The sequence below is a fragment of the Triturus cristatus genome, chromosome 8, assembly GCF_964204655.1.
Source record: "Triturus cristatus chromosome 8, aTriCri1.1, whole genome shotgun sequence".
Taxonomy (NCBI): domain Eukaryota; kingdom Metazoa; phylum Chordata; class Amphibia; order Caudata; family Salamandridae; genus Triturus; species Triturus cristatus.
In genome coordinates this window covers 1,581,431,233-1,581,575,411 of record NC_140591.1, presented here as the reverse complement: position 1 = coordinate 1,581,575,411, position 144,179 = coordinate 1,581,431,233, and the positions used below count along the sequence as shown (strand labels likewise).

At 43.7% G+C, this 144,179-nt stretch overlaps 1 pseudogene; it reads left to right on the top strand.

Moving 5' to 3' along the window:
• The first annotated feature begins 24,983 nt into the window (after positions 1 to 24,983).
• Positions 24,984 to 134,425, top strand: LOC146806238 (zinc finger MYND domain-containing protein 12-like; annotated as a pseudogene).
• Positions 134,426 to 144,179: the final 9,754 nt, after the last annotated feature.

Sequence of the window (144,179 nt, the reverse complement as noted above, 5' to 3'; positions counted from 1 at the left end):
TTCGTGAAATTAATGTTTTATAGTTATATTAATGCAGAAAAATAAGTGCTTTATAATTTTGTTGTCACAGCAGGAGATTGGGTTTTTAGTGGATAAGAATGGAGAGATTTTTTATAAAGTAGGTATTTTAAAGTAAATTTAATGTTAATTATTTTAATGATATGCAAAAATGTTTTGTAAAATGTATACAATTATTTTGTTACAAAAAGAATAATTCGTATAAATACTAACTTATAATTAACTAAGATATATACGTCTACATTATCTACTGGCGGTCGCCAGTAGATAGTTATAGTTAGGACCGTGTTTCCATAGGAAATCCGCAACATTCTATTTGGAATAACTTTGGCGCCGGTTGACGAATCCTCGCGAATTTTTCAAAACTAATGGGGCGCTACGCTCCGCTCCTACCCTGAAAGTCTCGGGGGGATTCGTCAAGCGGGGGCTGAGAAAAAAGGGGGGTCCCAAAACGCGTTTTCCCCATGCATTTTCCCATAGGACCTTTAGTCCGAGCTACAGCCCGAACGGCTGAACAGAATTACTTGAAATTGGGCAGAGAGGTAGTCCTCAGGTCAGGGATGTGCCTTTTGCAGGTCTGGTGTAAATCTGTTCAGTAGGTCCTGAGAAAATAGCATTTAAATCAATATATATCTGTAAGCGCGCTCCGTGCGTACGGAGCTGTGCGCAAGCTCAATTCTGATTGGTGGTTACATGACTGTAAACATTCGAATCGGTCGAAATCAGAAAGTATCGGCCGCCATTTTCTGTCTCTCGCACTGAAAAACAAAGGTTGATAACATGAAAAGGGGGCAACGAAGAGAGTTGCAGACCCCCTAGCGTTCGTCAGGGGGTTCATGAAGGACCAAAAAGTATGAAAAATAAATTTAATAATTTTTTTTAAAAATCACGGAGTGCGCGTACGGTAAGCTTACCGTACGCGTACGGTAAAAAAAAAAAACAGAATTAACAATCACATTTAATATATAAATCTAAGGACCCCCAAGGGAGAAAAAAACAATTGATATTTTGTAAAAAATGGCGAGGCGTGCACGGTACGAAATGCGCAACGTGGGCGCTCGGTGCGTGCAAAAATTAAAAATAAATACATAACTTAGCATTTAAAAAACCGTACAAATTCACTGAAAAAACCATAGGTTTCACACACGTTATAGTTAGGAATTAGCATTTAAAAAACCTTGCAAATTCACTTAAAAAACCATAGGTTTCACACAAGTTATAGTTAGCTGTACATTTCACTCGTAAAAAACCAATGAAATTCCACGTTATAGTTAGATCAGGTAACTATAACTTGCGCGACCGCAATGTACAATGTGTCATTTCAGATGTCATCATTGATGTCATGAGTGATGTCACTGACCATGTCATAAGTGATGTAATATGTGACGTCATCAGCAGTTTATTGTGCTGAAAAATATGAGAAAGTTGAGCTAAACATCGCCAAGAAGAGCTCGCATTACAACGAGTAAATAGTGCTTTTATTATTGTGAACAAAAGACTTGTCAGTTTGCAGAGAATGACCAGATGGGAATCTGAGTACACAAAGTATTTACTGATTAAGAACTATTTTGAGTTGTTAAATTAGTCACATTTTTATAGTAGTTTATGATGTATCGGACACATAAATGATATTGTGAGAGAAAGGCTGTTATTTTCCATCACTAGCTCAGCAAGGATGCCATGGGCCCTGGTGCATGCAAAGAAAATGTCCCCTTTGACAGCAGCTGAGGTGGGAAAAAACAGCATTGTCAATGTTCAACGGGCATTGGTACCACTGCACCCAATAGTAGCTATTGACTCCCCAAAAGATTTGCTGGTAACAACGAATCCTCTTGAGTTATTTTTATTCACCAGGTATTTAGGCAAAAAATAAACCCTGGGGGTAATATGAACAAATACCTGTTCTGGTATACTTCCTGTGATAAAGCAGGCACTGTTTTCAGAATGGAATGTAAAAAAAAAAACCTTAAAAATCATGCGTTAAAAGGCTTTTTATTAGTAATGTGTTGATTTCGTGCTTAAAGAAGCTATAACCTTGTTAGCAGCCTGTTCCATTTCCATGTTTTGCAAATTTGTCTTCGAATAAACCTGATGAGATTAGTCGACTGTTTATTATTCTGAGTCTAACGAATGTATTGCAGAATTTTGTTTGTGTGTATTTGCGTGTGCATATGTGTTTGTGTTCTCATGCATGGGGGCATGATGGGAAAGTGGAAGCCATGATACATGGTATAGATAAGATGGCTAGTCATCCTGTCCTTGGGTGACTGAAATCTTCAGTTTGTTCTCACCTTTTCATAGAAAATCACTCTTCTTTCTGGTCTGTTTTAATTCAATTTCTAAACCATTTTAATGCGCAAAGCGAGATTTTCCAATTTGTATCTTATTTCATGGTTCTAACTACTTTATTCAATGCACGATGAAGTGTCAGTTATGACATTGAAATGTCACACATAAGCAAACCCAAAACCTGGAAATATCACTCCAAAGCAAACTTGTCAGCTATGAAGTTGCGCTGGCAGCGGCCACTCAACAGTAATAGAGCAGGTGACACAGTGCAGGCTCTGTGACCCGGCAGCGTCACAAGCTGCTGAAGGGCCTGCCTGTGTCCACCTTACAATGTTAGTGATTGCTGCCTGGTGTCGGGCGGGGTAGGAGTGGACCGGACTGGAGAATCCGCCCATCGGGTAGTGTGCGGCACCCTGTCACAGGAAAATACCACAGCATAGACTGGTGTTGGGCCCTAATGTGACTGAGTTTGTCGGACACAGTGTGGCCATTGCCTTGTGAAGGAGGTGAGCTTAGATGTGCCTGTTGAGAGTGAATACAGCACCGCACAACTCTGCACAGTGATGCCAGTGGATACCCCAATGTCATTCTTGACCTGTCCCGACATGCAGCGGCAAGCCCTGGGATTGTGAAAAAGAATCGAACCACGGCCTTGTTACCTGCATGTTGCCCTGATATACTATGGCTTTGGGTAGTAGGCTGAGTCCTGGAGATTTTTAGTGGCGCATTGCTTTTGTTGGGAACGGGATTGTGTGACAATTCATTTCAGCTGACTGCCTAGATGCACTCGTATACGGGGTGGGCTAGCTAGGCAGGAAGACTCCTTGATGAACACCCCACTTCAGTCGACGCCTCTGGCCTTAAGTCCTTACAAGCACAAAAGAACAAGCATTTGCAATGCAATAGGTCTTGCATTTCGCTCGTTTGAGCTATTGGCATTGTAAATGACAATGCCTTTTATTTATGTTTTAAAAACCAAAACATAAATAAAAGGAATTGTCATTTACAATGCCAATAGCTCAAACTCGCAAAATGCGAGACCTATTGCATTGCAAATGCTTGTTTTCATTCCTTCAATGCCATCACAGGAGACACACCTGCTGTGTTTTGTTAGCTGTTTAGTGGATTTTTTTGGGTGTTTTTCTTTTTTTAATCTTACAAAATGGCTTCTTCAATTCCTCAAGTGAATTTACCCTCAGATGAAGAAGATTTGGAAGAGCCAGTCAAGAAAAGGAAAGAATCTATTGTGTGGTCATTCTTCACAATACCTGAAGGGGAGAAGAAAGTAAACGCAGGAAAAGTGAGCAGCACACTGTACCCGAGGGTGCTGTCATGCGGAAGTGACACAAAATATTTGTGCAGAACTTCCAGCATGATGAAGCATCTGCAAACAATCCACCCTCGTCATCTGGCCCGCGAGCAGCATCGTCGCAGGCAAGAACTTTTGCAGCAGGATGACCAGGTTGCTGGTCCAAGCACCTCAGGAGCCTCTCGTGGACCTGACATCCGTCCCAAATTTGCTAACTTAGAGCAGCACTGCATCAAATGTAAGACTTTCATCTGGTATGGAGAGAAGTCTGTTGATGCTGTGGTTTCTGCCGCTAGAAATCACACTTACTAATTGTTTTTTTGTTGCAATAACAATTTAATTGCAAAGTTTTGTAGTTTGTTTTGTTGTTTTTCCATTTTTTTTAAAACACCAAAAGAAAAACATTAAATAGTTAAAAAATAAAGTTTAAAAAACTAAAAATAAGAAAAAAAAAAACCGGTTCTCTTTAGAACCACCTATTCTGTTTAAAATGAGAAATAAGTGCATGGTCATGCCTGGATGATTGCATGAGTACATGTGTAGAGCTTGAGTGATTGAAAGAGTGCATGGGTAGTGTGTGGGTGATTGCATGAGTGCATCAGTAGTATGTCGGTGCTTGCATGAGTACATGGGTCGTGCCTGCATGATTGGACGACTGCATGGGTAGGGCCTGGGTGATTGGACAAGTGCATGGGTAATGCCTGCGTGATTGCATGAGTGCATGGTTAGTTCCTGAGTGAATGTAGGCATGCATGGGTAATGCCTGAGTGATTGCATGAGTGCATGGGTAGTGCCTGCATGATTCGACAAGTGCATGGGTAATGCCTGGATGATTGCATGGGTAGCACCCGAGTGATTGCATGAGTACATAGATAATGCCTGGGTGATTGCATGATTGTATGGGTAGTGCCTGAGTGATTGCATGAGTGCATGGGTAATGCCTGGGTAATTATATAAGTGCATGAGTAGTGTCTGGGTGATTGCATAAGTATATGCGTAGTGCTTGAGTGATTGAAAGAGTGAATGGGTAGTGCCTGGATGATTGCATGAGTGCATCAGTAGTATGTAGGTGCGTCCATGAGTATATGGGTAGTGCCTGCATGATTGGATGAGTGCATGGATAATGCCTGGGTGATTTTGTAAGTGCATGGGTAATGCCTGGATAATTGCATGAGTTTATGGGTAATACCTGGATGATTGAATGAGTGCATGGGGAGTGCCTGGGTGATTGGAGGAGAGCAACGGTAATGCATGGTGATTTTATAAGTACATAGGTAATGACTGGGTGATTGCAAGAGTACATGGCTACTGTCTGGGTAATTTCATGAATGCATGGTTGGTGTTTTGGTGAATAAGTAATGTCTGGGTGATTAAAGGAGTACATGGTTAGTGGTTGGGTGATTAGAGCAGTGCATGGGTAGTACCTGGGTTATTCCATGAGTGGATGAGTAGTGCTTGAGTGATCGGAGGAGTGCCAGAGTGATTACGAGAATGCATAGGTAGTGCATGGGTGATTCAAGCACTGTATAGATAGTGTCTGTGTTAATACATGAATCGATGAGTAGTGCCTAGGTTATTTCAGAAATGCATTGGTAGTGCCTGGTTGATTTGGTCAGTGAATATGTATTGTTTCAATGATTTTTTAACTGTATATGTAATGCTTGGGCGATTGCATGAGTGTGTGGTTACTGCTTGGATGATCCCATCAGTGGAAGAGTAATGTTTTATTGACTCAAGAAATGTATAGATAATACTTGGATGATTGCAAGACTGTAGAACTAATGTGTGGATGATTGCAGAAGTGTTTGGGTACTACCAGACTGATGAAAGGTGTGGATTAGCAATGCCTAGGGGATTTTCTAAGTACATAGGTTATGCTTCAGTAGTTGAAGGAGTACATGAGTGCTGCTGAGGTGATTTGAGCAGTGAGATCATTGAGTTTGGAAAAAATGAATAACTGCAATAAATGTGACTGTAAACATTAATTCATGTTTATTACATTATTTCATCTTACCTTCTGTATTAAAGTAGATATCAAAATCATTGAAACTATTATTTAATTGTTTCATTGTAAATTACATTTTAAATATTTCCAAACTTCACTTTTACTTTCTGTAAAAGACAAGAAAAAATACTATTATTGCAAATAATATTATACATTGAGACAACATAATCCTAGGATTACATAACATATTCAGGTTTTGTGTTTTGCTGTTTTCAGATTCTATTGCAGCTTACAATACACAGGGATTTCAATGTTGATCATCATGAAAGAGCGGGCAAAAGAATACACTCAATAAGATTGTAAAAAAAAACAAATCTATGTTCAAAATATTGACAACAACTTTAACTATCTCTTTACATTTAAAAAATAAACACTCTCATTTTCATTGCATATAATACAAACATCAAATATATGAACTACTTCTTTCTATCACAATTTTCCAAATGCAATATCAATGCACCGAAACATAAATAAAAAAAACACTAATTGCTCACATCTACTCAATAGTCCAAATGATGTTTACAAAACTGTTTGCATTGAAAATATCCAATATAAACTCAATAATTCATGTTGACATCTTCCCAATAGCCTGGATGATGTTTTCAGAACTTTGGCATAAAAAATATTAGATATGAATTTGGTAATTCATAAGGCAACCGACATATGGATTCTAAATGGGCATCATTATAATGTGTCCATCCTTTATTGCATTTTAAATACACAGTATAGTGTCCAGATGTTGTAGAAGGTCCTTCGTGGAAAATAATAGCCAGTGCTTTAAAAGTTGTTCCTGAAATTGACACTTGACTTACCACAACATTTTTAATTTTGTTTTCCAATTTTGTTCCATCTGCTCTACAACGTTGTAGCATTAAAATTATATATTGTCCAAATCTTTCTATAAATAATGTTGACAACATTTGATTAGCTGATTTTACTAATTTGTTAAAAGACACTGTTTTGGAATCTGGTATTGTCAAATATATGAATAGTACCGTGTCTATTTCAGTGGTAGAAGAAAATGAACAGTCTTCACATTTATGATCCCATCTGTAACATACTCCAAACAGATATTCAATTTGTATTCCTTCACTTTCCAATACTGCAAGCATAAACATAAGAAATTCTTGAGCATCTTGCTGTACATTAGGTGTAAATTGTGAAGAACCAGAACATATATCCAGAAGATAACGAATGCCAGAAGCAGTTTGGATTTTAGTTTTGTCGGTTGTCAATTTTTCAAAAATATAATGCAACAAAGAACAAAATCTTTTTTCTTGATTCGCCATAATTTGATGATGAAGATATTCTAGAAAAAAACGACGTTTACAATTACATTAGCATAGCAGTTGATTCTTGAACTATTTTCTAACTGGTATCCTACAATATCATCAACAGTGTCCACTTTCATTTTCTTTGGAGCCTCAACATTCTGTTGATTTTTTTTCTTCTTTCCAATCTCACTACTGTGTTTCTCATATGTTCGTTTTGGACATACTACACGTTTTTTATATACAGGATATTCACCTAAGTTGGGAGCATTCTGGGCCCGATTCACAAAACTAACTTAAGACAAAATCCTAAACTTACTACCATTTTGGTATTCACAGAAGGCACTTACTCATTTTGGTATTCACAGAAGGCACTTACTCATTTCGGTATTCACAGAAGTTAGGAGTCCTAACTTTAGGACTCCTAAATGCCTTCTGTGAATACCGAAAGTCTTAAAGTTAGGATTTTTCTCAGTTTAGGAGTAGTAAAGTTAGGACTCCTAACTTTAGGACTCCTAAATGCCTTCTGTAAATACAGAAAGTCTTAAAGTTAGGATTTTTTCAGTTTAGGAGTAGTAAAGTTAGGACTCCTAACTTTAGGACTCCTAAATGCCTTCTGTGAATACCGAAAGTCTTAAAGTTAGGATTTTTCTCAGTTTAGGAGTAGTAAAGTTAGGACTCCTAACTTTAGGACTCCCAAATGCCTTCTGTGAATACTGAAAGTCTAAAAGTTAGGATTTTTCTCAGTTTAGGAGTAGTAAAGTTTTAGTACTCCTAAAGTGAGAAAAATCCTAACTTTCACATTGTAATAGGCCCCTAAGTGTCTTCTCTTGTGCAATTTCTTACCACATTTCTTTCAACTCAGTCTTTTCAGATTTTGTTTTGTATAACACATAATTAGTACCAATTTAACACCCACATTTAGCAACAAATAATAGAGGAGCATTCTACTCTTGCAAAGGGTCTTCCACCACTCTGTAACACTTGTTACTGCATTTTTGTTAACGATTGACCATTTGAGCTAGAAACAAGTCTTTTTTTGTTCAAATATGCAGATTAAAATATAGATGATGAATTTTGTGCCTAATGCAGATAATGTATAACTAAACAAAAGTTGGTGCAGCGAAACACTCGTACAATTCCAGTGGGTCTGCTCATACCTGTGACTAGGTTCACAAGTGGTCCTCAGCGATTCTACCCATATTGTTAAAAGCACACATACATATGTGCCTACCTTTCCAAATCATCATGCTATGTAAAAGAAATATATATACAATATTTCTGAAATATACTAAAACCTAGAAACTGAGACATTTACTAGATCTGCCTGAGTGATTCGAAAACTCCGTAGCTGTTGCTTGGGTGATTGTATGAGAGCAAGAGTAGTCACTGGATAATTGCAGGAGAAGATGGATAGTGACTAGCTAATTGCATGAGTGCAAAAATACACATTGACTGCATGGATAAGTGCATAAATAGCACCTGAAGGGATCGATTAGTCATTGAGTACTGCCTAGGTGAATAGATGAATGCAAGAGAAGGCCATGGGTGATTCTACGACTGCAAGGGTAGTGTGTAGGTTATTACATGACTGCATAGGTACAGCCTGCATGATTGCATGACTGTAGGGAAAGTACATAACTAGACCCTGGATAATGACATGCTTGCAATGCTAATTTCTGGAGGATTACTGAAGTACATAGCAAGTGAGTGGATGATTTTAAAAGTTCATGAGTACCGGCTGGATGCCTAGTGAACTATTAAGATGCTGCCTGGCCAATTAGAGGAGTGCAAAGGTAGTGACTGGGTGATTTTAAAACTACATGAGTACTGATTGACTGATTACATAAGTACAAGAAAAGTGCGTATGTGATTGAAAGAGTACAAAAGAATTAAGGGAGTACATGGGCAACACCTCAACGATTGCATAACTGCATGAATAATGTCTGGTGATTTACATGACTACAAAACAAGTGACCGGGTGATTTTATAAGTGCATGGGTACTTCTTGGATAATTGCAGGACTACTGAGCTAGAGCCTGAGTAAATAAAAGACTCCAAAAGTAGTGCCTGGAATATTTCAGAACAACATAACTACTGGCTGAGTGATTACAAGAGTAGAAAGATAGTGCCTCCATGATTGAAGGAGTGCAACAGTAGTGCCTGGGTGATTATATAGCTACATGAGTTGTACCTTAGTGACTGCATAACTGCATACATAGTGCCTAAATGATTGAATCAGTGCAACAGCAATGGCTGAGTGATTACAGGACTGCATATGTTGTGCCTGCATCATTGTAAGCTTGCATGGTGAGTACTTGGGTGTTTTGTTAGGGCATGATAGTTGGGCCTAGCCAAATATAAAGCAGCACACTATTACATGACTCAAGTAGAACTATCCCCATATTGTTAAAAGCACACATACATATGAGTCTACCGTTCCAAATCATCATGATGTGTAAAAGAAATATATATACAATATTTCTGAAATATAGTAAAATCTAGAAACTGAGACATGTACTAGATCTACCTGAGTGATTCGAAAATTCCGTAGCTACTGCTTGGGTGCAAGGGTAGTCACTAGATACTTGCATGAGAAGATGGATACTGACTAGCTAATTGCATGAGTGTAAACATCCACATTGACTGCATGGATAAGTTTATAAATAGCACCTGAAGGGGTTGATGAGACATTGAGTACTGCCTAGGTGAATAGATGAATGCAAGAGAAGGCCACGGGTGATTCTACGACTGCAAAGGTAGTGTGTAGGTTATGACATGACTGCATAGGTACAGCCTGCATGATTGCATGTCTGTAGGGAAAGTACATAACTAGAACTTGGATGATTACATGTCTGCAAGGGTGATATCTAGTGGATTACTTTTGTGCTACATCTTCACCATTCTATCTAAAATTACGCAGCATCATTCAACTATACCTTTCTACAGACTAGCAAAAATAAGCCTAATTAACAGCACCTTATATGATCATCTTTCAAAGCACACTTTTGTGCTGCATCTTCACCTTTCTATCTAAAATTATGCGGGATCATTAAACTATATCTTTGTACAGACTAGAAAAAAGAAGCCTAATTATTAACACCTTATATAAGCATCTTTCAAACCACACTTTTGTGCTGCATCTTCACCATTCTATCTAAAATTATGCGGCATCATTCAACTACACCTTTCTACAGACTAGAAAAAAGAGCCCTAATTAAAAACACCTTATATGAGCATCTTTCAAACCACACTTTTGTGCTGCATCTTCACCATTCTGTTTAAAATTATACTGCATCATTCAAGTATACCTTCCTATAGATGAGAAAAAAGAAGCACAATTAATAACACCTTATATGAGCATATTTATAACCACACATTTGTGCTGCATCTTCACCATTCTATCTGGATTTATGCGGCATCATTCAACAATACCTTTCTACAGACCAGAAGAAAGATGCCTAATTAATAATACCTTATGTGAGCATCTTTCAAACCACACTTTTCTGCTGCATGTTTACGATTCTACTAGTACTCACACTCTTGACCCTACCACATAAAAAGCAACAACAGCTCTTTGTTATTCATCATGCGCCTTCAAATGTATAAGAAATATGAAAATACATATACAAGTACAAACATACTAGCGACAGAAGTCCATGCACACCTTAAAACGTGACAGACTTCACCTCCAAATTTAAACCAACAACTAAAATTATGCGATATACTACAAATATCCTTTTTCAAAAACAAAGTATCATAATCAGTAATCCATCTTGCAAAATACACATATTACTATACAGAATCTTTTTAAACAACATTTAAGTACAACAAAACAAACTACAATACACATCTCTACATTTAATAATAAACAACAACAGTTTCTGAATAATTTTAAAAGTTTGAAAATAAACCTCACAAATTTATAACTCACCTTCCAAATAGATTTGTTGAATTTAAATTATCACAAACTCTTAAAGGATTTTCTTTTGCACACAATTAATATAATACACCAGTCTCAGCAAGGTAAAACCAGTGATGGCAAAGTTTCCCTCTCTTTCTCCACACAAATACTTATAAGTAACAAATCACATTGCTTCCTAGATTTTATCAAATTGTAAAACACATTTCTATTGGTTACACATATTAACCCTTACCAACTGACTTCTAAAAGTGTGCAAACTATTTCTACATTTTTTTTTAAGTCACAACTCCGTCGTGCACTACCGCGATGGAGTCGCAAATTCACACAGGAGTTCAAAAAGATATAACAAATATATTTAACACTATTTTTTAATAACTCACCACTTGTAAAGAGAGTACTGACTTGGGAAATATCAATGTAATAACATATTACTAATATATAAAATACAATTTCACTTTTTAAATCCATAGGTAAACTTCAAGCCTTCTCCATTCTGCTTAATGCCAGTTTCCATTGTAACAGTTCATGGAACACTCAACTTAACTTTCAGGTCACAAGTTCACCATATTTTCAAGTTCACCACACAACGTTGCAAATGCAAATGGAAGGTGTGGTTGACTTTGCAAAATATGATCTTATCCTTTCTATTGTACCTTTCAAACATTTTTTACTAACATATAGGAAACATGCTTTTCTGAAAAGTAAAATGCACCCTATTTTTGAATCTACCATGTTCTTAAAAAGCCAAACAACTCTACTTTTCTAAATACAGCATCTTGTCCACCATTTTACATACCTCTCATTCTACCAACTGACTACTTCAGCTGCAGACATCTTTTCATTTCTTCCAGACATTCCTTCAAGATGCTTACAGTGTGGATTGTTGGGCACAGCTATGTTTTCTGGTGCAAAAGGTATGCTGAACACAGATGTATTGACAAAGACCTAGCTTTACAAAATGTGGATATTCCATGGATTGCACAGAGAGAATTAAAGTGGCACCAATTGAGGCCTCTGGTTAAAACCTTTTTGCATCTCCAACCCCCTAAACTCATGATTGTTCACTGTGGTGGCATTGACCTAGGCACATTGACTGGGATAGGCCTGGAAATGGTAAAGAAGAAAAACTTTGCAGAGTTGATGTTGCTTTTACCTCAAACTGTCTTTGTATACTCTAACATATGCCAAAGACAGAAATGGAAGTGGTCAAATAAATTTTGTACACAGATTGAGAAAGCTAGAAAAAATGTCAAAAAAGCTGTTTCTGCTTACCTCAGGGACCATAGCATGAGCTCTATCTATAACAGCAATCTATGTTTTGATATGGATGGCATCTATAGGAGTGATGGAGTACATTTCACAGATGAGGGAAACAGAGTCTTTCTCACCAACCTAAAGCTTTGCATCGGCACTTACAAGTAGCTACAACAAAGTCACAATGAAAACAAGGGCTCTTTTAGAGCCACCATATAACATAATACTGAATATAATTCTTTTTAACACATACTTTTTTAATTTTTGGGGGATTCGTGCACCCAGCGCGAATTCACAAAACAAATGCACAAATTCAATGTACTACATCACAACACACTTTCCAACTTTAAAAATGTATTTTAAATGTTATATATTTTTAACAAGTCTACCAATTGTAATCTTGTCATTAACTTGAAGCACAATACCTCTTTAAAAAAACTTCACAAACACAACACTACCTTCTATATTATATGCTACTTAATTATTTATTTTTATATGGAGAATTTGCGACTCTATCGTGATTACACGGGGCTGCGCTGAGCGCGGCGCAGGAGTCGCAACTCCAAACTAAAAAAAAAACAGATCCAGTTCCATTATTTCATATTCGCCCTGGGGACCCCATCCCCCGGGGCATGGCCTCTTTTTTTAAATAAAGATAAAAAAAGGGGAGAGGGGTGCGCGTCCCCCCTCCCCAGGCTGATTTCGGCCTTGGGGACCCCACACCCCGGAGCCCCGCCATTAATATTTTTATAAGGAAAGAGGAGGGGGCCGAATGACCCGCTCCCAGGCTACTTCTGGCCCCGAGGACCCCATCCCCCGGGGCCTGAACTCTCCGTTGGGGACTGTGGGGGGAGCCCCAATGCCCCCACGGTTCCAGCCAGCTCCCTACCTCCTGCGGGAGCCGGCATTCCTTTTGCAACAGGGGCGCTGCTAACATGCAGCTCCCCTTGTGCAAAAGCAATTTTGCTTTGGTTTTTGGAAGCGAGAGCAGGTTTCCTGCTCTCGCTTCGAAAAACCGAAGCAGAGTCTGCTATGACAGGGCAGGAGATGTGCTCCCAGTGACATTGCAGGAGCCAGCCCATTGTTTGCAAAGCCCCGGGGAGGTGGTGGTCCCCGGGGCCTGGGAGACCCTAACGGACCCCCATATTTACGTACAAAGTGCCCCAGGGAAGTGGTGGTCCCCGGGGCAGTCTGGGGGGCTTGAGCCCCCCACACAAATATTTATTACAGCCCCCGGGGTGGTGGTGGTCCCCGGGGATTGGGGGGTCCGCAAGGACCCCCAGCCTTATTTCATAATGCCCCGGGGAGGTTGTGGTCCCCGGGACTTGGGGGGGCCTGCGAGGCCACCACCTCATATATGATAATGCCCCTGGGAGGTGGCAGTCCCTGGGGCCACGGGGGCCACCTGCCCCCACACTTCATAAATAAAACCCAGGAAGGTGGCGATCCCCGGGGCTGCAGGGGCCCCCGCAGGCCCCGTAACATAATTTGAAATACCCCCGGGACCTCGCCCACCCGAGGGCTTAAATACAGCTCCCGCACTTCATTTTATTTATTTTTTTAGTCATCCGGATTCGCACACCCAGCGCGACTTCTGTGGTTTCTTTTACAAAAAGCTTTTTTTGACCCTGGGGGTCCCTGTGGGTCCCCCTCAGCAGGCCTAGGGGGTCACGGTGTTTCTACCCAGCCCCCTTTTATTGTTTTTTCATGTTTTTTTCACTGTTTTCTTGTGACTCGGTTACAGGGTCACAAGATGGCTGCCAAGACTTCCTGGGTTGGAGTGTTGGCAGTCAATCAGAAGTCAGCTCGTGCTCAGGAGGAGTCGCGACTCCTCCTTGGTGGTCAGATATCAATATTTTTCTTTTATTAATTTCTCAGGAACTACTGAACGTATTTACACCATTTAAAAAAGAAGGGCTCTTTCTGAACCAAGACCTACCTTTTTGCAAAATTTGGTGTAATTCCATTCAGCAGTTCGGGCTGTAGCTTTGTCTAAGCCTCTCATGGAAATTAACATGGGGAAAATGCGTTTTGGGACCCGCTTTTTTCTCAGCCCCCACTTGATAAATCACCCCGAAACTTTCAAAAAAGGAGATGACCGGAGTGGCCTATTAGTTTTGAAAGTTTCGCGAAGATTCGTCAAACGGCGCCAAAGATATTGGCAAAAGAAAAACACTTTTTTAATAGAAACTATGTCCTAACTATAACTACGTACTGGTGACTGCCAGTAGGTAATATATATATATATATATATATATATATATATTCACTTGAAAAACCATAGGTTTCACACATGTTATAGTTAGCTGGACATTTCACTCGTGAAAAACCATTGAAATTCCCCCGTTATAGTTAGTGCAGGCAACTATAACTCACGCGACCGCAATCCTCTGCTGATGACGTCAGATATTACATCACTGTATTTAGACACTTATTTACCCATGTCTTCTTCCATTAATTTTTAGCTATACATATATTACAAATATTTTTTTTTCAGAAAGACACATATGTCATCAGTGATGTAATATCTGACGTCATCAGCAGAGGATTGCGGTCGCGTGAGATATAGTTGCCTGCACTAACTATAACGGGGGAATTTCAATGGTTTTTCAAGAGTGAAATGTCCAGCTAACTATAGCATGTGTGAAACCTATGGTTTTTTAAGTGAATTTGTAAGGTTTTTTAAATGCTAATTCCTAACTATATCGTGTGTGAAACCTATGGTTCTTTCAGTGAATTTGTACGGTTTTTTAAATGCTAAGTTATGTATTTATTTATTTATTTTTAAGGTTTTTCACCGTGCGCGTACCGTACGCGCGCGGTGCGCTTCGCGCACCGTGCGTGCGCTGTGGGCGTGCAGTGCGCTTTGCGCACCGCACGCCCACGTTACGCAGTTCGCGGAATTTTTCCGTTTCTACCGTACGTGCACGCTACGCGCACTCCGCGATTTTTCAAAACAAAATTAAAAGAAATTTTGGCCCCTGGGGGTCCTCTGGGACCCCCTGACAAAGGCTAGGGGGTCAGGAATTGTCCACCCTGCCCCCTTTTCACGTTCTCCACCTTTGTTTTTCACCCCCTCAGACTGCGAGAGACAAAATGGCGGCCGACACTTCCTGGTTTCGACCGATTCGATGTTTACTAAGATCTAACAACCAATCAGAATCGCGCTCGCGCACGGCAGCGTGCACGTACGGTAAGTTTTACCGTACACGCACGGTGCGCGCGTATAGATATATATATGCTTTTAAATGCTATTTTCTCAGGAAATACTGAACAGATTTACACCAGACCTGCAAAAGGCACATCCCTGACCTGAGGACTACCTCTCTGCCAAATTTCAAGTAATTCTGTTCAGCTGTTCGGGCTGTAGCTTGGACTAAAGGTCCTATGGAAAAATGCATGGGGAAAACGTGTTTTGGGACCCCCCTTTTTCTCAGCCCCCGCTTGATGAATCCCCCCAAGACTTTCAGGGAAGAAGCGGAGCAGAGCGCCCCACCTATTTTGAAAATTTCGCGAGGATTCGTCAATCGGCGCCAAAGTTATTCCAAATAGAATGTTGCGGATTTCCTATGGAAACACGATCCTAACTATAACTATCTACTGGCGACCGCCAGTAGATAATATATATATATATCTATATATATCTATATATATTTATAATATATATATATATGTGATCAAGGCCACTAGTTCGGCAGAAACGCGTTATGGCTGATTTTGTTTGGCAATAAAAAAGTAATTGCACTTAATATGGGTCCGCGCTCGTTTTCCTTGGAGGTGGAGTGGCAGTGAGGTGTTGGATATCTATCTATCTATCTATCTATCTATCTATCTATCTATCTATCTATCTATCTATCTATCTATCTATCTATCTATCTATCTATCTATCTATCTATCTATCTATCTATCTATCTATCTATCTATCTATCTATCTATCTATCTATCTATCTATCTATCTATCTATCTATCTATCTATCTATCTATCTATCTACACATATATATATATTATCTACTGGCGGTCGCCAGTAGATAGTTATAGTTAGGACCGTGTTTCTATAGGAAATCTCAAAATTCTATTTTGAATAAACTTTGGCGCCGGTTGACTAATCTTCGCGAAATTTTCAAAACTAATGGGGCGCTCCGCTCAGCTCCTACCCTGAAAGTCTCGGGGGGATTCGTCAAGCAGGGTCGAGAAAAAAGAGGGGTCCCAAAACGTGTTTTCCCCATGCATTTTCCCATAGGACCTTTAGTCGAAGGTACAGCCCGAACGGCTGAACAGAATTGCTTGAAATTTGGCAGAGAGGTAGTCCTCAGGTCAGGGATGTGCCTTTTGCATATATGGAGTCAATCTGTTCAGTAGTTCCTGAGAAAATTGCAGTTAAAAGCACATACATATCTATAGCCGCGCACTGTGCGCGCACCGTGCGCGCACCCTAACGTGCGCGAGCGTAATTCTGATTGGTTGTTACATGTCAGTCAACATTCGAATCGGTCAAAATCAGGAAGTGTCGGCCGCCATTTTGTTTGTTTTCAGTGCAAGAGTGGAAAAGGAAGGTGGCGAACATGAAAAGGGGGCAGGGTAGAGAGTGAAAAACCATTAAAAAAAATAAATAATTTTTTAATACGTAGTTTATTAAAAAATAAATATATAAAAAAAATAATAATACATACATAACTTAGCATTTAAAAAACCGTACAAATTCACTGAAAAAACCATAGGTTTCACATACGTTATAGTTAGGAATTAGCATTTAAAAAACCTTGCAAATTCACTTAAAAAACCATAGGTTTCACACATGTTATAGTTAGGTGGATATTTCACTCATAAAAAAACAATGAAATTCCCCTATTATAGTTAGTTCAGATAACTATAACTCGCGTGACCGCCACTCTATCACAAGGATGATGTCATTAGTGATGTCAAGAGTGATGCCACTGACCATGTCATGAGTGATGTAATATGTGACGTCATGAGCAGAGGATTGCGGGCGCGCGAGTTATAGTTATCTGAACTAACTATAACGGGGGAATTTCATTGCTTTTTTACGAGTGAAATATCCACCTAACTATAACATGTGTGAAACCTATGGTTTTTTAAGTGATATATATATATATAAAACCAAGTTTGCCTGCTATAGGAATGCCCTCACAAGAAGGTAAGTATTGCCATTTATTTCATGAAGGATGCAGCGGAAAAACAAAACACATTGCTTCACTGAGATTGCTTAGTCCAGCCCGACGCGTTTTGTGCTATCTCAGCACTTCCTCATGGGCTAAGGGCGATACCTGAAAGACGGCAAGCAGTTTTTTAAAGCTACCAATCAATGTTATTCCCCGCCTCTGTGGGCGTGGCCGCACGGCATCTTGGAACTTGTGGTGCTTCACTCTTACCACAGTGGATCTCATGCCGTCTCCAGGTTATTTCAAATAAGTTTTAACACAGTGGGTTGTGATGCAAATGGGGACTGTTTGACCGCATCCGTTTATCCCTTCGTGAGCTTCCTTGTCCATAAACCACCTCGCGGGTTGACGCTGCAGCGGGTCTGCACAAGTGTGTAGCGGGGCATCTCCTGCTGCTCAGGCGGGGCCACCTCACATCCAAAACCAAGTTTGCCTGCTGTAGGAATGCCCACACAAGAAGGTAAGTATTGCCATTTATTTCACGAAGGATGCAGCGGAAAAACAAAACACATTGCTTCACTGAGATTGCTTAGTCCAGCCTGACGCGTTTCGTGCTATCTCAGCACTTCCTCATGGGCTAAGGGCGATACCTGAAAGACGGCAAGCAGTTTTTTAAAGCTACCAATCAATGTTATTCCCCGCCTCTATGGGCGTGGCCGCACGGCATCTTGGAACTTGTGGTGCTTCACTCTTACCACAGTGGGTCTCATGCCGTCTCCAGGTTATTTCAAATAAGTTTTACCACAGTGGGTTGTGATGCATATGGGGACTGTTTGACCGCATCCGTTTATCCCTTCGTGAGCTTCCTTGTCCATAAACCACCTCACCGGTTGACGCTGCAGCAGGGCTGCACAAGAGTGTAGCGGGGCATCTCCTGCGGCTCAGGCGGGGCCGCCTCACATCCAAAACCAAGTTTACCTGCTGTAGGAATGCCCACACAAGAAGGTAAGTATTGCCATTTATTTCACAAAAGATGCAGCGGAAAAACAAAACACATTGCTTCACTGAGATTGCTTAGTCCAGCCCGACGCGTTTCGTGCTATCTCAGCACTTCCTCATGGGCTAAGGGCGATACCTGAAAGACGGCAAGCAGTTTTTTAAAGCTACCAATCAATGTTATTCCCCGCCTCTGTGGGCGTGGCCGCACGGTATCTTAGAACTTGTGGTGCTTCACTCTCACCACAGTGGGTCTCATGCCGTCTCCAGGTTATTTCAAATAAGTTTTACCACAGTGGGTTGTGATGCATATGGGGACTGTTTGACCACATCCGTTTATCCCTTCGTGAGCTTCCTTGTCCATAAACCACCTCGCCGGTTGATGCTGCGGCAGGGCTGCACAAGAATGTAGCGGGGCATCTCCTGCGGCTCAGGCGGGGCCGCCTCACATCCAAAACCAAGTTTGCCTGCTGTAGGAATGCCCACACAAGAAGGTAAGTATTGCCATTTATTTCACGAAGGATGCAGCGGAAAAACAAAACACATTGCTTCACTGAGATTGCTTAGTCCAGCCCGATGCGTTTCGTGCTATCTCAGCACTTCCTCATGGGCTACGGGCGATACCTGAAAGACGGCAAGCAGTTTTTTAAAGCTACCAATCAATGTTATTCCCCGCCTCTACGGGCGTGGCCGCACGGCATCTTGGAACTTGTGGTGCTTCACTCTTACCACAGTGGGTCTCATGCCGTCTCCAGGTTATTTCAAATAAGTTTTACCACAGTGGGTTGTGATGCATATGGGGACTGTTTGACCGCATCTGCTTATCCCTTCGTGAGCTTCCTTGTCCATAAACCACCTCGCCGGTTGACGCTGCGGCAGGGCTGCACAAGAGTGTAGTGGGGCATCTCCTGCGGCTCAGGCGGGGCCGCCTCACATCCAAAACCAAGTTTGCCTGCTGTGGGAATGCCCACACAAGAAGGTATGTATTGCCATTTATTTCACGAAGGATGCAGCGGAAAAACAAAACACATTGCTTCACTGAGATTGCTTAGTCCAGCCCGACGCGTTTCGTGCTATCTCAGCACTTCCTCATGGGCTAAGGGCGATACCTGAAAGACGGCAAGCAGTTTTTTAAAGCTACCAATCAATGTTATTCCCCGCCTCTGTGGGCGTGGCAGCACGGCATCTTGGAACTTGTGGTGCTTCACTCTTACCACAGTGGGTCTCATGCCGTCTCCAGGCTATTGGTTTTGGATATATATATATATATATATTTTTTTTTTTTTCACGGAAAAAACCATAGGTTTCAGGGACGTTATAGTTAGTTGGACATTTCACTCATACAAAACCATAGAAATTCCACTGTTATAGTTAGTTGAGTGTCGGGTGCCTCACAAGGCTTACCTTTGCTTGTGACGCAATTCCGCAGAGACGACAGGAGCACCCGTCCCCGCACCCACCTGACCCTCGTGGATAGTAGGAACCAGCAGGGATGAGATGGACGCAGGGAAGGGAGCCAGAAAGAACGTAGTGGCCTTGTGTGTGGGGTTTCTCGGTGCCTTCTGGAAGACAGAAAGGACCAGATCACTAAGAGCCCCACTCCTGTTCTAAAGCACCCTTAAAACACACACACAGAAATTGATGTCTTCCGGGGGACTCACCAATGCTATTGTGGACCACGGCACCCAGAATCAACTCTGCTCCAATGAAAGCTGCTCCAGGCGAGGTGCTCCTGGACACGACTACCTCAGCGACACCAAAGAAAAGCGCTCCTGCGCGATCAGGCCAAAAGTAAAAGTCAAAATCATGCGCCTTGATGTTCTTGCGCACTCTTTGCTGAAACTATAGGGGCAAACTATAACAGTGGCATCCCAAAATGAAGTGGTGGGTATAAGAACAATGCTCCAGTTCTGTGGAGTTCTCTCTGGCAGCGCGCCTGCGCTAAGAAAGCAAGGCAACCCCAGGCGCTCCTGCGCTATGACAGCAAAGTAACCTACAAGCGCTCCTGCGCTTACTGAAGCAAAACAACACCCCAAGCGCTCCTGCGCTTTGTAAAGCAAAACAACCCCCAAGCGCTCCTGTGCTTACAAGGTAAAGTAAACCACCAGCGCTCCTGCGCTTGTAAAGAAAGGTATCCCAAAAGCGCACCTGCGCTATGGGAACTAGGCAACCCACAAGCACTCCGGCGCTACGAAAACAAAGTATCCCACAAGCGCTCCTGCGCTATGGGATCAAGACAACCCCCAAGTGCTCCTGCGCAATGAAGGCTCTAAGGCGGGAGAGGATCACAATACTCGTTGTGCGCTCCAGCGCGGCGAAAGGATCTACCGGGGACGCCTCGAAGTAGAAGGCAACAGGTTTCTTGAGTCGCGACTCGACTCGGGTAACAGCACTCACGTCGCTGGGGGAATTCAGTAGAATCCGAAGCACTGAACCGGCGGGAAACGCGAAGGTTAAGCGTTTCCCCCGGAAGTGCTTCTGCGACCTCCAGTGTGCTGCAACGACTAGACCGGGACTCGACCTCCAGCCGGAAGTGAGTCTCCCGGCGTTTCTGTGTGTGCGTTGCGGGGCTGCGGCAAGCACCGCGGAACCTGACAGTACCCCCCCAAAACGAAGCCCCCCTCCCCAACACCCCAAGGACTCAAACAGGGGAGACAGGGCGAGGGCTCAGAGGGTGACTCAGATGAAATGCATGGACCAGAACGGGAGCATGGCGCACATGGGACAAAGGCTCCCACGATCGTTCATCCGGACCGTACCCCTTCCAGTCCACCAGGTAGAATAGCTTACCCCTGGTACGTCGAGAACCCAGGATGGCCCGGACCTCATACTCAACGTGGTCCTCCACCACCACCGGAGAGGGGGGAGAGGGAAGAGCGCTACCAGAAGGGACCGCCCGCAGCAGGGAGACATGGAAGACAGGGTGGATCTTCATATGCGGAGGAAGCGAGAGCCTCATCGCCACGGGGTTGACCACCTTCTCGATGACAAAAGGGCCCACAAAACGGGGCAATAGTTTCTTGGGGCCATGCACGTTAATGTGCCGAATGGAAAGCCACACCCTGTCACCCAAGCGGTATTCGGGCTTCTTCTGTCTATGGGCGTCAGCATGCTCCTTGTACGTGTCCTTAGCTTTGGCCAACTCGAACCGTGCTTGTTGCCAGAGGCGGCGCAAGGACCTATGATATGAACGCACCGTGGGCAACTGGCTGTCCCGGGGTACCTCCCAGGCAGTAGTGCGAGGGTGACGGCCGTGGAGAAGAAAGAAGGGGGACGTACCAATGGCAGAATGCTTGCTGTTGTTGTACGCATATTCTGCCATCCACAGCACCTCGGACCATTCCTTCTCAACCATAAGCAGTAAACAACGGAGGTACTGCTCCATGGTGTGGTTTGTCTGTTCGGCCTGACCGTCGGTCTGGGGATGGTACGCTGAGGACAGGCGCACGTCCATCTTGAGGATCCTGCATACTTCCTTCCAGAAGCGGGACACGAATTGTGATCCCCGGTCCGTGATGACCACCGACGGAACGCCATGGAGGCGAACCACTTCGTGCACGAAGATCAAGGCCAAGTCCGCAGCGGAGGGCACTTTCGCCAAGGGTACGAAATGCGCCATTTTGGAAAGGTGGTCAACTATGGTAAGAACCGTGGTGTGCCCTGTCTTGGTGAGAGGGAGTTCTACCACGAAATCCATGGAGATGGTGTGCCACGGATACGGCGGCACAGGGATGGAACGGAGCAGACCAACAGGGGGCTCTGACCTGTTTTTCCCCAACAGACAAACGGCACAGTTCGTTGTATGGGTTCTTATGTCGCTCGCCATTGTTGGCCACCAATACTGTCTTTGCACCAGCTCAAGCGTCTTGTGATAGCCAGGATGGCCGGAGAGGACATGATCGTGGCACATGCGGATTGCTTTTTGCTGACAGGGCACCCCAGGTAGGTACAACCGTTCCCCCCGAAACAACAACCCGTCCACACAAGTCACCCCTTCGTGGCCTTCTGCCAGGACACCTGGATCGGACTGCTCCATGTCGTGTTTCACCTGTGTCATGAAGTCCGAGGATGCAACTACGCCCTGGAAGTGCTGTTCCGAGATGATGGGAACAGGCTCGGTGTTTTCGGCCTCCCCGTCGGATTCGTCTAACCGTGAAAGGGCGTCTGCTTTGGCGTTTTCTTTCCCAGGTCGGAACGTGATTACGAAGTCGTATTCATTGAAGAACAGCGTCCATCGGAGCTGTCGGGCGGTGAGGGCACGTGCTGATCGTAAAAACTGGAGGTTCCTGTGGTCTGTGTAGATGGTTACTGTGTGTTTGGCGTCTTTTAGGAAGTGGCGCCATTCCTCGAATGCTGTCTTGATTGCCAGAAGCTCTCTGTCAGACACTGTGTAGTTGCGTTCTGCCGGTTGGAGTTTTTTGGAGTAAAAAGCCACAGGATGCAGCCGTCCGGTACTGGTGCTTCGTTGGGACAACACGCCCCCTATGGCGTCCTTAGAGGCGTCTGCCTCTACGATGAAGGGCTGCTCGGTGTCCGGGTGCATCAGGACCGGGGCTATGGTGAAACGCCTCCTTAGTTCTTGGAAGGCACTGTCTGCCTTCTGATCCCAACTAAAACGCACCTCTTTGCGCAGCAAGCGTGTAATAGGAGCCACCATCTCGGAGAAGCCTGTGATGAATCTACGGTAGTAGTTGGAAAATCCTAAGAACCGTTGGACCCCCTTTACGGACTCCGGAGGAGGCCAAGATAAAATGGCGTCTACTTTTTTGTTGTCCATTTGGATGCCTGCCGGAGTGATGATGTGCCCCAGGAACTCAACAGTGGTGACGTGAAAAACGCTTTTCTCCAATTTCACGTATAAGCGGTGTCTTTCCAGCCGCTGGAGGACGGAACGCAAGTGTTGCACGTGTTCTGCTCTGGTCTGGGAGTAAATCAGGATGTCGTCAATATAGATGATACAGAACACGTCTATGTAGTCTCTCAACACCTCATCGATGAAGAACTGGAACGCTGCGGGGGCGTTACAGAGTCCGAAAGGCATGACCTGGTATTCGAACAGACCGAATTTCGTCCGGAAGGCGGTCTTCCGTTCGTCACCCTTTCGGACTCTAACAAGATGGTAAGCACCCCGTAGGTCTAGCTTGGTGTATACTGAGGCGTTTTTTACCTGATCCAGGAGGTTGGAAATCAACGGTAGCGGGTACCGATTTTTTACGGTAATGGCGTTTATCGCCCGAAAGTCTATACAGGTCCTCAGATCGCCTTCCTTCTTCGATACGAAGAAGAGAGGAGAGGACACCGGAGACCTGGAATGACGAATAAAACCATTGTCCAGAAACTCGTCCAAATAAGAGCGTAGGTGGATGTTCTCTTTTTCCGTGAGGGAATAGATTCTGCTGCATGGTAACTTGGAGCCGGGGATCAGATCTATTCGGCAATCGAACGACCGATGTGGTGGCAGGGTGTTAGCTCCTTTTTTGTTGAATACTTCCACTAGGTCCTGATATTCCTCTGGTATGGCTGCTTGGGAAACCATCCCCATGCCTTGTAAGGGCAGCGATCGTGCTTGTATGGGGCGAACCCCCACAAGGTCATCCTTCGCATAACAGGCTCCACAGCAATGCTCCGAATCCAGGTGTATTGTCCTGGACACCCAATCAATGTGGGGATTATGCTTCACCAGCCACGGCAATCCGAGAATAACCTTGAATTGAGGGGCGTCGATGACGTCAAGGCAGATGGACTCTGCGTGGTGGTTCTCAAAGGACATAGTCAGGTTCTCGGTTTGCTGCCTGATCGGGCCGGAGGTCAGGTCCGTTCCATCCACGGCCTTGACTGTTTCGGGTTGTGCTTTCGGCACTGTGTTTATGCCCAAGGTACGTGAAAAAACGGTGTCGATAAAGCTGCCTGTTGCACCGGAATCCACCATAGCGGTTACCAACCAGGATCTGCCCGCCTGATTTCGTAATGTTACTTCTACCCCTATGTGGTGGCTGCCATCGAACACAGCAGGGATCGCTGAGGAGCAAGATGAAGAACCCAGAGGACGGATCCCTTTGTCTACTGGGTTGTCTCGTTTCCCGACTTGTCGCATTTGGTGATGGGCAACGCAAAAGGCCTTCTGCCACGGGGTTTAGTTGGTTTCACCGGACATTCCCTGACGAAGTGTCCGCTTTTACCACAGTATAGGCATTGGTTCTACTTCCTCCTTTTCTCTCTTTCTTGGCTGGTCAGGGGTCCTCTGATGCCCCCGATTTGCATGGGTTCAGGAGCCTCGCCCTGGGGAGTGGATTCGTCTTTGGCTTTTTCAACACCCCTGTCCCCAAAGGATAAGAAACGGTTGTCACTGCCTTTTCCTTTCTCCGTCCTCCTTTCTTGTAGTCGGACATTCATTTTCACCACCAAATCGATGAAGGGACCTATTTCATCAGGCGGATTGGGTAACTGTGATATGAGGTCTTTTAGTTCATCGCGCAATCCCAGATAGAACACAGACACCTTCTTATCCTCCGGCCAATGGGACTTGATAACCAGCCTGCTGAATGTGGTGATGTAGTGGAGGAGATCCTGGTTGCCTTGTTTGAGATTGAGCAACTCATTATCAGCAGCTTGCACAAAGGTGTGACGAGCGAACATACGTCGCATGGCTTCCTTAAAGGTCGGCAGGTGGTGCAGCATGGGGTCATCGTGTTCTACCAAGGCAATGGACCACTGAGCGGCGTCTCCGCCCATGTATGACAGGATGTAGGCAACTTTGGATGCATCGTCGGGAAAAGCCGCGGTTCTAGCCATGAAATGCAGGTGACATTGATGGATGAATATGCCGTACTTGGTGCTGTCACCGTAAAAGCGTTCAGGTGGGGCCAGCTGTACAGGGTGTGGTGTGACCACTTGTATGGCAGGATTCGAAGTGGTGGCAGTGGAGGACCCCCCAAAGGTAAACGTAGGCTGCCGCAACAGACCTTATAATACTCTGGGGCTAGGGGTGGCTCCCCAAGGACTGGTAACCCCCAATGCCATTTGGCCCTGTAGGGCAGTGATGTCATGGCGTAAGGTGAGGTTCTCGGCTTGCATGGCAGCCAACATGGCCGCTATGTCTTGTAATGTAACCTCCGGGTCGCCCATGTCGTCTGGGTGGAATAGAAATCGTGGGCTTCGGATTCTGTCGGGTGCCTCACAAGACTTACCTTTGCTTGTGACGCAATTCCGCAGAGACGACAGGAGCGCCCGTCCCCGTACCCACCTGACCCTCGTGGATAGTAGGAACCAGCAGGGATGAGATGGACGCAGGGAAGGGAGCCAGAAAGAACGTAGTGGCCTCGTGTGTGGGGTATCTCGGTGCCTTCTGGAAGACAGAAAGGACCAGATCACTAAGAGCCCCACTCCTGTTCTAAAGCACCCTTAAAACACACACACAGAAATTGATGTCTTCTGGGGGACTCACCAATGCTATTGTGGACCACGGCACCCAGAATCAGCTCTGCTCTTAGGAAGGCTGCTCCAGGCGAGGTGCTCCTGGACACGACTACCTCAGCGACACCAAAGAAAAGCGCTCCTGCGCGATCAGGCCAAAAGTAAAAGTCAAAATCATGCGCCTTGATGTTCTTGCGCACTCTTTGCTGAAACTATAGGGGCAAGCTATAACAGTGGCATCCCAAAATGAAGTGGTGGGTATAAGAACAATGCTCCAGTTCTGTGGAGTTCTCTTCTGGCAGCGCGCCTGCGCTAAGAAAGCAAGGCAACCCCAGGCGCTCCTGCGCTATGACAACAAAGTAACCTACAAGCGCTCCTGCGCTTACTGAAGCAAAACAACCCCCCAAGCGCTCCTGTGCTTTGTAAAGCAAAACAACCCCCAAGCGCTCCTGCGCTTACAAGGTAAAGTAAACCACCAGCGCTCCTGCGCTTGTAAAGAAAGGTATCCCAAAAGCGCACCTGCGCTATGGGAACTAGGCAACCCACAAGCGCTCCGGCGCTACGAAAACAAAGTATCCCACAAGCGCTCCTGCGCTATGGGATCAAGACAACCCCCAAGCGCTCCTGCGCAATGAAGGCTCTAAGGCGGGAGAGGATCACAATACTCGTTGTGCGCTCCAGCGCGGCGAAAGGATCTACCGGGGACGCCTCGAAGTAGAAGGCAACAGGTTTCTTGAGTCGCGACTCGACTCGGGTAACAGCACTCACGTCGCTGGGGGAATCCAGTAGAATCCGAAGCACTGAACCGGCGGGAAACACGAAGGTTAAGCGTTTCCCCCGGAAGTGCTTCTGCGACCTCCAGTGTGCTGCAACGACTAGACCGGGACTCGACCTCCAGCCGGAAGTGAGTCTCCCGGCGTTTCTGTGTGTGCGTTGCGGGGCTGCGGCAAGCGCCGCGGAACCTGACATTGAGCTAACTATAACTCGCGCCCCCGCTATGCACTGCTGATGATGTCACATATTACATCATTCATGACATGGTCAGTGACATCACTGATGACATCACTGATGACATCATCCAGTGAATGCGTGTTTCTTTAAAATTTAAATATGTATTATATATATAACAAGCTGTATTGAAGAATGAGTGGTTTTATAAGTGTCTGGATGGAGGATTTAGTTGGTGTGTGAGTCACTGTTTAAGTGAGTGATTAAATGTGTCTTACTGAATACATGGGTTAGTGACTAAACTGTGTGAATTTCTGTATCAGTCTGTCTGTTGTTGTATAACCTGCTGCATTAGTTGGTCAGTTGCTCCATGGGTGTCTATATGGGTTAATGATTAGTTGCCTGAGTAATTGTATGGGAGACTGAGTGTTTGTGTGGTTGGATGGGGGTGCGTGACTCGGTGCATAGATGTGGGAGTGGTTGATTGACTGGGTGTATGATTTTAAGAGTGCATGTGGAAACAGTGGACTGGGTGAGTGAGTGTGTGTGTGGATGTCTTGGTGAGTGAATGGCTCTCTCAGTGGAAGATGTCCAAGTAAGTACAAAAGTAAAAGGCAGTGTATGTGAGAGTTAGAGTATATAAATGACTATATGTGAGAGTCAGTGACTGTGAGAGTGGCTGTATGGATGAGTATATACTTGTATTAGTGATTATATAAGAGGGTAAGTATGCGTTAGTATCTGTATGAATAAATGAGGTGGTGTGTGTATAACTGTGTAGGTGAGTAAATGGAACTGTGACTAATTCTTTGCATGACTGACTAGGATGAGTGCATGACTGACTAGGATGAGTGGTGGTGTGTGACTGTCTGTATAGGTGTATGAGTGCATATGATAGTGTTGTATTGATCATTGACTACATGTATGAATGGTTGTATAGGTGAATGAGTGGATGTGTGTGTAGACCTAGGAATCAGTGAGTGCATTTGTAGTAACTGGTATTGGTGTGTCGATGGTTTTGAAAATGTTAGTCTGTATTTTACAGGGGGTGTATCAAGGGTTATATTAGGGTGTGAGGAGGTGCATCTGATGTTCATGTGGATGATGTCATCAGTGATGTCATCAGAGATGTCATTTGAGATGTCATCAGTGATGTCACTGACCATGTCATGAATGATGTCCTATGTGACATCATCAGCAGTGTATTGCAGGGGTGTGAGTTATAGTTATCTCAACTAACTATAACGGAGTAATTTCTATGGTTTTGTATGAGTGAAATGTCCAACTAACTATAACCTCCCTGAAACCTATGTTTTTTTTCAGTGAATTTCAAAGGTTTTTTGAATGCTAATTTGTAACTATAACATCCCTGAAACCTATGTTTTTTGAGTGAATTTTAAAGGTTTTTTAAATGCTAATTTGTAACTATAACTTCCCTGAAACCTATGGTTTTTTCAGTGAATTTCAAAGGTTTTTTAAATGCTAATTTCTAACTACATTCTCACTGAAAGCTACTAATAATAATAATAGCGGATACTTGTGTAAGTAACTAGTCCATTCCATCAGTACATGACTAGTTACTGGAATATTTACAGTGCTGCAAACAGAGTGCACGGTGAATTTATAAGTGCTTACGTATTGCCTGGATGGGTGATTGGAGAAGTGCATCGGACTCACACGAGGATTCCTACACTGCATGGGTAATAACTTCGTATTTAGAGATGTGTATTAATAGTATATGGGTGGTTAGAGATCTGCATGGATAGTGTACAGAATATTGTAGCTGTGCTTGTATTAGTAATTAGGCCATTCCATAAGTACGTGACTAGTAACTAGATAATTATAGTGCAGTAAAGAGAATGCATACTGTTTTTCTAAATGCTTGGGTATTAGTGGACAGATAGCATTAGTATATAGTACTGACTGGAGATGGGCATGGGGAATGACAGTGTCTTTGATAGACTGCAAGGGTAGTACCTGGGTGAATTAATCTTACCTGTTTTCAAGTAGATATCAAATTAATAGTAAATTATATTCACTTCTTTTTTTTAATGCAAATTTAAAATATTTTAAACTTTAGTAATAAGTTCTGTAAAAGAGAAGAAAAGAATTCTGTTATTACATATAATTTTATAGTTTTTGCAACACAACATAAGTATACAATTACATCACATATTCAATTAGCCTTTTTTTGCTGTCTTCAGATTGTATTGAATTTCACCATAAACAGTGATTTCAATGTTAATCATCAGATGACTGCGGGCAAAAAAATACAATCAATAAGATTGTTAAAAAAAAATCTTTCTCTTCAAAATATCTGCAACAAATGCAGCTTGGTATTTACATTTTCCTTAATAACATAGTATAAAATACAAACATCAAATATATGAGCACCTTCTTTTGAACAAAATTTTCTAAAAACAATATGAAAGAACAGAATCAATAATTGAATCCGTAATTACCAACATCTTACCAACTGGCCGAATGATGTTTCTGAAAATATTTCCATTAAATATATTGAAAATACATTTTTGAATGCATATACACACCTTCCCAGTAGGCCGAATGATGTTTCTGAAAACATTTGCAATGAGGATATCCAAGATAGACTTCCAAAATGATATTCACATGCTTTCAATAGGGTGAATGATGTATCTAAAATCATTTGTAATGGAAATATCCAAAATATAGTCAGTAATTCATGTTGATATCTTCTCAGAATTTTGGCATCAAAAATATTAAATATGAATTCGGTAATTCATTAGGGAACCGAAATTCTAAATGTGCATCATTACATAGTGTCCATCCTTTATTGCATTTTAAATATACAGTATAGTGTCCAGATGTTGAAGTAGTTCCATCGTGGAAAACAATAGCCACTGTTTTAAAAGTTCTTCCTGAAATTGAAACTTGACCTGGCACAACATTTTTAATTTTGGTTTCCAATTTTGTGCCATCTGCTCCACAACGTCGCAGCATTAAAATAATATACTGTCCACATCTTTGTATAAATAATGTTGACAACATTTCTGATTTGCACCGAGTACATTCCATATGTTGATTAGCTGATTTTACTAAATCGTTGAAAGACACTCTTTTCAAATCTGGCATTGTCCAATATATGAATCGTTCAGTGTCTATTTTAGTAGTAGATGAAAATGAACAGCTGTCACATGTATGAACCCATCTGTAACGTAGTCCAAACAGATTTTCAATTTATATACCCTCATCTTCTAATACTGTAAGCATAAACATAAGAAATTCCTGAACATCTTGCTGTACATTCTGTGTAAATTGTGAAGATCCAGAACATATATCCAGAAGATTCCGCACATCTGAAGCAGTATGGATTTTTGTTTTATCAGTTTTCAACTTCTCAAAAATATAATGTAACAAAGAACCAAATCTTTTTTCTCGATTTTCCATAATTGCATGCTGTAGATTTTCTAAAAAAAACACAACGTTGACGATCACATTAGCATAGCAGTTGATACCTGAACTATTTTCAAACTGCTATCCTACAATATTACCAACCATGTTCCCTTCTATTTTGTTTACAGACTCATCATTCTTTTCAATTCTTTTTTTCTTTGCAACCTCAGTAAAATATTTATCATATTTTAATTTTGAACGTATTAAACGTTTTTCACAAATAGGATATTCACCTAATCTAGGAGCATAGAGTCTAAATAACATATTGTACTCTTTTACACAATTTACATCTTCACTAATCTTTTCTTCATCAAAACCAATCAAATACAATCCAGATAACGTTCTTAGATAATGCAACATATGCCATACCCTCCTTAAACACAGAACTTGCAATATTTACCAAAGCACTGTCTACACTTAAACCTTAAGATTTATGAATAGTCACTGCATATGCTAAACAAACAGGAAACTGTTTTCTACGGACATACAAATCTTTTACAAGCAAGAAACGAACAGAACAGCGTCCAATCTGTTTTACCTCTTCAATCTGATCAAATTTAATCTTTGAAAATTCAATTCCATCTCTAATTGCATAACTAACAAAGTCAACAACTTTCTCTATTGCTCCATTTACTAATACGTTCTCAACATCTAAATTACGCCGTAATATTACTCGGCAGTTTAGAGATACATATAAGGTCTTTTCCAAACCAGCAGTCTTAGATATTGATTTTTGCAAAGAGTCTAATTTTAACTGCAATTTCTCTGACAAAAGAATAGTTACTCCTTCATGTTCTATTTTATCAATAGCTACCATTTTCATTATCGGTTCATTCTCCAGTTTCAACAGTTCTTCATTGAATGTAGAGAGTTCTTTCAGTGTTGGCATAAGGCAAATTATAGATTTCTTTTCTGAAATTCTACGGCAGATTGTTTCAGCTGCAATATTTTCTTTTGGAAACAAGTTTCTTTGTAGCCGACTTTCTAAAGCAGTTTTTCCATCCTTTGTTAAGACACCAATTCTAATATTTTGAGGAATATTTCCATAATCTTCATCATTTGCTTGTTGCATGTTCTTGATAAGTTCCTTATATTCAAAATAACTACAAATGTTCACATTTCCAATACTTCCCAAAGATTTTTTAGTGTCTTCTTGAAGAAGTGTTTTAAAAACTGGTTGGCCTTTCACAGGTGTGAGTTGTAGTAGATCACCAAATACAATTACATGTTTTACTCCAAATAAAACATCGTAATTTGTTTTTAAAATCTGCTGAATCCTCAAATGGACAAACACAAGCATGAACTTTGAGACCATGTTTACTTCATCAATAACCAGAAGTTTCATTTTCTTCAGTACTCTTGAAACTTCAAAACAAGCTTCTCCAGATAACTTGTGGTATTCCAACTTATTTTCATGTTCTACTGGTAGACGATGTAATGTAATCCCTTTAATGTTGTGTGCTGCTAACCCAGTTGGAGCAGTAACAACACAAGATAAATGTGAATCTGTTGTTTTCTGTAGTTAACGTGACAAACATTTAATCAAGAAACTTTTCCCCGTTCCAGCTTGTCCACTGATGTACATAAGAATAGGTCTAAATGATGTACACTGGCAATCATTCTTTTCATGAAGTAATCCATGTTGTATCTGTTGTGTAACTTGGTGATATATTTCTTTCTGTTCAGTATTCAAATGTTCCTACAAATTTTCCAAATCAATATTCTCCTGTTGTACTTGCTGCATCACCGTTTCCACTTCACTCTTGCTATTGCCGCTTCATTTTCAAGTATGACTTCTCCTAGCGGATCTTGAATTTGTGGAACAGAACTCTGAATATCTTGAGAACTATCTCTAGCAATTCCAGCTGCAATAGTTCTTTCTTGATTAATCTCTTCGTTCAACATTTGCAGATAATTTTGAAAAATTGTACATTCAATGCTATCTTTACATGCATTGAAAGAATCTTCATAGCAGTCAAAATCTCCAAGTAATTCCATTTCAGTCCGTCAAGGTTTCAAGAGTTGCAGAAGAGCTAAATAGAAAAGCTCTCTTTTTCATCTGGAGTATCAAAACTTAATTTCCTGTGATTTATCAAATTTCCTTTGTCATGCTTTACCAAACATCCTTCAGTTCCAATTACAGCGTATTTTCCTTCATTTATATTTTCTGTAACTTTTTTTTTAACACTATAATGTTGTAGTATTTCATATAGACATATGTTTTCCAGGTATGGGCTTCTATTTGGATAGTATGTATCCAACATATTTGATTTCAGAATATCTGTACTTTCTGGTTCATTCAGTGCCAAGTATTCAATTTATTGTACAGATTTCAAAACAAGTTCTCAAAATAGATTTTATTTCGTACTGCAACAAGGCCTAGACTTATCCAGATGATTCCTCTTGACTTTGAATATAAACTTGCCGATGTCAAGCGATACGAACATTCGTAGGATCCAATTTCTCGATGTCAAAGTAGCTTCAAGCTGAAGCTGTACAATGTTTTGCTAAGTGTCTTCTCCTGTGAAATTTCCTCCCACATTTCTTTCAATTCTGTCTTCTCAGACTTGTTAATATATGACGTGACATAGCGAGCCACAGCAATTGAGTTATCTGCAACATATTGTATGTCCATATTTGCATTCCACATTTTCAAAATCACCGGATTATAATCATTAATGTATTTCGATTCTTCTGTTCTTTTTATATTATAAGTATTTTTTGGTGATTTTCGAGTGATTGTATGCCTCACTGCTGACATAAAACTGTTCACTGGACGTGGAAAGCCTAATCCACATTTTGTGTAAAATGTATCCTTTGACATATTTCCGTCGGCAATATTTTCCACATCGATGACTGTGAAACTGTAAAACTTGCTGTCTTAAGATATTTTCTCCTCCTGTTTGCGGAATTGCACAGGTAACATACTCTTCAATAAAAGATAAAACAGTCTCATGCGAATCAGTTCCAAATGTGGGTGCATTTTTGATCCATAAAAGCATATGTATATGAGGAGCACCTCTAGCTTGGTATTCTTCTGTCCCAAAAAAATCAATAACTTCGCCAATAGGTGGATTTTTTTAATTACAAATGAAAGACATCATAGCTTCAAATCTATGATTAAAATATGTACAGACATTTACAGGATCTAGGGAACACAGTTCTCTAGGTGTCTTCAATTCAATATTTTCTATATTTGAATTTCCTTCTTGTAGAAAATCTAGTAAATCAACCCATGCGTACTCAGCACAGCTAAGTGTAACAAACCACCTAGGGGTTCCAAAGTTTCTTAACATACATTTTAGTTCCCCATGACGTTGATACCAATATTCATTTGTGCCACGTTGACATGCCATCAAATTAATTAACTGTGATTCTAAATGTTCGTCTCTTTCTTCACCTTTGTCCATAAATTCCTTTGCAGAAACATGTGAAAGATGCGTTCCAGTTTTTAATATATGGTTGACTGCATATGAAAGTGCAGACAGATCACTCTCAAATAAAAGATGTAACAAATATGGAATACACTGAAGAAATCTTGGTTCTTCTGAGTACAGTCGTAAAGTATGATATTCTGAAGCTGGAACCTGAACTGGTCGTTCATCATATCATCCACCTTTTCCAGTAAGGAACAGCTGTGGAAAAAACGAACTTCCAAAGTTTTTTCCCACACACTCATGGAAGTACCTTTTGCTTTTTTCATCTGGAACAATTCAATAGTATCTCCTATCAGTTCTTTTGAATGTAGATGGTGTATAGTATAATGTTCATAAATTTCTTCTTTTCTGGAATTTTCTACTTTTTCTATTTGTCCACTTGAAATGTGTGTTTCATCTTCTAAAGTCATTTCTTCTTCTTCTACATTTACTCTTTTATAGTAAATATTGTTTTGCACCAGATATGATGTAGCCTTTTGGACTTTCGTGACATCTACTAACTCTTGCCATATTTTCCGACTCTTTGTGGGTACACCATTAACAAGAATGACTACAGGTTCAGTATCCTCTCTTTCTACACCAACAGTTTCAACATTTGTCTTAAAATCTAAAGGTAAATACACAACTCTTCCTTTTAAACCTCTTTGTAGATCTGTTGGAGGCAGCTTACCTGTTGTAGGCTCCATATGAATTATAGCCTGAAAAGGGTGTACAGATTGTATAAGGATGGCCTCATATGCATTTAAATCTTTAAGTTCAGGAGGTATAGCTACTAATTCTGAATCATTATGGACAGCTCTAGCTGGCACTTTATTCTCTTCTAATTTGTTGTAACAATATTTACAAATACATTGTACAGTACTTAAATCAAAATGACCTTCCACAAACAGATAAGCAGCAAATTCTCTCCATTTATCATTGGTTTCCTTTACACCTTTTAAAAACACATCTACATTCCTAGTTTGAATTTTATAGTGAGTATGTCGGCAACAAATACAAACATGGTTGGGATTTTCACCAGAAACTACTTTAAACTTTGTTATTTATTTTTCAAACTTCACATCAGTAGTATCTTCCATCTCTTCTTCAACACCTACACTTATCAAACCTCTCAACTTCTCTACTCTCCTCTTGACCAGTAAAGAAACGTAACTTATATCATCACAATTTCTTTTTACATCCAACACTGAACCATGCAAAAGAGCTGTATTAATTTCATTTAGACATAATGCAGGACTTTTCACCTAGTGTAATCTTCTAACTAACTTCTGCATTTCGGAATGATGTACTGCTAACATCCTTAAATGGTGAAAACGACTTTGACACACTTTCCTAGAAAGACAAGTCAGAGAATGACCTTGCAACCTTGTAGTTTTTCTCACTTTGCAAGGATCCAGCCCTTGTAATATCTTAATCTTCTGTTTCACAGTTTTTCTTCCATATTCTCTTAAGAAATTTAGTAAAATATCAATAGATTGATGACGTCTACCACAAATACTACTACAATCCCATGTAAACACTGGGTCTGGGTACGTCTCCCTTGAACTTCCTCAGCTATCACTTCTTCAACATTTCTAGGAACTATCACCCTTATGCATCAACCCAAAATCCAGTCGGTAAAATACCGATTCGGTAATAGCTCCCGGTATTAAGGAAAAAATACCCAATCCCAATGCATCAACCCAAAAGCAGAAATCGCTATTTAAGGAATCCTTAAATAGCGATTCTTTAAATAGGGATTCCTTAAATACCGATTCCTTAAATAGCGATTGCATTTAAGGAATCCCAAAGTGAGATTCCTTAAATGCAATGCATCAAAGTTAAAAAATTAGCGATTTCGCTAATAGGGGGAGCAAATTACCATGAAGATGAACTGCATGGTAATTTGCAAAAACTTTGAAAAATGCACTTTTGTGCATTTTTCAAAGTTTCATGTTGCGCACACACATGCCCTTAGAGCATGTGTGTGTGCAACATATGTGCACATATCATTTTCAGGGGTGCAACAGGGTGTCCTTTTGACACCCTGGCACCCTTGAAAGTGCTCCCGCTATTAGCGATTCGGTAATACCGAATCGCTAATACAGACTGGCTTTACATTCATTCCTATGGGCCTCCAAGCCCATAGGAATGAATGGGTAGGTATTCCTTATTACCAATTCGGTATTACCGATTCGGTAATAAGGAATATTAAGGAATCGCTATTTGAATAGCGATTCCTACATGCATAGCCTTTTGCTATTCCTTATTAGCGATTCCTTATTTTTCGCTAATAAGAAATCGCAAATGGCATTGTTGATGCATAGGCCCCAGTCTTTTCTTTTTCAATTGGACAACCATTTTTCACTTCATAACAACGACTTTTGTCCGTAAAATGCTGATCTCTTTTTATATATTTTACATTTCTTTAGTAAATGTTGGAGTACTCTACTTTTATAGATTCTTTTTCGAATTTCTGAAAACTGTTTCTTCCTGCTTCCAACATAATTCTTTATCTGATAATCCAATTTTCCACTTTTTTATCCATTTTTCTTATCCTTTTGTTTCACTGTCCTTGTTGTGTCTGTCTGTTCTTTATTTTTAAAATTAGAAACTGTTTTTGCATGTTTTTAAAAAAAATCTTTACTTCTCTTACCGGAAGACTTTTTCTTTAAAGATCCATGTTGTAGTTGATCTAATTCCTCTTTTCCTTTTTTTAAATAAACCTCTTTTCTTTGTTCTCTTTTTTCTTTGCTCTTTTCTTGTCATTTTTACTCTTTCTCAACCCGTTCTGTGCCCATGACGAGCTGGACTCGTCATGGAGCACAGTCGCGATGTGCCCATGACGAGTCCAGCTCGTCATGACACCCACCCACGGGGGAAGCGCTGGCGCTCCCCCCGTGAGTGGTCGATCTTTTTTTTTTTACTGGGAAGGCAGGGGAAGACCTTCCCCTGCCTGTCCCAACCCCCACCCCCGCGTCATCAATGACGTCAGCGCGCGAGCCGCGCTGACGTCATTGGAGGTTTCCCCTTTGTTCTCCGTGGCGCAGGAAGCCATTTGCTTCCTGCGCCACGGAGAAGAAGGAGGTGAGTTTTGGGGCTGGGGAGGGGGTATTAGAGTTTTAATGGACCGGGGACTCGGAACGCAATAGCTGTGAATGTATTTTTGGTTGCATATTTATATAGCGCGAACTCGACCCGAAGGTATTGGAGCGCTTTACATAGCACCGTATTTACATTACACATTTGTGTGCACTCTTTGACTGTGCACCTTATATAAATGCCAAAGTGCAGCAGGATGGAGAGAAATAGAAGGTATATAAATACGTAACTAAATAAAGCAAGACAGAGGGGTTGAAAAGTGGCCAGATTATTTTTTATTTACATCCAAATATATCAGCATCACGTTACAGAGTCTGCCAGTGAAGCACTACTTTCGTATCTCGTCTTTCTTAGAACAGCATTGTTGTTCCCAGGTGGTTGATGGGTGGATTGGAAAACACAATGTGTACCATGGCTCTGTGTTTATGGATGTGGTCTTTTTATACCATACTGCTTACTTTTTCGTAAGGATATAAGCAATGGACATTGAAACGGTTCCCTTCAGGGCCCTCTAGTCATGTCCATAACTTTTCAGGTAAAACCAGTCGCTGATTTCTGAATAGTGAGTGAGAGATCGTTAAGGTAACCATGTTGTTTCTGCTTTCATTTCACATGCTTTACTTAATCTTGCATTCCCTATGAGTGGTTGCTTTTATTTATTTTTTAGGCAGCATATTACTCTTATCAAGTGCATAATTTGAATTGAGCCACATCCAAGTGTTTATAGCGGGCACAATTAGGTTATGGCTGAAGACAGTGCAAGTTTCTCTCAGTGGGGAAGTATGGTGTTCATTGGGGGAGAGGATGTGGCACTATGGCCAGAGCTGTCGAATTTGGAACTGGGGAACCGGATTCAGCCTTCATGACCAGTCCACCAGACCACTGTACTGAGGGAGCACATTCCCATGCTAGACCTTAGAAGGCCCCACTAGACCTTAGAAGGCTTGATGTCTTAGCACAAGCAGGTGTACCCTAGTGGTGTCAATTGTGGGTTAACCTTGAAGGCCTGTCCACCACAATCCATACTGAAGTTCATCTCCAGTCTTGCGGGCAGGCCTACGAAGCAGCACACCCTAGAGCAACAGTGATCCAGTCGCTGTGACTCTGTCACTGAGGTCACATGAACCTTGAGCAGGTTAGGGTGATGCGAACGGTGTGACCTCACTGGGTACCTATTTCGGGTGCGTAGTGTTTGCAAGTATATTATGGTTCGAAAAAAACTTGCTGCCTCCTTCCTGGCCTCCAGCAATTTTCAGAAACAATTAAAATGTCATGATAACTTTGGTGATTAATGTTCTTCCTAGAGAGAGATGGAGTTTTGTCTAGTAGAAGGGTTGACTCCTGGAAAGGTAGCACAGAGGGTTAATGTGCCTGCTGCAAAGAACATGTGCCATGCAGATCACAAAGTGCACTGCTTTAATGGGGGGACCATGATAAATAGTCATTTGATGTCAGCTGTAGATGATGGATCCCTGAACAGTGTCATGTATGTGCATGTTTGCATTGTGCGTAGGGGATTACCAGGTAATTATTCACGCAGCTCTCTAATGGATGTCACATGCGGTTTTTCTGAGTCCCCAGATAGATCATGCAGTCTGTGTGTTCTCTTTTGTACTGCCAGTTACCGGTGTATTCAACTGTGTAGCCTTGGACCGTGTCATGTATGTGCATGTAACTTGCATGATCGAGGTAACTATTAGCGGTGATACTACGTGTCTCTCGGACCTCTTTCCAGTGGTCGCCGTCCTTTTTCCCCAGCAACCCCCCCTCCCCATGGGCGGCAATTTGAGAGATAGCCCCGGGCGCCACAAGCTCTAGCTACGCCTCTGCCCCCAATGTCTCTTTTGTGCATTCCTGCTGCACGATCATGCAGCAGGAATGGCCACTAGCGCCAGGGTTTTTTTTCTTTTAGGTTTGGGGTTGTTTGTGGGAGCGGCCCCTTTCGCTCCCCTTATGGCCACATTATTTTTTTAATATTTTAAAGTGCAAACAAAATCAAAGAGGTAGCAGACGATACATTACAAGAGGAAAAAGTGATGTGTACATGTTACAAAAGAGTACAAAATACAAGTAGAGGTAAAATACTGCAATAAATGGCAGACACTCAGAAAACAAGAGCAAACGTTACGTTACATGAGGCAATGGTGGTAATTGTGCATGTATCAAGAGCAAACAAAATACAAGAGGTAGCAAACAATACGTTACAAGAGGAAAAGTGACATGTGTGCAAGTTACAAAAGAGTACAAAGTACAAGTAGAGGTATAAAAGTGCAATAAATGTCAGACACTCAAAACGCAGGAACACACTGGGAAGGCACGTCTATAGGCATGAAGAACAGAATTTCCTATAATGTAAAGACTTCCTCCAGACAATAGAGAGGGCATGAATTAAGTTTGGAAGTGTCTTTGCAGGAGGAGAATTTTGAGGTCAGTTTTGAAGGACCGAGAAGAGGGGGTGGTCCGGAGCTGAGGCTGAGTTCTAGATTCTCGCGGCGTTGCCTGTAAAGGATTGGGCCATCGATCTTTCCTTCTTGAAAGTGGAAGGTTCAAGCAATAAATTTTGCGCAGTACGTGATGGTCTAGAGCATTATATGCATATGTGACATTAATGTTTTTTTCTCCTTTCTATTCTAGTCTAAAGCTTTTGATTCCTGTTTCCGGTTTCAACAGTGGTTGTTCTGCAGTTTTGTGTAGTTGCATTTTTTTGGTAAGAATTTTTTTTTCTTGTATTTACTCCAAATGAGTAATATTGTAATGTTTGAATTAATTTTTTTGTAAGTGATGTCATAATGGCAGCATATTTAGTTAGTGGTTTGAGCATGAAATTCTTGGCGATGTGTTTTGCATAGTCTTATGTGTAATTTCTTTTCTCTTTCTTTTTTAGTGGGATATTGTTGATCCATGCTGTGTCTGTGCAGAGTAGGTGGTGGTGAGTAGTTTAGCTGCCTCTGGCAAGTGAGTGGTATTGTTTTGGAGTATATATGTGTTTTTGATAAAGGTGCTTTTTGTTTATTACTTATTTTACAAAGTGTTTGTTGTTGATGACTTGTTTGACAAGTTACCTTTATTAATAAGCATTATGGCTAGCCGCAGAATGACTGCTCAACAGGTGGTTGGTATGCTTCTTGAATCCTCCTCTGAGCATGATTATGAGAATGACAGTGCGTCTGAGGGAGAGGAGGGAGGGGAAGATTCTGGCAGTGAGTTTTCTCTCCACATGCAATCATCGGATGATGAAGGCACTCTCAGTGCAGATGAAGGTACGCTTAGTGTGGATGAAGCAACTCTCAGTGCGGATAAAGTGCCTGTCTTAGAGGAGGAAATTGCTGTGCCGATGGTGCAAGAGGCATCTGGATTGCAGTCTGAGGCTGCTAGGCTTCCTACTGGAAGTGCTGGACTTTGGGTTGATCCAAACATGGTGCAGCCGGTGTTGCCTGCCTTTAGCGGTGATGCAGGGTGTAGAGTGGATTGTGAACACTTTTTGCCTATACAGTTTTTTCAGTTGTTTATGGATGATGTATTTTTGGGTGAGATTGTTGAGCAGACGAATTTATATGCTGAACAGTTTTTGAGGGACAACAGTGACAAACTTGGGCCCCAGTCTAGAGCTACCCGGTGGACTCCCACATATCTGGAAGAGATTAAGAAGTTTTTGGGTTTGACTTTATTGATGGGTGTGGTAAGGAAGCCAACCTTGGCTTCATATTGGTCTACTAGCCCCTTGTCGGCAACTGCCATATTTCCTGCAGTTATGACTCATAATCGGTATTTACTTTTGCTATGTATGCTGCATTTTGTTGATAATTTTATGGCGTTGCCATGAGATCACCCTGACTGTGACCGTCTTTTTAAGATTCGGCCCGTTGATCACTTTGTAGATCGATTTTCTGAGATCTATACTCCAGGGAATCTATTGATGAGTCTTTGGTCTTGTTCAAGGGCCGATTGGTTTTTAGGCAGTACCACCCTAGCAAGAGGGCACGCTATGGAATTAAGCTGTATATGTTGTCTGAGAGTAGGACAGGATATGTTGTTAATTTTCGTGTGTACACTGGTAGAGATTCTACTATTGACCCCCAGGTTGTCCGTCCACTTTTGGAGTTTCAGAGAAAATTGTGTGGGATCTTGCTAGAAGACTGTTTAACAGAGGCCACCATTTGTACCTTGATAACTTCTATACTGCTGTGCAATTATATAAGGAATTGTATAAAGTGGACACTTTTGCATGTGGCACAATCCGCTCTAACCGTAAAGGTTATCCGAAAGAGCTTGTTTGCAAGAAACTTCAGAGGGGGCAGTGCAGTTCCTTGCATAGTGATGAACTACTAGCTGTAAAATTTGTGGACAGGAGGGATGTGTACATGCTGACTACCATCCATGATGAGAGTACTTCACCTGTGGCTGTTTGGGGTCAGGTTGCTGAAGTGCGCAAACCTGTGTGCATTCTAGACTACAATAAGCACATGGTGGTGTTGACAGTGTAGATCAGAGGTTGGAACCTTACTCTGCTATTCGGAAGGCTTATGTTTGGTATAAGAAGTTGGCCATCCATTTCTTCGAATTAGCAAATTTCAATGCTTTTATTGTGTTCAAGGAGTGTTCTCCTGCGTCAAAGTTGACATTTCTTCAGTTTTCCCACTAGGAGATGTAGAGTCTGTTGGTGAAGAGATAAGCGGAAGGAGTCTCATTATTTCTTTCCCGGGTGTCCTTCTAACCCTGGGCTGTGTATGCCTGCTTGTTTTAGAGCGTACCACATGCAAAAGAAATTTTGGGAGCTTCCATGAGTGGTAAAGTGACCTGCCTGGTCTGTATTGTTTAAAAAAATTATTCTGTTTGAAGGTTGGCATTAGGGCAATGTATTTAGTTTCAGATTTTGTGTTAGAAGATTTGTATCTATTTGCAATTTGTTTGTGTTTTTTTGTATATAAAATCCTAAATGTGATGGTGGGGTGTGTAGGTTGGCGCTTGGCTGGAGGTGTGCGTGGACTGGCGCTTGGCTGGCGGTGTGTGCGTTTTGGTGTTTTGGCGCTTGGCTGGTGGAGTGCATGGAGTGGCGCTTGGCTGGCGGTGTGCATGGAGTGGCGCTTGGCTGGAGGTGTGCGTGGACTGGCGCTTGGCTGGTGGTGTGCGTGGACTGGCGCTTGGCTGGAGGTGTGCGTGGACTGGCGCTTGGCTGGCGGTGTTCGTGGAGTGTCGCTTGGCTGGCGGTGTGCGTGGAGTGACGCTTGGCTGGACGTGTGCATGGACTGGCGCTTGGCTGGAGGTGTGCGTGGACTGGTGCTTGGCTGGCGGTGTGCGTGCACTGGCACTTGGCTGGCGGTGTGTGTGGACTGGTGCTCAGCTGGCAGTGTGTGAGTAGTGACTTGCTGCTGGTCACTACACACACTGCTAGCTGAGCGCCACTCCACGCAATCCATCAGTTTGTGTAGTTGCTGTGTCAGGAATGTGGGCGTGTGGAAGTGATGGGCCCTTGAATGGCGCTGTCTGCTGGTGTGAGTGTTGTAATGTGATGGGCCCGCGGCTGGCAGCGTGAATGTTTTGTATGTGTCACACGTATGAAAGGTTTATGAATGGCCTGCAAAGAGGTTGGTGCCTTGTCGTGGCTTTACAGCTCACGAGCTGTGAGTCAATGTTTCAGTTACTCGTCCTTTCAATTATTTATAGTGCATTTCATCTTTGTGAAATCACTTGCTAATACAATTGTATATACTGAACCATTACTCACCCTCGTGCCAAATCCAACCAGTATGTGTGTGTGCTTTAGGATTAGATGGATGTGCAGTAATATTTTTCTTTTTTGTCTTCCTGAAGCAGGGTGTACCTTGTCCCTTTTTGTGAATGCTGTGATGTGTTGGTTTTGTGCCTGGTGGTGTGAATGGTCTTGTGTGTATCACGTATGAAAGGTGTGTGAATGGCCTGTAAAGCGGTTGGTACCTTGCCGTGGCTTTACAGCTCACGAGCTGCGAGTCATTGATTCAGTTTTTTGTCCATTTAATTATTGACAGTGCATTTCATTTTTGTGAAATCTCTTGTTAATAAAATTTAATATACTGAACCATCACTCGCCCTCGTGCCAAATCCAACCAGTATGTGTGTGTGTTTGAGGAATAGATGGCTGTGCAGGAATCTTTGTCTTTTTAGTTTCTCTGCCAAGGTGTATGTTCCATGTAAGAATAACCCACCAACTGTAGATATTGTCATAAAGCCATGGGAGTTCATGGTGATGTCTCTCTTGTGAATTCCAAAAAGTTATTTTATCCACAATGTCCTGCAAACCTCAAAATGTCTGTCACATTTTCCTTGCAATATTGTGCCGAAATTCGCACGCTGTAGAAACAAACAACTAATTATGTCAAAACGATCTGGTTTTGCAAGGGGGTCAACTATCTTTTTGGCCCGTGCTCGGCGGCCATCTAGGGAAACCTACCAAACCCATAAATTTCTGAAAACTAGACACCCGGGGGCTTCCAGGGAGGTATGGCTTGCATGGATCCCCCAACGGTTCCTTACTCAGAATCCCCTGCAAACCTCAATTTTAGCTGAAAAAATCACTTTTTTCACACATTTTTGTGTGGGAAAGTTGTGGCATCACTGGGCTCATTCGAATTTCCCACCACCCAGCGTTATGCCAGGTTTCCCAGTAAAAATGGTGCCTCACTTGTGTGGGAGGCCCAAGTACCCGCAACAGGCAAGGGCCCAAAACGTAGTGAGGCGACATCAAAATTGCCTATCTCAAAACCACCTGGTTTTGCAAGGGGCTCACTTGGTTTTTTGGCCCGGTGCTCGGCGGCCATCTAGGGAAACCTACCAAACCCATACATTTCTGAAAACTAGACACCCGGGGGCTTCCAGGGAGGTATGGCTTGCATGGATCCCCCAACGGTTCCTTACTCAGAATCCCCTGCAAACCTCAATTTTAGCTGAAAAAATCACTTTTTTCACACATTTTTGTGTGGGAAAGTTGTGGCATCACTGGGCTCATTCGAATTTCCCACCACCCAGCGTTCTGCCAGGTTTCCCGGTAAAAATGGTGCCTCACTTGTGTGGGAGGCCCAAGTACCCGCAACAGGCAAGGGCCCAAAACGTAGTGAGGCGACATCAAAATTGCCTATCTCAAAACCACCTGGTTTTGCAAGGGGCTCACTTGGTTTTTTGGCCCGGTGCTCGGCGGCCATCTAGGGAAACCTACCAAACCCATACATTTCTGAAAACTAGACACCTGGGGGCTTCCAGGGAGGTATGGCTTGCATGGATCCCCCAACGTTTCCTTACCCAGAATCCCCTGCAAACCTCAATTTTAGCTGAAAAAAATCACTTTTTTCACACATTTTTGTGTGGGAAAGTTGTGGCATCACTGGGCTCACTCAAATTTCCCAACACCCAGCGTTCCCCCGGGTCTCCCGGTAAAAATGGTGTCTCACTTGTGTGGGAGGCCCAAGTACCCGTGACAGGCAATGGGTTTGGTAGGTTTCCTTAGATGGCCGCCGAGCACCGGGCCAAACACCGAAGTGACCCCCCTTGGAAAACCAGGTGGTTTTGAGATAGGCAATATTGATGTCGCCTCACTACGTTTTGGGCCCTTGCCTGTCGATCGTACTTGGGCCTCCCACACAAGTGAGGCACCATTTTTAGCGGGAGACCCGAGGGAACGCTGGGTGGTGGGAAATTTGAGTCAGCCCGGTGATGCCACAACTTTCCCACACAAAAATGTGTGAAAAATTAGATTTGTTTCAGCTAAAATTGAGGTTTGCAGGGGATTCTGGGTAAGGAAATGTTGGGGTATCCACGCAAGCCATACCTCCCTGGAAGCACACGGGTGTCTAGTTTTCAGAAATGTATAGCTTTGCTAGGTTTCCCAAGGTGCCCGCAGAGCTAGTGTTAAAAAACTAGAGCTAGGCACTTTGCCGAAAAAGGGTCATTTTTCACTGCGAAATTGAGGTGTGACCACGTTGCGTTTTGCGCCGTTTCCTGTCGCAGGCACTAGGCCGACCCACACAAGTGAGGTACCGTTTTTCTTGTAAGACTTTGGAGAACGCGGGGTGGGTGAAAATTTGTGGATCCACGCAGATTCCGGAACTTTCCACCACAGAAATGTGGGGAAAATGTGGTTTTTTTGACAATTTTTTAGGTTTGCAAGGGATTCTGGGTAACAGACCCCGGTGGGAGGCAGTCAAGTCACCCCATCCTGGATTTCCCTGGGTGTCTAGTTTTGAAAAATGTATAGCTTTGCTAGGTTTCCCAAGGTGCCCGCAGAGCTAGGGTTAAAAAACTACAGCTAGGCACTTTGCCGAAAAAGGGTCATTTTTCACTGCGAAATTGAGGTGTGACCACGTTGCGTTTTGCACCGTTTCTTGTCACGGCCACTAGGCCGACCCACACAAGTGAGGTACCGTTTTTCTTGTAAGACTTTGGGGAATGCGGGGTGGGTGGAAATTTGTGGATCCACGCAGATTCCGGAACTTTCCACCACAGAAATGTGGGGAAAATGTGTTTTTTTGGACAATTTTTTAGGTTTGCAAGGGATTCTGGGTAAGAGACCCTGGTGGGAGGCAGTCAAATTACCACCTCCTGGATTCCCCTGGGTGTCTAGTTTCCAAAAATGTACAGGTTTGCTAGGTTTCCCAAGGTGCCCGCAGAGCTAGGGTTCAGAAACTAGAGCTAGACATTTTGCCAAAAAAGGGTAATTTTTCACTGCGAAATTGAGGTGTGACCACCTTGCGTTTTGCGCCGTTTCCTGTCGCGGGCACTAGGCTGACCCACACAAGTGAGGTACCGTTTTTCTTGTAAGACTTTGTGGAAGGCGGGGTGGGTGGGAATTTGTGGATCCACGCAGATTCTGGAACTTTCCACCACAGAAATATGGGGAAAATGTGTTTTTTTTGGACAATTTTTTAGGTTTGCAAGGGATTCTGGGTAACAGACCCTGGTGGGAGGCAGTCAAGTCACCCCATCCTGGATTCCCCTGGGTGTCTAGTTCTCAGAAATGTATAAGTTTGCTAGGTTTCCCAAGGTGCCCGCAGAGCTAGGGTTCAAAAACTACAGCTAGACATTTTGCCAAAAAAGGGTCATTTTTCACTGCGAAATTGAGGTGTGACCACGTTGCGTTTTGCGCCGTTTCCTGCCACGGGCACTAGGCCGACCCCCATAAGTGAGGTACCATTTTTCTCGTAATACTTTGGGGAACGCGGGGTGGGTCGAAATTTGTGGATCCCCGCAGATTCCGGAAATTTCCACCACAGAAATATGGGGAAAATGTGTTTTTTTGAAAAGATTTTAGGTTTGCAAGGGATTCTGGGTAACAGACCCTGGTGGGAGGCAGTCAAGTCACCCCATCCTGGATTCCCCTGGGTGTCTAGTTTTGAAAAATGTATAGGTTTGCTAGGTTTCCCAAGGTGCCCGCAGAGCTAGGGTTCAAAAACTACAGCTAGGCACTTTGCCAAAAAAGGGGCGTTTTTCACTGCGAAATTGAGGTGTGACCACGTTGTGTTTTGCGCCGTTTCCTGTCGCAGGCACTAGGCCGACCCACACAAGTGAGGTACCGTTTTTCTTGTACGACTTTGGAGAACGCGGGGTGGGTGAAAATTTGTGGATCCACGCAGATTCCGGAACTTTCCACCACAGAAATGTGGGGAAAATGTGTTTTTCTTGACAATATTTTAGGTTTGCAAGGGATTCTGGGTAACAGACCCCGGTGGGAGGCAGCCAAGTCACCCCATCCTGGATTCCCCTGGGTGTCTAGTTTTGAAAAATGTATAGCTTTGCTAGGTTTCCCAAGGTGCCCGCAGAGCTAGGGTTAAAAAACTACAGCTAGGCACTTTGCCGAAAAAGGGTCCTTTATCACTGCGAAATTGAGGTGTGACCACGTTGCGTTTTGCACCGTTTCCTGTCACGGGCACTAGGCAGACCCACACAAGTGAGGTACCCAGGTTGTCCGTCCACTTTTGGAGTTTCAGAGAAAATTGTGTGGGATCTTGCTAGAAGACTGTTTAACAGAGGCCACCATTTGTACCTTGATAACTTCTATACTGCTGTGCAATTATATAAGGAATTGTATAAAGTGGACACTTTTGCATGTGGCACAATCCGCTCTAACCGTAAAGGTTATCCGAAAGAGCTTGTTTGCAAGAAACTTCAGAGGGGGCAGTGCAGTTCCTTGCATAGTGATGAACTACTAGCTGTAAAATTTGTGGACAGGAGGGATGTGTACATGCTGACTACCATCCATGATGAGAGTACTTCACCTGTGGCTGTTTGGGGTCAGGTTGCTGAAGTGCGCAAACCTGTGTGCATTCTAGACTACAATAAGCACATGGTGGTGTTGACAGTGTAGATCAGAGGTTGGAACCTTACTCTGCTATTCGGAAGGCTTATGTTTGGTATAAGAAGTTGGCCATCCATTTCTTCGAATTAGCAAATTTCAATGCTTTTATTGTGTTCAAGGAGTGTTCTCCTGCGTCAAAGTTGACATTTCTTCAGTTTTCCCACTAGGAGATGTAGAGTCTGTTGGTGAAGAGATAAGCGGAAGGAGTCTCATTATTTCTTTCCCGGGTGTCCTTCTAACCCTGGGCTGTGTATGCCTGCTTGTTTTAGAGCGTACCACATGCAAAAGAAATTTTGGGAGCTTCCATGAGTGGTAAAGTGACCTGCCTGGTCTGTATTGTTTAAAAAAATTATTCTGTTTGAAGGTTGGCATTAGGGCAATGTATTTAGTTTCAGATTTTGTGTTAGAAGATTTGTATCTATTTGCAATTTGTTTGTGTTTTTTTGTATATAAAATCCTAAATGTGATGGTGGGGTGTGTAGGTTGGCGCTTGGCTGGAGGTGTGCGTGGACTGGCGCTTGGCTGGCGGTGTGTGCGTTTTGGTGTTTTGGCGCTTGGCTGGTGGAGTGCATGGAGTGGCGCTTGGCTGGCGGTGTGCATGGAGTGGCGCTTGGCTGGAGGTGTGCGTGGACTGGCGCTTGGCTGGTGGTGTGCGTGGACTGGCGCTTGGCTGGAGGTGTGCGTGGACTGGCGCTTGGCTGGCGGTGTTCGTGGAGTGGCGCTTGGCTGGCGGTGTGCGTGGAGTGACGCTTGGCTGGATGTGTGCATGGACTGGCGCTTGGCTGGAGGTGTGCGTGGACTGGTGCTTGGCTGGCGGTGTGCGTGCACTGGCACTTGGCTGGCGGTGTGTGTGGACTGGTGCTCAGCTGGCAGTGTGTGAGTAGTGACTTGCTGCTGGTCACTACACACACTGCTAGCTGAGCGCCACTCCACGCAATCCATCAGTTTGTGTAGTTGCTGTGTCAGGAATGTGGGCGTGTGGAAGTGATGGGCCCTTGAATGGCGCTGTCTGCTGGTGTGAGTGTTGTAATGTGATGGGCCCGCGGCTGGCAGCGTGAATGTTTTGTATGTGTCACACGTATGAAAGGTTTATGAATGGCCTGCAAAGAGGTTGGTGCCTTGTCGTGGCTTTACAGCTCACGAGCTGTGAGTCAATGGTTCAGTTACTCATCCTTTCAATTATTTATAGTGCATTTCATCTTTGTGAAATCACTTGCTAATACAATTGTATATACTGAACCATTACTCACCCTCGTGCCAAATCCAACCAGTATGTGTGTGTGCTTTAGGATTAAATGGATGTGCAGTAATATTTTTCTTTTTTGTCTTCCTGAAGCAGGGTGTACCTTGTCCCTTTTTGTGAATGCTGTGATGTGTTGGTTTTGTGCCTGGTGGTGTGAATGGTCTTGTGTGTATCACGTATGAAAGGTGTGTGAATGGCCTGTAAAGCGGTTGGTACCTTGCCGTGGCTTTACAGCTCACGAGCTGCGAGTCATTGATTCAGTTTTTTGTCCATTTAATTATTGACAGTGCATTTCATTTTTGTGAAATCTCTTGTTAATAAAATTTAATATACTGAACCATCACTCGCCCTCGTGCCAAATCCAACCAGTATGTGTGTGTGTTTGAGGAATAGATGGCTGTGCAGGAATCTTTGTCTTTTTAGTTTCTCTGCCAAGGTGTATGTTCCATGTAAGAATAACCCACCAACTGTAGATATTGTCATAAAGCCATGGGAGTTCATGGTGATGTCTCTCTTGTGAATTCCAAAAAGTTATTTTATCCACAATGTCCTGCAAACCTCAAAATGTCTGTCACATTTTCCTTGCAATATTGTGCCGAAATTCGCACGCTGTAGAAACAAACAACTAATTATGTCAAAACGATCTGGTTTTGCAAGGGGGTCAACTATCTTTTTGGCCCGTGCTCGGCGGCCATCTAGGGAAACCTACCAAACCCATAAATTTCTGAAAACTAGACACCCGGGGGCTTCCAGGGAGGTATGGCTTGCATGGATCCCCCAACGGTTCCTTACTCAGAATCCCCTGCAAACCTCAATTTTAGCTGAAAAAATCACTTTTTTCACACATTTTTGTGTGGGAAAGTTGTGGCATCACTGGGCTCATTCGAATTTCCCACCACCCAGCGTTATGCCAGGTTTCCCAGTAAAAATGGTGCCTCACTTGTGTGGGAGGCCCAAGTACCCGCAACAGGCAAGGGCCCAAAACGTAGTGAGGCGACATCAAAATTGCCTATCTCAAAACCACCTGGTTTTGCAAGGGGCTCACTTGGTTTTTTGGCCCGGTGCTCGGCGGCCATCTAGGGAAACCTACCAAACCCATACATTTCTGAAAACTAGACACCCGGGGGCTTCCAGGGAGGTATGGCTTGCATGGATCCCCCAACGGTTCCTTACTCAGAATCCCCTGCAAACCTCAATTTTAGCTGAAAAAATCACTTTTTTCACACATTTTTGTGTGGGAAAGTTGTGGCATCACTGGGCTCATTCGAATTTCCCACCACCCAGCATTCTGCCAGGTTTCCCGGTAAAAATGGTGCCTCACTTGTGTGGGAGGCCCAAGTACCCGCAACAGGCAAGGGCCCAAAACGTAGTGAGGCGACATCAAAATTGCCTATCTCAAAACCACCTGGTTTTGCAAGGGGCTCACTTGGTTTTTTGGCCCGGTGCTCGGCGGCCATCTAGGGAAACCTACCAAACCCATACATTTCTGAAAACTAGACACCTGGGGGCTTCCAGGGAGGTATGGCTTGCATGGATCCCCCAACGTTTCCTTACCCAGAATCCCCTGCAAACCTCAATTTTAGCTGAAAAAAATCACTTTTTTCACACATTTTTGTGTGGGAAAGTTGTGGCATCACTGGGCTCACTCAAATTTCCCAACACCCAGCGTTCCCCCGGGTCTCCCGGTAAAAATGGTGCCTCACTTGTGTGGGAGGCCCAAGTACCCGTGACAGGCAATGGGTTTGGTAGGTTTCCTTAGATGGCCGCCGAGCACCGGGCCAAACACCGAAGTGACCCCCCTTGGAAAACCAGGTGGTTTTGAGATAGGCAATATTGATGTCGCCTCACTACGTTTTGGGCCCTTGCCTGTCGATCGTACTTGGGCCTCCCACACAAGTGAGGCACCATTTTAGCGGGAGACCCGAGGGAACGCTGGGTGGTGGGAAATTTGAGTCAGCCCGGTGATGCCACAACTTTCCCACACAAAAATGTGTGAAAAATTAGATTTGTTTCAGCTAAAATTGAGGTTTGCAGGGGATTCTGGGTAAGGAAATGTTGGGGTATCCACGCAAGCCATACCTCCCTGGAAGCACACGGGTGTCTAGTTTTCAGAAATATATAGCTTTGCTAGGTTTCCCCAAGGTGCCCGCAGAGCTAGGGTTAAAAAACTAGAGCTAGGCACTTTGCCGAAAAAGGGTCATTTTTCACTGCGAAATTGAGGTGTGACCACGTTGCGTTTTGCGCCGTTTCCTGTCGCAGGCACTAGGCCGACCCACACAAGTGAGGTACCGTTTTTCTTGTAAGACTTTGGAGAACGCGGGGTGGGTGAAAATTTGTGGATCCACGCAGATTCCGGAACTTTCCACCACAGAAATGTGGGGAAAATGTGGTTTTTTTGACAATTTTTAGGTTTGCAAGGGATTCTGGGTAACAGACCCCGGTGGGAGGCAGTCAAGTCACCCCATCCTGGATTCCCCTGGGTGTCTAGTTTTGAAAAATGTATAGCTTTGCTAGGTTTCCCAAGGTGCCCGCAGAGCTAGGGTTAAAAAACTACAGCTAGGCACTTTGCCGAAAAAGGGTCATTTTTCACTGCGAAATTGAGGTGTGACCACGTTGCGTTTTGCACCGTTTCCTGTCACGGGCACTAGGCCGACCCACACAAGTGAGGTACCGTTTTTCTTGTAAGACTTTGGGGAATGCGGGGTGGGTGGAAATTTGTGGATCCACGCAGATTCCGGAACTTTCCACCACAGAAATGTGGGGAAAATGTGTTTTTTAGGACAATTTTTTAGGTTTGCAAGGGATTCTGGGTAAGAGACCCTGGTGGGAGGCAGTCAAATTACCACCTCCTGGATTCCCCTGGGTGTCTAGTTTCCAAAAATGTATAGGTTTGCTAGGTTTCCCAAGGTGCCCGCAGAGCTAGGGTTCAGAAACTAGAGCTAGACATTTTGCCAAAAAAGGGTAATTTTTCACTGCGAAATTGAGGTGTGACCACCTTGCGTTTTGCGCCGTTTCCTGTCGCGGGCACTAGGCCGACCCACACAAGTGAGGTACCGTTTTTCTTGTAAGACTTTGTGGAAGGCGGGGTGGGTGGGAATTTGTGGATCCACGCAGATTCTGGAACTTTCCACCACAGAAATATGGGGAAAATGTGTTTTTTTTGGATAATTTTTTAGGTTTGCAAGGGATTCTGGGTAACAGACCCTGGTGGGAGGCAGTCAAGTCACCCCATCCTGGATTCCCCTGGGTGTCTAGTTCTCAGAAATGTATAAGTTTGCTAGGTTTCCCAAGGTGCCCGCAGAGCTAGGGTTCAAAAACTACAGCTAGACATTTTGCCAAAAAAGGGTCATTTTTCACTGCGAAATTGAGGTGTGACCACGTTGCGTTTTGCGCCGTTTCCTGCCACGGGCACTAGGCTGACCCCTATAAGTGAGGTACCATTTTTCTCGTAATACTTTGGGGAACGCGGAGTGGGTCGAAATTTGTGGATCCCCGCAGATTCCGGAAATTTCCACCACAGAAATATGGGGAAAATGTGTTTTTTTGAAAAGATTTTAGGTTTGCAAGGGATTCTGGGTAACAGACCCTGGTGGGAGGCAGTCAAGTCACCCCATCCTGGATTCCCCTGGGTGTCTAGTTTTAAAAAATGTATAGGTTTGCTAGGTTTCCCAAGGTGCCCGCAGAGCTAGGGTTCAAAAACTACAGCTAGGCACTTTGCCAAAAAAGGGGCGTTTTTCACTGCGAAATTGAGGTGTGACCACGTTGTGTTTTGCGCCGTTTCCTGTCGCAGGCACTAGGCCGACCCACACAAGTGAGGTACCGTTTTTCTTGTACGACTTTGGAGAACGCGGGGTGGGTGAAAATTTGTGGATCCACGCAGATTCCGGAACTTTCCACCACAGAAATGTGGGGAAAATGTGTTTTTCTTGACAATATTTTAGGTTTGCAAGGGATTCTGGGTAACAGACCCCGGTGGGAGGCAGCCAAGTCACCCCATCCTGGATTCCCCTGGGTGTCTAGTTTTGAAAAATGTATAGCTTTGCTAGGTTTCCCAAGGTGCCCGCAGAGCTAGGGTTAAAAAACTACAGCTAGGCACTTTGCCGAAAAAGGGTCATTTTTCACTGCGAAATTGAGGTGTGACCACGTTGCGTTTTGCACCGTTTCCTGTCACGGGCACTAGGCAGACCCACACAAGTGAGGTACTGTTTTTCTTGTAAGACTTTGGGGAACGCGGGGTGGGTGGAAATTTGTGGATCCACGCAGATTCCGGAACTTTCCACCACAGAAATGTGGGGAAAATGTGTTTTTTTGGACAATTTTTTAGGTTTGCAAGGGATTCTGGGTAAGAGACCCTGGTGGGAGGCAGTCAAATTACCACCTCCTGGATTCCCCTGGGTGTCTAGTTTCCAAAAATGTATAGGTTTGCTAGGTTTCCCAAGGTGCCCGCAGAGCTAGGGTTCAGAAACTAGAGCTGGACATTTTGCCAAAAAAGGGTAATTTTTCACTGCGAAATTGAGGTGTGACCACGTTGCGTTTTGCGCCGTTTCCTGTCGCGGGCACTAGGCTGACCCACACAAGTGGGGTACCGTTTTTCTTGTAAGACTTTGTGGAACGCGGGGTGGGTGGGAATTTGTGGATCCACGCAGATTCTGGAACTTTCCACCACAGAAATATGGGGAAAATGTGTTTTTTTTGGACAATTTTTTAGGTTTGCAAGGGATTCTGGGTAACAGACCCTGGTGGGAGGCAGTCAAGTCACCCCATCCTGGATTGCCCTGGGTGTCTAGTTCTCAGAAATGTATATGTTTGCTAGGTTTCCCAAGGTGCCCGCAGAGCTAGGGTTCAAAAACTACAGCTAGACATTTTGCCAAAAAAGGGTCATTTTTCACTGCGAAATTGAGGTGTGACCACGTTGCGTTTTGCGCCGTTTCCTGCCACGGGCACTAGGCCGACCCCCATAAGTGAGGTACCATTTTCTCGTAATACTTTGGGGAACGTGGGGTGGGTCGAAATTTGTGGATCCCCGCAGATTCCGGAAATTTCCACCACAGAAATATGGGGAAAATGTGTTTTTTTGAAAACTTTTTAGGTTTGCAAGGGATTCTGGGTAACAGACCCTGGTGGGAGGCAGTCAAGTCACCCCATCCTGGATTCCCCTGGGTGTCTAGTTTTAAAAAATGTATAGGTTTGCTAGGTTTCCCTAGGTGCCCGCAGAGCTAGGGTTCAAAAACTACAGCTAGGCACTTTGCCAAAAAAGGGGCGTTTTTCACTGCGAAATTGAGGTGTGACCACGTTGTGTTTTGCGCCGTTTCCTGACGCAAGCACTAGGCTGACCCGCATAAGTGAGGTACTGTTTTTCTCGTAAGAATTTGGGGGACGCGGGGTGGGTGGAAATTTGTGGATCCACGCAGATTCCGGAACTTTCCACCACAGAAATGTGGAAAAAATATGTTTTTTTGGACAATTTTTTAGGTTTGCAAGGGATTCTGGGTAACAGACCCTGGTGGGAGGCAGTCAAGTCACCCCATCCTGGATTCCCCTGGGTGTCTAGTTTTCAAAAATGTATAGGTTTGCTAGGTTTCCCAAGGTGCCCGCAGAGCTAGGGTTCAAAAACTAGAGCTAGGCACTTTGCCAAAAAAGGGTCATTTTTCACTGCGAAATTGAGGTGTGGCCATGATGCGTTTTGCGTCGTTTCCTGTCGCGGGCACTAGGCCGACCCACACAAGTGAGGTACCGTTTTTCTCGTAAGACTTTGTGGAATGCGGGGTCGGTGGGAATTTGTGGATCCACGCAGATTCCGGAACTTTCCACCACAGAAATGTGGGGAAAATGTGTTTTTTTTGGATAATTTTTTAGGTTTGCAAGGGATTCTGGGTAACATACCCTGGTGGGAGGCAGTCAAGTCACCCCATCCTGGATTCCACTGGGTGTCTAGTTTTCAGAAATGTATAAGCTTGCTAGGTTTCCCAAGGTGCCCGCAGAGCTAGGGTTCAAAAACTCCAGCTAGACATTTTGCCAAAAAAGGGTAATTTTTCACTGCGAAGTTGAGGTGTGACCACGTTGCGCTTTGCACCGTTTCCTGCCATGGGCACTAGACCGACCCCCACAAGTGAGGTACCATTTTTCTCGTAATACTTTGGGGAATGCTGGGTGGGTAGAAATTTGTGGATCCCCACAGATTCCGGAACTTTCCACCACAGAAATGTGGAGGAAATTTGTTTTTTGACAATTATTTAGGTTTGCAAGGGATTCTGGGTAACCGACCCTGGTGGGAGGTAGTCAAGTCACCCCATCCTGGATTCCCCTGGGTGTCTAGTTTTCAAAAATGTATAGGTTTGCTAGGTTTCCCAAGGTGCCCGCAGAGCTAGGGTTCAAAAACTACAGCTAGGCACTTTGCCAAAAAAGGGCCATTTTTCACTGCGAAATTGAGGTGTGACCACGTTGTGTTTTGCGCTGTTTCCTGTCACAAGCACTAGGCCGACCCACATAAGTGAGGTACTGTTTTTCTCGTAAGACTTTGGGGGACGTGGGGTGGGTGGAAATTTGTGGATCCACGCAGATTCCGGAACTTTCCACCACAGAAATGTGGAGAAAATATGTTTTTTTGGACAATTTTTTAGGTTTGCAAGGGATTCTGGGTAACAGACCCTGGTGGGAGGCAGTCAGGTCACCCCATCCTGGATTCCCCTGGGTGTCTAGTTTTCAAAAATGTATAGGTGTGCTAGGTTTCCCAAGGTGCTCGCAGAGCTGGGGTTCAAAAACTAGAGCTAGGCACTTTGCCATCTATTTGCAATTTGTTTGTGTTTTTTTGTATATAAAATCCTAAATGTGATGGTGGGGTGTGTAGGTTGGCGCTTGGCTGGAGGTGTGCGTGGACTGGCGCTTGGCTGGCGGTGTGTGCGTTTTGGTGTTTTGGCGCTTGGCTGGTGGAGTGCATGGAGTGGCGCTTGGCTGGCGGTGTGCATGGAGTGGCGCTTGGCTGGAGGTGTGCGTGGACTGGCGCTTGGCTGGTGGTGTGCGTGGACTGGCGCTTGGCTGGAGGTGTGCGTGGACTGGCGCTTGGCTGGCGGTGTTCGTGGAGTGGCGCTTGGCTGGCGGTGTGCGTGGAGTGACGCTTGGCTGGATGTGTGCATGGACTGGCGCTTGGCTGGAGGTGTGCGTGGACTGGTGCTTGGCTGGCGGTGTGCGTGCACTGGCACTTGGCTGGCGGTGTGTGTGGACTGGTGCTCAGCTGGCAGTGTGTGAGTAGTGACTTGCTGCTGGTCACTACACACACTGCTAGCTGAGCGCCACTCCACGCAATCCATCAGTTTGTGTAGTTGCTGTGTCAGGAATGTGGGCGTGTGGAAGTGATGGGCCCTTGAATGGCGCTGTCTGCTGGTGTGAGTGTTGTAATGTGATGGGCCCGCGGCTGGCAGCGTGAATGTTTTGTATGTGTCACACGTATGAAAGGTTTATGAATGGCCTGCAAAGAGGTTGGTGCCTTGTCGTGGCTTTACAGCTCACGAGCTGTGAGTCAATGGTTCAGTTACTCATCCTTTCAATTATTTATAGTGCATTTCATCTTTGTGAAATCACTTGCTAATACAATTGTATATACTGAACCATTACTCACCCTCGTGCCAAATCCAACCAGTATGTGTGTGTGCTTTAGGATTAAATGGATGTGCAGTAATATTTTTCTTTTTTGTCTTCCTGAAGCAGGGTGTACCTTGTCCCTTTTTGTGAATGCTGTGATGTGTTGGTTTTGTGCCTGGTGGTGTGAATGGTCTTGTGTGTATCACGTATGAAAGGTGTGTGAATGGCCTGTAAAGCGGTTGGTACCTTGCCGTGGCTTTACAGCTCACGAGCTGCGAGTCATTGATTCAGTTTTTTGTCCATTTAATTATTGACAGTGCATTTCATTTTTGTGAAATCTCTTGTTAATAAAATTTAATATACTGAACCATCACTCGCCCTCGTGCCAAATCCAACCAGTATGTGTGTGTGTTTGAGGAATAGATGGCTGTGCAGGAATCTTTGTCTTTTTAGTTTCTCTGCCAAGGTGTATGTTCCATGTAAGAATAACCCACCAACTGTAGATATTGTCATAAAGCCATGGGAGTTCATGGTGATGTCTCTCTTGTGAATTCCAAAAAGTTATTTTATCCACAATGTCCTGCAAACCTCAAAATGTCTGTCACATTTTCCTTGCAATATTGTGCCGAAATTCGCACGCTGTAGAAACAAACAACTAATTATGTCAAAACGATCTGGTTTTGCAAGGGGGTCAACTATCTTTTTGGCCCGTGCTCGGCGGCCATCTAGGGAAACCTACCAAACCCATAAATTTCTGAAAACTAGACACCCGGGGGCTTCCAGGGAGGTATGGCTTGCATGGATCCCCCAACGGTTCCTTACTCAGAATCCCCTGCAAACCTCAATTTTAGCTGAAAAAATCACTTTTTTCACACATTTTTGTGTGGGAAAGTTGTGGCATCACTGGGCTCATTCGAATTTCCCACCACCCAGCGTTATGCCAGGTTTCCCAGTAAAAATGGTGCCTCACTTGTGTGGGAGGCCCAAGTACCCGCAACAGGCAAGGGCCCAAAACGTAGTGAGGCGACATCAAAATTGCCTATCTCAAAACCACCTGGTTTTGCAAGGGGCTCACTTGGTTTTTTGGCCCGGTGCTCGGCGGCCATCTAGGGAAACCTACCAAACCCATACATTTCTGAAAACTAGACACCCGGGGGCTTCCAGGGAGGTATGGCTTGCATGGATCCCCCAACGGTTCCTTACTCAGAATCCCCTGCAAACCTCAATTTTAGCTGAAAAAATCACTTTTTTCACACATTTTTGTGTGGGAAAGTTGTGGCATCACTGGGCTCATTCGAATTTCCCACCACCCAGCATTCTGCCAGGTTTCCCGGTAAAAATGGTGCCTCACTTGTGTGGGAGGCCCAAGTACCCGCAACAGGCAAGGGCCCAAAACGTAGTGAGGCGACATCAAAATTGCCTATCTCAAAACCACCTGGTTTTGCAAGGGGCTCACTTGGTTTTTTGGCCCGGTGCTCGGCGGCCATCTAGGGAAACCTACCAAACCCATACATTTCTGAAAACTAGACACCTGGGGGCTTCCAGGGAGGTATGGCTTGCATGGATCCCCCAACGTTTCCTTACCCAGAATCCCCTGCAAACCTCAATTTTAGCTGAAAAAAATCACTTTTTTCACACATTTTTGTGTGGGAAAGTTGTGGCATCACTGGGCTCACTCAAATTTCCCAACACCCAGCGTTCCCCCGGGTCTCCCGGTAAAAATGGTGCCTCACTTGTGTGGGAGGCCCAAGTACCCGTGACAGGCAATGGGTTTGGTAGGTTTCCTTAGATGGCCGCCGAGCACCGGGCCAAACACCGAAGTGACCCCCCTTGGAAAACCAGGTGGTTTTGAGATAGGCAATATTGATGTCGCCTCACTACGTTTTGGGCCCTTGCCTGTCGATCGTACTTGGGCCTCCCACACAAGTGAGGCACCATTTTAGCGGGAGACCCGAGGGAACGCTGGGTGGTGGGAAATTTGAGTCAGCCCGGTGATGCCACAACTTTCCCACACAAAAATGTGTGAAAAATTAGATTTGTTTCAGCTAAAATTGAGGTTTGCAGGGGATTCTGGGTAAGGAAATGTTGGGGTATCCACGCAAGCCATACCTCCCTGGAAGCACACGGGTGTCTAGTTTTCAGAAATATATAGCTTTGCTAGGTTTCCCCAAGGTGCCCGCAGAGCTAGGGTTAAAAAACTAGAGCTAGGCACTTTGCCGAAAAAGGGTCATTTTTCACTGCGAAATTGAGGTGTGACCACGTTGCGTTTTGCGCCGTTTCCTGTCGCAGGCACTAGGCCGACCCACACAAGTGAGGTACCGTTTTTCTTGTAAGACTTTGGAGAACGCGGGGTGGGTGAAAATTTGTGGATCCACGCAGATTCCGGAACTTTCCACCACAGAAATGTGGGGAAAATGTGTTTTTTTTGACAATTTTTAGGTTTGCAAGGGATTCTGGGTAACAGACCCCGGTGGGAGGCAGTCAAGTCACCCCATCCTGGATTACCCTGGGTGTCTAGTTTTGAAAAATGTATAGCTTTGCTAGGTTTCCCAAGGTGCCCGCAGAGCTAGGGTTAAAAAACTACAGCTAGGCACTTTGCCGAAAAAGGGTCATTTTTCACTGCGAAATTGAGGTGTGACCACGTTGCGTTTTGCACCGTTTCCTGTCACGGGCACTAGGCCGACCCACACAAGTGAGGTACCGTTTTTCTTGTAAGACTTTGGGGAATGCGGGGTGGGTGGAAATTTGTGGATCCACGCAGATTCCGGAACTTTCCACCACAGAAATGTGGGGAAAATGTGTTTTTTAGGACAATTTTTTAGGTTTGCAAGGGATTCTGGGTAAGAGACCCTGGTGGGAGGCAGTCAAATTACCACCTCCTGGATTCCCCTGGGTGTCTAGTTTCCAAAAATGTATAGGTTTGCTAGGTTTCCCAAGGTGCCCGCAGAGCTAGGGTTCAGAAACTAGAGCTAGACATTTTGCCAAAAAAGGGTAATTTTTCACTGCGAAATTGAGGTGTGACCACCTTGCGTTTTGCGCCGTTTCCTGTCGCGGGCACTAGGCCGACCCACACAAGTGAGGTACCGTTTTTCTTGTAAGACTTTGTGGAAGGCGGGGTGGGTGGGAATTTGTGGATCCACGCAGATTCTGGAACTTTCCACCACAGAAATATGGGGAAAATGTGTTTTTTTTGGATAATTTTTTAGGTTTGCAAGGGATTCTGGGTAACAGACCCTGGTGGGAGGCAGTCAAGTCACCCCATCCTGGATTCCCCTGGGTGTCTAGTTCTCAGAAATGTATAAGTTTGCTAGGTTTCCCAAGGTGCCCGCAGAGCTAGGGTTCAAAAACTACAGCTAGACATTTTGCCAAAAAAGGGTCATTTTTCACTGCGAAATTGAGGTGTGACCACGTTGCGTTTTGCGCCGTTTCCTGCCACGGGCACTAGGCTGACCCCTATAAGTGAGGTACCATTTTTCTCGTAATACTTTGGGGAACGCGGAGTGGGTCGAAATTTGTGGATCCCCGCAGATTCCGGAAATTTCCACCACAGAAATATGGGGAAAATGTGTTTTTTTGAAAAGATTTTAGGTTTGCAAGGGATTCTGGGTAACAGACCCTGGTGGGAGGCAGTCAAGTCACCCCATCCTGGATTCCCCTGGGTGTCTAGTTTTAAAAAATGTATAGGTTTGCTAGGTTTCCCAAGGTGCCCGCAGAGCTAGGGTTCAAAAACTACAGCTAGGCACTTTGCCAAAAAAGGGGCGTTTTTCACTGCGAAATTGAGGTGTGACCACGTTGTGTTTTGCGCCGTTTCCTGTCGCAGGCACTAGGCCGACCCACACAAGTGAGGTACCGTTTTTCTTGTACGACTTTGGAGAACGCGGGGTGGGTGAAAATTTGTGGATCCACGCAGATTCCGGAACTTTCCACCACAGAAATGTGGGGAAAATGTGTTTTTCTTGACAATATTTTAGGTTTGCAAGGGATTCTGGGTAACAGACCCCGGTGGGAGGCAGCCAAGTCACCCCATCCTGGATTCCCCTGGGTGTCTAGTTTTGAAAAATGTATAGCTTTGCTAGGTTTCCCAAGGTGCCCGCAGAGCTAGGGTTAAAAAACTACAGCTAGGCACTTTGCCGAAAAAGGGTCATTTTTCACTGCGAAATTGAGGTGTGACCACGTTGCGTTTTGCACCGTTTCCTGTCACGGGCACTAGGCAGACCCACACAAGTGAGGTACTGTTTTTCTTGTAAGACTTTGGGGAACGCGGGGTGGGTGGAAATTTGTGGATCCACGCAGATTCCGGAACTTTCCACCACAGAAATGTGGGGAAAATGTGTTTTTTTGGACAATTTTTTAGGTTTGCAAGGGATTCTGGGTAAGAGACCCTGGTGGGAGGCAGTCAAATTACCACCTCCTGGATTCCCCTGGGTGTCTAGTTTCCAAAAATGTATAGGTTTGCTAGGTTTCCCAAGGTGCCCGCAGAGCTAGGGTTCAGAAACTAGAGCTAGACATTTTGCCAAAAAAGGGTAATTTTTCACTGCGAAATTGAGGTGTGACCACGTTGCGTTTTGCGCCGTTTCCTGTCGCGGGCACTAGGCTGACCCACACAAGTGGGGTACCGTTTTTCTTGTAAGACTTTGTGGAACGCGGGGTGGGTGGGAATTTGTGGATCCACGCAGATTCTGGAACTTTCCACCACAGAAATATGGGGAAAATGTGTTTTTTTTGGACAATTTTTTAGGTTTGCAAGGGATTCTGGGTAACAGACCCTGGTGGGAGGCAGTCAAGTCACCCCATCCTGGATTGCCCTGGGTGTCTAGTTCTCAGAAATGTATATGTTTGCTAGGTTTCCCAAGGTGCCCGCAGAGCTAGGGTTCAAAAACTACAGCTAGACATTTTGCCAAAAAAGGGTCATTTTTCACTGCGAAATTGAGGTGTGACCACGTTGCGTTTTGCGCCGTTTCCTGCCACGGGCACTAGGCCGACCCCCATAAGTGAGGTACCATTTTCTCGTAATACTTTGGGGAACGTGGGGTGGGTCGAAATTTGTGGATCCCCGCAGATTCCGGAAATTTCCACCACAGAAATATGGGGAAAATGTGTTTTTTTGAAAACTTTTTAGGTTTGCAAGGGATTCTGGGTAACAGACCCTGGTGGGAGGCAGTCAAGTCACCCCATCCTGGATTCCCCTGGGTGTCTAGTTTTAAAAAATGTATAGGTTTGCTAGGTTTCCCTAGGTGCCCGCAGAGCTAGGGTTCAAAAACTACAGCTAGGCACTTTGCCAAAAAAGGGGCGTTTTTCACTGCGAAATTGAGGTGTGACCACGTTGTGTTTTGCGCCGTTTCCTGACGCAAGCACTAGGCTGACCCGCATAAGTGAGGTACTGTTTTTCTCGTAAGAATTTGGGGGACGCGGGGTGGGTGGAAATTTGTGGATCCACGCAGATTCCGGAACTTTCCACCACAGAAATGTGGAAAAAATATGTTTTTTTGGACAATTTTTTAGGTTTGCAAGGGATTCTGGGTAACAGACCCTGGTGGGAGGCAGTCAAGTCACCCCATCCTGGATTCCCCTGGGTGTCTAGTTTTCAAAAATGTATAGGTTTGCTAGGTTTCCCAAGGTGCCCGCAGAGCTAGGGTTCAAAAACTAGAGCTAGGCACTTTGCCAAAAAAGGGTCATTTTTCACTGCGAAATTGAGGTGTGGCCATGATGCGTTTTGCGTCGTTTCCTGTCGCGGGCACTAGGCCGACCCACACAAGTGAGGTACCGTTTTTCTCGTAAGACTTTGTGGAATGCGGGGTCGGTGGGAATTTGTGGATCCACGCAGATTCCGGAACTTTCCACCACAGAAATGTGGGGAAAATGTGTTTTTTTTGGATAATTTTTTAGGTTTGCAAGGGATTCTGGGTAACATACCCTGGTGGGAGGCAGTCAAGTCACCCCATCCTGGATTCCACTGGGTGTCTAGTTTTCAGAAATGTATAAGCTTGCTAGGTTTCCCAAGGTGCCCGCAGAGCTAGGGTTCAAAAACTCCAGCTAGACATTTTGCCAAAAAAGGGTAATTTTTCACTGCGAAGTTGAGGTGTGACCACGTTGCGCTTTGCACCGTTTCCTGCCATGGGCACTAGACCGACCCCCACAAGTGAGGTACCATTTTTCTCGTAATACTTTGGGGAATGCTGGGTGGGTAGAAATTTGTGGATCCCCACAGATTCCGGAACTTTCCACCACAGAAATGTGGAGGAAATTTGTTTTTTGACAATTATTTAGGTTTGCAAGGGATTCTGGGTAACCGACCCTGGTGGGAGGTAGTCAAGTCACCCCATCCTGGATTCCCCTGGGTGTCTAGTTTTCAAAAATGTATAGGTTTGCTAGGTTTCCCAAGGTGCCCGCAGAGCTAGGGTTCAAAAACTACAGCTAGGCACTTTGCCAAAAAAGGGCCATTTTTCACTGCGAAATTGAGGTGTGACCACGTTGTGTTTTGCGCTGTTTCCTGTCACAAGCACTAGGCCGACCCACATAAGTGAGGTACTGTTTTTCTCGTAAGACTTTGGGGGACGTGGGGTGGGTGGAAATTTGTGGATCCACGCAGATTCCGGAACTTTCCACCACAGAAATGTGGAGAAAATATGTTTTTTTGGACAATTTTTTAGGTTTGCAAGGGATTCTGGGTAACAGACCCTGGTGGGAGGCAGTCAGGTCACCCCATCCTGGATTCCCCTGGGTGTCTAGTTTTCAAAAATGTATAGGTGTGCTAGGTTTCCCAAGGTGCTCGCAGAGCTGGGGTTCAAAAACTAGAGCTAGGCACTTTGCCAAAAAAGGGTCATTTTTCACTGCGATATTGAGGTTTGACCACGTTGCGTTTTGCGCCGTTTCCTGTCGCGGGCACTAGGCCGACCCACACAGATGAGGTACCATTTTTCTCGTAAGACTTTGGGGGACGTGAGGTGGATGGAAATTTGTGGCTCCACGCAGATTCCAGAACTTTCCACCACAGAAATGTGGAGAAAATATGTTTTTTTTGACAATTTTTTAGGTTTGCAAGGAATTCTGGGTAACAGACCCTGGTGGGAGGCAGTCAAGTCACCCCATCCTGGATTCCCCTGGGTGTCTAGCTTTAAAAAATGTATAGGTTTGCTAGGTTTCCCACGGTGCCCGCAGAGGTAGGGTTCAAAAACTATAGCTAGGCACTTTGCCAAAAAAGGGCAATTTTTCACTGCGAAATTGAGGTGTGACCACGTTGTGTTTTGAGCCGTTTCCTGTCGCAAGCACTAGGCTGACCCGCACAAGTGAGGTACCTTTTTTCTCGTAAGACTTTGGGGAATGCGGGGTGGGTGGAAATTTGTGGATCCACGCAGATTCCGGAACTTTCCACCACAGAAATGTGGAGAAAATATGTTTTCTTGACAATTTTTTAGGTTTGCAAGGGATTCTGGGTAACAGACCCTGGTGGGAGGCAGTCAAGTCAACCCATCCTGGATTCCCCTGGGTGTCTAGTTTTAAAAAATGTATAGGATTGCTAGGTTTCCCAAGGTTCCCACAGAGCTAGGGTTCAAAAACTAGAGCTAGGCACTTTGCCAAAAAAAGGGTCATTTTTCACTGCGATATTGAGGTGGGACCATGTTGCGTTTACCGTCGTTTCCTGTTGTGGGCACTAAGCCGACCCGCACAAGTGAGGTACCATTTTTCTCGGAAGACTTTCAGGAACGCGGGGTGGATGGAAATTTGTGGCTCCACGCAGATTCCGGAACTTTCCACCAAAGAAATGTGGAGAAAATATGTTTTTTTTGACAATTTTTTAGGTTGGCAAGGAATTCTGGGTAACAGACCCTGGTGGGAGGTAGTCAAGTCACCCCATCCTGGATTCCCCTGGGTGTCTAGTTTTGAAAAATGTATAGGTTTGTTTGGTTTCCCAAGGTGCCCGCAGAGCTAGGGTTCAAAAACTACAGCTAGGCACTTTGCCAAAAAAGGGCAATTTTGCACTGCGAAATTGAGGTGTGACCACGTTGTGTTTTGCGCGTTTCCTGTCGCAAGCACTAGGCCGATCCACACAAGTAAGGTACTGTTTTTCTCGTAAGACTTTGGGGGACGCGGGGTGGGTGGAAATTTGTGGATCCACGCAGATTCCGGAACTTTCCACCACAGAAATGTGGAGAAAATATGTTTTTTTTGAGAATTTTTTAGGTTTGCAAGGGATTCTGGGTAACAGACCCTGGTGGGAGGCAGTCAAGTCACCCCATCCTGGATTCCCCTGGGTGTCTAGTTTTCAAAAATGTATAGGCTTGCTAGGTTTCCCAAGGTGCCCTCAGAGCTAGGGTTCAAAAACTAGAGCTAGGCACTTTGCCAAAAAAGGGTCATTTTTCACTGCGAAATTGAGGTGTGACCATGTTGCGTTTTGCGCCGTTTCCTGTCGCTGCCACTAAGCCGACCCCCACAAGTGAGGTACCATTTTTCTCGTAAGACGTTGGGGAATGCGGGGTGGGAGGAAATTTGTAGATCCACGCAGATTCCAGAACTTTCCACCACAGAAATGTAGGGAAAATGTGGTTTTTTTTACAATTGTTTAGGTTTGCAAGTGATTTTGGGTAACAGAACCTGGTGGGAGGCAGTCAAATCACCCCATCCTGGATTCCCCTGGGTGTCTAGTTTTCAAAAATGTATAGGTTTGCAACATTTCACTAGGTGCCGGCAGAGCTAGTGTTCAAAAACTACAGCTAGACACTTTGCAAAAAAAGGGTACATTTTCATTGTGAAAATGTGGTGTGTTCACGTTGGGTTTTGAGCCATTTCCTGTCGTGGGCACTATGCCTACCCACACAAGGGAGGAATCATTTTTATCGGGAGACTTAGGGTAATTTAGATTTGTAAAGGAACTGTTATTACCTATTGACTTTCGATGCATTTCTGCCTCCCAAATGAATGACATTGTGTAAAAAAGAAGTCATTCTAAAAAATGACTGATAATTCTCATGCTAGTATGAGTATTCCCAATTTCGGAAATGTGCAAATATCTACTGTTTCTAAACTCTATATTTTGTTCCTATTTCTGAAAAACATAGGTGTCTTTCATACCGATTTTTCCATGTACACATTTTTACAGAATAATTACTATATACCCGGTACAAAACAAAAAAACCATTGCAAGTTGCTGCTCAGTTTTTGGCTCTGGGTTCGTCGGGTTCTTGGTGAGCCTACAAGTCCTATATATCCCCACAACCAGTAATGTCCAGCGGATGTAGCGGTATATTGCTTTCAAAGAGCTGTCATAGTTAGAAGAAGTTACAGGTGAAAACGTTGACAGAAAAGGCTGTTTTTTTCAACTAATTTTCAATTTATCCTATATTTAACTGTTAGTTTCTATAAAGAAACCTTGATGGATCTACACAAATGACCCCTTGCTGAATTCAGAATTTTGTCTGCTTCTTTAAAATGTATAGGATCCATTATTGCTTTTGTACCCATTTCTACCATTAACTGGAAGGAGGTCAAAAGCACAAAAAATAGCAAAAATAGGCTATGTCCCAGAAAACGCCAGAACTGTGTAAAAAATGTTGGGTTTCTGACAAAAGTCTGGTATCCCTTAAAAAGCTGGGACAATTGTGATTTCAACCCCACAAACCCTTTTTTGATAACATTTGCAGGGAAAACCAAGATGCTTTCATTTGCAGCCCGTTTTTTCCATTTTTCCGGAAAAAAAAAAAAATTTTGCTGTATTTTGGCTCATTTCTGTGACCCCTCCAGGGAAATCCACAAACCCTGAGTACCTTTAGAATCCCCATGATGTTGAAAGAAAAGGACGTAAATTTGGCGTGGATATCTTATGTGGTCAAAAAGTTACAGGGGCCTCATCGCTCACTACCCCAAATAGCCAAAAAAAGGCTTGGCACAGGAGGGGAAAAAGGCCTGGCAGCGAAGGGGTTAATAGTTATGTAAAATATCTGTAAAATAAGAAAAGTTTTGAAGACAATGTAATATAATTAAAATAATTATAAATAAATATTAACATGTATACCTATAAAAATACATACAAAGAAACACAAGTAATCATTTCAGGAATGGAACAGTGCTACCTGCATAATTGTAGTGTATGAGTAGTGTGAAAGATACTAGAGCACAGCATTAGTAGTACACATCTAACTGTAGAACTGCATGGCTACAACCTGTATCATTCCATGAATACATGGCTAGTGACTAAAAGATTACAATACTACAAGGAGAGTGTCTGAGCGCATTTGTAAGTGCTTAGGTATTAGCGGAGTGATAGGATAAGTAAATAGTGCTGGATGGGTGATTGAAGAAGTGCATAGGACTGACAGGAGGATTCCTACATTGCATAGGTACTAACTGGATATTTAGAGAAGTGTACCAATACTATGTAGCATGTTAAAGGTCTGCATGGAAAGTACACAGAATATTGTAGTTCTACTTGTGTTAGTGGCTAGGCCATTCCATAAGTACATAACTAGTAACTGGAATGACTACAGTGCTGCAAACAGAGTACATGGTGAATTTATAAGTGCTTAGGTATTGGCAGAGTAATAGGGTAAGTAGATAGTGCTGGATGGATGCGTGGAGAAGTGCATGACACTGACAGCATGATTGCTAAACAACATGGCATGCAGAGGGACACCTGAGGCTTGGCAATCAGAGGAACAGCTGCGGACCGACTACTTTAACCTCTTCAGCGCTGCGCGGATTCCCGCGCAGTGCTGAAAGATCTGAGCGCGGGCGGGGCCATGACGGAACGGTTCCGTCATAAGCACAGCCCAACCGGCGTGCATGACGGAACCGTTCCGTCATCGGCATCGAAGAGGTTAAGGAAAGATGCTGGCCATTGCCTTGCAAAGGCATACGTGCGGGACACTAATGTAGAGAGAGGGAACGTGAAGGGGTTATCTTGTAGAGTGACAGCTGCTGTATATTTCCAGTGTTGTCTTGCAGATGTACAACTGCCGACTGCCTCGCAGAGAAAGAGCCCACCAGTGGGTTACAGAGGGAGAACTACGGGTCATCGAGCTGGCTCATAGAGGAAGACCTGCGAGCCAACTGGCTGGCTCGTAGAGGAACAGCTGTGGCCTGTCAGCTTGAAGAGGGAGAGCTGCTAGCCAACTCAAACAGGAAGAGCTGTGGGCGAACACCTATAGGGAAAAATGACGGTTGTGTAAAACCGGTAGCAGTGTTCAGCACTGGCAAAATCCGGCCCACTTAAAGTCCTGCATATATTCAGCACAGAGACACAACCTTTCCTTTTTTATCTCTCACACATTGATAAGATATCTCTTGTAAAGAAACGCCCCTCTCCACCTTTATTTCATAAGAACGAGCAATAAATAATCCCTTTAGAAGCATCTAGTCACTAACTACTAACGCGGTGCAGTATACCCAATTGTAAAGCACAAACACTATTTAGATGATATCTTAAAACATCATCAAATGATTCTAACTATGCATACATACAGAAAGCAACATGTATATTTACTTTGTCCATTTACTCTCCATTTAATCTGTGCACATTTTCAACAGGTTCACAGTATAACACCTGTCTTCACTTATATTCAAATATACCTCACAGTGTAAAATATAATATCACAACCAGTGCATATGTAATATTTCCAACATAACACAGTGCAGTTTTATACCAATGAAACTGATTGCACCATTCTCTACATAGTACAAACCCTACCTATATGGCAATAAACTTAGAAGTGCTATTTTTATAATACAAAGAGCTGTATTAGATTATTTTCATAAACAGTACCGCTGGGGGCACAAAATGGTGGTGAGCGCTGGACAGAGTAAATAAAGGTGTAATTCCCAAACTTTTTATGTATCGTCCCTTTACTGTACATATATGAACAGCTTTAAGTGGAATGAAAAATATGGCAACTGTCTTAAACGGGTGGCGGAGCTCAGTACCAACAAGACCAGGACCACTTAAAGGCCTGCGTATATTTAGCAAACAAACACACTCTGACAATTACCTTCACTAATAATCACATTTACTTTACCACTGTGAACAAAATCATACATAAAATATACACAGAACATTTTCATTTATTTTTTATCTCTCACATATTTATAAAAAATGTGTTCTGAAGAAACGCTCCCCAACAACTTCCATTTGATAACAACAACAAAATCCAAAGCCTCCCAGTAACACACCAGTCTTCACTGATATTAAAATCTACCTCTCACTATAAAAAATACCACAAATTGTCCACATAACATTTCTGGTTTTTGTTCCATCTCTGTTAAGTTAATAACACATACATTTTCTATTCTTACCCCTTCCCCACTATGTCTACACTAAGCATAATTTAACTTACGTTCGTAGTTGGTATGCAGATTCCAAATGTCACAAACGCATACAATTCTTTCTTTGTCATACAGTACATGTAATGCACCAGTCTCTTCAAGTATGGAACCAGTAATGGCACTATTTCCCTGTTGCTCCACACATAAATACATGTAAAGAACAAATCAGAATAGTTCCTTGATTTTTTCAAATTGCAAAACTTCTCTCTATTGGTTATTTTTTAACTTTCCATATAAACAGTTTTTTTTAAATGTAACAACACATACAGGTGAGAAGTTCAACGTGTTCCAGCAACACACTTTCTAGAACATTCTATGACACGTGCGGGTTAAAAGCTCACCATTGTTTTAAGTTTGAACAGTGCCTTCCAAATGCAAGTAGCAGGTGTGGTTGAACTGAGCAAATGTTATCCTATCGTATGTACTCCACGTTCAAACTGCTTTTTATTCACCAATGACAAAGATGCTTTTTGACAAACTAATATGCACCCTACTTTTAAGTAAACAATGCTTTTCATCTCCCAATCAGTTATCGTTTTGTATGAGAAAAAAAAGTTGTTCCCCTTATCTTTAAACATATCTCTTATTCTACGAGCGAACTGCATGATCTACAGGCATCTATCCATATCTGCCAGCTATACCTTCAAAATGCTAGTGTGGATCGTAGGACATAGCTATGTTTTCTGGTGCAAGAGGTATGCAGAACAGAGACGTATTGGCTTAGACCTAGGTTTACAAAATGTGGACATTAAATGGTTTGGACAGAGAGGATTGAAGTGGCACCAATTGCTCCCTATGGTTAAAACCTGTTTGCATCTCCAACACCCTGACCTCATCATTGTGCACTGTGGTGGTAACGACCTAGGCACATTGACTGGGGTAGGTTTGGAAATGCTAATGAAGGACACCTTTAGACAGTTGATGTTGCTTTTGCCTCAAACTGTCTTTGTATATTCCAATATATGCCAAAGACAGAAGTGGAAATGGTCAAACCAATTTTGTCCTCAGATTGAAAAATCTAGGAAAAATGTCAACAAAGCTGTGTCTGCCTGCCTCAGAGACCATAGAATGGGGTCGAACCACAACAACAACATACGTTTTGATATGGCTGATATCTACAGAAGTGATGGAGTACACTTCACAGATCAGGGAAATCGAGTTTTTCTGAATAACCTGAAACTGTCCAACTAATAAACACAAAGGCTCTTTTTAGAGCTGCCTTATATTCCCAATATCGGTTCGCAGAGTGACAGCTGCGATCCGGCTAGCACACGGAGACCTGCGGACCATCCAGCAGCCTCGCAGAGGGAGAGCTGCAGCCCCTGAGCTCAGCTCGCACACAGAGAGCTACGGGCCGTTGGCTCGCAAACGCAGAGCTGTGAGGTAGTGTTTTATGGTTTAGGGTAGTACAGTGGTGTTTGGGTAGTGTAGGGGGTCGTGCTGGCGGAAGCGTTTTACGGTTTAGGGTAGTGCAGTGGTGTTTGTGTAGTGTAGGGAGTCGTGCTGGGGGTAGTGTTTTAGGGTTTAGGGTAGTTCAGTGGTGTTTGTGTAGTGTAGTGAGTCGTGCTGGGGGTAGTGTTTTAGGGTTTAGGGTAGTGCAGTGGTGTTTGTGTAGTATAGGGGGTTGTGGTGGATGTAGTGTTTTAGGGTTTAGGGTAGCACAGTGGTGTTTGGGTAGTGTAGGGGGTTGTGCTGGGGGTAGTGTTTTAGGGTTTTAGGGTAGTGCAGTGGTGTTTGTGAAGTGTAGGGTGTCGTGCTGGGGGTAGGATTTTAGGGTTTAAGGTAGTACAGTGGTGTTTCTGTAGTGTAGGAGGTCGTGATGGCAGGAGGGGTTTAGTGTTTAGTTAGGTAGTGAAGTGGTGTCTGGGTAGTGTAGAGGGTCGTGCCAAAAGAATGACTCACAGAGCTCTGAGCCAACTGACTGGCTTCTAAAAGCATAGCCGCGACCTGGTGATGTCGATAGAGGCAGCGTGAAATGGTTATCTCACACAGACACAGATGCCAGTGTTGCCTCGCAGAGGTAAAACTACACACCCGATAGCTTCTAATCGGAGAGATGCGAGCTGACGGACTAAGTCACAAAATGCTTGCCAACACTTCCTAGTTTCAACCGTTCACAGCCAATGAGCCATGAGCTCGTGCTCGTAACCCCTCAGCCAATCAGATGTCAGAATTCTCAAATATCGATATCTGTAAAATTTGATATTTCTCAAAAACTACTGAACGGATGTACACCATTTCACCAAAAGCGCACTTTCTGAACCACAACATTTCTCCCTGCCAAATTTGACATAATTCCGTTCAGCAGTTTGACCTGTAGCCTTCTCTAAAGTTTCCTATGTAAAATACATTGAGAAAACACATTTTGGGACTCCCCTTTTTTCTCAGCCCCCCCTTAACCAATCATCCCCAAACTTTCAAGATAGGAGCTGACTGAAAAAGAGAAACATTGTGGAAAATTTCATAAAGATTCGTCAAACGACGCCAACGTTATAAGCACATAGAGGGCTACAGAAGAGTGGCCGCTCAACCCCCCTCCCAACATGAGTGAAGCCCAGGGGCTGCGGGGATCCCAGCGGGCCCCCGCAGCCCCAGCGAGCCCCTGCTACTATTTTTTAACAAATGCTCCCGGGACCTAGCCCACCCAGGGGCCTCATTAAAATAAAAGGCGGGAACCTGCAACCCCAGCGCGAATTGCGTCGTTTTTTGTTTTTTTTTTAAATGCTTTTTTTAGCCCTGCGGTTCTTCTGAGACCCCCTGCACAGGCTTAGGGGGTCAGGGTTTTCTACCCTGCCCCCTCCTCTTGTTTTATACCTTTGTTTCTCTGTTTTCTAGTGACTCGCTTCTACCGAGCCACAAGATGGCTGCCAACACTTCCTGGTTTGGAGTCTTGGCAGCCAATCACAGTGAAGCTCATGCACGGGACTTAGGCTCCACCCAGATATCGAACTTTTATTTTTCTAATTTCTCAGCAACTACTGAACGGATTTTCACCATTTAAAAAAAAAGGTCACTTTCTGAACCAAGCTCTACCTTTCTGCCAAATTTGGGGTAATTCCGTTCAGCAGTTCGAGCTGTTGCTTGTCGCAAAATTTCCTATGGAAATTAACATGGAGAAAATGTGTTTGGGGACCCCCCTTTTTTCTCAGCCCCCGCTTCACGAATCACCCCCAAACTTTCAGGATAGGAGCTGATCTGGATAGACTTTTTTTGGGGAGAATTTCATGAAGATTCGTCAAACGACGCCAAATTTATTAGCAAATCATAAAATGCTTTTCCTATGGAAACTAGGTTGTAATCATAACTACCTACTGGCGAACGCCAGTAGGTAATCTATGTATATATATATATATATATATATATATATATATATATATATATATATATATATATATATATATATATATATATATATATATAATATATACATATATATATATTCAATGAAAAAACTATAGATTTTAGAGAAAGTTATAGTTAGCTGGACATTTTTCTCGTACAAAACCAGTGAAATTCCCCGTTACAGTTAGTTCAGCTAACTATAACTCGCGGCCCAGCAATGCACTGCTGATGACGTCACATATTACATCACTCATGACATGGTCAGTGACATCACTGATGACATCACTGATGACATCTCAAATGACATCACTGATGACATCACTGATGACATCATCCTGTGACTGTGTGTTTCTGTAAAGTTTAAAAATGTTTAATATATATAGGGAAAGGCGTATTGAAGAATGAGTGGGTGTATAAATGTCTGAATGGATGATTTAGTAGGTGCGTGACTGACTCTATAAGTGAGTGATTAAACGTATCTTACTGAATGCATGGGTTAGTGACTAAACTGTGTGAATGTCTGTATCCGTCTGTCTGTTGGTGTGTAAGTGGATGCATGGGTTTGCGAATAGCTACATGAGTGTCTATATGAGTTATTGATTGCTTGTCTGAGTATCTGTATGGGTTCCTCAGTGTTTGTGTGGGTGGGGTGTGTGTGCATAGATGTGTGAGTGGGTGAGACACTGCGTGCATGTTTTCAAGAGTGCATCTGTGATGGACTGTATGGGTGGGTGAGTGTGTGTATGGGTGTGTTAGTGAGTGAATGTATATCTCAGTGGTACATGTGTGAGTAACTACATATGTGAAAGGCAGTATATATGTCTCTTGGAGTATATAAATGGCTATAAGTGAGAGTGTGTGATTGTGAGAGTGGCTGTATGGATGAGTGTGAGCTTCTATAAGAGCATAAGAATGTGTTAGTATTTGTATGAGTAATTGAGCTGGTGTGTGTATAACTGTGTAGGTGAGTAAATGGCAGTGTGATTAATTATTTGCATGACTGACTAGGTGTCTGAGCACCTCTATGGATGAGTGGCGGTGTGTGAGTTACCTGGTGGCTTAGTTGGCCCCCAGGGGCCCTCAGGATTGAAGGGGACTTAATTTCCCAACTTAAAACGTGCCACAAGGCGTGTTTGCACACGTCACCTCTGGCCCCACCCCCTCCCTTTACCACTGTGCAGAGGCGCCCTGTGCCACGTTTTAAGTTGGGGGATTAAGTCCCCTGGAATCCTGAGAGTCCCTGGGTCCAACTAGCCCACCATGTACCTCCAGTAAGCACCACAGAGCTGCATTGCAGAGAGGTGGTCCAAGGCCATGCCCCATTTTACACCGCTCTGCAATGCAACTCTGTGGCACTCACTGGATGTACCTGGTGGGTTAGTTGGCCCCTAGGGACCCTCAGGATTCAAGGGGACTTAATTCCTCAACCTAAAACGCACCACAGGGCACGTTTGCACACTTGTGACATCAGGCCACGCCCCCTCCCTGCGCCACTGCACAAACACACCCCCTGGTGCGTTGTAAATTGGGGGATTAAGTCCCCTTGAGTCCAGAGGGTCCCTGGGGGCCAACTAACCCACCACTTACCTCCACTTAGCTCCAGTAAGCGCCACAGTGCTGCGTTGCAGAGTGGTGTAAAAAGGGGCATGGCCTGGGCCACCTCTCTGCAATGCAGCACAGTGGCGCTTACTGGAGCTAAGTGGTGGGCTAGTTGGCCCCTAGGAACCCTCAGAATTGAAGAGGAATTAATTCCCCAGCTTAAAACGCGCCACAGGGCGTGTTTGCACACATGTCACCTCAGGCCCCGCCCCCTCCATTCACCACTGTGCAAACGCACCCGTGGCGCATTTTAAGTTGGGGGATATAGTCCCCTTGAATCCTGAGGGTCCCTGGCGTCCAACTAGCTCACTAGGTACCTCCAGTAAGTGCCACAGAACTGCTTTGCAGAGAGGTGTAAAAAGGGGCGTGGCCTCTGAACACATCTCTGCAACTCAGCTCCCTGGCACATACTGGAGGTACTTGGTGGGCTAGTTGGCCCCCAGGGACCCTCAGTATTCAAGGGGAATTAATTCTCCAACTTACAACTCACCAGGGGGCGCGTTTGCACAGTGGTGAAGGAAGGGGGCGGGGCCTGAAGTGACATGTGTGCAAACATGTCTTGTGGCGCATTTTAAGTTGGGAAATTAATTCCTCTTCAATCCTGAGGGTCCCTGGGGGTCAACTATCCCACCAGGTACCTCCAGTATGCACCAGGGAGCTGCGTTGCAGAAAGGTGTTCAGAGGCCAAGCCCCTTTTTACACCTCTCTGCAACGCAGTTCTGTTGCGCTTATTGGAGGTACCTGGTGGGCTAGTTGGCCCCCAGGAACCCTCAGGATTGAAGAGGAATGAATTCCCCAACCTAAAACGCCCCTTGAATCCTGAGGGTCCCTGGGGTCCAACTAGCCCACGAGGTACTGTGTGGCCCCCCTTCCTTTTACTTTTGTGGGGCCCTGGGGACCCCATCCCCGAGGGCCTGCCCCAAATGAAAAAAAATTATTAGAGGGAAGGGGGCCGTGTGGGCCCCCCTCCCGTGGCCGATTCCAGGCCCCAGGGTCCCCAGGGCATGGCCAATTTCTTTCATATTATAATGGAGGGGGCTGTGTGGCCCCCTCCACTGGCCCTTTATGGCCCCGGGGACCCCATCCCCCGGGGCCGGGCTTTGCACGTTTTTTCCCCAAAAATTATTAATGGGGAGGGGGGCCACGTGGCCCCCCTCCCTGGCCACTTCTTGCCCCGGGGACCCCATCCCCAAGGGCCTGGCCAACTCATTGGGAACCGGGGGGAGCCTCAATGCCCCCACGGTCCCTGCCGGCTCCCCGCATCCTGCGGGAGCTGGCATTGCTTTTCCACATGGGGAGCTGCTAACATGCAGCTCCCCATGTGGAAAAGCAATCTGCTTTGCTTCATTGAAGCGAGAGCAGGTTTCCCTGCTCTCGCTTCAATAAAGCAAAGCAGTTTGCAAAGACAGGGCGGGTGCGGTGAGGCTTTTGCCCTGTCATTGCAAACAGCAGTGTCCTGGGGGTGGGTACTCCGGGACACTGCAGGAGCCAGCCCTGGGGGGTGGCGGTCCTCAGGGTCATCACTGGCTCCAGGAAGGGGGGCCGCACAGCCCCCCTCCCACTTAATGCAAAGCCCCAGGGGGTGGTTGACCCCAGGGTTTGGGGTCAGTAACAGACCCCCTAATTTGACTAATTAGTGCCCCGGGGAGGTGGCGGTCCCTGGGGTGTGTGGGGAGGCTCGAGCCCCCCACACAGGTTTATTTATTATTTTTAAAAAAGCCTCAGGGGTGGCGGTCCCCGGGGCTGTGGGGGGCTGTGTGCCCCCCGCCAACAATTAATGAAAGCCCCGGGGGTGGTGGTCCTCGGGGCTTGGGGGGCCTTAGAGGCCCCCCACACATTTAATTTAAAAATTTGCCCCAGGGGTGGCGGTCCCCGGGCCACACTTTTTTTTCTCTGTCCCCAGGACCTGGCCCGGCCGGGGGCTAAATATTAACGAAGCGCGGGAGCCCGCGCTTCGTTTTAAAAAAAAAATTCGGCCGAAATTCGCGCTGGGTGCGCGAATCTCGCTGATTGTTTTTTTTTAAATGCCTTTTTTGGCCCTGGGGGTCCTTGTGGGACCCCCTGAGCAGGCCTAGGGGTCAGAGTGTCTCTACCCAGCCCCCTTTTCTTGTTTTTTGCGTTTCTTTTTCTGTTTTCTTGTGCCTCGGTTCTACCTGCATTGCAGAGGCTCGAGTTCTACTTCGGTCAACTAAATATAACGGCTGAATTTCTCTGGTTTTGGACGGCTGAAATGTCCAACTAACTATAAAGTCCCTGAAACCTGTGTTTTTTTAAGTGATTTTCTATGTTTTTTTTAAATGCTATTTTCTGACTATAACGTCCCTGAAACCTATGGTTTTTTTCAGTGAATTTCTCTGGTTTTTAAATGTTAATTTCCAACTATAACGTCCCTGAAACCTATGTTTTTTTCCAGGGAATTTTAAAGGTTTTTTAAATGCTAATTTGGAACTATAACTTCCCTGAAACCTATGGTTTTTCAGTGAATTTCAAAGTTTTTTTAAATGCTAATTTCTGACTATAATGTCCCTGAAACCTACGGTTTTTTTCAGTGAATTTCTAAGGTTTTTAAATGCTAATTTCCAACTATAAAGTCCCTGAAACCTATGTTTTTTATGCTAATTTTTAACTATAACATCCCTGAAACCTATGTTTTTTTTCAGTGAATTTCATAGGTTTAGGACATGTGCTGAAAGAGGAAGAAAGGCGCAGAAAGAAGCAAGAGCAATGCAGAAAGAGGCAGAGGCGACAGAAGTCCAGAAAGACGAAGAAAAGTGCAGAAAGAAGCAAGAGATGTGCAGAAAGCACCAACAGAGGTGCAGAAAGAGGCCTTGTTGCAAAATCATCCTGTGCCCCCAACTTTTTGCTGACTGGTTCTGGTGGTAACTGACTCTGACTAACGAGGCCAGTGCTAAGCTGAAAGACACTTAAAATACAGTGAAAACATGCACTAGGGTACACTATGGGTTGGAGTACCCTAGTGATTGTCATGACCTCCCCTATAAGGCCCTAGTATATAATAGGGCAGGGGGATTAAAACTACCTCTAACTCAAAGAAAGAAGCAAGAGAAGTGCAGAAAGAGGGAAGTGAGGTGCAGAAAGAAGCAATAGCAGTGCAGAAAGAACCAACAAAGGTTCAAAAACAGACCAGATGGGTGCAGAAAGAGGAATGAGAGGTGCAGAAAGAAGCAAGAGCAGTGCAGAAAGAACCAACAGAGGTGAAAAAAGAAGCAAGATGGGTGCAGAAAAAGGTAAGAGAGGTGCACAAAGAGGCAGGAGAGGTACAGAAAGAGGCAGGAGGGGTGCAGAAAGAAGGAAGAGAAGTACAGAAAGAAGCAACAGAGGTGCTGAAAGAGGCACAAAGGGTGCAGAAAGAGCAAGAGAAGTGCAGAAAGAACCAACAGAGGTACAGAAAGAGGCAAGAGAAGTGCAGAAAGAAGCAACAGGGGTACAGAAAGAGGCAAGAGTGGTGCAGAAAGAGGGAAGAGAGGTGAAGAAAGAGGCAAGAGAGTTGCACCATGACTGAAGAGGGGGGCAGAAAGAGGAAGGAGGGGTGCAGAAAGAAGCAACAGAGGTGCCAAAAGAGGCAGGAGAGGTTCTGAGAGAAGCAAGTGAAGTGCAGAAAGAGGCAACAGAGCTGCAGAAAGATGCAAAAGAGGTGCAGAAACAAGCAAGAGAAGTGCAGAAAGAGGCAAGCAAATTGCTGAAAGAAACAACAGTGGTTTAAAACGAGGCAAGAGAAGTGCAGAAAGAAGCAAGTGAGGTGCAGAAAGAAGCAATAGGAGGGCAGAAAGAACGAACAGAGGTGCAAAAACAGGCAAGATAGGTGCAGAAAGAGGAAGGAGAGGTGCAGAAAGAGGCAGCAGAGGTACAACAAGAGGCAAGAGTGGTGCAGAAAGAGGGAAGAGAGGTGTAGAAAGAGGCAAGAGAGCTGCACAAAAAGACAATACAGGTACAGAAAGAGGCAAGAGGGGTGCAGAAAGAAGCAACAGAAAGATGGAACAGAGGCACAGACAGGAAGCATGTAAAGTGCAGAATGATGCAACAGGGGTGTAGAATGAGGCAGGAGAAGTGCACAAATAAGCCACAGAGGTGCAGAAGGAGGCAAGAGAACTGCAGAAAGAGGCAAAAGAGTTGCAGAAACAGGCAAAAGAGACCACAGGGATGCAGAAAGAAGCAAGACAGGTGCAGAAAGAAGCATGACAATTGAAAAATGAAGCAACAGGGGTGCAGAAAGAGGCAAGAGAAGTGCAGAAAGAAGCAAGTGAAGTGCAGAAAGAGGCAAGAGAGGTACAGAAAAAGGCAAGATAGGTGTAGAAAGAGGCAAGAGAAGCACAGAAAGATGCAAGAGAATTGCTGAAAGAAGCAACAGAGGTGTAGAAAGAAGCAAGAAAAATGCAGAAAAAGGCAAGTGAGATGTAGCAACAGGCAAGAAAGGTACAGAAAGAGGAAAAACAAGTGCAGAAAGAGAAAACAGGGGTACAGAAAGAAGCAAGACAGGTGCAGAAAGAAGCATTGAAAGTGCAGAATGAAGCAACAGTGGTGCAGAAAAACACAAGAGAAGTGCAGAAAGAAGCAACAGTGGTGCAGAAGAAGGCAAGAGAACTGAAGCGAGAGTCAAGAGAGTTGCAGAAACAGGCAAAGAGGCACAGAAAGAGGGAACAGAGGCACAGACAGGGGCAAGAGAGATGCAGAAACAGGTAAAAGGGGTGCAGAAAGAGGCAAGAGGGGTGCAGAAATTTGCAAGAGAGGTGCAGAAAGAAGCAAGAGCAGTGCAAAAGAACCATCAGATGTGCAGAAAGAGGCAAGAGGGGAACAGAAAGAGGCATGTGAAGTGCAGAACGAAGAAAAAGAGGTGCAGAAAGAACCAACAGAGGTGGAAAAAGAGGCAAGAGGGGTGCAGAAAGGGGTAGGAGAGGTGCACCAAGAGGCAAGAGAGGTACAGAAAGGGGCTGGGGTGGTGCAGAAAGAGGAAGAGGACTGCAGAAGGAAGAAGCAGAGGTGCTGAAAGAGGCACGAAGGGTGCAGAAAGAGACAAGACAGGTGAAGAAAGAAGAAAGAGAGGTACAGAAACAGGCAAGAGTGGTGCAGAAAGGGGGAAGATGGGTGCAGAAACAGGCAAAAGGGGTACAGAAAGAAGCAAGTGAGGTGCAGAAAGAGGCAAGAGATTTGCAGAAAGAGGCAATAGGGGTATAGAGATGAAGCAAATGAGGTGCAGGAAGAGGCAACAGGAGCGCAGAAAGAGGCAAGAGAGGTGCAAAAAGTTGAAGAGATTTGCAGAAAGACTCAAGAGAAGTGCAGAAAAAGAAGGAAACATGCAAAAAGAAGCAACAGAAATCCATAAAGAGGCATTAGAGGCGCTGAAGGAAGCAAGAGTGGCTTACACACCATTAGTACCAATTTAACACCCACATTTAGCAATAAGTAACAGGTGACCATTCTAGGTTTGCAAAGGGCCTTCCACCACGCTGTAACACTTGTTGCTCCATTTTTGGTAACGTTTGAGCCGTTTAAGCTAGAAACAAGGCTTTTTTTGTTCAAATCTGCAGATTAGGGAGCAGATGATGAATTATGTGGCTAATGCGGAAAATGTATAATTGTGCGGAGGTCGATGCAGCCAAACAGTCGCATAATTCCAGTGGCCCTGCTCATACCTCTGACTAGGTCTACAAGTGCTCCTCAGTGATTCCTTCTTTTTTTGTCTCACTGAGCTCATAGTTGAGCTTCTCTGGAAATGAGGAAGACTAAACCTGAGGTTACCACTCCACAACACAGACTACCAAACCACATAACTACTCTCCATAACACATAATCCCACTCTACATAATTCCTATACACTAAATACCACATACTTACTTTTTATCTACATAATTTCACTGCACAACATACCACATAATTCCACAACACACAATGTACATCCACTCCACTCTAAAAAACAATACTAAAAAGCATTTACATTAACAACGCCAATATCTCTAACTCTCGCAAATGTGATACCTATTACATTGCAAACATTTCTTCAACCAGTAGTCACGTTTGCAGAGTGGTGGAGAAAGGGTGCTGGGCCTCTGACCAGCGCTCAGGAAATCCACTGTGTAGGACTTACAGGAGGTACCAGGAGGCCTTCTTGGCCCCCAAAGTCCCTCCTTAGTAAATTGGACTTCATCCCCCATCCTGTAGTCTGCCAGGAGGTGTGTTTGCAGAGTGGTGTAGAAAGGGGGACATGGCTTCCAAAGACGTCTTAGAACTCCCACTGTGTGGGACTTACTGGAGGTAACAAAAGGGGTAGTTGGTCCCCAAGGACATCCTTGGGGGCCAACTATCCCTCATATTACCTCCAGTAAGTCGCACACAGCAGGATTGCTAAGTTTTCATAGCAGGCCATGCCCCTTTTGCCCACCACTCTGCAAATACGCTCCCTGGCGCGCTCTTGGATGGGGATTGAAGTACCTTTTGCTGCTGAGAGTTCTTTAGGGGCAACTAGCCTACCTCTTACCTCCAGTAAGCCCCACACAGTGGGATTGCTGAGAGGTGGACACAGGCCACGCCCTCTTCCTCCACCACTCTGGAAACATGCCTCCTGGTGCACTCTTGGTTGGGGGATGAAGTCCCATTTCCTTCTGAGGGTCCCTGGAGGCCAACTAACCCTCCTGTTACCTCCAGTAAGCCCCATACAGCTAGATTGCTGAGAGTGCTCAAAGGCCACGCCCCCTTTTTACACAACTCTGCAAACAAGACTTGTGGCGCACTGCTGCTCGGGGGATGAAGCCCACTTGTGTCCTAAGGTCCTCAGGACAAATGAGGACCTCATCGCCCCCCCAGCATTGCGCCAAGATGTGATGTTTGCAGAGTGGTGTAAAAAGGGGCCTGGCCTCAGACCACCTCTCTGCAATCCAGCTGTGTGGCGCTTACTGAAGGTACCTGGTGGGCTAGTTGGCCGCAGGGACCCACAGTATTCAATTCCCCAACTTAGAATGCGCCAGGGGGTGCGTTTTTAGAGTGGTGTGGGGAGGGGGCAGGGCCTCCGGCGAGATGCCGGCTTTTTTGTATATATATTGTTAGAAGGGCGGCTGTGTGCCCCACTTATATTAGTATTTTTGGTGCCCTGGGAACCCCATCCCCCAGGGCCTGACCCTTTTTAATTTTATTTTTTAAACTGGAAGGGGGAACCCATCCCCTGGCCATGGCCTCCTTTTTATATATATTTATAGGGAAGAGGGGCATTGTGGCCCCCCTTCCCAGGGCTACTTTTGGCTCCAGGGACCCTATCCCCCGGGTCATGGCCTCTTTTTAAAAAAAATATTTATTGGGAAGGGGGCCATGTGGCCCACCTCCACAGGCCGATTTTGGCCCTGGGGACCCTGGGGCCTGGCCATTTATTTTTTTTAAAATAAAGGGAGGGGGCCTGTGGCTCCCCTCCCGAGCCACTTCTGGCTCCCAGGACCCCATCCCCCAGGGCCAGCCATCAGCATTGGGGTCCGTGGGGAGAGCCCCAATGCCCCCATGTTCCCAGCCAGATCCCCACCTCTTCAGGAGCCAGCAATGCTTTTGGGCAAGGGGAGCTGCTAACATGCAGCTCCCCTTGCCCAACAGCAATTCTGCTTTGCTTCTTGGAAGCGAGAGTTGGTTTCCTGCACTCACTTCAAAGAAGCAAAGCAGAAGTTTGCCATGACAGGGCGGGAGCCGTGCACCCTGGGACATTGCAGGAGCCAGCCCTGGAGTAGGGTGGTCCCCAGGGCCATCATTTCAACAGCCCCAGGAAGGTGGAGGTCCCCGGGGCTTGGGGCAGCCCACGAGGCCCCCGCAAATTATTTACGAAATCTCGGGGAGGTGGCAGTCCCCGGGGCTTGGGGGATCTGTAAGGCCCACCCACCCACAAAATAAAGCCTGGGGAGGTAACGGTCCCCAGGGCTGCAAGAGGGCCACGTGCCCCCGCGCATAATTAAATAAAGCCCAGAGGAGGTGGCGGTTCCTGGGGCTTGTGTGCCCCCGCTACATAATTTTGGCATTGCCTCCAGGACCTGGACCACCCAGCGCGAATTCTGCTGATTTGTTTTTAAACAAAATGTTTTTTTGAGCCTGGGGGTCTCCGTGGGACCCCCTGAGCAGGCCTAAAGGGTCTGAGTGTTTCTACCCTGTCCCCGTTTCTTACATTTTCACTTTTGTTTCCTTTTTCTTGTGATTCGGTTACCGAGTCACACGATGGCTGCCAACACATTCTGCTTTGTTGTATTGGCAGCCAATCAGAATGAAGCTCGTGCTCGAGAGGGTGCTCAGATATATACATTTTAATTTTTTTAATTTCTCAGCAACTACTGAACGGATTTACACCATTTAAAAAACAAGGTCGCTTTCTGGGCCAAGAGCTACTATTTTGCCAAATTTGGTGTAATTCCGTTCAGCAGTTCGGGCTGTAGCCGTGTCTAAATTTACTATGAAAATTAACATGGTGAAAACACATTTTGGGACCCCCTTTTTCACAGCCCCCGCTTGATGAATTACCCCGAAACGTTCAAGACAGGAGCTGACCTGAGTGAACTATTTGTTTTGAAAATTTAACAAAGATTCATCAAACGGCGCCAAAGATATCACACAGCTGCTTTGCACAATAAACCAGCACTCCTGGGGGTGTAGTCCAATGATTTATTGGAGTAGAGGTACATGCACAGACACATTTCGTTTTATATTTTACACATTTTATATTTTTTTAATTTTATTATTGTTAATTGTGGAATATGGTTTTATGTTATGGTTTAAAATTTAGGAATGGTAGTAAATAACTTTAACAAAAATATTAATTAATAATAGTGTTAAAAATAATATTTTATATGTTATTGTCAAAATGTGAGCACATAGTACATTTGAGTTTATTTTGTGTATCCATAATTTTGTGGTAGTACAGAGTAATGATTGTATATATAAATGTTTTTGTTTTGTAGAATCTTACATAAAATATTTTAGATTGTAGTGGAAATAGTCAATTTCACCCCTGTAGTGTTCAACACTGTCCCCAAATTGGTATAGTTTGGAGTGGGACTAATAAATGTCACCCCTTTAGTAAGGAACACCTTTCACCACTTGTGGAGGGCAATCACAGAGGTTGGCAAGTGTAGCTCATAGGGTGGAGATGGCCTCATTTTGGGGCTTATTTATGAGGACCCTGCATCACTTTTACACCATGTAAAGTGGTGCATGTGTGCTGCAGGGCACTCATAAACAGTTATGAAGCCACACAAAGCCAACCTGCATGGCTTTTGAGTAGCCTCATAAATCATGAGTAAGGCGATGCAACGCAAATCACATTGTCCCCATCACTCTGCACCTAGGAGGTGCTCCATGGGCATTGCAGTGGATTTTCCAATACAACACTCATGGAATTTGACGCTGCCCCAGATTTACAAAGTGATGTAAACCTGCAGATGTGCCAAATCTGTACATCTCCCAAGGTGAGGTATAAGGACCAGAATCTTTTTTATTTCTCCTTGTTTTTTCCTCTTTCCATGTGTGCTGCATTTTGCAGCACAAATAGAAACAGGAAAATGCCTCTTAGGGTTGTTTTTGTGCAGCATAGACGGAAATGACAGGAATGCATTCTACTGGTTAAATATGGTGTTTCCTGCCCTTTTACTTTGCCGTAGGGCAGCGCAGAAGGGTGCCTTGCTGCGCTGCCCTACTCCAACATGCCATAAATGAGGACCTTAGTGTGTGGGGGACCAAAGCCCATATGGCCTCTAACACTTCAAAGTATATACAGTGAGTCACCTTCAATTTGCAGAGGGTGGAGGCTCTGAGAGACACCCAAGTCAGTATGAATACTGTCAGGTGTCTTCGGGTGTCGTCAGAGCAGGTGATACCTACTACATTTCTCCAGGTTGTAGTAACAGACAACCGGGAGAGTCACTACCCTGTGGCTCTGGTTCCCTTTCAGTGGGGGGGTCCCAGGTCTTCTCAACTCCTCTGTGAGTCCTGCTATGCCCATGGAATATCTGTTGGGGATTGACCTAGAGTTCCCCGCTGGGAAGGAAGTGGAGCTCAGGCCCCAACTGGAAATGTTAGGGTTGCCTGAGTGTGTCTGCGTGACAACCAGGTCCATGGTTGCTGAGGAGGGGAATCAAGAAAGTCTGGAGCCTGGAAGAATGGCTCAGACAGCTTCCAGGAAAGGGAAGGGCAAGGGGCATGGGACACAGCCCCTGAATGTCTAACAGCACAGACGGGTGTGGCACCAAAGGAGGCCGATCCGGAGCCTACTGGGAAGGACATTGCCTCCCTTGGGTGACCTGCCTGAACTTGCTGTATGGCAAGTAGAAGGGGACCCACCAGGGAGGAGATCTGCAAGGCACAGTAGGAGAGCCCAACCCTTGAGTGCCTGAGTTGGCAGGCTGAAGCTCAGGCAGCTGATGACACCTCTGGAGATCCCCTCATATCTTGGGAGAATTACCTACTGTATAGTGAGCCCAAGGCTCCTGAGCATGGTGCAACTCATGTGGTGCTAGTTCCAGAAATGTTACAGGGCCTTTCTACTGGGGCTGGTTCATGAGAGACAGGACATATCTGTGGCAGGACAAAATCTTTGCCAGGCATGTCACCTACTTTTCTTTGGCCCCAGAAGAGGACAGCCTTGATAAAACTGCTGCATCTGTGATTCAGGAATTACAAATGAATACTTGTTCTCATAGAGCATGTCAGGGTCATCCTGCTGTGAACATTACTGTGTATCCTGTGCTGGACGATGTAGATTGGGATACTGTCCTCTGTCAAATCATGGGACCGGCTGAGAAAATACAGATTTCACACTTAAAAAAAAAAAAAAAATCTTAAACTCTTAATAAGATCCTATCACATAACTTTAATGGAGTTAAACGAATGCTCAACAACCTGTATGTGTAAACTGCATTTTAATAATGAAGAAACATATTTACATGTTGATATTCACAATGAAATGTACTGCTTACATAACTATGGTTATAACTACTTACACAGAATAGTAGTCTCTGAGAAATATATGAATATACATAATGGGAATACTGCAGGGTCCTGCCCTAAACAGTCAGAAAAACCTTAAAGAAAGGGTTCCTTATTTCAACAGTGCTCACAGGTCACCAATCTGCTTTTTATTATTCCCAGAAAACCCCAGCTACTTCAGAAAATCTGATTACTAATCACAGGCTCATTTATTCAGCAGAATTAATTAAAACTTGTGCTGTCCAAGGTTATGAATTGTGAAGAATGACAATAATGTCACATCCGTATTTATTTTTATTGTGGTAACCCTGTGGCTAATAGATATTAACACATTCATTAAAAGACTTCACTTCAAGAATTTCATTGCAAAGCTCTTGGGTCCTTAGCAAACAGAAAACAGTCCAAGTATAGTAAAGAGGTTGTGTAGCAGAGCACTCAAATCCATTTTTACTTGAATCCAATAGTCCAAAAATGTTCTTATTAGAAACACTATTATTTTATCTTGATAAATAGGTGAAGACCATACCTCAATAAAACTAACACAAGTCTCTTAAAAGCTGTGATCGGAAATAGCCAACTTACTATTTCATAACTTGAACATAGGTATGCTGAGCGATTCATCTTAGAAACATCAGCACAGGCTTGCTATTTATTGCTTTAGCTAAAGTTAGCATATTGCATAGACATAGCATTAGGGTGTTAGGACAATAAGAGCTTAATGCCAGTGTTAAAGTTTTTCTTGTTATTTTAATTTTCCATGATGGGTTTCTCAGCATTAATTTTCATGTTCTGTGTGGTTATCTTACATATTTTGTGTATATTGTTAGGATTTTAAGGTAAACATTTTAAAACATATTTCAAGTCAGAGTTTGGAGTTCCACTGTGTTCCTTAACTAACCTTGAGGGACTGATCGTTACCATGAAACATCTCCTACACAGTACTACTCAGAAGGTTATTTATACGTGTCAGTCCAACTGGATTTCTAATTCGTATTGGCACATTAACTAGGGGGAGGGGGTGGGGTTTAGGAAACAATAAGCACCCACTACAAAAAAGTAAACTAATTGCTGTTCAAAAACTGCATCTAAAGTTCTTACAGCCAAAAAGGGACCCAAAAAAGTACTAAATTTCTCCAGATCAGAGCACCCCACATGGTCAACCACTACCCTCCCATATAAATAGTAGTGGTAAGGGCTTAAAATAAAACCTCATAGGAAATGATGTTAAATTAAATTAAATTATTTTGAATAATTAAAAATATAAATACATACAATTTCAGATTGAGAAAATATTTACAAATTAAAAATATTTATTATTTAATTACAAACTATTTTGCATCCTTCATAATAAAATTGATACATTAATATTTAACATATAAATATTTATTATTAAAACGTTTACTCATTTTCTTCAAGTTAGATAAACATTCAACTTTTTCCTATACTTTACTGTAGCAAAAGTCCACAGTTCGATTGGTTTTAGACGAAATGTCATAAATGTTAATAAGATCAGATCACAGAACTTTGATGCAGTGAAATGAATGCTCAATAACCTGTATGTGTAAGCTACATTTTTTAATGAAGAAACGTATTTACCTGCTCATATTCACAATGAAATGTTATGTTTACATAACTATAGTTTTGACTACATTAACAGTACAGTAGTCTCTGAGAAATATATGATTGTACATAATAGGATCACAGCAGGGTCCTGCCCATAAAGAGTAATAAAAGTCTTCAAGAAAGGTTTCCTTATTTAGACAGTGCTCACAGGTTACTGATCTGCGTGTTATTATTCCCAGAAGCCACAGATACTTCAGTAAATCTGATTACAAAATACAGGTTCATTCACTCACCACAATCGGTAAAACTCTTCCTGTCCAAGACTTTAAGTTTTGGAGAATGACAATAATTTAACTGAAAAGATTCAAAAGTGTATTTTCAATTTGACAATATTTGACTTTATTGTAGTAGCCCTATGGCCAATAGATAATAACATATTTATAAAAATGTGCACACATACATTTAGGCCCACCCTCTTTTTCAGGCAGTTGAGATTTATGATGAATTGCGTTTGAGTACCATTACACTTGGATTTTCGCATTCTTAACTCCACAACAATATGCGGATATGGATATATGAGCAAGAAACGTGGATGTGGAGTTATGTATAGAAAATCTATACACACCCCACTGTTGATATTTTGATCCTTAATGATCTGGTTATGATATCATTCCACTCAATATTATTTCTACAATACTTTTGGCCACACTGAATATTGTCAAGGTAGAACCTAGCCCTTCAATGCAGCATTGCACAGTCCGATCCTATGGTGAAAAATACATGTAATACTGGCTGAGTAAGTTTGAATCTCACAGAGATTCACAGGTGTTCCTTGTCAAAGACAGAAGGGAAAGTTGGTTCCACAAATATCCTGCACCTAAAGAAGGTAATAAGGGACACAAATAACTGTATACAAATCCTCATAGGAAGACAGTTCAAATCGTGAAAAGCAAGCCTTGTATGCTCAAAGCGGACACTTCCCATACTCTAACAAGGCTGTCTTAGGTGCTAGTTGAAACAGCAGCAGATGCCCAAATTTAGGGGTCGAGTACGACTTAGTTGGTTTCACCTCCAGTCCGCCCAAGCGATGGTCCAGGAAATGCTGCCAATCCGGCGACATTCCAGCTCAATCATGAATTTGAACAGCCATCTCTGAGAATTGTTATGGAATTACTTAATGTCTCACTTCAAGAGGCCTTGATGCCGCCTGATTAGAAACATGCCATGGTCCTCCCTCTGTTGAAAAAGGCAAATGCTGATCCCACCCAGCCAGCTAACTTTAGGCCCATGTCCTTACTTCCTGTGCTTTCCAAAGTTTTGGAAAAGCACGTAAACTTACAACTGACCACGCTTGTTGAATCTTCTAACTTTTTACATTCTTCTAAGTCTGGCTTCAGAGCGGGTTTTTCAACTGAGACAACCCTTCTTGGCGTTGCCGAAATGTTACGACAACGTTTGGATGCAGGAAATACAGTGGCCCTTATGTTGTTAGACCTAAGTGCCGCATTTGATACGGTTTCTCATACCGTATTAATCAAGTCCTTACAATCTCTGCGCATTTCAGGATTTGCACTTGGTTGGTTGTCCTCTTTTTTTATCTAAGCGGACATTCCCAGTGTTTTCATCCAGGGCTTCCTCAAAGGACTACTCCTCTCCTTATGAGGTACCGCAAGGATCAATTCTAAGTCCTCTTCTGTTTAACATATACGTACAACCTCTGGCAGCAATTGCAGAAGAAGTGGGGTTGTTGCTTTTTTATTATGCCGACGACACCCAGATTATTTTTTCCCTATCGGCGGAAGAAATATCTGGACCTTCCACCCTGCAATTGGGCTTGAGTTATATCGCATCTTGGATGCAATTAAATCTACTCGAGCTCAATGGGGAAACAACGGAAGTCCTTATTCGTGGAAAGAATACAGATCTTTGGGGTCCTCAACATTGGCCTGATGTAATGACACCTTTACCCATGCCCTCTACTCAGGTCCGCAATTTGGGATTCATTATTGACAATAAATTGTCTATGAAACAACATGCAGTAAAAACTGCAGCCACCTGCTTTACCATCTTAAAATGGTTAAAGAAAATCATTTGGATGCTCCGTGCTGCTACCCAAAAGAATGTACTCCAGGCACTTGAAACATCCCGACTGGACTATGGGAACATCCTCTTTTTGGGCGCTAATAGGGATGTGTTGCGTAAGCTTCGGGTGGTACAGAATTCTGCAGCGAGACTGCTCTGCAGAATCCCAAGAATGTCCTCTACCTCTAATGCCTTGAGAGACTTGCATTGGCTCAGGGTGGAAAATCGAACAAAATGTAAAGCCCTGAGCTATATGTTTAAGATCAAGACCGGCACTGCACCTAAATACCTGCAAAATTTGGTACGCCCCTGTCAACCTTCTCGTTTGCTACGCTCTTCTATTCAAGAAAAATGTGAGATTCCTAGGATCAAACTTGTAAGAATGGGTGGCCGCTCCTTTTCCTACCTCAGTCCACTCCTGTGGAATTCTCTCCCCTCTTTGATTCGCAAAGAAACACTGTATTTAAATTTTCGCAAACAACTAAGAACTTGGCTGTTTAATCAATGATCTTTATCTTTTTCAGAGGCTCCTTCCAGGCTTGCGCTGGGAAACCCTTTTTGGGTAGCTGTGCGCATTACAAAAATAAATTAACATAACATGAGTTTCCAGCAGGGCTGGTGGTGTGTGGGTGGAAGAGTCATGGTGGTGGCACGCTTCAGCTCTGGCAATGAGCCTGAAGCCACTGCCGGCCATGCTATAGGGTCTCCAGCCAGTCGGGCTTCCTTAGTTTGCGTTGTTCAAGAGAAACAGTGCGTGCACCTGACCTGAAGGCATTGGACGGCAAAACATGAGCACCAGTCACATTGCACATGGGCACATTCACCCTCGAACCAGCTAATCACCTTATTACCTGTCTTTCTGCCCATTCGCGCATAGCTGTGTTCCCACCAGGAAAAGGTCAAAGGAAAGGCATATTTGGGTCAGCAGAAAGCTTGGCAGGACCACCTCCATGGGTAGCCTCTGACGCGGTTTTTACGCGCACTTTCTAATTGAGTGGTCTGAGTGCCAAGGAAGCGGGTGAATGGACTGCTGAAAAGGGACGGCTGTCGCCAGACCATCGTCATCATAATCAGCCCTTAGGTTCTGCATAGATATTCTAATTTGCTATTTCATAAATGTTTGCACAGGCTGTCTGTCTTTTGTTTAATCAAATAATGTTTAGAAATTATCTGATATTCCTTGGAAATGCTTGCTCTCTGTAGATTGTCAATTTCTTAGAACTTTTCCAAAATGTTTTGTTGTTTATAGATACCTATCTTTAAATCTTTTTGAAAGTTTCTTCAAACCGTCTTGAATTTCTTTCATCCTAACTCCATATATTAATGGATTCATCATCGATGGGACTAAACTGTTCAGAATATTAGACATAGTTTGCATGTACAGTGGGGTCTTTGACTCAAGCAGGTACACAAGAAAGGAAAAGGTGTTTGATACTGCAAAAAACACAATGACAAAGATATGGGAGCTGCATGTGACAAAGGCTTTTTTGCGAGCCTCAGAGGAACCAAGATTCAGCACCACCCTGAAAATAAGAATATAGGAAATCCCAATCAAAATGCAGTCCAACACTGAATGTATGCAAACCAGCAAATTCATATATATATTGCTAGCTGTCATGTCCCCGCATGCCAGTCTCATAAGAGACACAGGCTCACAGAATGCATTGATGACATTGTTTGACTTGCAGTACTGGAGATGAGTGGAGAAATAAGGAATAGGGCTTAAGAGAGCCATGTTTCGAATGACAAACAGCAACACAGATTTATAAGTGAATGAATTTGTCATGATGGAAGAATATCGCAAAGGATGACATATAGCAATATAGCGATCAAAAGACATCAATGTGAAAAGAGATAGTTCTGAACCAGTCATGCTGTAGAAGGTGAACATTTGGATCAGGCAGCCAGCAGAGGTGATTGTGTTTGAGTCAAACCAAAGGATTGCTAATACTTTGGGTATCACAGAACTAGATAACACAAGATCCATGACTGCCAGCATAGAGATGTAAAAGTACATGGGTGTATGTAGGCTTTGATCCATCAAAATGACGGTAGCCAGAACAGCATTTGCTAGACAGGCTAAAGCGTACATCGTGGCTAACGGGATGGACATGAAGGGTGCCTTGTCTTCAGCCCAGGATAATCCGAGGAAGTGAAACTCTGATGGCATTGACGTGGTGGCATTAGATGGACACTCACACATTTTCAATATCTGGATGAAGAAAACATTTTGTTAATATATCCATTGGATCAATGTATCTACAGTCATTTATGACAGGCCTTAAATACTTTTTCACTAAAATTTGAAAGATATCAATAGAATGCTTAGTTTCTTTTTCTGATAAGGTGGGTGGTGTTATACTGTGCAAAGGATGTGACTTAATGGTGATCCATTTCTCCAAAAATAGCATTTGAAACAGGCTTGTGCCCTTTCTTACAAATCAACACATTATATTAAAATTCAGCTAAAATTCGGCTGATAAATGAAATTCTTTTATAATGACATCCCAATCCTCTTTCCGAAAACTAAAGACAATATTACATTTGAAAAACATATGTTTTAATGAACCTAGAAACAAATTACAGTAACAACAATTTGTAGAATTTAGTAGTTTTCCATTAAACATTTTTAAAGGAGTCCCTAAACAATTAAGTAGTATGAAGATAACCATCCAGAGACACGATTCATCCATATCTTCCTACATACATCTTGAAAAATAAATAAATATGGAGTTGATAATTCCAAAATGAAGATATAAAATTAATGTTATTCTTGTCGAAATTGTTCAATATTTATAATACATTGACACTGCATGAGATGAAGTAGCTATTGTTTGACTATATGTCTCTAAATCAGATACATTTTCCATTGGGAAATTGCTGAGAAAGGAATCAAGGATAGAATTACATAAAAATTAATATTGAGAAATACCTGATGAGAGCAGGATAACTTTGTGTTACAGTTCTTCAAAAGATAAAGAAATACTAGCATTTATCCAAGATTGCCAACATGGTATATTTCAATTACGTTTTATAACAGGACTGTACCATAAGGACAGATTTAAGGTATGAGAAACTGGTGTTTGAAGAGAGAATCTAAACTCTGTAATATTAATGTTGTAGATTTTAGTATTGCAGATCTTTGTACTAACAAATTTGAAGATGACATAGTAAGTAATTCAGGTAATGAAAACAGTGATTCCAAACTTTGTTCAATGAGGAGACATGAAGGTGCATTGTTAAAGTCTGCATCTGTGAACAAAAAGGTACTTTGTTTTTAAATAAATGCTTTATGATAATTGAAAAGAAATCTGGTAAACCAATACCGCCATTACATTTAGCAATTTTATAGCTTATACGTGGCATTTTATTATTCCAAATAAATTTCGGTATTAATTTGTCTAAAGATTTAGAGAACTTGTGAGGAAGTTGGGTAGGTATCATGGATAAGAGATAAAATAGTTTTGCAGCAATAGCCATTTTAACATAGTCAACTTTCCCCTACCAAGATAAGTGTAAAGCAGACCTCTAATGAATTTTGCCTGTGATGTTCAATGTACTCGACTGTTTAATCATATGAGAGAATAGGAAACCAAGAATTGTTTTTTTTCATTTTGCCATATTATTTCATTATTTGGAAGCATATCAGGGTTACAATGCACAATTAAGGGAAATAAATCTGTCTTATTAGTGTTTATGGTGTAACCTGGGAATATGATTGAATTAGATTTAATAGAGGAAGAATAGAAGAACTAGGATTACTAATATATAATAATACATCATCAGCATAAGCTAAAGTTTTTATAGCGCAACATCAGTGCTAGTAATACCTTTTATTTGTATGCAATGACAGATGGTGATGAGAAAAGGTTCAACAGAAACAAGAAAAAGTAAAGGCAATAATGGACAACCTTCACGAGTGCCTTCAAAAAGGAAAAATTTATTAGAGAGCTGACCATCAATGAAAAGTCTAGCAGATGGACCAGAATGGAGTTCTGAATTCATACGAATAAAGGAATTGCCAGAATTAATAGCAGATAAAGTATGAAATAGATACTCCCAATGTATTTTGTCAAATGCTTTTTCAACATCTAATGCAAGGATACCAGTGGGTAGATGCAAAGATGACAGAGCTTAAATTACATGAAATATTAAACTAGGGCCTGACAACAATGGTGGGGAGACCGCCACCAACGGCTGTCGGTGGCGGTCTCCCCACAATCGTAACTAACTTTAAAGCCCGCCATATGATGATGGTAGGCGGATGTGTGGTGGTCAGAAAGACCGCCCGCCACACAGCCGATGGGCTCCTTGAGCCCACCATTGCAGCGGAGGGGCTCGTAGTTCTGACAATTGTGATGGTGCCTACCAGGCACTGCCTTATGGATTATGATGTCCCTTTCTGTCTCCCTGTTCATGGTGGTTAACCCGTCATGAACAGGCAGACGGAAAGGGACTTTGGGGGCCTGCAGATGGCCTCCCTTAGCCCCTGGCCCCCAGACACAGGACCTGTGGGCACCTATAGTGCCCCCCTACAAAGCCCTGCACCATGTGGCAGGCACCACTTGGTGCCTGCCACGTAGTGAAGGGATATGTAAATTGACCCTTTTTTGTATTGCAGTGGGTGCTGCAGCCAGCAGTACCCGCCACAATGCAAAACAGTTGCAATGAGACCACCTCGGTGGCAGTCACATTGTAATTCGTACTGTGGAACTGCCACCTTGTAGGCGGGCAGTCCCAAATACGAAACAATGGCGGACAGACTGAAGTCAGCAGCCATCGTAATCAGCCCCCTAGTTTTTTTTTACTGAATGTCTATGTTTCATGAAAGCAGTTTGATCAATGTGAACAGTAGTATCAAGCACATCCGCCAATCTGGTTACAAGAATGTTTGCATAAAGTTTACAATCTTGATTAATTAAAGAAATAGGGTGGAAATTTGAAACAAAAATGGGATCTTTATTGGGTTTTAGAAGAACTAAAATCAAAGCTTTAGTAGAGGATCCTGATATACTAAAGTGACTAATTAACTTCATTAAATGAGGTAAGTCAGCAAATGGAAATACATTTTTACAGCCAAACTCTCCAGCTCCTTTACATCTACTGCCAGATATAAGCCACCCCATGAGCATAGAGATGAGGGGTTGGCTCCTAGTGCACAGCAGAACCAATTGAACCTATTAAAAAATCAAAAAATAAACTGCTCAGATCACTGAAGCACTATCCTGGAGATCAAAAACTAAACTCCTTATTATGTCAACAGAGAGGCAAACTCGAAAAACTCAAGTGGGACATTAACAGATCCAATGAAAACACGTTTTGGGCAAGACTTTACTACAATTCCAAAACAAACAACAACACACACTTCTGGGCCACTATTAACAAAGCTCTGCACCCAGCCCACGGAGGGGTTTCATCACATATTTCAGAGGAATCCTAGGCAGCCTTTTTTGAATTCCACTTTAACCAGCAAATGACCGGGCCAAGTATTATCTCAGATCAACTGACACACCTAACTCAAACCAAAGGGAACCCAGAGGATGTAGACAACTGAATCTGCATAATAACTATCAAGAAACAAATCTCAAAAGGAAGGAGAGAAGGGGCACCGGGGCTAAATAGGATTCCACCAGCTCTTTTTAACAAGACCCATAGTTTTGGTCAGGCACTCTGGCCCCCCTCTTCCAAAGAGTTAGACAGTTGGGGCATCTACCAGCTTCCTGGAAGGGTTCCATAATCTCTCTGATCAGGCGATAAATCCTCTCCAAAAAAATTATTGTTTGATTGCGCTGCTAAACATAGAAGCAAAATACTTCTCCGGCACTTTATTGACAGACCTCCAGGACTGGGCCAAGGAGAAGGAAATATTCCCCTCAAACCAAACTGGTTTTTGCAAGGACACAGGGACCTCAACCAATATACTAACCATGTCACTACTTATTTACATGGCAAAATCAACAAAACGGGTGCTCCATTTTTGATTCATCGACTTCTAGGCAGCCTTCGACAATGTTGAGTATGGAGGAAACTGCCACATCAGCACTTCTGATCCTTTTAATACATCTCCACACTGTTTCATGGGTGCAGGCCAAACTAGGCAATGGCACACATCTTTCAAATCGCATTCCAACCACCAAGGAGCTTTAACAGTGCTGTGTGCTTGCCTCAACCCTGTTTAACCTCTATATGGCAGATATGACAGCAACCCTAAACACATGCAATGCGCATGTCCCTCGACTTTGTGGCAAAGCTATCAGGCAACGGAAAACTATCTTGAAGTGAATCTTGAGAAAACAAAAACCTTGACAATAAAATTGGCAAATGATGGAGCTATTCCAGGTACCTGCAAAAAAACACCAATCGTAAACATCCCCACTTACAAATATCTAGGGTTAATCATCGAGGAAGGTGGACAATTTTCCAGCCAACTCGAAACTATCGGAAGAAAGGGGATGACCATAGCAACAACACTAAGGCAGTTCAAATTGAAACTATCAGGCCCTATCTTTTACCCCTCCTCCAGGTAGCACTCAAAGATACTGGACACCACCGTGGCCAGGGGATATAGAGTTTTGTTTAACATTCCAACCTACACTTTACCAGCACAGATTCGGTTAGAGTTCGGTCTAACTAAACAATTTCTGGCAAGGCAAAGGTCCTACATAATTTGCTGGCACAAAATTGGGAATGCACCCTCGAATACATTGAATCACCAGCTTTCGCAAGAACCTTGGCTCAGAGCAACATCGCCAGCCAGACAATTCTTAAAGCATTTCCTGGCTACTACCAGCCTTTCCGACCTTTGAGAACCCCAGACGACCCACACAGTCATCAAGCAAGCACTCAAAAAGGCAAAAGGAAACTCTCCCTTAAAGCCGCTTTTGCTTGAAGAAGCCATGTCTGGATGATAATTAATGGATATAATTGTATCCAGCACACAGGCATACTTGCGCCAGGGATAGTCTAGGAAGACAAAATAAAAGTTCTTAAAATACAGGTTAGGAATACTGCCAGCAATCCCACACCTTCCACCATGGTTTAGGGGAAAATCTGCGAACACCTGCCGATTATGCAGCAATGGCATTGAGGACATGGCACAATTAGGCCCAATTCCACTGCCGACCACATTGGAATTGCCCATTCAGATTCCTTTCTTACCGGCCTATTTTGATGGGGCCAATCAGAAGGGAATCCGAATCGGTTTTCCCAATGACCACCGATGGGCTCGAAGAGCCCGTCCGCTATTCAGAAAGCCTGCAGTAATGCCTCGGCCAGCTTTTTCCGGCCAAGGGATTATGATTGCAGCTTCCCACTGCCTTTCTGTGCCGGCCTTTCTGACACAGAAAGGCATTGGGAATCTGTCTTTGGGGCCCCCAGCATGGCCCCCACAGGTGCAAGGCTGCCGAATTGTGGCCAGTTCATCCCTGCACCCGGAGGCAGGCACCTTACGCCTTCATTATCATTTTTAATATGTAAATAGTTTGCCAAAAGTCATCCAGATCTATTGTCTTTGAAATCAAATTTGGCCTTATTATTCAAAATGTGTATGCCAGCTCTTCTGCTTAAAAAATAGTTAAACTCATATCTAAAATTCTGTAATTGGATTTTGTATTTATCATCATTAGATGAAATAAAGAGGCATTCATATTTTGCTATATGTTCATTAATTCTTTAAGATTAGCATTGAAAGCTTTGTTATCATGTGCCATATTTGGTATTGTTACCCCCATGACGTGCCTTAAATGCATCCCAACGATTTACAAGTGAAGTTGATCCTTCTGGATTGAAAGAGAAATAATCATGTAATGCTGACAGAAGTTTTGATTTATTATTGTTATTAAGAACAATATTTGTATTCATTTGCCAGTAAGAGTGGGATTGATAAGTGGCGTTAAGTTGTAAAACTGTAACAAATGATGAACGGAATGCTGAATGATTCAAACATTCTCTCCCCAGTCAAGAGATCTGGGTTAAATCAATAATTATTTTGCCCACTACGCCACCCCAGTTTGGAACCAGCCATATGCACATCAGTCTTGACCCTGTGCCTCATGGGAACAGTCCAGACGGAACTGTCAAGCCAGGTCCACCCTGGTCTAGAAACAAGCATCCTGGGACCAATTTCGAGGTATGTCACCCTTCATCAGCCAGGCTAGCTTGAATCCAGTGGCGCAGTGAGCAAGTGATCCACGTCATACCCGTTCCACTTAGGGCGAAAAGTGTAACTGCAACAAATGATGAACGGAATGGTGAATGATTCAAACATTCTCCCCCAGTCAAGGGGTCTGGGTTAAATCCATCATTCTTTTGCCCACTACGCCACCTCCATCTGGACCCAGAACGGTTGCAAATCAGTCTTGACCCTGTGCCTCATGGGAACAGTCCAGACCAAACTGCTAAACCAGGTCCTCCCTGGACCTGAAAAAAGTGCATGGTCCCAAATATTGATTTTGTGAATTGTAGGATCAGAAAATGATTGAATTAATGAATGGGAAATTAACAAATAATCAATTTGAGAGTAAGAATTATGAGGGTTAGAAACAAATGTAAACTGTTTCTCTTTTGGGTAATGTAAACACCAAATATCTACCACTTTGCTCAATTAAAAAAAAAAATATTTTAAAATGAAAAATCTTTAGGAGGGTGATATTAAGTTTGAGAATATCTATTCGATGAGGGGTCACATATTAATTTGAAATCACCTCCAATAATGAGGGGAACATTCCCTAATTTAATCACTTCAGAGGTAAAGATAGATCAAAATTTAGGATCATCATTTGTTGGACCATCGACATGATTTATATGAAAAATGGAGAAAAAATAATATTACTAACCCATCGTTTATTCATTGATGATACCACTGTATCATCTATATGAGTTTCCTGAAGTAGACAAATATCTGCTTTATGTCTGTCTAAATAATCTAAAACTTTAGTTCTATTATTAGGGTGTCTTAAACCTCTAACATTAAAAGAACAACTTAACATTATCCATTATCAGTAAAAAGAGGAGATAGAAAAGAGAAAGAAAAAAGAATTAAAGAGTAGCTCCAGAGGAAGATGATAGGAGAAAAAGCAAAGACAAATATAAAAAATACAACATAGAAATAGATTGACCTGCCTAGACAATGCCCTCATAGAGCATTTCGACAAATAGGCTAAGAATGATAATAATCAAATGTACTCATTAAGTAGAAGTGTCGCTCATTTCACAAAGAGCACAGAAGGTGATCTAAAAAATCATGAAGATCATCAGGGCATTGAAAAGATTTTGAGATACTCGTAGGTGACGCATGAGGTGAACGGGCACAGTGGAGGCAAACAAATAGCGGTGCAGTGTGTAACTCAATATCAGGTGGTGAGCTGATCCTTACAGGAAGCGTCATCTAACACTGCCAACAAGCGCACGCTGAGACGACGTGTGGAGCCAACAAGAGCACAAGGGGCACTGTACCCTACAATGACAGCGATTATAATCAGGCAAGTGCTGAAGTTATGCTATATGTGGTAGATTGATGGCAGACACAGCGTGAAGCAATCACATTTACTGTGGAGAGAATCGTCACCCGTGCTGCGAGTGAAGGAAGCGCGCACTTACTATATACTGCCCTGGAGCTCCTACATCCTATAGTGCACTCACCGGCCGCCTGACCCGCGCTGTTGCAAGATATGCAAACACTCGGATTACATTGCGAGTGGAGGCCCAACCTGCAGTGGAAGACCCAAGCTGCGGCATAGGCCAAGTTGCAGTATAATAACAGCGGCGCTGGGGACATTTGAAATGTGCTTGCCTTGTGGAGCTGGTGCAACCTCCTATTTCAGGAACCCTGATTACGGAGAATTATGGGAAGGCGTTAGTTAAAATAGAAGAGCGGATCGAGCACTGGATACATCTGCCATTATCTTTGGCAGACAGAATGGCCATTGTTAAAATGGCTATCCTCCCCAAATTACTCTATTTATTCAAAACAATTTCCCATACCGTCACCAGCACCAGTCTTTAAGAGACTGACTGCAAGCGTCGCAAAGCTAATATGGGCAGGGAAACAAGCCCGCATAGAACTGCAAACATTAACTCTGCCTTATGCGAAAGGGGGATTCGCAGTACCAGATTTCTTACTCTACTACCTAGCGCAATATGCACATTATTGGTACCATCCAATTCGATCCTTGCCACATATAGCGGTAGAAGATGGTGATGCTCATCCCATCCCACTACGATGCATACTGCCACATCAATGCACGCACATAACTAAGGATGAAATCAATATTGTCAGAGCCACTAACCTGGCATGGCAACGCGTGGGAAAACTTACACACAGGCTGTCACTGTATGCACCAGCAATGCCCCTGCAACAACACCCTTCACTATCGGTGATGCAAGACGGGGATGGAATGACAATGCTCCAACAGGTCGGAATAGACACAATGGGCAACCTATACAATGAAGGAACGTTTATAGACCACAATGACCTCAGCTATATACGTAATCAAACACTGCTCTTTAAATTTGCATATAACAGATTGAGGGGTGCGATTAGGAATCACTATCCCACCTTTCCAGCTGAGCCACCGACCCTAGCGGCACTGCAAATGATTATAACCAACCCAAACAATGCCCATATGGTAACTAAACTGTACAAGTTATTGCAAGAAGATATAGCGGGGGACACCCATAAGGCTCGAGAGCGGTGGAATGCTCAACTTGAGACACCCCTAACTGACGAAGACTGGCATCATTGCTGTGCATTGACAGCAATGCTTACTCCAAACGGAAACCTCTGCATAATTCACTATAAATACATACACCAAATATACCATACCCCACTCAAATTGCAAAAATGAGTCTCAGACAGGCTAACAATTGCCAACGATGTGGGGAGGAAAACACCGATTTTATACACTTAGCATGGCACCAAGATTAGGGAATACTGGGAAGACATAACTGTAACATTAGGCCGTATACTGGAAACTACAATTGAATGTTCAATAAAAGTTTGTCTATTGGGGATTGTGCAACACCTACGCTCTGCGAAGCGGAAATTGTGTGCCTTGGCGCTACTATTGGCAAAGAGAAGGATATCTATGCATTGGGGCAGTAAACAATCCCCTAGCCGTAAACAATGGATAACAGACGTAGTGTATTGCAGAGACACTCTAAACACATATGAAGACGAACTCCCAATGACATCTAAGCCTAAAGAGTATTGGACACAACTAACGGACTTTCTAAGATCTAACCGGGATTTGTTACCAAATAATACTGTATAAATAACTGTGCTCTATATGGACGAAAAAGAAATGTGAACTGTATTGTACTATTCAAAGCTGCTATATATGATAATCGCACTGTTGCTGTGTGCTCTACTGTACCTGAGCTGTTTGATATATGTGTTTGTATGAAAAAAATAAAAAACCCTTATTAAAATTAAAAAATACAAGTTGGAATCTCTCTTGCCACTTTCTGGATCATTACAAGATGATGATGGTGACGCAAGACTTTAAAAATCACGTGACACGGTTTAACATTGCTTGGATTATGATGAGAAGGAATTCTATGTGCCTTATCAATTTTAAATGTTTCTAGGAATGTTAAATGTAAGATACCAGGTAACAAGGTTTCCAAGTATTGACTACAATCATTTCCTTCAACACCTTCAGGTAAATTAAAGATGTACAAATGATACTGCCTAATACGATTTTCTAAGTCAAGTAATAGAATATTCATGGGCTGAAATTTTGAAGCAAGAGGTCTCATACTGTCAATGTTTGCCGTATTATCCTGGATTTTTAGTGTATTGTCGGAGACTTTCATTAAGTGACTAGCCATGTCTTTGTGAATATTTTAAATTTCTAAAGCAATATTGTCTGTTTTAGAGGGTACTGCTTGTAACTCTTCCAATAAAGTAACTAAATAAGGCACATTGGAATCCACAATTTTTGACTTTACTGGTAGCGGAGACATGTTTCTTTATATTTGTTAGTTGTAACATGCACATTCTTTCGTTTCATATTAATATAATCTTTGTAAAATATATATAAATTACGTCAAATTCATTTCAAATGAAGAGAAAATAAAGTTACACAAGAAATCACCAAAGAAGGAGACTGTGCAGCAGCTAGAACCAGCTTTGGGTGTGGTTTAGGCCTCAGACTCCCCTTTCCTCAATCTGTCTCTGCCCTCCTGACAGGAAACTCCAGCAGCACTTCCCTGGATAGTTCGGTAGAAAGGCTAAGCCTGAAAAAAGCTTTTCAAACTGCACGTAAAGTCACAAAAGTTACCTCCCCAGGAAGTGTTGGCCATAACATAAACAATTTGGCACCCTGAACAGGTAGGAAAAGCCTGTAAGCTGGTAAAGAAATAGTCAAAATTGAATGCTTAAAAAGAGGATTATCGGAAGGCGGCCATCTTGTTGTGGGTGCTCACGCGACTCCATACAGCCTTGTCATCTCCAAGTTAATTAATATGTTAGAGTATAATATTCAAACAAAGAATTCCATTAATATTTTAAACACGCTAGAACTCTGAACTTGGGAAGTGGGATCTTGCCTGTTTGCCCAAATTATTCCTAACTGTTTCACATATAAATCCAAATCCCACATAAGCACCTATCCCTGAGCATGGTCCTTCTCTGTCAAACACCGTTAGTTACCCACTATTCATCTCAATCTTTTGGATGCTGCAGTAGCACCTCAATACATCATTGATTGATTTAGGTCTTTCAACAACTACTCCAAAGTCTGAAATCATGCACTAGATGAGCAGACTCTTTAGATAAACAATAGCAACCACTAGGGCAGGGGATGGACTTACTAGCCAGTGTTGCTACTCCTTCAGAGAGGTATTACAGAAAGTAAATCCCCTGCCAGGAGGAAGATCTGCTTCATGGCCCACCAATCGGAAGCGGATCTGCTGGACGAGTGGGACTGTGTGTTAATGTGTCTATAAAGGTATTCGGACAAAATATCGACTCAAAAATAGCGAGACATAGAAATATTGAGTTTTTAGTATCATGATACACAAATATTGTGTTGCAAGAATATATTTGACAAGAATATCGATTTTCTAAGGTAAGTAATGTCTATGTCAAAATATTTATGTTGGTTACTATCATTTACAAAAATATGGTTGTAAAAAATATCATTTATTACTTGTCTTTATGTTTTTATAATATATTTTAATTGTATATTAAATTGTTTGTAAAATTGTGAATGTATTTAAATATAGTTTGTAAAGTTCGAGTTTTTAAATGTGATTTAATGGTTTATTGAAATTTTTAGTGTTGTAGAGGGTTCTGGGATTTGTAGGGGTAAAGGGTGGGAAGTAAATTAATTATAATTAATTACAAATTAATTTTAATTACAATTAATTATCTAGTTGATAATTAATTATTTAAATTGTCTAATAAATTATTATTTTAAGTTTTCTGTTAGGTGCGGGTTGTGAAATTTGTAGGAATAAAGGTCGAGAAGAAAATTAATTACCCTTAATTTTAAGTAGACTTAATTATCTATTTGATAATTAATTATGTAAGTTGTGTAATTAATATATTTTTTAAGATGCAGGTTTTAGGATTTGTAGCGATAAAGGGTGGGAAGTAAATTATTGATAATTAATCAATAATTAAGAGTATTTAGAATACATTTTTTAATTCATAATTATTTATGTAAATTGTGTAATCTCTTAATTGTTTAAGTTTTATTTTAGGTGTGGCTTGTGGTATTTGTATGAGTAAATGGTGGGAAGTAAATTAATAATTCATTTTAATTCAAATGATTTGTTTAATTGATATATAATTGTGTAACTTGCGTAATTATTTTAATTTTTAAGATATATTATAGGTGTGGGTTGATGGGTTTTTAGGGAGTTAGGGTGGGTAGTTAAGAGAGAAATAACTAATTTGCAAGTAATTATTAATAACATAATTGATAATTATGTACATTGTGAAATTAATATATGTGCTAGGTTATATTTTAGGCATGTGTTCATTAGTTTGCAGAGGAATAAGGTGGGAAGTTAATTAAGAAATAATTAATTACTAAGTAATTATTAATTTCATTTGAAATATTTAATTCATTATTACTTTTGTAAAAAGTGGAAGAAATGTATTTTTATACATTAGTTGGGTTTTCTTGTGTTTATAGTAATAATTAAAAAAACATATTTATTACACATCGTTTTATTTATTACTTGATATGTAAATTGTATTATACTATTTTCCTCCAATTACATTTTAAGTGTTGGGTGTGATGTTTGAGGGAATATAGTGTGGTATTTTAGTTAAATTATTAATACTTGTTTTAAGTGATAATGATTTTAAAAAATTGCAATAATTATGTAATATGTTTAATTTTTTCAGCAAATGGAAGCGCTTAAGGATAAATCCCTTTGCGCACTAATCACCGATATTCGATTGAAATTCCAAACTATTCTTGCGCTCTACTCTCAGTGGTAAACCGCTCAAACAACCACCCTCAATAATTAAACAAATACAATGAGAGGAGTGCATAAATCTGAAATAACTTTCGATGATAAAATATCATGTATTCAAGTCCATTGATCAAAGATATCCAAAGTTCTGGTGATATTTGTCAAAATTCATTTATTTTCCAAAGTTCATTCGCTTATTCTTCATTAAGTTGCAAATCAAATCATCATAGCTTTATATTCAAAAGTTCTTAGTATTCACAGGCACAGCCTACGCATTTCGTCCTTTAACACAGGACTTCATCAGGGCTGTGAAGAAGAAAAAAAGTATATACACTAATCAGTTACTTCTTCTATTAATGTTTTTAAGCATTCCAATTTATCATAACCAACATAACATCAACCTGCCTATTTCCATTCTAAATTTATGCACATCACATACGGATGAAAAAACAAATAGGGAAACAGAATTCAAATCATGATCCACAATACACAAAGCTTGAGATAACAGTTAACATATACATGACAATATAATGACTATAACACTTCAAATCTATTTAATTAGATTCATTTGTTCCAATGATTAAGAACAGGTTGGCCATTCCACCTTGCCTATATCAAATATTGATATTCCACATTTAACCCGCTATAAATCAATGAAATATATATCCTGTTACCTTAAATCTATTATACTCCACAATTGAGTTTTGATTGTTCCCAATCTCTCTTGTATTCACCTTCTTGATTAATAATGTTCCTGGCTTCCCAATCACTAAAAACAAATTATAACAATGTTGGCCGCTGTCTATTTGTAAGATGTAACCAAGTTAAAAACTTAAACCACACCTCTACATACCTCCTTTTGGTCTTTTAATTTCTCTCATCAAATTTACTCAAATGTATTATTCAAACTAGATTATTTGGCGGCATTAAAACTATGGGCTCTACAAAAGGTCAAAAGTATCATTACCTTAATTACATGCATTTTATCTCAACTTATCCAAAAACCTATTCCACCATTCTCTTATGTTACATTTTTTTAATGCAAAATACCTTGCTTTTTAAGGGCTGGATGAGCAGCTCAGTTTATTGGTCCCAGAACATCTTTTCTACCAATTCTTCTTATTCCTAATTTATTAGGAAATGTGGAAAACAATTAATATTTCTATTCAAGTGTACTAGCATCCTAAATCACATCTATATCCTGTTCAACCTACTGGAAAAGTTATTTCTTCAATGTGTTTCCAAACACCACAGTCTCCTAACTCACTCGTTTTCCTCTTTAAATTCTTGACAATTATTCTTCACCCATACACTGTTCACAGGGATCTGTAATCCTATATTGTAACAATGAATATCCATTAAAATCTCCCTCCAACCTTCACAACTACTATTCAATCCTCCGTTCAGTCTATGATATCCTTACCGTTATTGTCGTGTAAACCTCTATCACCACTGCCCGCTCATCTCCAAAATCACGCCAAAAATCTGCTCAAACAACTCGCCGCTTTTTAAATAACTTCCAACCAATCAAATTTTGAACTTAATTAATATGCTCAACCAATCCTATTCATCCTATTTAGAACCTGCCTATCCCATCGTAAATGGTCCCCATTCTGGTCCGCCAATATAATCAACCAATCACACACGTCCTTTCTTGAAAACCAAGACCTTCAATTCTGTTCATTATAGCTACCTACTCATGCTCCCTCTCTGGTCCGCACATGAATACTAACCGTTCTCAACATTGCGTGTCATCCCCTGATGTTGGCGCTTTTATTTACCGACACAACTGATATACTTCCACGGATTAGTTAAATCCTGTTGCCCATTTCCTCTTCTATTTGAATATAGTTTGATACACCAAAAGTGTTCTTCGCCCACTACAAACAGCGGATGTATTGATTAAAACTGTTACAAAAAAGTCCACTCGTGTAATGACATTCGCTCTGCCCTAAAATTTTATACAAAATGTGATATATCTTAGCTGATATACTAATTAATACAAAATCTGATTATACGCCAAATTCTGAGAGAGTCAATATGTAAATATTAACCTCAAATTCTATGTAAAATGGCCAATCTTCTTTCCCAATCATTACCATGCCATACTCTTGGTTATCCAAAGATATTATCTACACAAACAATAGTATCTATTAACCATTATATAATGTATTCATCTAAATCCATTCTCCTCAAACTCCTGCCCGTTCCCTCTCAACTGAGTATGTCGTGTATACCCTCCACCTCCAGATTTGATAGTTTAGGTAACGACTTAGGGGCCGATTCCGATTCCGGCCACAAAACGTACCGACCGACACGGACCCGGAATGGAGACCGACCAACACGGACCGGCGCCGTACGACCCATGCAGTACGATGCAATGCGTGTGATTTACAACCGACACGTATGGATTACAAGCCGTATGACCGAGCCGTAGGGAAAACAATGATTTGCCCGGAAAACGGCTTCGATTCACACCGACCGACACGCACCAGGAATGAACCCGACCGACACGTACCTGCGATGTCCGAGCCACGCAGTACGATGCAATGCGTGTAAAACCAGACCGACTTGCACGGAGCCCAAGCCGCATGACCGACACACACAGAAAACAGGGACCTGAAGCAATAGAGATCTCCGCGACCGACGCGTAGCGTAGGAAACACAGAAGAAAGTCAACGTGAAAGACCTGGAGAAGCCCGCACGAGCCAACATCAGCATCCACCTCAGTCAGAAGAACGTCTCCTTCATGCCTAGAAAATCCAAAGGAAAAAATACAAAAAAAGAACCAAACAAGCAATGACAAAGTCAAAAAATATATTTTAAAAAAAACTTGGAACAAAGACACACCCACAACTGCACCTATATAAAGGACACCAATCACTACCATTATCCTTTGCAAATTCAAGACAACAGCCAGCAGAGAACACCATCAGACAGCAACCACAGACACACTCACAACTCACCTATCACACAACTTTCACACTATTAGCACCTCACCAAAAGCACTCACACATATAGCTAGCAAAACTGACACTCGCCCACCCTCACTTGCACCCTCACATACACATCACTCACCACCACCACCCATCAACATGCCCCGACAGAAGAATCCAAAGTTCACAGATAGTGAGTTAGAAGTGCTGGTAGACAAGATCATCAGAGTAGAGCCACATTTGCTTGGTACATTGATCCAAAGGACCCCCATGTCACAGAAAACAAAGATGTGGGTGAGGATCGTGGACAAGATGAACGCACAAGCACTAATGTTGTGCACAAAGGATGATATCCAGAACAGGTGGTATGACGTGCGCAGGAGGGTCAAGAAACTCATCGAGAAAGATCACGCCTTGAGTCAGCGCACTGGTGGTGGCCCTCCTACCAAACCAGTATACTTCAGGTCCTGGGAGGAGAAGGTGCGGGACATCCTCCCACCAGAGAGCGTCCATGGTCTATCAGACATACCAAAGCCTGGTGAGTACACAACCAATATACTCAATATTGTGTGGCAAGGGGGCAGTGAAACCATGCACCGTTAGCAAAGCCAGAGTAACCAATAGATAATCATCCCAAGATGTGTATGCTAGTCAGAAAAACACAATACCTGCCATCTTATAGTGACTTGTAACTGTGTCATGACATGTACAAACCTACCAACAAATAGAGCAAGGCAGTGGCACAAAGCTAAATAAACACTGTCAGATAGTTTGTCACCACAAACACACTACCTCACAGTGCAGCTGACTGACAGGAAGGAATAGTGGGTATGCAGGTGAAGTGAGTGTATCCTAAAGCATGATGGGGTTTGTAGTCACAGATAATGCTCCCCCTCCCAATTAGCCCATCAAGACCTCTCTGAACCATGCCCACATCACAGGGAGTGGAAAATGACTGACAAGATCTCTGACACTTGGTCCTGCTGTGGGGAGAACAAGGCCTTGGTAGGGCTTTTGCGCAAATCAGAAGCAGGACACCACTGCCTGACATCCTGAAAGCCAACTTGCACACCCTCCAGTGGAAGCACGTTTCATGGTGGGATGTCTGGCCGGTGGGAAGGAGGACTAACAGCTCTGACCATACTTACCAGCATGTGTAGACACACACACCCCTCAACACAAACTCCACACAACTCACCTGGTATAATGCATTGACTCACATTGTAGTGAAATATCACCCAAAGATACACCACACTGGGTTCTGCCGTGTGAAGCACAGGGGCTCTCTTTGGACTTGTAGCCAAACAAACACCAGGACTTCACAGTCAGCCATCTTGCCATTGCTGTCACACTCCCTCACAGGGAAGCAGAGTCAAAATGAAGGAAGTATGGGCATGCTGGGAAGGGGGTGTAGGCAAAAGCATGATGGGAGTTGCAGTCACAGATATTCCCCACCCACCCACATGGCCCAGCAAGCTCACACTGAACCATGCTCACATCACAGGGAGTGGGAATGGACTGACAAGATGTCTGACACTGGGCTCTGTTGTGGGGAGCACAAGGCCCTGCTGGGAACTGGGCACCAACAAACACCAGGACTGCAGTGACTGAAATCCTGAAAGTGAACCTGCACCCACTGCAATGGTGGCATACTTCATGATGGCATGACTGGCCTGGGGAGATGGAGGTCCTGACTTGATAACAAATAACACCAATGCTGGACATACACACACCTTCTATGCTAAAACACATTGCACACGTGGTACCAGTCACTCACAAAGATAATACCCGGGCAAGATGTCTGACACATGGGCCTGAGAAATGATGTGGCTGAAAATAACACATATGCACTGGCCAAACCAAACACGGTCGCACACACAGCCATTGCAACCATATGTTCAAACTCACTGTCTGGGGATGCAGTGTCCAGGGGTGCCCCCTGGCCTGGCTTTGGAGGTGTGTCTTGCAGATGACAAGTGTGGAGATCCATATATAGTACATTGCACAAAACACACAGGAACTCACCTATACATCATCGACAGGGGACATCTGACAGTGAATGGAATGGCCACACCAATCTAGCCGACACCATAGCATGGTCTCATTCACACTTGGTGCTGTTGTGAGCTGCATTCCACTCCTACATCGTGCTGAAACATATGCATCCTTCACACAACACACCACTCACTGACATAGACACTGCAGACACAAGGTCTAACCTGGACTGCATTGGAGGAGACATGCTACTCACAGCAGCCAAACTGCAACACACACACCACCGGCTCTCACTGTCATGAGCATTGAAAAGCCAGAGTGCTTCCTTGCCCAATCCATGTCACCATGAAGAACATTGACAAGTCAAATCACATATGCACGTACAAAACTCAGCACCAGACTCATTAAAGATGGTGACATCATCACTTGTATGAAATGAGATGGGAATTAGGAGCACTGTAATAAAACACTTTCTCCCAAGAGATCACAGGCATACCGGACTGTGACCATGTTGTACCAATACACCAATGTGACACACAAAGATTAGCAAAAGCTGCTACCACACATGCCCCAGTCTTACAACATATCCTCAGTGGAATTGCACGTATGTCCTTGTTAAAGGTCAAATGCGTACAGAGATGGCACACCTGTGTAGTAGTAGTAATGGCCATGTTCAGCCAAATCTATACATGAGAAGGGCATGCACAGACTTCGACATGCACATTGAAATGTTTCATGTTGGCTGGGCAATGTGCCACAACAATATCAATCTCTGTCCGTGACAACTTTGGACAAAGCAGTGCACAGGCACACATCCTGACGTACACTAGAACATGTCATATATGTGAACCTTTGATGCCTGTAGAAACATAACTTACATTGTTTGTCTCTTCCAAACACAGGTAGTGCTGGGGACACAGCAGCAAATGAAGAGGAGTCCCTGTCCCAGACTCTGGTGAACCCTCAGCTCTCTGGTGTGGATCAGTCTCTGTCCTCTTCTGATGACGAAGAACAACCTGGCACCTCCGGTGTAAGTCATAATGCAGCACCAGCAGTACCAATATCTGCACCCCCTGTACACATGCTTCCAGCATCTGGCAACAGACAGGGCACCCCCACCAACACGGACAGACCAAGGACATAGAATACCAACAGCACAGGGACACAGGACCCCCGGGAAGGTACGGACAACACCACCAGTAACAACACCCAAAGGGGCCCAGTGTCACCTGTGCGTGCCACCGCAGGTCCTGCCTGTGTGGCTAGGGGTGCTGGGAGGGTTGGTAGGAAGAGGACGCGGCTTGCAGAGGGGTCTGAACTACATGATGACCCCCAACTGGCACGCATCATAGATGCGTACCAGAATAGCACCAGAGGATTCGGCCAGGTAGTGGGGATCCGCAAGGACATTCAACAGGAGCAGGCTGCCCATCATGCCCGCATGGAGGCAAAGTGGGATGCACTTACGGTGGTGCATCGGGACATACTCCAATGCCTATGCCAGACAAGCACCAACATGTCCACACCTCCCTGTGTGGCCACAAAATCTGTTGCCGCAAGATCTGCCAGTGCCACAGGGAGGGAGGATGACTCTGGCGGAGAGTCCTCTGCAGCGCAGACACCTGCACCTGAGGACCCCCCCGAAGAAGAAGAGGGGTCGTCCGAAGAAGGACATGTGAGACACAGATGTCCATGCACATCCCCCAGGGCCTCTAAACCTGTTCTGGAAAATGTTCTTTGTGCACAACCCATTCACCTTGTCGTATCTAACACAACTCGCCTACATGACATGGAGGGTTCAAGTTGGTCCAATGTAGCAGATGACTGTGGATTTTACTCTGGACATTTCAGCTACTAACACTTCCAACTCTACTGTGAACTTTGGATTCAAAACCCAATGTACAGCACACACCATCCTGTGCACTATCCTCACACATGTTTGTAAATAAACTCACCAGTACACTATACTTGCCTCTATTGTGATTCCAACTTGTTATGTGTCATGGAGATATTGATCTGCTAAACAACACAGTTCATGCCAAATACTACAGCAATGTGATCACCGTTATGTGAGTCATGGTGATGTGACACATGTGAGGGAGACACACCACTATGGCACCACAACACATACTCACCATGGCCATGTAACTCATCCCACACAATGATGTTGACCTGAAATACATTGGAATGCACAGACACCACACCTATCCATAGTCAGTGGTAACAATCCCACAGGTGAAATAAGCAAATGTCAGTCAGATGTGGGAAGACAGACAACGCACATAACAAAGTGTAGGACAGGTTCATTACACATCAGCAACATGTTTATTCCACAACAGTTGCAAGGTAATTCTACGTTACAGTGGACACACAGTCACAAAGTGTCGGAGAATTGAAGTCCAGGCGAGTGTGGTACATCACTTGATGAGAATTGACAACTTCCACCCTGGTGTTGGATTCTGGGTGTTGGGGGTCAGTGTTGACCAAACAACAGGCAAAGTACCCTGGGAAGGACAGACATAAAACACAGTCAAAAGCACAGCAGAACAGTAAAGAAATGCAATACACATGCACAAAACATGTAAAAAGAAACCTACACAGAAACAAGTTAGCAGTTCGACACTATTGTGGAGTACAGACCACCTAAAAGCACACATCACTGCACGCATCCAGTCAAGTAGCACACAGACACACTCAAACAGCAACAGAGCAGCCCCAACACATTTCAGGCTAACTCAATACATTGACATAACAACCCTGTAAACTCACATTCAGGTGAAGAAGTTGTTGATGAGCTGTGTGCAGACGCCACCCTCATCATCATCATCATCACTGGCATCGTGGCCCAGGCCTGGATCCTCCACAGGTGGCGGAGGTAGATCATCATAATCCTGGATGAGAGGTAACTTCTTCCGCACTGTAATGTTGTTTAGCATGCAGCATACAAGGATCATTTTGCACACCTTTGCAGGGTCATATGGGAGGGCCTCTCCGGTCTTGTCCAGGCAGCGGAAGCGGCTTTTCAGGAGCCAAAGGTCCGCTCAATCACCCTCCTGGTCCGACCATGTACCTCATTGCAGTGCATCTCGGCTGGTGTCACAGGGTTCCTGAGGGGTGTCAGCAACCACGGCATGTTGGGGTATCCGGAGTCACCTACATACAAACAATTGAACAATTAGCTGAGTTTTGAAAGAGGGTGGAATACAACATTGGCAAACACACACAATGGTAAACAGTCAGTACACACCGACAAGCCAGGCACGCTGGTCTGGCATCCGAGACATCAGCGTTGCAATGCGACTACTCCTCATGATGTAGGCATCGTGCGCAGAACCAGGGAAACATGCACACACATGTGTGATACACATGTCTGCAAGACATACCACCAGAGCATTGATGGAGTGGAACTGTTTCCTGTTCCAGTATGCCTGCTCGTGTTCCCGTGGTGGTACCAGGGCCACATGTGTACCATCAATAGATCCGATGACGTTCGGCATTCTCCCCAGTGTATTAAAAGCATTATTTATGTCAGTGAGTTGACCTGGGCTAGGAAACTTGATGTACAGGTCAAGGAAATGCACATCCCCTCCAAGACATTGGCTAGCACACGACTGAGCATAGTTTGCGACATACCACCAGCAGTAGCCACAGTGAACTGAAGGTACCAGTAGCAAAGAAGTGCAGGGCTGACATCACCTCTGGGGTCAGTGCTGTAGGGTATGTCCGGCCAGGTAGCAGATTTGGCGCCAACTGCTCCGCCAACTCCTCAATCACTGGCCTGGTGAAGCGGTACCGTCAGATGCAGTAGCGTTCCTGCATGGTTTCAAGGTCTGGGAACAGTCTATGGACAGCTGGTGCCCTGCAGTACAGAGATGAACAAAGGAAGATTGTCGATTCATCCACCCATGTGGCTATGACCAAGCAAAATATCACATGATACATCATGACAATACACAATGTACTGAGGTGTGTGCTGTTGGGTATGGACACATATGTCAGCTACATGCACATCACCTCACATCTCAAGTCCACATGTCTACATAAGTTCCATGTAGTGCAACGGCCAATCATTGGGCTGTGTCACAGTACCTATGTACTGCTGTCACGTTACAAACACACACCACAGTGACAAGTGAGGCCTGATGTCTCTCAGGCATCACAGCTCTTTGACATGCAGAGACCCAGGGTCCCTGTATTGCCACATGGACACTGGCATGACATGTCGTATCATGTACACCCCACAAAACAACTGTGAGTCCCACAGGTAGTGGCCACTGTTGTCTCTGCAGGCCCTACATGGACGTCTCATAGACGCACACACAACATCAATGTTGATGCACAAACCACATGGATGTGGAGACTGTCTCCCATTGGGTACATTTGATCAGCCACATCTAAGACACAACATGAACACAGACTGTGGGTGTACATCAAAATTGTGGCTATAGGTCTCACTGTGACGTACATACCATCGCACCCAGGTCTCAGGGTGTATGTGACATGTCCTAAACATATCAAACCTGCAACTATGCCCATGACCATAACTGTACAGTTGCAAATCACAGTGGTAATGTGCACAACTCACAAAGGATTCTGTTCCCATGAAAACGTGCACAGCCTGGGAGTGGCTGCACAAAAGTGCCACACAACAAACCAAATGTTGCCCCCCCAAACACACAGGTAATGCAGCCTTACATGCCATGGGACACACTGTGGCACATGCTGTAGTGTGGTAGGTGTTCACCTGAGTCCCTGGCAAGTAATTTTGTGTGGAAGCTGTCACACCAACGTCAACCGACGCGGGTGACTTCTACAGAGACGCATTGCACAGTTCAGGACCAAGCCGTGCTTACACTTAGCCATTGACTGCAATGAGAAGCGATGCGGGTGACTATCATGTGTATGCATTGCATGTGTATGCATTGCACAGTTCAGGACCGAGCCATGCGTAAGCTTAGCCATTGACTGCAATGAGAAACGATGCGGGTGACTATCATGCATACGCGTCGTGCAGGCATGGACTGAGCCCTGTGCACGCCTTGGCCATTGAATCCTATGGAGACGGGTGCGTGTGTATTTTCAAACTACGCATTGTACAGTCAGTTGACCGAGCCGTGTGCACCGATTGGCTCTGAACTGTCATGGAGACGGACGCGGATTCAAAACTTGTACGAGTTGTGCGCTGGAAATTCAGTTGGATGCCTACAACAATGTTGCAATTTCTAGGGTTTTATGAAGGTGAAGATTTGAACGATGCGGAAGACGAGTACGAGTCGTACAATTCCATTGATTTGCCAGATTCATAGAATGCAACCGTGTTGGACCTTTCACTTGGGACACATGGCACAGATTCTGCCTCTGCAGCACAGATATATGGCTGGCTGGCCCCCAGGGAGCTCACTTGCCTGCACTACATGCTACTGGACCACATCTCTGATACCATTGCTGCTGTCTCTGCATCCTCTGGCTACTGCTATGGCACGTACTCTGGAGAGGGCCCCAGCCTTCACTGAGGAGGAGAACCAGGCCCTGCTGGACGGGATCCTTCCACAGTACAGCAAGCTGTATGGGAAACCAGGGGAGCAGGTTAGTGTGCAGTCCATTGCCTTCCTAATTGTTCATGTTGTCTGACTAGCAGTACTAGCAGTGTGTACACCAGTGGCAAGCGTACTCACTGAGTACTTTCATCCCCCAAAGTGTGTAGGTACATGTAATGAACAGGTGTTCTGCAGCAAAAGTGCATTTGTGCAAGCTTCAACTTCTCAGGCAATGTTAACATCTCAGACATGCAGGGCATTTGCCCATTTCCATGGGTGCACTACCTGTGTAACTCATTTTCCTTTGTGATGACGACATGTATATCCAACTGTGTGCAGCACAAATATGGGGTATGTATGTTAATGGCCTTTTAACTTTGTCATCCTCACAGGTTGATGCCCACCAGAAGCAGGAGATCTGGCTGACCATCGCCCGGGCAGTTCGATCAGTGGGGGTTTACAAGCGCCGAATCCGCAAGTGCAAGAAGAGGTGGCAGGACCTTCGGGGCTGGACCCGGAGGATCGCAAGGGTCCAGCTGAAGCTGTCGCCTCCTCGCAGGAGGGGTGGACACTGGGCCCTGACCCCCCACATGCTCAGGATTCTGGCGGTGGTCTTCCTGGACCTGGATGGGCAGCTGAAGTCTAGACAGCAGCAAGGAGGGGGTAAGTCCATGCCTAATCTGTGTACTATGTCTGACATGCTATTTGCAGTCTTTTGGCGTGGTCATACTTCCACATTATGTAGGTCTTGTAGTCCAGGACTCATGTCCCTCAATTGTGTGATGCACGCTCCTCATCTGATCCACAGATGTGGACCCTACAGTCTGTGGCTTGTGACACTAGGGCACTGTGTCCCTGCAGTCAGCTATGCTTCAGGTTCCGGACAGCATCTGTTACTGTGACTCTGTTGCGTGTTTCATGGGTGGGTCAATTGTTTACACAATGCCTGAGATCTGACATGTGATCTGTGTGTGCCCTTAATATGTGTTCCAATTGCTGGTCTGACTCGCCACATGTGCCTGGGGTATTTCAAACAGACCCATGCCGCAGGGGACTCCAAATTGTGGGCCTCAGGAGTATGTATATCAAGTGTGTCACACTTGCTTAGCCACCTGACTACTGTCCAGGGTTATACACTGTTTCACGTAGACCTGGGCAGTCATGCCTACTCAAGGGCATTTAGAAACACTCTGTAATCCCACTCCTGTGTATCAACTTACAGGTTGTGCTTAGTGACATGTGCCTTCAGGTGTCTGCCTCTGTGTCATTGTGGTGTGGCATCCTTTTCAGGACAACTGGGTGTTCATGAGTTTGAGGGTCAGCAGGACATCTGAGATGTGACTATAAGAGACAAGACCTGTGTGACATATAGGTGTGTGATCACTTGACAGTGCACAATGGTGTATGCAACTGTGAACTTCAGGCAGCTGTGTTTCACACACAGCAGACTGTGATGTGCTCATGTACAGGGATTTGTGTTCGCAGAGACTCATATCCGGGATATGTTGTTTGCAGGGGATGGACAAGTTCAATTGTCAGCAGCAGAGTTTGTTTTACCCTTGACCTATGATTGTGACACAGTTCATTCTGTTTTTGTCTGGATGCCCTGCCCTTGTGACAGGAGACAGTGATGACTGACATTCCAGGCATGCCAGTGCCATGGCATTTAACTTGCTATTACTGATCATGCATTGGGGTCAAATGTGTTCCATGCACCCCATTGTGGCATTGACTATCAGGACATGAGAACATCATAGTGTGTGTTGCTGGTATACATCACAAGCATGTGAAATAAGACTCTGGCCATCCCTTCACCCTGACACCTGTACTGAGTCAGTGGCAAGAGATGTGATGTGTGACATACTCCTACATGTTCACTTGCATGTCCAACAAATGTGTAGGTGGTGCATGTCTGCACATTTGGGTATTAGCATTCAACATGCAACAGACATATGGGTGCAAGTCCAGGAGGGATATGAGTGACATGGTTGAGGGTGAGACTGACAATTGGCTTATTCTAAACAGTGTGTGCACTTTGAGCATTGTTCAGCTGATGATGCTAGGGCTTGCCCAGTGATGTGCTGTACTCACTGTGGTGTGTGCAGTCAGTGCAGGTGACTGATGTTGTTCTTTGTTTCCTAATTCTATCCAGATACATCCACGGCCACAGGAGGGGACAGCTCCATGGACCAAGAGGAGCCACAGAGCCTGACTGGGACAGAAGGCGAGGAGTTGGAGGGTCCCAGTGGCACAGAGGGCGAGTGGAGTCCTCAGCACCATCCACCCCAGCTGAGGGCCACTGCAGCTCAGAGTATGACTCCCTGGTGGAGGCAGGTGTCAGCAGCCACCAAACCCCAGCTAGTGAGGCTGTCCCCGCCACAGCAACCACCACCACCATCACCACCCTCCCATCGGCTCCCATCCCAGAGGTCCGTGTAGGCTCCCGTGTTCGGGAGCATGTCTCCTTTGTGCCAGGCACCACACCCACTGCCCCTGTGTCCTCTGCTGCCCTGAGTGTGGAGTCTGTGGACTTGCTTCGACAGATCCATGTAGGGCGGACATCAATGCTGAGTGTCCTCCATGCACACACCAGTCTGTTGACACAACTGGTGTCGTTCATGGAGGGCATTTCATCGGGCATGTCTGCCCTACAGAGGACCAATCAGTCCGTGGCCTCCTCCCTGATGGCAGCAGTGTCCCTCATCCAACAGTCCCTCACCCCTCCTACCCCTGCCCCATCCACGATTCCTAGCACCCTACCTGTCCAAGGCACACACACACCAGCACATTCACCCAAACCCACAGACACGGGCAGCACACTAACACCCAAACCAAGGTCTAAACGTGCACACAAGCAAACTCAGGGGACTGATACCACACTCACAGGGGATGGTTTGCAAACACACACACAGGCATCCACAAACACTCCGCAGTCCTCCGATACCTCTCCCTCTAAGACCCCTTCCCTCGCCTCACCTGCAACCCCATCTCCCAAGAAGCTCTTCCTCTCTGACCTTGGCCTCTTCCTAACTGATCCAGCAGATCCAGCTTACAAGTGGAAAAGGAAGTCCCCACACACAGAGGGGAGTGCCCCTCACACCCGGACACCCTCCCCCAGACGCAGTCAGACTGAGGCCCCCACCCGCAAGTCCCCCTAGAGCTGGAAGAGCAAGACCCCACCCCGGCAGCTCCACGACACAGTCTCCGTCCTCCATCCCCCAGGCCACCACTCCAGAGGTTCCACCACCACACCCTGCCCCAGGTTCCCCCACCCACAGATACACCATCCCCAAAAGGCTCTGGCCTTCCCCCCTACCACTTGCCCTTCCACCCCCACCCCCCAGTCAGACTTTTTGTGCCACTAATGTGGGAACTGTGGCTCCCACCTCTGTCCTGACGACCTCACCTGAACCCCATTCCGCTCCCATGGAGTTGGGCACTGCAGTGGAGTCCACGACCACCCCGTCTGACTTGGGTACTGCAGTGGGGACCCAGTCCACTCCATCTGACCTGCCCACTGCAATTGTGCTGGCACCCACCCCATCTGACTTGTGCCCCACAGTTGTGACTACACCCACTATGTCAGACACCTCCACTGTAGTTGCCAGTGACTCTCCTGCATCCACCACCCCTTCACTGCCTCCTTCTGCTGAGCCCTGATGCTGTCCCTGCGATGCCTGGCCTGCCCCATGTATGCCCCTCCAAGTGGATGTTCCCTGTCCTCACCAGTGCAGGCAAGCACCGTGTGACAGTTGTCACTCAAATCACAGTGTTGGCATTTGGATATGGACTGGCCATTGGCCTTTGTTTTGAAAGGACATTTGCATTTACATTGAAATTTGGCAGAATAAAGCATTTGTATTTACCCTTTTGAATTTGATTTAGCTGTACATTAGGTTGATGATGTTTACCATGACCTTGCAGTTATAATGGTGGATTTCCAATGTTGAATACTGAGGTGTTGATGTGAGGTACTCCATGTGGTCAAAGAGATATGTATCCTATTCTGGTCGGTATCCATGTCATCCTTTGCAGCTAACTGGGTGTGTCATGATTAACAATTTGTGAACATCTCTGTAAACATTTCATTTGCATGGTCACATCTGTGGCTTGCACATATGATGTGCTTCCCATTGTCCAATTTGTCTATTTCCCTGACTATGGGCGCATCTCCACTGGACCTGCATCACTGCATTGGTATTGCTGTTGTTGGCTATTGTCTGGATGTTGTGTTTGTGATTTTCCCTGCTGTCCCTGTGAGTCATATCACATCATTCTGCACATTCATCCTGGTTGTTAGGTCCCATTGCTGCCATGGAATGGGAGTTTGTGACCTGACACCTATAGTCTACACAGGATGTTTTGATTTGTGTGTCTATTTTCGAGATGTGTGTATGCTTTGTGATGGTCACTTCTGCTTTTGTGTCATTGTACACTGTATGCAATGTCAGACACCATGGGTGGTGCTTGTCTGCACATGGCTGAGAGTATGTTAGGTTTTCACAGCACTGTTAGCCTCACCACATCTCTGTGGGTATGGGACACAACCACTACTTTGCCACAAAAGTGTTTCATGTGTTGGGACCAGGAATCATACATGCTGTTTGGCATTTGCAGCTAAGACCATGATGACACTTACCTTTTGGTCACTGTGATGAGGGGGGTTTTAGACCCATCACCACAATGTTCAACATTTGCTGCAGTTTGGAACCCCACACTTAACTTTTGTCCTACACTGTGAGGGGGTGTTAGTGCACATTGACACAGTGCTATTGTGATGCTTGCCTTGTGTAGGCCACACTCAGTTTTTGGTCACACATGTGATGGTAGTTACATTGTATTTTCGAAGTCATATTCACTGTTGTGGGCATTTATCACAGACTACACACTGTTGTCATGATGTTAGGGGGGATGTATTTTGCTGACATACCTAATGTTGGTGTATGATGGATGTGTGGCACATCACCCATCCTATGGGTGGGGGTGGCAGGAGTGCTGGGCAACATAGTCCCTATGAGTGGGGGTGGCAATAGTGATGGGCAACATAGCGCCTATGAGTGGGGGTGGCAGGAGTGATGGGTAACAGGTCCCCCATGAGTGGGGGTGGCAGGAGTGATGGCCAACATAAGCCCTATGGGTGGGTGTGGCAGGAGTGATGGGCAACATAGTCCCTATGGGTGGGGGTGGTAGGAGTGATGGGCAACAGGTCCCCTATGAGTGGGGGTGGCAGGAGTGATGGGCGTGCATAAGCCCTATGGGTGGGGGTGGCAGGAGTGATGGGCAACATGAACCCCTATGGGTGGGAGTGGCAGGAGTGATGGGCAACATAAGCCCTATGAGTGGGGTGGCAGGAGCGATGGGCAACAGGTCCCCTATGGGTGGGGGTGGCAGTAGTGATGGGCAACATAAGCCCTATGAGTGGGGGTGGCAGGAGTGATGGGCAACATAAGCCCTATGGGTGGGGGTGGCAGGAGTGATGGGCAACATAAGCGCTATGAGTGGGGGTGGCAGGAGTGATGGGCAACAGGTTCCCTATGGGTGGGGGTGGCAGTAGTGATGGGCAACATAAGCCCTATGGGTGGGGGCGGCAGGAGTGATGGGCAACAGGTCCCCTATGGGTGGGAGTGGCAGGAGTGATGGGCAACATAAGCCCTATGAGTGGGGGTGGCAGGAGTGATGGGCAACAGGTCCCCTATGAGTGGAGGTGGTAGTGGTGATGGCCATGCAACCCCTATGGTGGCCTGTTGCTAGTGGCCAGGATATGTATCCCCTGGATGTGTGTGACATTTTGCGGGTACGTGTCGTTTGTTTGTGTGGTGGGTGTCTGACTTACCGTCTGCGCCGTCCGTGTCTGTTCCTGATCCGGTCATAGATGTACAGTACTGGTATGACCTGCGCGATGGGATTCATGATGTGTTCGTCTCGTAAACACTGCTTGTTGCTCTGTCTCGTATCCGTTGCTAGCTGGTCCATCTCGTAGCCGTGGATTGTGTTCTGGCGCGAATCGTACCTGATATGCTTCTTTTCCAGATGCTGTGATGTGCTGTACGTGGCGACCCGTCCGGCGCGTATGATTTGTGCATCGTACTTGTCCGGCCGGAAACTGCTGTGGATATTGCTTCCAGGCGACTCGGTTCGGCGTTCGGAGGTACGGCTCGTACGGAAAATGAAGCTTGAATAACAGCCTACTTGTCGGTCAGATTTGTGTCAGTTATGCGCATCGTACTTCATCGCCCGGACAGACTGGCTCCGGGTACGAGTCGGTCGCAAGTTAAGGCTATGAACAGCTCTCGGAGAGCTGTCCGACCCAGATCGGAATCGGCCCCTTACTGTACAGTTATATGTGTCCCAAGGGACAATATCACTTTCTACAGGAAGTAGTAAAACTCATTATCACTGTTAAGTCCACTAGTTACAGCTCTACATCTACTTATCCATCTGGCTTCCTGTTGCTGTAAGTAGAGCTCCCAGTCACCACCCCTGGTTCTTGGTATTACTTTCTGGATGCCATGAAATCTGATTCCTGTTAGTCCTGCATGATTTTCCTTGATATGTTGAAAAATCGGAGACTTCAAATCATTTTTCAAAATTGCTCTCCTATGATCTTGAATTCTTAATTTCAACATTATTTTCGCACTGCCTATGTAAATCTTTTTACATTCGCATTGGATGATATATACCACCCTCGAACTGTAACAATTGATAAATTCATTGATCTTGAATATTTTTTTAGAATTGTAACTAAATTCTTTAATTTTGTTTATCCCTAAATTGCAAACATTGCAGGCACTACATCGAAAAAAACCTTTGGGAGGTGGAGGTAGCCAAGTTTGTTCTTTAGTTTTAGGAGATTCAAGATAATTTCTAGTCACTACATTTCCTATGGTGGGACCATGAGTGAGTTAGGATACTGTAGTGTTTGGAAACACATTCAAGAAATAACTTTTCCGGTAGGTTGAACAGGATATAGATGTGATTTAGGATGCTAGTACACTTGAATAGAAATATTAATTGGTTTTCACATTTCCTAATAAATTAGGAATAAGACAAATTGGTAGAAAAGGATGTTCTGGAACCAATAACCTGAGCTGCCCATCCAGCCCTTAAAAAGCAAGGTATTTTGCATTAAAAAAATTTAACATAATAGAATGGTGTAATAGAGTTCTTGGATAAGTTGAGATAAAATGCATGTAATTAAGGTAATGATACTTTTGACCTTTTGTAGGGCCCATAGTTTTAATGCCGCCAAAGAATCCAGTTTGAATAATACATTTGAGTAAATTTGATGAGAGAAATTAAAAGACCAAAAGGAGGTATGTAGAGGTGTGGTTTAAGTTTTTAACTTGGTTACATCTTACAAATAGGCAGCGGCCAACATTGTTATAATTTGTTTTTAGTGATTGGGAAGACAAAAACATTATTAATCAAGAAGATGAATACAAGAGAGATTGGGAACAATCAAAACTCAATTGTGGCGTATAATAGATTTAAGGTAACAGAATATGTATTTCATTGATTTATAGCGGGTTAAATGTGGAATATCAATATTTGATATAAGCAAGGTGGAATGGCCAACCTGTTCTTAATCATTGGAACAAATGAATCTAATTAAATAGATTTGAAGTGTTATAGTCATTATATTGTCATGTACATGTTGACTGTTATCTCGAGCTTTGTGTATTGTGGATCATGATTTGAATTCTGTCTCCCTACTTGTTTTTTCATCCGTATGCGATGTGCATAAATTTAGAATGGAAATAGGCATGTTGATGTTATGTTGGTTATGATAAATTGGAATGCATAAAAACATTAATAGAAGAAGTAACTGATTAGTGTATATACTTTTTTTCTTTTTCACAGCCCTGATGAAGTCCTGTGTTAAAGGACAAAATGCGTAGGCTGTGCCTGTGAATACTAAGAACTTTTGAATATAAAGATATGATGATTTGATTTGCAACTTAATGAAGAATAAGCGAATGAACTTTGGAAAATAAATGAATTTTGAGAAATATCAACAGAACTTTGGATATCTTTGATCAATGGACTTGAATACATGATATTTTATCATTGAACATTATTTCAGATTTATGCACTCCTCTCATTGTATTTGTTATGTTTAATTTTTCTTTAGATTTTAGACTTATAATTTTACATTTTGAATTTTATATTTTTTGTTATTTTATAGATTGTTAAAAAATGCTATCTGCTTGCAGTGAACTACACTCTCTCTCTACTGTTGCATAGATTGGAGTGGGAATAGTACATTTTATCTCTCTGAAGTCAAACGCTTTGGCTGCTTTTGCATAGACTGGAGATGGAATAGTCCATTTTACAGCTTCGGTGTCCAATGCTTTCCGTGCTGTTGGACAGACTGAAGTGAGAACAGTAAATTTCACCCCTCCTGACTTCAACTCTTTCCCTACTGTTGCACCTACTGGAGTGGGAATAGCACATTTCTCCCCTCCATTGTCCAACACTTTCCCTACTGTAGCATAGACTGGAGTGGCAATAGTAAATGTTACCTCTCTGTTGTCCAACACCTTACATACTGTTGCACCTACTGGAATGGGAATAGTAAATCTTACCCCTCCGATGTCCAAATTTTCCCTACTGTTGTTCAGACTGGAGTGGGGTGGGAATAGTAAATTTTATCCCCCTGGTGTCAAATGCTTTCCCTATTTTGCACCTACTGGATTCGGAATGCCAAATTTTACCCCTCTGGTATCCAACGCTGTCCCTACTGTTGCATCTAGTGGAGTGGGAGTAGTAAATATTACGCTTTCTTTGCTGCTGTATAGTTTGGAGTGGGAACAGTTTATTTATTATTCCTAGAGTTTAATAAGTTTTGTTGAATTTGTATAAATGTATATTATTGTTATGTGCTTGTGTATTTAATTGTACATTTTGTATATATTTATATGTATGAATTTCTAAGATAGTTTTAGTAAAACATATTTTTGGTTATTGTTTTTTATGTATAATTAAATTGGCAAGATTTTAAATGTTTTTAGTTCATTTTATAAGTTTTTAGTTGTTTTTGTAAGTGTATGTTAATATATAAATGTATATAAAAAATACATTTATATACTTGCTATATTAGTAAATTTAAAGAAAATTAGAAAATTACAATATCAATTAAAAATAATATTTTTAATCTATATATGCATGGAGAAACATAGACACATACATAGATATGCGTGTTTGTTTAAATTAGTGTATTTTTATATATATTTATAAATATTACTTAAACATTTTATATATTATCTACTGGCGGTTGCCAGTAGATAGTTATAGTTAGGACCGAGTTCCCATAGGAAATCTGAAAATTCTATTTTGAATAACTTTGGCGCCGGTTGACTTATCTTCGTGAAATTTTCAAAACTAATGGGGCGCTCCGCTCAGCTCCTACCCTGAAAGTCTCGGGGTGATTGGTCAAGCGGGGGCTGAGAAAAAAGAGGGGTCCCAAAACGCGTTTTCCCCATGCATTTTCCCATAGGACCTTTAGTCAAAGGTACAGCCCGAACGGCTGAACAGAATTACTTGAAATTTGGCAAAGAGGTAGTCCTCAGATCAGGCATGTGCCTTTTGCTTAAATGGTGTAAATCCGTTCAGTAGTTCCTGAGAAAATCAAAAGTAAAATCACATATATATCTGGGCGGAGCCTAACCACACATCTCATCGTGAGATCTGATTGGCTGTCAGCACTTCATCCAAGAAGTGTTGGCAGCCATCTTGGGAAAAATATACATGATAGCACCTCATTAAAAAGCATTGCAGTTAATAGAAGGTTTTAAGACTTTAGTTACATTATAAATCATTTGTTGATGGTACCATACTCATTTTTGGAATTGTGGTGTGTTCTTGTGGTGTGTTCTAAGGTGATTTTACCATGTGAAAAAGCCTTCTGCTGTGATATCATGAATCATGTTTGAGAGAAAACTATTTTCTCATGCTTTTCCCACAGAGGTTTGGAAGGTGATCTATAAGCTAACTGAGAGCATATTTTCTGTAAATTCACATTATCTTTCTCAGTCATGTGAGAATGAAGTCTGACATTCTCAGTAAAACATGTATATCCAACAAGGGCAGAGACTGTCAGTTGATTCCATTGTGTTCTACTGCAGCTTCCCAGAGTGTTCTAAAGAACAACTAGAGCGCTAACAGTCCTACTTATGACAAACGTATGGCACACCTGAAGCCATCTTGGTTGAAATAAAGTGGTAATTCTTAAAACATTTAATTTAAAAAGGAACAAAATAAGGGGGTTCATTTTGCCATAGAAAGTATGATTAGTGCTGCAGAAAGAAAACATAGGGCACATTTTGAGTGACTTCTCAAATCCTCTTCTATTTCATTAAAAAATTCTGACATGCAGACTGAAACATGCACTTTCAATACCAGCAGCAGACTTCCCTGGTGAGCAGTAGCTTTACTACAGTGATCTAATAAGCAACTAGAGTGCTAACATTCTGAAATTATGGCATATTTGTGACACATCTGAATGCCTTCTTGATGGAATCAAAGTAAAAAACTGAAAGTATTTCCTACTGAGGATACTGTAGTAAATGAGGAAATTAGGGAACATCATAACAAATATGTCTCCCAAAATGGCCACCAGAGACAAAAGAGCCCAAATGTAGCCCAAATATCACCCAGATGTAGCCCAAGTATAGCCCAATGACAGAATGTCCCAGAGTGTTCTAACGAACAACTAGAGCGCTAACAGTCTTACTTATGACAAAAGTATGGCACACCTGAAGCCATCTTGAATGGAATAAAGTGGTAACACTTAAAACATTTAATTTACAAAGGTACACAATGAGGGGATTCATTTTGCCATAGAAATTATGATTAGTGCTGCAGAAAGAAAAATTAGGGCACATTTTGACTTCTCAAATCCTCTTCTATGTCATAAAAAAAATTCTGACATGCAGACTGAAACATGCACTTTGAATACCAGCTGCAGACTTCCCAGGTGAGCAGTAGCTTTACTACAGTGATCTAATGAGCAACTAGAGTGCTAACATTCAGAATTTATGGCAAATGTGTGATACATCTGAGTGCCTTCTTGATGGAACCAAGTAAAAAACTGAAAGTATTTCCTACTGAGGAGACTGCAGTAAATGAGGAAATTAGGAAACTTCATAACAAATAAATCTCCCAAGATGGCCACCAGAGACAAAAGAGCCCAAATGTAGCCCAAATATCACCCAGATGTAACCCAAGTATAGCCCAATGACAGAATGTCCCAGAGTGTTCTAACGAACAACTAGAGCGCTAACAGTCTTACTTATGACAAACGTATGGCACACCTGAAGCCATCTTGATTGGAATAAAGTGGTAACACTTAAAACATTTAATTTACAAAGGAACAAAATGAGGGGGTTCATTTTGCCATAGAAATTATGATTAGTTCTGCAGAAAGAAAAATTAGGGCACATTTTGACTTCTCAAATCCTCTTCTATTTCATAAACAAATTCTGACATGCAGACTGAAACATGCACTTTGAATTCCAGCAGCAGACTTCCCTAGTGAGCAGTAGTTTTACTACAGTGATCTAATGAGAAACTAGAGTGCTAACATTCAGAATTTATGGCAAATGTGTGACACATCTGAATGCCTTCTTGATGGAACCAAAATAAAAAACTGAAAGTATTCCCACTGAGGAGACTGCAGTAAATGAGGAAATTAGGAAACTTCATAACAAATAAATCTCCCAAGATGGCCACCAGAGACAAAAAGAGCCCAAATTAAGCCCAAATATCACCCAGATGTAGCCCAAGTATAGCCTAATGACAGAATGTCCCAGAGTGTTCTTATGAACAACTAGAGCGCTTACTGTATTACTTATGACAAAAGTATGGCACACCTGAAGCCATCTTGATTGGAATAAACTGGTAACACTTAAAACATTTAATTTAAAAAGGAACACAATGAGGGGGTTCATTTTGCCATAGAAATTATGATTAGTGCTGAAGAAAGAAAAATTAGGGCACATTTTGAGTGACTTCTCAAATCCTCTTCTATTTCATTAAAAAATTCTGATATGCAGACTGAAACATGCGCTTTTAATACCAACAGCAGACTTCCGTGGTGAGCAGTAGCTTTACTACAGTGATCTAATGAGCAACTAGAGTGCTAACATTCAGAATTTATGGCAAATGTGTGACATATCTGAATACCTTCTTGATGGAATCAAAGTAAAAAACTGAAAGCATTTCCTACTGAGGAAACTGCAGTAAATGAGGAAATTAGGAAACTTCATAACAAATAAATCTCCCAAGATGGCCACCAGACACAAAAGAACCTAAATGCAGCACACATATCACCCAGATGTAGCCCACATGTAGCCCAATGACAGAAGTGTGCAAAACACTTATTTTTTGTGTATTTGCAGTTTTATATAGTGCAGACTTGTCAGGTATTGGAATGCTTTACATGAGCATTGGTTACATCACACAAGATCAAACTAATTTTGGTTGTAGACATGGGGAGATTAAGTGATTTGACCAGAATCACAGAATGTTGAGCTGAAGCAGAAACTCCAACCTGGTTCCCCAGTTGCAAAGTCTGCAGCTCTGGAAGTAACACCACATCCTCTCGCCAAGGTGCAACATTTAATCAAGTGGTCAACTGGATAAAAAAACATAAAGATTACAAATAATTTAAAAGTTCTTTGTCGCTATTTGAAAACTTAGAAAATATGTCCTCATTTTAGTTTTTTAGAGCACTAACCATAATTTTGATGCAAATAAGACCCTCTCATATATGTAATTTCTAAAGGAAATACTCTAGGTATTACAGTTTTGATTACATCAAGATGACGTCAGGCGTTCCACACTTTTGTAATAAATATAGAATGTTAGCAATCTAGTTGTTCATAGGGATACTGTTGAGAGGCAGAGGCCAGGGGCACAGACTCTGAAAATTGAAGGCAGGTAGGAGAGTGCAGAGGCAACAATTTGATCACACTGGGCAGGCAGGAAGGGCAGTGGCAGCACAACAGACTATGGAGGGCAGTGGAAAAGGGGGCAGGGGCAACAAACCAACAATACAGGACTGGCAAGAGAGGCTGTGGCAATATAATAGACCATTGTGGGTTGAAGGAAGAGGCAGTGGTAGTACAACCATACATGCCAACAGACCCGTTTCAGCCAGGAAACGTCCAATGTTTTTAAGCTCAAATGGGTTTTATGTGATCTGTCTCCTGTCTACAATCTCCTCTTTTTCAATGTAACTCAAAGGGGAAAATCAAAACCCTATTTTTTTTTCAAAATCTCCCTCTTACCAAGTTCAAAATGTTCGGAAGTATGGTACATTGAATCATGGTAGACAGGAGGAATTGGGGTAGGGACATGGACTCGGATAACAGAGGACAGGAGGGACATGGAGAGGTGCTCCAAACTGACACTACAGGGCAGGCATCAGGGTTTGCAGCAGCACAACACACCACACAGCGCATGCGGGACGGGAGTGCAGCACAACAATCCATAGAAAGCAATAGGGAGGGGACAGGACCATGCACATGGACAACAGAGAACAGATGGGAAAGAGGCAATGGTAGCTAGCTGACCATAATGGCCAGCCAGGAGAGAAAGCTGTCGCATAACAGACCATAAAGGGCTGGAGGGACGGATCAGGGGCATTACAATGGAACAGACAAGCCAGGAGGGAGGGAATAGGGGGCTGCACATGGAAACAGAGGGCTGGGGGCAAGGTGGCAGGGCAGGAGCAGCAAGATGACCATGGAGGTCAGGCAGGATGGGCACTAGAAACAAGACACACCATGGAGAGCAACAATGAGACTATGGTGGCATACACACAGACCATGGAGGGAAGGTGGGAGGGGGTCAGGGGGTCAGGGGCAGCTAGCTGACCGCACAGGGAAGGTGGGAGGGGCCATGGCAGCACAGAAGACCATGCATGGCAAGCGGGAGGGTTAGTGGCAGCACAATGGCTATGATGGGCAAGAAGGAGGGTGCAGGGGCATGCACAAAGGACCATGGAGGATAGAAGGGAGTGTCAGGACTTGGGCACAGACAAGAGACTTCAGGGGAAGGGACCTCACAACAGACCGCGCGGGGCAGGCAGGAGGAGCAGTTGCAGCACAACAGATCAGGGAGGGCAGAAGGGTGTGGCAGTAAAATGGACCATGGAGGACAGGAGGAAGGGGATAGGGGCATGGCATGTGGACAGGCAGGGTGGAGGTGGCAGGGACAGGTTACAGTCATCTGACAATGCTAGGCAGGTGGGAGGGGAGTGGCAGCTCAACAGAACATTCAGAGTAGATAGGAGTGGCAGGTCCATGGAACATAGTGGGCAAAAAGGATGGAGCAGGGGCATGCACAAAGACATCGGAGGGCAGGGGGAAGGAGAATAGGGGCAGCATGCTAAGCACAGAGGCTAAGCAGGAGGTCAATGATGGGCCATAGAATTGGGCAATGGAGGGCAGGAGGAGTGGACTGGTACATCATGCTAAATGGAGGGCAGTGGCAGCACATCAGACCATGCATGGCAGGAGGGAGGAGGCTAGTCCATGGATTCAGACAACAGAGGATAGGGAGGAGGTGGATGGGGCAGCAAGCTAACTGTTCAGAGAAGGTGGGTATTGGGAACTTTATTGTTTTTAAAATGTGTGTCTGTGCGAACTATTTAAAATATGAACAAGTATGCAGCATAATCTCACTTTTATTCAGGAAGAAGAGGACGTTTGTGACTGTGACTCCGGGCTCACTTGGCAGAAACACCCCCTGACCCTCCACCCCCATCGCAAAATGTAATGCCCGTGAAAAGGGTAGGTGGACGCAGTGTTATATAGAACATAGTCCTGAGAGCACGATTGAAAATGAAAACTAGATGTAGTATATGGTATAAACTATGCACCAAAAAGTGTGATATAAGATGAACCGGGGCGTGAAATATAATATGCAATACATTGTGCGCAATGACAGATTCATTGGAGAGCGCGAGATAGCACAGGCACTAGCGCGTGCTATGCGATATGCGCCTTGGAGTGTAATATGCACAGGGCAGTGTTGTGTAACATAACTAGTCTCTAAAGTTGTAATATAAAATATGTGCTGGGGAGTGTAACGTTGCATATGCACTGTGACAAAGATATGGATCCCAGATTGTAATATGTATGGCATAGCACTGTGCGTTATAACATACACATCGAGGAAGGCTTGTTAGATGGGGCAATATAACCCGTGCGAAGGCAAGTGTGGCATGACATATTCACGGGGTGGTGTTACAGTGCACATAGGCTAGAGAGTGTCATAGCATACGCACTAGCTGGTGGAATACAACACAGAGGTATGAGGCAATCGGCGGGCACTGGTGGGTGTAACACAGCATTGGGCTCAGCCAGGAGCACACTGTGACTCTCAAGTGAGGTTCGTCTCCTTTCCAGAGAGTAAAATAAAACGTATTACACATCCGGCGGCGGATGTGTTTTTTATTAACCATGAGGGGGGTTTCTTGCATAGTTTGGTCGAATTTTTGTCGAATCCCCTTTGAATGGCTTGGTGTGCGTGTATATTAAATGTGCCCGTCAATAGCTACCCATGTTTGTATAAATAAACGACAAGGGTGTCTACTTGGAGAGTACCCACCGGCGGGGGCGCCAGGACTAGGCATGGTAGGGCGTCACACACGTCAGAGCTTCACTAGCGGTGTAAATACATTCCATGTGGATTCATTCTATGCATAGTCGCCTTTTACTGAATATCACGCAAATCGTCATGGTGATAGGTACATACGGTTTGTCCAGCATGTCCTAGGTGTTTCTATAAATATATATATTTTTAAAATAATAAAAAACAAAGGCCGGCCCCGGGGAATGGGGTCCCCGGAGCCATAAGTGGCCTGAGGAGGGGGGCAACGCAGCCCCCTCCTAAAAAATTTAAATAAAAAAAAGGCCATGACCCGGGGGTTGGGGTCCCCAGGCCGATTAAGGCCTTGGGAGGGCCAAATTAATTTTTTTCAACAAAAAAAATTAGGGTGCAGGCCCTGGGGGATGGGTCCCCAGGGCCAGTAAAGTAGAAAAAGAAGGGGGGCCACACAGCCCTCCTTCTTAAAAAAATAAATTAAATAAAAGACCGGCATCGCGCTGGAGGCCACGCCCCCTCCTTGCAGCACTCTGCAAACGCGCCCCCTGGCCAGTTGTAAGTTGGGGAATTAATTCCCCTTCAATACTGAGGGTCCCTAAGGGCCAACTAGCCAAACAGGTATCTCCAGTGTGCGCCAGGGAGCTGCGTTGCAGACAGGTGTTCTGAGGCCACGGCCCTTTTTACACGTCTATGCAACGCAGCTCTGTGGCGCTTACTGGAGGTACCTAGTGGGCTTGTTTGACCCTAGGGACCCTTAGGATTCAAGGGGACTTAATCTCTCAACTTAGAACGGCCACAGGGCGCGTTTACACAGTGGTGAAGGGAGGGGACGGGGCCTGAGGTGACGTGTGCAAACACGCCCTGTGGCGCGTTTTAAATTGGGGAAATAATTCCCTTTCAATCCTGAGGGACCCTGGGGGCCAACTAGCCCACCAGGTGCTTCCAGTAAGTGCCACTGCTCTGCGTTGCAGAGAGTGGTGCAGGCCGTGCCCCTTTTTACACCTCTCTGTAATGGTGCTTACTGGACGTACATAGTGGGTTATTTTGCCCCTAGGGATCCTCAGGATTCAAGGGGACTTAATCTCCCAACTTAAAAAACAACCACAGGGCATGTTTACACAGTGGGGAAGGAAGGGGACGGGGCAAACACGCCCTATGGCGCGTTTTAAGTTGGGGAAATAATTCCCCTTCAATCCTGAGGACCCCTGGGGGCTAACTAGCCCACCAGGTGCTTCCAGTAAACGCCACTGAGCTGCGTTGCAGAGAGGTGGTCCAGGCCGTGCCACTTTTTACACCTCTCTGCAACGCAGCTCTGTGGCGCATACTGGAGGTACCTAGTGGGCTAGTTGGACCCTAGGGACCCTCAGGATTCCAATTAACTTAATCTCCCAACTAAAAACGGCCACAGGGCGTGTTTACACAGTGGTGAAGGGAGGGGACGGGGCCTGAGTTAACGTGTGCAAACAAGCCCTGTGGAGCGTTTTAAGTTGGAGAAATAATTCCCCTTCAATCCTGAGGGCCCCTGGGGGCTAACTAGCCCACCAGGTGCTTCCAGTAAGCGCCACTGAGCTGCGTTGCAGAGAGGTGGTCCAGGCCGCGCCACTTTTTACACCTCTCTGCAATGCAGCTCTGTGGCGCATACTGGAGGTACCTAGTGGTCTAGTTGGACCCTAGGGACCCTCAGGATTCAAGGGGACTTAATCTCCCAACTTAAAATGGCCACAGGGCGTGTTTACACAGTGAGGAAGTGAGGGGACGGGGCCTGAGGTGAAGTGTGCAAACACGCCCTGTGGCGCGTTTTAAGAGGTAGTTTTAATCCCCTGCCCTATTATATACTAGGTGCTTACAGAGGAGGTCATGCTGATCACAGGGGGACCCCAACGCATAGTGTTCCCTAGTGTATGTAGATGTTTTCACTGTATTCTGAGTGTCTTTTAACATAGCACTGGCTCTAGGACTGGTTAGTCAGACTCAGTTACCACCAGTATCCGTCTGAAAAAGTTGAGGGTATAGGATGATTTTGCAACAAGGCTTCTTTCTGCTCTTCTGTTTGTTCTTTCTGCACGTTATCCTTCTTCCTGCACTTTTCTTCATCTTTGAGGACTTCTGTTGCTTCTTTCTGCATTTCTTTTTTTTCTTTCTGTGCGTTTTTTCTTCTTTCTTCACATGTCCTATTTCTGTAGGCATAGTTAGAAATTAGCATTTAAAAAACCCTTGAAATTCACTGAAAACAACATAGGTTTCAGGCACGTTATAGTTAGGAATTAGCATTTAAAAAACCTTAGAAATTCACTGAAAAAACCATAGGTTTAAGGGGCGTTATAGTTAGCTGGACTTTTCACTCGTTCAAAACCATTGAAATTCCCCCGTTATAGTTAGTTCAGCTAACTATAACTCGTGCGCCCGCAATGCACTGCTGATGACGTCACATATTACATCACTCATGACATGGTCAGTGACATCACTCATGACATCACTGATGACATCTCAAATGACTTCACTAATGACATCACTGATGACATCATCCTTGTGATAAAGTGGCAGACCTCCTCTTCCCCTAATATAACCTTTGATACACACATTCAAAAATAGAAACTACAATGTTCAAAACAATGGACATACCAATACCAGTTACAACAACCTATTCAGTAATTCTAAGATCCACATACACATCCACTCATTCACCAACAGTCCTATACAGTCACTCATACATATACTCACTCATCATATGTACTCACACACCTATACATCCTGTTACACAACGCCACTCATCCATAGAGTTACTCACACACATAGTCACTCATGCTAATAAAGAATCAAACATCCATTTACTTGCATATACAGTTATACACACACCACCACACTTACTTCTACAGAAACTTACACATACTTAGTCTTTTAAACAATCACTTATAGAAACACATACTTATTCATACAGGAACTCTTTCAATCTCTCACTCTCACATATACTCACTTATATACACCAATAGTCACATATACTAGTTTAAAACATATGTAGTTACTCATAAAGACACTATTGAGACAGTCTATCACTCACTAACACACCCATGCACACACTTATCCACCCATACAGTCCTGCACACATGCTGTCTTCAACACATACAAACAGTGAGTCACTCATTCATGCACCTATGCACTACGTAATACCCCCCACCGAACCATACAGACACTCAGACACTCATACTGATACTCAAAAAACCAACTAATAACCTATATAGACACTCTTGTAGCTACTCACCAACCCATGCAGCCACTTATACACAAAGTGAGAGACTGATACAGATATTTACACATTTAAACATTACTCACTAAGCCTTGTATTCACTAAGATACACTTAATCAGTCAGTTATACAATCAATTTTTCAAAAACAAATCATCCATTTAGACACTTATATAGCCATGTATTCTTCCATCGACCTTGAGATATACATATATAAAACATATGTAATTTTCAGAAAAACACACATTCACTGGATGATGTCATCAGTGATGTCATTTGAGATGTCATGAGTGATGTCATGAGTGATGTCACTGACCATGTCATTTGTGATGTAATATGTGACGTCATCAGCAGTGCATTGCGGGCGCGCGAATTATAGTTAGCTGAGCTAACTATAACGGGTGAATTTCAATGGTTTTGTACGAGTGAAAAGTCCAGCTAACTATAACGCCCCTGAAACCTATGGTTTTTTCAGTGAATATATTTATAAATATTACTTAAACATTTTCATTTACATTTTAATAATGTTATATGTCAAAATATTTAGGATTTACTACTTTTAACTATATATATGTTAAACAACAACATTTTTGTCTATATTGTTTCGCTATTAGTATAAAACTATATTTTTTTTAAATACTTTTGTACTTACTTGTGTACGTATAGGAAAACAATATTTTTGTGGTTGATAATTTTGACATGATATTTCTGTTGCACAATCTTTTTAGTTTTGATATTGTGTCAGTGAACTATAAATGGGTAGTCAGAGAAGTCCTTGAGGCACCTGGGGAGAATCCAAACCCTGGCCAGTCAAGATGTGCAAACAGTGTCGTATAGGAAAGGCGGCGGTCCCATATATGCAATTAAGATGTGACCGCCACCATGGCCCCCCAAGGCTCTAACCCTAGGCCCTGCCATTATGGGGGGCATGCATAGGGCCCTCAAATCCATTTCCTCCTGCTGTTTCATGGCAGGTTGATTGCCGCAAAATGACAGGCGAAAAATGGATATCCTAATCCTGACTGCTGTGCATTACGGCTGCTCTGACAGGCAGTCGGCTAACGACTGCCTGTCAAAACCGTGGCGGTCGGTCTTCCCGACTGCCATGTTTCTGCCCCCCATAATAATCTGGCGGGCGGAAAACTGCAATTCGATGGCGGAGGGCCACGATCGAAATCAGGCCCCAATACTTAAGAAAAAGAATAGGCTAAGCTTGGCTATTTGCAACCATGTTCTGTTAGATCTGAAAGGTCAAATTAACATTTAGGGCTGATGTTCCCTGGGCATGGAAACACATTTAAAAGGAAGTGTCTCAGTGCAAATGTGGTTTCTGACAGCCAGTGGAGAAACATAGGGTGCTGTGCTCAGCGGCTGACCCTATGCGTAATTGTCATTAAGTTTCCAGTGTGTGTTCACTACGGTACATAGACTTAAAAAATCCTTAAACTTTTCAAGTATTGGGGTCAGATAGTACAGCCCTTAATAACCAACCCTGGCCAAGATCAGCCTGCGTAGCCTTTCTACTATTTTTAGTGGAAATATTTAGGAATGAAGGATTAATGGTGTTAATGTTAGTGCTCAAAATTGAAATGAAAGGAACTTTAGAAAGAACTTGCTGGTTTTTGATTAAAAAACAAGCAATCTAGTAATGGCTGACATCATCATGGATGCTAAGAGGTATTACTTCAGTTCCTGCTCTCCTTAATATGTAAATATCATGACTCTGACGTGAAGTCTAGCTACTCAACTTTTTTTTGACAAGGAGAGTTTCTCATAATACTCTTAATGGTCATAGCAAGAGGTAATTGTATGCTCAATTGGAGGGCAAAGCACATGAAAGAATTTCTTGTATTATATGTCCACATATTAACCAGTGGAAATGCCAAAAAGCACTGAAATACATGGTGATTGTGTAGGCGAATATTAGGGGCCAGCTTTATTAATCTTTGATGCAACACAGAAATACAACTAGCTGCTGTTTGCTGCATGTAAGAGAAAGGTCAGGAATATGAGTGGGTGGGCAACTCCGCTCCGCCAGTGGAGTTCACTGAGTTTTGCCCACTCTGTGCTCCACTTGGAGTGTGGAGTGGGCAAAAGAACTCTGTGGCAGAGCAGAGTTTACCGTAGGCTGTAAATTAAGTGATTATTAAGGGATGATGCTCAGGGGAAAGACATTATTACTCACTGTGACATGCTGGTCAACTCAAAGCACATATAACTAGTTTCTGAGTGTGTCCTATTTTTTTCTCGCTCCAGTCCCTTTCTCTCTACACATGCACTGCAGAGACAGCAGCTTTAGGCACCCCTCGAAGATCAGTATTTCAGCATTTTATTTTGTCAAGGAAATTACATAGTTGTCTTTGCCATGGTAATGGAGCCCTGTGTCTTGGAAACATGGAGTGGTTTTAGCATCAGGCCAGTGCAAAAGAAGACCTAGACAGCAGTTGATACTGACCATAAACCCACTCTCTATTCACAAAGTGGTGCGTCTCCAGTATCAGTTATGCCAGGCCCCAGCCTTACTGCAGTGCCCAGACTGCCGGGTCACCTACTACTGCTCAGGTGAGCACTTGCGCAGAGACTTCAAGCGCCACCCACAGCTCTGCAGCCTACTCATGCCACTGTGCGCCCAGAAGCCCGCACTCTGCAGTGAGATGGAGCTGCAGCATATCGCCGAGAAGAAGCTTGCAGATCAGACAGCATTTGCTGGACATGAGCCAGCAAGCAGCTGAGTGGCTGTCTTCCAGTCGGCACAGTCAGTGCTATTACGGCCTGCGCTCCGAGCAGCTGATGCCTGCCTACCTGCTGCTCACCGAAGCCAGCACTGGGATGGGCCACTTCACGCAGACCAAGGAATATACCTCTCGCAGGCTGACTGGACCCAACTGAAGAACCTCGACTGCAGTTGTAAACTGCTGGCCAAGGTGCATCGCAATCATGGCACATGACACTACTCTTTTCTCCAAGGGAAACCTGGTGGAAGCCCCTCAGAACCAAGCCAACAACATGATGTCATGATATTCAATAACAACAGCTGCGCCTATGGCAACAGCGACATCCGCACAGCTCCTGGCTAACTCCACATGGTTAACACTTGCTACGACAGAAGAATGAGGATACTGCTGATTCATTTAATGCAGATGTCGCTGAGATCTGGCACGCGCACCTACAGTAGGGGCTCAGACCGCTCCACTAGCGGAACTCTGTGTAGCGCTGCATAGTGTTTTTTTCACTTCGCAGAGATCCCCGTAGCACAGCTACGTGGACCCCGCCCGGGCCTGGTCAGGAATGGACCATATCTATCAAGATATGGTGTATTCATGCTCTCTGCCTGTGCTGGTGCAAAACCTGATGCCTAGTGCCAACACAGGCACCCTTGCGCCATGGTGCAAAGGTACCTACATTGCAGTGCAATATTTTTTTTGTGCAGAAATGGACACTTGCAAACTTGAAGTGAAATCACATAACCATAAATATTGAACAACTTAACATGTAAAGCAAAGTCTTGGTTAAAATAGGAGTTTATATGTAAGCCTCTTAGAGATCTTACAAACTTTGATATTTAGCATCAATATCATACTATTAGACACAAATATACTAACAGTGATCCTGTTCGTTCTTAATCTAGGAACAGTTCCAACATCAGAAGGTCCTGAATTCACCCCACCAACTATTACCACAGTAACAACTCCTACACAACCCTTCAGTGAGGATGCAACTCCTGCTGGTCCTGATCTGGATAAGGAGCAGCCTGGTCCATCAGATTTATGTGGTGAGTCATGATCCAGTGGGATAATGACAATTTGGTTAAGGCCACAGAGCATTATTGGTGTGGGGGGGGGACACATCAACACAACACAGTGAGTTCACTCATGCACATAGTGTCAGAGAAACTATGGGCTAGAATATCATTGGAGCTGCCTTATGAAGAGCAGATGGACTAGAGCTCCTCAAAAATACCAAGGATGTACTGAGTGACATTAGGCAGTTGCAGAGAGAGCACAACAACCTTCTTGATAGACACATATCTGTAATGGTCTCCTTTTCTGGGGTGGTGCAGGATGGGATCAGGGACATATATAGGGCTATGAGTGACAACACTACCCCTGTCTGTGGACTCAGACCATCAGTGGACCACACACCACCTCCTTCCACAGAGAGGGAGTCCCTGCAAACCCAGGAGACCCCTGCCATCCTTGGAAACTATGCAACTGCTGACCAACCCGTCGCTCTGACGAGGGATCAGGAGCAGTGGCACATGATCACGACAGAACTACTATGTCGAAGATCAAATACCTTCCTCCTGTGACTCTTGGGACTATTCAAATCATACATTTCCCTTTTGAAGTTATGCAAATTATGTAAATTGGACACTTGGCGACAAACAGTTGCAGCTGAACTTAAAAAAACTCACACACCATGACTGTTGATTTTATGTCTGATTTAATGTGGATGATATTTTGCTTTGCCAAGTAAAGATTTGTTTTGTTCTCCACTTAAACATATATTGTTGTTTTAAAATAACTTACAACTATTCTTGTTCCATGTCATTTCTTGTGTCTCATTTACTCCTTTGTGTGTTATGAAATTGTGTTGAAAAAGTTATCTTCTCTCCTTTATCTGGATGATCATCATGCACTGATGTATGCCTATAATAATGTGGAAATCTCAACTACTACAACATGCACACAAACCATTTTACAAATAATAGTACATTCATATTTATTTGGTGGAGACAAATCATTTTTCAGGTTTAAACACTTAGGAGTAATGTTAGTCACATGATACTAAAGATGTGAAAAATCCAAGTAAGCAGAGAGTTTTAGTTTCATTTAACATATGTTTACTCACACAGGAGTAACAGTCATTCCTACTAGCAACTAATAGCATAATGTGATCTGTAACAACTAAGACAGTGCTTTACAAACAAAACTGAGTACCCCACAGGAAGAAAAATCAGATACATGCACAAAGTATGCTACCTTACCCATTTCCTTGGTCACCAATGATTCTTTTGTACTACATACAATGATAGTGTATGTTCATCTAGGGGAAACACAAGAAATGTAATAATAGTATGTTAGTATTACTCACGACAGTAGGTACGTGCACAATTACATTTAGTCAGTTATGCTATCTGTTCCTGTGCTTAACCAAATATTGTCAAGATCAGTTCCTAGCAGACCAATTAATCCATGTACTCATCACACTCATAAACATTCCCATTATAACCCTGATTGTGTGGACTACAGCCTATCCTGTATAAATCACAACACATTTAGGAGTCTACTACCTGTTGATGTAGATAGCAGTAAGTACACACATGTTGGTTTAGTGTTATTTACCATTATTAGAAAAAGTTATCAATGAGTTCTTGACATAAATTATGTCCTTCTTCTTCACCCCTGTCAGTTTCAGCTGCTTGCCAATATTTTAATCTCTCCCTGGGCCTCTTCATGGTAGTCATCAACATGGATGAAAGGCATGTTTCTCTACAGGGCAATGTTGTTCAGCACACAACAGAGCATTGTTGTCTTGAGCACTTTCTTGTGTTAGTAGCGGAGGGTCCTCTGGACTAGTAACTCGGCTTGATCTCTATGTGCTCCTTTATGCCTGTTGCCTAAGTTTTGGTTGTTCGTATCCACATGCTCTTAGCGCCGGGAAACCCTGTTGGATAGCTGCGCACTTTACAAGTACAATGAATAAATAAATAAATTGTCCAGACTCCAAAATCTTGCTTTTCAGGAGCCCAAAAACCCTCTCCACAGGTTGATGAATTCTAACATATGCCTCAGTGAAACAGACCCTGGTGTTGTTGGATTTCTCAGTGAGGGTAACAACCATGGTCTACTAGGATAGGCAGAGTCTCCTAGAATACATAAAAATACAATTTAATCTATAGGACAGAGATGTAGCACAGTTTAATGAACTACAAATGGGGTTTGAACATATATTGAGATCTAACACTTACCAACTAGCCAGCCACTTACATTTCCAAGTTGTGCCATTTACTGTTGTATGCTGCTATTGCATATCGCAAAAGAATCATGGGAGGATCCAGGGAATTGTGCACAGATGCTAGAGATGCATAAATCAGGTTGCTACACCTCTTCAACACTGATGGGACTGAAGTTTTTCATGTTGCGGTATACCCGTTCTCTGATGTGTGGTGGCAGCAGGGCAATGTGGGTTCCATTAATGGCACTGATGACATGTGGTATGCTGCCCAAATCCTAAAAGTATCCTTTTACATTGGTTAAATCCTCGTCAGTCTATGGAAATTGAAAGAAACTCTTACGGTGCCTCAGCATTGCTTCCAGAATTCACTGAGCACACCACCAAACGTCACTTGAGACACCCCATTGACATCACCTATGGTGTCCTGGAGTGATCCAGTGGCAGCAAAATGGAGGAATGACATAGATTGCACAATATGTGGTAATGCAGTTGGATTTTGGCTGAAGTTGTGGGTCAACTTGATGGGTTGGATCCACAACTGTCTGGCTGTTTAAACACTACTTTTTTTATATATTCTCTTTCTTGCCTTTTATGCACTCTTGCAGGGTTGTTTTGTGGTAGGAGGATGTCTCTGAAACAGAAATTGTATATTTAGCATTATAGAGGGACCTTTATTACAAGTTCTAAGAAATTACATATCATATATCATTTTATCTCTTCCACAGTGTTAAAAATATATTATTTTAAACATATTATCTGGTAGTATGTTTTTCCAAATTATTTTTACACTATTTTAACTTTTGAATTACAGCGCTGGCACTTGCATCAGGAAAACAGAACTAGTATGCCACATACTTTAAATCTTTGCAAAGTATGGCCCTCCTTTTGGTTAACATGGGTAACTGTTTCCAAAATGTTCAATGGTTTTGGGATACGCCCGTTGATGCAGGTACACGCATCAATGATGTTCACTTTTTCCAATGCATTCTACCTTGCCTACCTTCCGAGTTTTAGACATTTTAAATGTGATACTGCTGATGTATGTAACCATTTGTTATCTTATTTTATATGTTCCATTTCTAAGGTCAGCCCCCATATGAAGAAGAAAATGTGGAGGGCCATCGCTGCAAAAGGCACCAAAGCCTGCACTGCCATAAGGGTTAGGAGGACCGTCGGCATCGGACCAAGGTGGTGACAATGGTCCAGAAAGGTGAGTCCTCCTGACCGAGGAAGCGAGTGCAGCACACCCTGACCCTCCTGATGGCCCCAATTCTGCCGGTGGCTTATCCGCTCCATGATGGGGAGATGAAAGCCAGAGAGCAGCTACGAGGGGTTATGTATGCTGCTTAGTGTATGGCCTGTCGTCTGACTTGACTTTTCCACTAGTGGGTGAAATACATGCATAGGGGCATATGTTCTGGATTAGCAACATAGAGATAAAAAAATGTATGAAGCACTAACTGTATCTTATATGAGTATGTTGAGTATGCGTGGCAAATTATGAACCTCAGTCAGGGGTTGTTAGATTACAAGGACCAAAAATATAGAGAATAGGGTGTATATCACTTAACGTCGGAATTCTATGAATGTATATATGTGGATCTTTTCAATTTTTTGCTATTTATCAGTTCACTATGGGTCGGATGTATCAATGTTAGGAATAGCGATTACCCGTGAGTCATAATTAGATAATCACTGTTCCTAATGTATGAAATTAGAGTTTCATTTAGAGATTCCTAGTGGGTCACAAATCGACCTACCTCATTAATATTAATGAGATAGGTTGCAATTTGCGACCCATTAGGAATCGCTAAAATCACAGGCATCGTGGCCTGTTGGAGTCAGCAGACCACCATGTCTGTGATTGCTTTTAAATTAAAAAAAATCTTTTAATGCAGTTCGTTTTTTTAAAGGAAAACGGGTTGTGTTTAAAAAAGTAAAAAGGAAAAAGGAAAAGCTTTCTTTTCATTTTTCAAGTGCAGACAGTGGTCCATGGGACCACTGGCTGCTCCTAAAAAATGTTTTTATGAACATTCACAAAGGGGAAGGGTCCCCTGGGGACCCCTTTCTGTTTGTGAATGTGTTGCCTCCTACTTGAAGAAGATGGTAAAATGCAAATGTTTAGTGACCGCATTTTGGTGTGTAAACATTCTGACATACCACTGTGACTCGGTATTAGGATGGGACGCCCTAAGTATGCCCCTTCCTACTACCGAATTGGTATATATTCACAATTCCAAACTGCGATTTGGTAACATGTTACTGAATCGCAATTTGGGAGTGATACATTCCAAAATGCATTTTTCCAGTCGCAAACGGCCTGATTGTGACTGGAAACATGCTTGATACATCTGGCCCTATGTTAAAATGTCCAGGAATTGCCTTGCATATCAGTGCAATGGTTCTTGGCTCAAAATATTGTGTATCATAGTAAATCATTTTATTGAGAAATTGAAAATAATGTGTTACTTAATAATGTTATACTTGCAAACAAAGCTGCACTTTGACATACGTATCTTACATGAGGGCATATGTAAAAGACACAGCATGCCACTAATTTTCATAAATATATGATTACTTATACTGTTAGCAACATGATTAATGATGTCATGATACGGACTTTGGAGTTTTCACAGTTGATTTTGAATAGAGACACAAATTCAATGTATGTCATCCATATCTTATTAGTATTATTATTATTATTATTCATAGGTCTAGATATTTTACAATATTTGTGTGCAAGCCACATTCCATTAACAAAGTTTTCTTTACAATGTGTTTATCCATCACTACAGCTATGTTCCAGTACTTTAATGCAAGTTTACTGTTGACATGGTGACCCAAAGTGTGTTTCCTTAATATATGAGAAACGTTAGACTTGTCAGCCTTAGGGTAGTCTTACCTCAAACCTTTTGTCTATTTACTTTAAATTTTGGTGCTGAAAATCAATTTTGTTGGCCTTAGAACTCTGTGCACTTTACCACTGCATACCAGTGCTAAAGTGCTTGTGCTCACTCTGCTAAACATGGGTTGATTGGCTTACACCCTTGTAGAGTGGTATACCACATACCCAGGGCCTGTAAATGAAATGCTGCCAGTTAGCCTGCAGCACTGAGTGTGTCACCCAGTCAATTGGCATCCCAAAACATCTCCCAGGTCTGCCACTGCAGCCTGAATGCAATTTTACATATACGTCACCCCTAAGGCAGGCCCTAGGTAGGGCAGTGTGCTGTGCAATAAAAAGGTTAGACATGTACTCTTCAGTTTTACGTGTCCTATTAGTGAAAAACTCCTACATTTGTTATTCTCAATAGTGAGACCCACGTCTCCCATAGGATAACATTGGAGATTCCTTATTGCATTTGTTAAGCTTCATTTTCCAATTGGAAGCAGGTGGCTACATCATATTTGGTATCTACAGAATTGTAAGGATAACTCCTCTTTAATGGTAAAGTCAGATTTTCATTGCAATTTTGCAATTGCCACCTTTACAATGTTGGCATTTTCCTTCCCATCACCCTTTTGGGCCTGCAACGTGTCTTGGGTCACATGACAGGGTAGCTGGCAGATTCAGTAAATTCCTCTCAGACAGTCACACAATAGTGGAATTAGGCTGCCTCAATGGCACATTTTCTAGCAGGATGGGGGTGTGAAGCTGAGCACAGCCCCACTTGCAACTGAATAAAGTTTAGTCTGCCTTTACACAAAAGGCCAAACACCCCCACGTTGTCATTGCATCCAGCTTGGAGCCAGGGCAAGGGATTCAGAAAATACAACACACTTCAAAAAAACTGTTTAGAAGCTTCTCCCATCTTCTAGAGGGCACTAGGGTACAAATATATAACTTTCAAACCCACTCTTCAGTTCACTCCTGGACCTGCGGAAGGATTCTTAGAGGACTGCCTGCTGCTTTGACCAGCTGGGCTCTCTACAAGACTCTTTTAGTCAAATTAATGACACAAGCATATAGCCCTCTAGGATGGGCTTTTGATTCATATCTATAAAGCATTAACCCCTACTTGACATATATAATGTAGCTATCTCTGAGATATCCTACTGTTGTATGACAATTGTTATTGACAAGGCCTGCAGCTAACAAATGAGTGTGTGGTTATAGTTATGATACACATGAGCATTTCATGATTGTTGCATCCAGCTAAACCTCATAGTCATTTAGAAATGTGATTGATCAGTTACAATCATGAATGTTCACTGTGGGCTGCTGTTTTTATTGACTATGGGAGGCTTATAGGAAGTATTCTATTTCCTCAATGTTCTGTATCTTTCTGGCAGCTGCTATATGTATATTTTTTAACAGAGCCAATTCCCTTTGTGCTGAAACACCTATATAGCATATCATCTGAGGTGTAATGGATCTGAAGTATTGGAGGCCAATCAATCAACCTATTAATCGTCTGTATTTGTAAAGCACGCTATCACCTGGAGGGTATCCAGACACTGGGTCCAGGCTGCACGGGCTCTCAATTGGGTTCCTTTCGGAATTCCTGAGGGAGCGAGATGTCCTCAGGTGGATAGGGAGACTGTCCCAGGATTTCACGGCAAGGTAGGAGAAGGAGCAATATCCACTGTTGCTGCTGTGAATGCAGGGGATGTGAACCAGGAAGAGAGGGGCAGAGCGCAGGTGTCTGGAGGGTCAGTGGATGTTCAGGAATTGTTTGATGTAAGCTGGTCCTTGGTTGTGCAGGGCTTTGTTGGCATGCGCCAGAATCTTGAATTGGCATCTCTTGTATATGAGGAGCCAGTGAAGCTTCTTCAGGTGAGGAGTAGGCTGTGGGCCCATCTGGGGAGATTGAGGATGAGTTTGGCCGCTGAGTTCTGGTTTGTCTGAAGTCTCTTCAAGAGGTGTGATGTGATTGCAGCGTGGAGGGCATTTTCATAGTCAAGGCAGCTGGTGACGAGGGCTTGGGGGATGGTATGTCTGATGGAAACAGGGAGCCATTTGAAGATCTTACGGTATATGCAGAGGGTGAGGAAGCAGACAGGGGAGACTGCATTAATCTGATTTGTGAGAAAGTCATAATATTTTCCCTGGTTACACCCAGTGTTGCTGACTGATACTGGAAGCAATTGACACTGACTGTGCCCTGGGCTCTGCTAACCAGGTCCAGGGCCAGTGCTCTGATGGAAAATATATCTAGTAATTAGGTACAATTACAGTTGGCAATGACAGACCCCTGTAAGTGTGTAACACACAACACCCTGGGGTTTCCTAGGGAAAAGAACTAGAAGTTGCGGGGTATTCAGAGTGAATTGGCCTCCAACCATTACTGTAGGGGTTTCAAGGTGAGCTGGCCTCCAACCATTACTCTCCAGAGTAGCTTATTTGTGTGTACAGACTCCTGTAAGTCCCTAGTATATAATGAGGCAAGGGGGAATCAAACTACCTATCAGACCCTACTATATCATAGGGCAGTGAAGTTTAGAGGCCCAGTAGATTTCCTGCACTCGAGTGTGCACTACTGTGTTGTCTGCTGTCATTTTAAATGCAGCCCAACTTTGAAGACTGCCTTTAAAAAAGTAAATTATATGCAAATTCGACTTTGGAATTAAAAGTACTTCCAATGTGGTGATCTACCTTTTTGTTCTATATATGTCACCTCTAGGGCCTCTCCTAGGTGCCCCAGGGGTGCGGTTTGATGTAACTATAAGCAGGGACATTATAAAATATGTTTTATATGCCCTGGTGAACTGCCAATTCTATTCTCCCTATTGTATATTATTAGCTCTGTAGGGTAACATAGGAATCGTTTTTTTAAGTATAAATATTGCTTGGAAGGAGCTGAAAAATGTATTTCAAAGACTCAAAAGATTGGTAATGATAAATCCAACAACTTGCCACTGTTGGAATTTTTCATAACTAGTACAGAAATTAAGTCACAGAACTTTCTTTTCTGTGTGCCTAAATCAAGCTTTCTAGGAGCCTCTCCTGATTGTTCAGCCTTAACAGGCTTAGCAAAGCTGCTTTGATAATGTGACAAGTGGCCTTCATAGAGCAGAGGTTATCAGATGGGAGATCTGCAGCTGCTGAGAACAGGTCAGGATGGGGGCCGGGTAAATCAAACTTGGCTTCAAAGAGAGAGAAGGACAGTAGGGAATGCTAGGCCTACCCCCTCTTCCTGTACCCTCCCACCCAACTGGCAGCCCCAGGAATGGAATTTGCAGGAGAGCTGGAAAGTGAGTGGTAATGGAAATGAGCCAAACTAGTGGGTTGTTTTAGTCATCTCTTACTCCAAAAGAGAGGAAATCTCCATCTTAAAGTTTAAAGTGCAGTGCTTTATGCGAAAAGAATATGCCACACTTTGGAGGAAGCTTTCATGCTTTTGGGTGGCACCCTGCACCTCATAGGACAGGGGTGCCCCTTGATTTTCACCTCAGATCATTCAATAAATATGCGAGGGCTGCATAGCAACTCATATTTGCTGCCTGAAACTACTAGAAGGACTGCCCTGTTGGAACCCTGGTCTGTACCCCAAGGGATTGAAATCTGAAGGACTGCTCTTGCTGCACACTTGGAACTGAAGCCCTAAGGACTTTGCCTTGCTTCAAAGAGGATGAAGGAGTAGACTCCCTGAAAGCAACAGGTTAACAGAACTTCCCTGCACCATCTCCTTCAAGAGGCCCCCAGCCTAGAGAGCATCCAGTGTACTTTTAAGGATTTTGCCAGGTGCATTGTGAGAATTGCAGTCCCAAACTTCCAATGACCATCTCGGAGCTTTTAGACCCTGAGATTTCTGTTTTGGATGCGTTGAACCCTCAAGAGGAAGTTCAGGAAGAAGTTCCAGAAGTTTGGAGAAGTTTGGAAAACCTCTATAAGTGGACCAACCCGACGTCGAGAGTTAAGCCAACTATGTTCAACCGCGACCCGGCCTGGATTTCAGGATCATCTCAAGAGAAGCTCCAGAGCGCAAGACATCCAGTAGTTGAACAGGAGCTCCCTCTGAACCAAGCCA